This window comes from Magnolia sinica, chromosome 19 (genome assembly GCF_029962835.1).
Source record: "Magnolia sinica isolate HGM2019 chromosome 19, MsV1, whole genome shotgun sequence".
Classification (NCBI taxonomy): Eukaryota; Viridiplantae; Streptophyta; class Magnoliopsida; order Magnoliales; family Magnoliaceae; genus Magnolia; species Magnolia sinica.
In genome coordinates, this window is record NC_080591.1 from 42,250,042 (window position 1) to 42,394,220 (window position 144,179).

Genomic DNA, 144,179 nt, shown 5'->3' on the forward strand with positions numbered 1-144,179 from the left:
GAATCTACTCACAATGGGGCCCATGACCCTTATACTATTAGGGAAAATGGATGGACACACATGTGTATAACATATACATCAAGGTGGGCCTCACAAGGCAGCCCTCAACATGGTGGGCATTGAGCGTGTAACACATACATCATGGTGGGCCTACATAAGGTAGCCCATGTCCCTAAGAATGGATGAACAACAGGAATATAACACATTATGGTGGGCCTCTCAAGTCGGCCCTATGGTGGATGCTCAATCACCACTATTTATAGTATGGTCCACTTGGGATTTGGGCCTGCCTCTCAATGGGGCCCACGGCCCTGCATTAAATAGAAATGGCTGGGCAGCGTGAATATACAACACATACACCATCTTGGGCCTCACAATATAGTCCATGGTGGGACACCCCAAGTGAATAATGTAATCGGTTCACCGTCTTGGCCACCTCGAATGAGGTCAAATAGACTCTGACTAGGACTGGTTTGGATGACAAGGGACTCCAAAGAGGGTCTTAGAGTGTTTCAACAAATGGGCATTAATACCCTTAGTACGGCCCACTCGAGACTCATATTTGCCTCAAAATTCAGCACATGGCCTAAAATTATAAGGAGGAGATGGTGGACGGTGTGGATTAAACAAATTCATCATGGTGGAGTCCACGTGTTCTGGCAGCCCAGTAAGGCTTCCACTCACACCGTCACTGGACACGGCATGGATTAAACAAATACATCAAGGTGGGGTCCATGGTTGGGATGCCCCCACCCCATGTCCGCATGGTTGACGTGAGGAGGTGCTCCCACTACCACCATCGGTTGTGATGTGGTCCACCTGATGGTTGGATCAAGTAGATTTTTGGGCTCCACAGCTAAAAAGTGCCAGAAAATGGACATATGGTGTGGATCTAAGAAATACATCAATATGGGTCCTATGAGTGAAAACTCACTCCAAACCTCCCATGAAAAAAGTAAGAAATGACGTGGGTAACCCAACCTCTTAGCATTTGTGGTATGGCCCACCTGGAATTTGGATTAGCTTCATTTTTCGGTTCAACGCCTAAAATGAGCTAGGAAATTAGATGGACGGCATGGATTTAATTTATACATCAAGGTGGGGCCTACATGAGCAACCCACCCTAAGTTTGGAATCAAGCTGATATCTATTTTTGGTTGCTGGACGGTACACCTCACCATCAGTTCATACTTCACTATCTAGCCACGTCCAGCATCCCTGGACGCTGGACAGTTTGGGTAACACATATAAATAAGATGGGCCCCACCTACAAATGTGCTACAGGTGGGCCACCAAATAGCTGGATGGTGTAAATAAGACACACATCAGGGTGGGGTCCATCCGAGTGGGCCACACGGCCACATCATCACACCAAAAATATGAAAGAGAGAGAGAGAGAGTAAGAAAGACCGAGTGATGGAGGGACCCCAGCACTTTGAGCCCTCCCTTCCATACATCACAACATATATCAGTGGGTCCCATTACATGTGGGCCCACCGATCAAAATCAACGGTGGAGATCCTTTCTCCACCAAAATGCAAGGTCTAAATGACCCTATTCATATGAGGAAAATAAACATCATGATGGGGTCCATGTAAGATGGCCCCATCATGGAATGATCATAAGGATCAAGGTGGGCCATCGTCCACACCTAAGGTCCAAAGTGAGATCCATACCATCAATCGGTAGGGCTCACTTGGCCCATCATCAAAGCATTAAATCTAAGTCTATGAAGCACCCACCTTTGATCTTCTCTTCCTTCTTACGCCAACGCATTCTATAACTCCAAAGAATGTGATCCAACAATTGAGATGAGGCTTGGAGGGTGGGATTGAGTGGTAGGAAGGTGGGCCACACATGGCTTTCTCCTCTCCCTTAGACGTGGGTTGCTCTCATGGAGCTTGGGAGAAAAAAATGAGAGAAAGATGAGACAAAGAGAGGTGATGTGAGTGATAGAGTGATGGGGAGAGGGATGGGTGAAGTGATGTAAGGGTTGACTTTGGGGTAGCTTGTGTAAGAGAGAGATAAGGGTAGGGTATGGGTTGCTTGTACTTGACTTGAGGTGTGATGTGTACTTAATTGATGGGACTGATGGGATTGATGTGATGCTCTCTTGGGTTTTACAAAGTGCGGCATTTTTCCTCGAACTGAACGTGGGCCCACATCTCCTGGCCGGGGAATCGCCTCGGCGCGCGAGACACGGCGTTGGAACCGCAGCGACGATGCGATCGCTAGGGTATAATTCTCGGGTCGAGCCAACTCAGAATCACTGGATGCGACATAAGATTGCACGCAAATATCGATTTCAGGTCGATGGTTGCCGAAATTCGACCGTGAGGACCGCGAAAGCCTACGGAATGGCACGGTCAAGGATACAGGTCTTACAACCAATGTAGATGCTAAGCTGCCTAGTCAATATGTATTCTAAATGTAAAAACAGCTATCAATCTCCATGGAGTCATTCCTAACGATTATTTATATTTTTTGAGTGGCAATGATAATTTTATTTAAAAGACCCCAAAAGTCAAACCAAAAATATTGAGATGATGAGTAATAATTAACCAAAGTCAAAAAGTGGTGTGGCAATAGAAGAGCAGTTCATTAAAGACATTTCTCATATAATCATTGACATGTAATGTAATGTAGAAAGGCTCGAACCTAGCATGAGATGCCTGTTTGAGGCGATATTTCGAACGATGAAGTCTGCAAACATAATGATGCAGGTCCCATGCAGCAAAACCGGATGGCTGCTCTCGATAAACTTCCTTGTTGAGAGTACCATGAAAAAAGGCATTCTTCTTATTGATTTGAAACAAAGGCTAGTTTGATTGGCTAATGGAAGTATAAGATAAGCATTCCTTATTTTGACTACATGATTAATGGTCATAATCAATTCCATGTGAGGATGTTCCTGAATCCTGATATAGCCCTTATGAAAATGTTTTTTTATTCCTTAATCTATATTTAATTAAAAATTGCATGTCAATTCAATGGTTGTGCATTAACTAGATTCAACTAACCAATATTTTTATCTGGCTAGTAAATTTCTTTTACCGAATGCCTTAGTAATTGGTGAATGATTTCTGAACTGGGCTAGAATTGAAAATTTGAATCTGCTAAATGGGTTTCAAATGTGCATTGAAACTTTTATTTTTCCAAGTTAACTTGTAAAGGGTATTTTGGGGTGAGTAATTATTATCATATTTATCAAGATTCTTGGCTATTCAAATTTATCTACTTTTAACTCACTCTCCCTTACCCATACACTACTATTACAATTCCAAGGGAATGCTCCATAACAAGAAAAGGAAATTCACTTCCACAAGGCCTGTTCTTGTATTTGTAGGAGCAAGCTCTATGATGTTTGCATGGCAACCCATGAAATGTGTACTGGAACTAATAACTAGTTGAGATTGATGAATTGGATCATTAGAAGCCATCCCAATGCAGGTCAGATAAATAGTTTTTAGTATTTTTTTATAAGGTTGAAATTTTTTTAAATATAAATGAAAGAAATGGCAGACACCATGTAAGAGAGTAAATTTTATATCAGAATAGGTACATGCATCTGTGGAGGTGATACAGTTAATGGACTATGTGATGAGATTATACTTGAGGCATTAATATAATATTGTCACAGTATGATGGGGTTACACTTGAGAATGTGATACAGTTAATGGACTAAGTGATGAGGTTATCCTTAAGGATATGATATGGTTGTGTGATAATGTAAATTTGTTCCACTTGAGAATATGATATGGTTGATAAACTATATGATGAGGTTGTTTTTTATGATATGATATAGTTATGTGACAGTGTGATATGGTTCCACTTGAGAATATGATATGGTTATCGTACTATGTGATGAGGTTACACTAGATGATATGATATGGTTGTGTGATAATATAATGTGATTATATTCGACAATATGATATAGTTGATAAACATGTGATTAGGTTGCACATTTGGATATGATATGATTGTGTGACAGTGTAAAGTGGTTCCAAATTAAGAATGTGATACAGTTGATGGACTATTTGTGCTTGAGAATATGATATGATTGTGTGAGAGTATGATAAATGATCTCCACTTGGGAATGTGATACGGTTGATGGACTATGTCATGACGTTAGATAATCTAAGGTTGTGTGACAGTGTGATCATGTTACATATGAAAATATGATACAGTTGATGGACTATGTGATGAAGTTACACTTGAGGATATGATATTGTAGTGCGACAATGTGATAAGGTTACCTTGAGAATGAAAGAAATTAAAAGACTATGTGATGAGGTTACACTTAAGAATATGATATGTAGTTGTGTGAGTGTGATGTGAGTCCACTTAAGAATGTGAGACGGTTGATGGACAACGTGATGGAGTTACACTTAAGGATGTGGTATGGTAGTGTGATAATGTGATAAGGTATATATCCACTTGAGAATGTGATATGATTGATGGATAACATGATGAGTTTGCACCTGAGGATATGATATGGCTGTATGATAATGTGATGTTGTTACACTTGAGGATATAATATGGTTGATGGACTATGTGATTAGGTTGCACTTGAGCGCATGACATGGTTGAGATGATAGTGTGATGCGATTTTACTTGAGAATGTAATACACTTGATGGATTATATAATGAGGTTTGTAAGTGTTATAGTTTATAGCCCTGTTTGTTGTCAAATTTGTGGTGCCAAAGACACTGTTATGAACCTTACATCTGTGAAGAACAAAGCTCTACTCAAGATGAACTTAGGTTGACAAGTACTGTTCACAAGTCAAGAATCTCAAGAAGCTTTCAAGTTCAACCTCAAGATCTCAAGAAGCTTTCAAGTTCAATCTCAAGATCTCAAAAAGCTCTCAAGTTTAAACTACATCAAGACTTTAAGCTCCATTACTTTCAAAGGTCACTCGTCTCTAAAGTTTCAATGTCCTTACTTCACCATTGAGGTATGACTGACCTTAGGTTGACCTTTAGAGTAGGTCATTTTGGATACATAATTCATATGTTTTATATAAGTGAGTTTGGTCTGTTCTAAGACTAGTCCTAGACTTTGTTCGACTAGTCCTAGCACTGCTTCGACCTGTCTAAACATTTCCTAGATCAGTCGTAAGTTTGTTACAAAAATAAAAAATTTTCTGTTAGGCTTCGACTAGTCCTGGGGACTGTTCGACCAGTCGTAGGAATAGTGTCGACTGCATCTTCGACCAGTCGTAGACCTACGACTCAAAGAACAGTGTTGAAATTCGGCCACCTACGACTAGTCGAAGGGATCGTACGACCAGTCGGAGGAGACCTACGACCAGTCATGGAACTGCCAAATCTTATCGCGCCCGAATTTTCAAATATCTATTGGTTCTACGACCAGTCGTAGAGGTCCTTAGACCAGTCGAAGACGTGATTTGTTCACCTATAAATAGAGCACAAATCTCAGAATAAATCAAGCAATTCAAGTTAATTTAATTTGGTCTTCTGAGAGATAAGTCGATGCTCCATTTAAGCTAAATGTGCATATTTAATATTCGCTTTCTTTAGCTTTGTTAATTGATTTTGTTTCTTGCATTCCAATCTAATCTGAAAAGAGGAATTGTTGTTTTCATTTTTCTGGAATCAAAATCAATTAGAGCTAGCCCTTTTGTTTTATTTTAAAATCTATTAGAACCTAGAACCATTATAAAGTGAGTATTGGACATTAAACTTTGACATTTAAATCTCTACTCCGACTTGGTTCTTCTGGGCTGCTACAACGAAGGAGAAAATCAGGTATTTTACAATTTGTGTAATTTACATTGTTTGGTTTATTTAAGGTTAAGCCAGAAAAATCTCAAAGTTGTTGTTTATATGAGGAGAGTCAGAAAACTCAGAAGTGTGGGTTTTTGAATTGTGTAAGCCCTTTGAAAAAGACACAATTGTGAAGGTTTTGGATGAACCTGTGAAAACCTATTTGATAGTGAACGCTAATATCCCCTGTGTGAGGATATTAGGAGTGAAGTAGCATTCTGTGTGGCTGTTGTTTAATAGTTGGTGAATACACAGGCGAACCACTATAATTCTTTGTGTTGTGGATGTGTGATTTATATTTCCTATCTTTTATCATTCTGAATTGTGGAATGTATGTGTGAATGTGAATGTTGTAATCATTTCATTTCAAGCTCAGTGGGAATGTTATAATAATTTAGATTTACATTTCAGCATTATATTTTTGTTATCTCTTTATTACATTGAACTTCAATTTCTCTATTTGTTCTAGAAATAAGGTTGTCCTACCATAAACTTTGGTTTTTGGTGTAAGGTTGTCCTTAGAACAATATTTGTTTAAATTTCTCTATTTTAAGTTACTTTCAATTCCTATACTGTGATTAGTGTATAGTGTTATCTATTCTTCGGTTCATATTCCGTTGTATTTATTTTTAATTTGGCATAGTCCTATTCACCCCCCCCCCCCCCCCCTCCTAGGGCATATAGCTTGGCCATTTCAAGTGGTATCAGAGCCTAATAGCTCGCTATTATTGTTTTTTATTTGGATTTAATTCATGAGCTAACGATCTAAGTTATATATAAGATGTCAAATTTTGATAGCCTATCAGTCACTAGGCCTCCACCCTTTGATGGCTCCAATTATGCCTATTGAAAAGCCAGGATGAGGATCTTCCACAAATCAATAGATGAGAGTGTGTGGCAAGCCACAGTGACTGAATGGAACCCACCTACCACTGAAGTGACTGGTATTGATGGTTCAAAATCAATGAGAGTAATACCATATTTCTCATGGACCAACCTTCAGAAAAATGAGAGTAGGGCCAATACAAAAGCACTAAATGCAATTACTTGTGCACTATCACCAGATGAGTTCAAAAGAATCATATCCTGTGATACTATAAAGCAAGCCTGGGATATATTAAAAATGACACATGAGGGTACTACAATTGTCAAAAACTCTAAAGTCCAACTCCTCACAACCAAATTTGAAGAAATTCATATGGAGGAAAATGAAATGTTTATAGACTTTTACACTAGATTAAATGACATTGTAAACTCAATGTGGGGTCTTGGCGATAAAATCCCAAAAAGTAAAGTGTGTGCAAAGATACTACGCTCACTTCCTGAACAGCTCAACTCTAAGGTAACCGCAATCCAGGAACTTCGTGGTACGGATAATATGAGGGTAGAAGAACTAGATGGTTCTTTACAAACCTATGAGTTAAACTTTAAAGCTCCTAAAAGTAAATCCATTGCTCTCAAATCTTCTGAAGTTATTTCTCAAGAAAACTCGGATTTAGAAAATTCTGAAGACGATATGGCTCTTTTAGCGAAGAAATTTTACAAGATTTTCAAAAGCAAGAAAAGGGTAGATTTTCAAAAATCAAATGATAAGAAAAGAGCTAAACCTAGATTTAAAAGTTGGAAGTCTTTGAAAGATAGTCAATGTTACAACTGCCAAGAGTATGGGCACTTAGCAAACAAATGTCCTAAAAAGGATAAAATGAAAAGAAAGGGTATGTTAGCTACTTGGGATGAATCATCTGATTCTGAAGCTTCTTCTGAATCAGAAGATTCTGAAACCGAGTCGGGCAGTGAAGTTAAAGCCCTTATGACTCTAGCCAAATTCACTTTTTCAGATCATGATGATTCAACTAGCGAAGAAAATATAAATAGTGATTATGAAAATGAAGATGATCTTCAAGATGCTTACAATGCCCTATACAAGGAAAGATGTAAAATTGCTGTCAAACTTAAACTTCAAAAAGAAAAGTTTTTTAAACTCAAAGAATGTTTTAAATCACTTGTTTTAGAAAAATCTGAAATTTCAGATTGTTTTGAAAAATCAAAATGCTATTTAGAAGTCAAAACCTCGCTGATTGAAAATCTAAAATCTGAAAATGAGATACTTATTAATGAAGTATCTTCTCTTCTGAGTTTAAAGGATACATAAAGGTATGCCTAAGGAGATCCAAAGTTAGAAAAACTATTATCTGGATCAAGAAAAAGTGGCGATCGATCTGGATTGGGCTATGATAAGAATACAACTCCTAATCAAAAGTATACTCCTCCCAAGTTTGTGAAAGGAGAGTCCTCAAACTCAAAAGGGAAAAGTAATTATCAAAGTTTTTCTAAAAATATAAAAACTTTTCAAAAACCTAAAAGCAGTCATGTCAACTTTAAAAATCAGAACCGAAACCCTCTTGCTGAAAAGATAGTATATTTACTCAAGGAGCTCTTAAAATCTAACTCAGTAGGTCATTCTTACAACATCAGTCAGAAGAAGACCAACTATACTCCTAAACCCAAAACAGTTCTGAAATGGGTTCCTAAAGTTACCTGCTTGGTTGCTCACACCGCTTTCAAAGCTACAAGCCATTCAAAGTGGTACCTAGATAGTGGATGCTCAAGGCATATGACTGGTGATAACGGTTTATTCACCGATCTCAAAGACATGACTGATGCGTCAGTCACATTTGGTGATGGCAGCAACTGCAAGATTATGGGTAAAGGTACTGTTCAACTCTACAACCTTCCTTTGTTTAAAACTATTTTATATGTTGAAGGTCTAAAACATAACTTGCTTAGCATATCTCAAATATGTGACAATAACCATAGTGTACGGTTTTCTAATCAAAGTTGTGAGATTCTAAATAACAAGGGTTCAGTAATACTAACTTGACGTAAAACGTCTGAAAACTGCTATATTGTTAACGAATCCAGCTCATCTAATCAATCGTGTTACATGGTCCATACAAACGAGACTAACTTATGGCACAAACGTCTTAGACATGTACACTACCGAAATCTATATAGATTGAGCAAACGGGAACTTATAAGAGGTTTACCCAAACTACAAAAATTAGATAAAATATATGGTGAATGCCAGATTGGCAAACAAATAAGGAACTCACAAAAAAAGGTGAATTCTGATACCACATCAAGACCACTCGAGCTTCTCCATATGGACCTAGTAGGACCTACCAGGACGGAAAGTCGAGGTGGTAAAAGATATATCTTGGTAATTGTAGATGACTTTACCAGATATACATGGGTGGTCTTCTTAAGGGACAAATCAGAAACCTTTGAAGAAGTGAAAAAGGTTCTTAAAAAGTTTCAAACTGAAAAAGGCTCTCAAGTCAGTAAGATTCGTAGTGATCATGGATCTGAATTTGAGAATAACGGTTTTGAGAAGTTCTGTAGCGATCAGGGAATATTACATGACTTCTCAGCGCCCAAAACTCCACAACAAAATGGAATAGTTGAAAGAAAAAATAGAGTGCCTCAAGAAATGGCTAATGTCATGTTGAACAGTATGAATCTCTCTAAGAATCTTTGGGCTAATGCAATCAATACAGCTTGCTGTATTATTAACCGGGTTTATACTAGTAAAGGTAATAATAAAACAGCTTACGAAATGTGGTTCGATAAAAAGCCTACTGTCAAATATTTTCGAGTTTTTGGCAGCAAGTGCTATATTTTACGAGATCGTGAAAATCTAGAAAAGTTTAATACGAAGAGTGATGAAGGGATCTTTTTAGGATACTCTTTAAACAGTCGAGCTTATAGGGTTCTGAACAAAAGGACCAGTGTGATTCAAGAGTCCATCAATGTGGTCATTGATGATCACTTAAGCACACCTGTCTCAAGTTCAGATAATAATGAAGTTCTTGTTATTGATAAACCTGATACTTCATCTAATTAGACTGATTCTGAACGAAGGACTGTTAAAGATCATCCAACCAGACAGATTCTTGGAAACCCTCTCACTGGTGTTCGTACCAGTAGACAACTTGAGGATATATGCAATTACGTATGTTTTACATCCCAGATAGAACCTTCTAACGTAAAAGAAGCTCTTGCTGATGAAAACTGGATTGTTGCGACGCAAAAAGAACTTAACCAATTTGGGAGAAATGATGTTTGGTATCTTGTACCTAGACCTAAGGATAAACACATCATTGGAACCAAATGAATTTTTAAAAATAAGTCTGATGAACTTGGCAATGTAATTAGAAACAAGGCTAGGCTACAAGGTTACACTCAAATTGAAGGTATTGGCTATGATGAAACCTTTGCACCAGTAGCGCATCTTGAATCAATTAGACTCTTTATATCCATTGCGTGTTTTAGAAAGTTTAAGATTTACCAAATGGATGTGAAAAGTGCATTTTTAAATGGCGATCTGCATGAGGAAGTCTATGTTGAAAAACCGATGGGTTTTGAAGATCCCAAGAATGCCGATCATGTTTATCGTCTTAAAAAGACACTTTACGGTTTAAAACAAGCTCTTAGGGCATGGTACGAGAAACTAACAAAGTTTCTATTAAGCCATAATTTTCAAATGGGATGCGTCAATAAAACTCTGTTTATTAAAAAACATAAGGATCATATTTTATTAGTACAAATCTATGTTGATGATATCATTTATGGATCTACCTGTACTAATATGACTATTGAGTTTGCAGATTTGATGAAATCTTAGTTTGAAATGAGCTTGGTTGGGGAATTGAATTATTTCCTCCGGTTGCAAGTACAACAAAGACTTGATGGAATGTTCATTTCTCAATCTAAATATACTATGAACTTGATTAAGAAATTTGGATTTGAGAATGGTAAGAACTTTGATACTCCTATGAGTACAACCTTGAAACTCTCAAAAGATTCTGCAGGTAAAAACATGGATTCGAAATTTTATCGGAGTATGATTGGTATTCTATTGTATTTAACTGCTAGTAGATCAGATATCGCTCTAAGTGTTGGTATTTGCGCTAGATATCAGTCTGAACCTAAAGAATCGCACTTGATTGCTGTCAAGCGGATTATATGATATGTTGCAAGTACTGTTAATCTCGGTCTCTAGTATCCACATGAGACTAGTGTTCAATTAACAGGGTACTCGGATGCTGACTGGGCTGGTAATCTTGATTATCGAAAATTAACCAGTGGTGGTTGTTTTTATATCGGAAACTGTTTAGTTTCTTGGTTTAGCAAGAAACAAAGTTCTATATCACTTTCAACAACTGAAGCTGAATATATCGCAGCTGGTAATGCGTGTACACAGCTTGTTTAGATGAAACGTATGCTAAGTGATTATGGAATTAAACAGGATTCTATATTATTGTATTGTGATAATTCTAGTGCCATAAATATTTTTAAAAATCCAATTCAGCATTCTCGTACTAAGCACATTGACATTGGATTTCATTATATTTGGGAATTAGTAGAAGAAAAAGTTATATCCTTAGAATATATTCGTACCGAGAATCAACGTGCTGATATTTTCACTAAACCGCTCAAGAAAAGCAGGTTTAACAAAATGAAATTTGATCTCGACATGTGCATTTTAAAATGATTAATTATGCCTATTTATATCATCGTGTATATATTTGCTAGTTTAGTTTTCAAATCTTAAAAAATATGCAAAAATTAGATTATTTTTTTGGCCTGTACTCGACCAGTCGTGAGTATCCATGACCAGTCGTGCTACAACCGGTCGTGTATATCCACGACCAGTCGTGAATCGTGTGGATTCACTTAAAATTTGGAGAAATCATCTTCTTCTTCATTTTAACTTCACTCTCCAATGAGCCGACACACAACTAGTCGAACCCATCTTCCAAAATCTTCAAGGTTAGTGCTCCATTTGCATTTTACTTATAGATTTGTGTCTAGATTACTTCTATTTCTCTTTGGAGTTGTCTATTTCAAATTTAGTTGAAATTTGGGGTTTTTCTTTTGAAAAATCTGATTTGAGAAAACCCTTTTCTCAATCCTTTGTAACTCTCTATATTCTTGAAATCTTTATTGCATATGACTTCTAAAGGAAGAAAATCAACGTCCCGTGGTCCGTCTTCCTCTTCCAGATCAGCCCCTATCACTGAGCGTCATCTTAAGGCTCCTGAGGACGATCCATCTTATGTTCGGGACATAAGATTGTGTAATGTTATTGTTGAACATCCAGCAGATATTAATCATGTTGCTCCGTTTGATATTTTTCTTATGCTCCAATCTGTAGGTTGGAATAACTTATTGCTTTGGGGTGGGCTAGCATACTGGTCCATTAGTCAATCCATGTTTGCATGCATATGTGCTTTCTCACTGAAAAATTTAACTTTTTTATATCCACAAGAGAAGGGCCATTTGAAATTAATCGTCATTTGATTTCAGCCCTTATGGATATTCCAGTGAATGATGAGGGTATTCCCATCCATACTTTATCTGATAAACCCTCTATCACTAAAAAACGTATGCTGACTAAGGACTTATGCAATTTGAATGTACAATGGACGCATAAAGGGAATGTGCTTCCTTCAAAATATCTGTTATCCAAATAAAGAATTCTTCACAAAATCTTTGTGTCTAATTTGTATCCTCGGTCGGGTAATAAATCTGAATTGACGTCCTCATGGTTCGTATTCTTCATTCTGTTGTCAGTGGTGTTTACATTTGTTTACCATCCTTGATTTGTCACTTCATCATTCAGTTTCGACTCCATCCTGGTCATAGTGACATTTCGTTTGGATATTTGATGACTGTGTTGGCTACACATATGTCAGTCGACATGTTAGTTGGAGAGGCCCCTATCCATCATCTGATATTTAACAATTCCAATATCAATAAGATGAAGCTGGATTTCCTTCCTGGCCAAGGTGTTGGTGTTGGCAGTGCTGAAGCTGAACATGAGGAAGAAGTTAGTGATCTTCCTCCTGATGATATTAACATGGATGATATTTTTGAAGAGCTTGAGTCTGATTCTACAAATGATCCAGATTATGAGCCTTCTTCATTTGATGCACGTCTGAATGCATTGGAAGATAAAGTTGAGAATCTAAATGTTAAGATGGAAAACATGTCTGTTGCCCATGATTTACAGTTCAAATATATGCGCAAATATCTTAGGCGCTTGAACAAAGGCATGCATCAACTTGATCCTTCCATTCCTGCTCCTTCATCTGGGTCAGATTAGAATTTTTAAGATTACTGGTCTGTAATAACTTTAGTACTCTTAACTAGTTTTTGAGTTTGTCACTCTCTTTAACTTAGCTCAGTCTATGAATTATGTGTGTTGCTTATGTTATGTTCTCATATCTTGACTAAGTTACCTCTCATATTTCTCATTGATTATTTCTCCTCAGCCATCTGTTTTGTGCTTCCTTTGTCCTATTGTGACAAAAAGGGGGAGTATGGATATGTTATGGATATGTATATGAATATGGATGTTGTCATGAGGAGGGAGTAGAGCAGCATTGTATTGTATGGTGTTTTATGAGTATGTTACTCAGGGGGAGTATGTGCAGAGGTGGACTGTATGTTGAATAATACTGACTTACAAGTCTGCAGGTCTGTAGGATGCCGGTTGATAACAACTGGTACATGATTCTTTAATCAAATATAACAACTGGTGCATGATTCTTTAATCAGGTATTCTATGTTATGTAACATATCTTGAAAGTGTGTTTTGTCACTAATTTGACAAAGGGGGAGATTGTAAGTGCTATAATTTATAGCCCTGTTTGTTGTCAAATTTGTGGTGCCAAAGACACTATTATGAACCTTGCATTTGTGAAGAACAAAGCTCTACTCAAGATGAACTTAGTTTGACAAGTACTGTTCACAAGTCAAGAATCTCAAGAAGCTTTCAAGTTCAACCTCAAGATCTCAAGAAGCTTTCAAGTTCAATCTCAAGATCTCAAAAAGCTCTCAAGTTTAAACGACATCAAGACTTTAAGCTCCATTACTTTCAAAGGTCACTCGTCTCTAAAGTTTCAATGTCCTTACTTCACTATTGAGGTATGACTGACCTTAGGTTGACCTTTAGAGTAGGTCATTTTGGATACATAATTCATATGTTTTATATAAGTGAGTTTGGTCTGTTTTAAGACTAGTCTTAGACTTTGTTTAACTAGTCCTAGCACTGCTTCGACCTGTTTAAACATTTCCTAGATCAGTCGTAAGTTTGTTACAAAAATTGAAAATTTTCTGTTAGGCTTCGATTAGTCCTGGGGACTGTTCGACCAGTCGTAGGAACAGTGTCGACTGCATCTTCGACCAGTCGTAGACCTACGACTCAAAGAACAGTGTTGAAATTCGGCCACCTATGACCAGTCGAAGGGATCCTACGACCAGTCGAAGGAGACCTACGACCAGTCGAAGGAAACCTACGACCAGTCGTGGAACTGTCAAATCTTATCGCGTCCGAATTTTCAAATATCTGTTGGTTCTACGACCAATTATAGAGGTCCTTAGACCAGTCGAAGACATGATTTGTTCACCTACAAATAGAGCACGAATCTCAAAATAAATCAAGCAATTCAAGTTTATTTAATTTGGTCTTTTGAGAGATAAGTCGGTGCTCCATTTAAACTAAGTGTGCATATTTAATATTCTCTTTCTTTAGCTTTGTTAATTGATTTTATTTCTTGCATTCTAATTTAATCTGAAAAGAGGAATTGTTGCTTTCCTTTTTCTGGAATCAAAATCAATTGGAGCTAGCCCTTTTGTTTTAATTTAAAATCTATTAGAACTTAGAACCATTATAAAGTGAGTATTGGACATTGAACTTTGACATTCAAATCTTTACTCCGACTTGGTTCTTCTGGGCTGCTACAACGAAGGAGAAAATCAGGTATTTTACAATTTGTGTAATTTACATTGTTTGGTTTTATTTGAGGTTAAGCCAGAAAATCTCAAAGTTGTTGGTTATCTGAGGAGAGCTAGAAAACTCAGAAGCGTGGGTTTTTGAATTGTGTAAGCCCTTTGAAAAAGACACAATTATGAAGGTTTTAGATGAACCTTTGAAAACCTATTTGATAGTGAACGCTAATATTCCCTGTGTGAGGATATTAAGAGTGAAGTAGCATTTTGTGTAGCTGTTGTTTAACAGTTGGTGAACAAACAGGCGAACCACTATAATTCTGTGTTGTGGATGTGTGATTTATATTTCTTATCTTTTATCATTCTGAATTGTGGAATGTATGTGTGAATGTGAATGTTATAATCATTTCATTTCAAGCTCAGTGAGAATGTTGTAATAATTTAGATTTACATTTCAGCATTATATTTTTGCTATCTCTTTATTACGTTGAGCTTCAGTTTCTCTATTTGTTCTAGAAATAAGGTTGTCCTACCATAAACTTTGGTTTTTGGTGTAAGGTTGTCCTTAGAAAAATTTTTGTTTAAATTTCTCTATTTTAAGTTGTTTTCCATTCCTATACTGTGATTGGTGTATAATGCTATCTATTCTTTGGTTCATATTCTGTTGTATTTATTTTTAATTTGGTATAGTCCTATTCACACCCCCTCTAGGACATATAACTTGGCCATTTTAAGGTTGCACTTGAGGATGCATATGATATGGTTGTGTGATAGTGTGATGTGGTTCTGCTTGAGAATGTGAAACACTTTATGGACCATGTGATGAGGTTGCACTTGAGGATATGATATGGTTGTGTGACAGTATGATGTGGTAGATCCACTTGAGAATGTGATACGGTTGATAGACTATATGACAAGGTTGCACTCGAGGATATGATATAGTTGTATGAGTATGAAGTGATTTCACTTAGAAATGTGATATGATTCTTTATTTTGGTAGATATTATAGTTTATTTTTCTATTTTCAGTTTCAATCTTCATTCATTTAAAACCCTCGAAAGAAAGGATAAAAGAAATTAATAAAAAGTAAAAATAAAATAAAATAGAAAAATCTCAAGTGATAAAGCAAAAGTAATAGTTACCTAGGTATATTCAAGCCACAGATTTTAGTTAAATAAGAGGTCATGTCAGTTGGTGAATAAAAGATCATGTTTGGATATTAATTTGAATTATGACAATACAATGCAATAAAATAAATAATGAAAGTGGGTTTCATTCTATTCACAGTCGAGGCTACTGTGATTACTAAACAATAAAGTTCATTCCATAATTTCTCAAGAACTTATACCTTACTATGGTTACTTGCATCTTCAACTACTAGGATGGACCAGACTATTTAGGTTAGCATTTTCAATTACCAGGATGGACCAAACTATTTAGCTTACCATTTTGTTAAGAACCGTTCCATATTAGCATCTTAACAAACATTAGCCCCAACCTGCATCAATTGCAATTCAACACCTAAGCTTGGAGATGTGATATTCGTTATACAAGTATGTTACGTTTGTAAATCATCAAAAGTAAGCACTGGTTTAATTGAAGAACCTCAAGAGCCTCCAACAATCTCCAAACTTGTCACTTGCATGACTTCAAATTCTTTTATCGTTATCATATCTCAAAAGTGAAATTTCAATATGTAATTTCATCATCTTTTAAAATTATTGTACATGAATTCTTGAAGACCTACAAAAAAGAAACATGCCTCACTTATCTGCTAATGCACTTAAACACATACAAAATGTACATCAATTCAAGCGGGCCCCACAAAAAAAGTAATGGGGTTCACCTTTTTCGCATATTGTATAATGCACTTAAAAAGCATAAAATGTACATGGACTAGGACAAGCCCCACAAAAAAAAAAAAGACCCCACCTATCATGTAAGGCACGTATATAATACAAAATGTACATTTGTTATAAACAAGAAAAAATATATAAATATTATGAGTTCTTCAAACATACTAAAATTTGAGCATCCTTCGACTTAAACAATGATCATTAACACAACTAAATTACTCTCCCATGACATATAATGAAGAATTGTTGTTGCTTGAACTTCTTATTTGCACAAGCCCATCCATAACTGAATTGCCCTCCCATAGCATATAATTAAAAATGAAGTTCACCCTCATGAAGATCTCATTCATAACAACACACCATTCCTAATTCAAAGCAATACCTAAAAAATGAATGAAAGCAACATATAATTACACATTTAATTCACATTTTGTATATTTGAGTTAGACAATAGGAGATGTATATATTTACATTGTACATGAGAATGCAAAAAGGTTTGAAGACAAAAATGATTGGGTTTTAATGATAGTGTGATTACACACTATCATATAATTACAATACTTGAAAAAATTTAAAGCAACATATAATTACACATTTAATCCACATTTTGTATATTTGAGTTATACAATAGGAGATGATATATTTACATTGTATATGAGAATGTAAAGAGGTTTGAAGACAAAGATGATAGGGTTTTAATGATAGTGTGATTATGTTGCATTTGATCATATGATATGCATTTATGTAAATGTGATGCATTTACATTTAAGAGTGTAACGAAAATGAAGGTGTGTGTGAGTTGGTTACACTTAAGAATGTGATGTGGTTGGAGTATATATCTGAGTTAGAAGATGTGATGGGATTACCATTGAGACTGCGATGTGGTTGATTAGGAGTATAACTTGGTTCTACTTTAGGATGCAAAAGAATTTTTAGATAGAGTGGTCCATTTACACTTGATAGTATAATAATATGATGAAGTGTGTGTTGAGGTTAAACTTAAGGATGTGATATGGATAATGGAGAGTGTGATTAGCTTACACTAGACGATCTATTGTGCATTATAAGAAAGTGTGATGTGATTACACATAAGGGTGCGATGAGGATGGAGTATGTGATTATACTTAGGGGCTAAGATATTTTAGGAAAAATTTGAAAATGGTTTAAGAAAATATTAGATAGGATGAACCATACCATATTCTATTTTGATAGAGGTCGTTGTTCCTCTATTCCAAATATTGAATTACTGCCTCTTACTATGGACTGTTGGAATGCACCATATGTAACGGGATACTGCATAGTCAACATTCTATAAATTTCGAGTTAATTTCATTAAGATATAATTCAAATTTAAGTTCAAATTGAATAACAACTACTTTTTAATTACTAAAACACCTACATTTATAAAATACATATGCATACATTTTTATTTTACAAAACTAAACTATATCAGCTTTCCTTAAATGTTATTCATTACCTGGAGTAATTGAGTAAAGTTGAAATTATCAAGCATATGGAAATTTGAATTAACTTCATACTTGATATATGGTTGTGGTTGATCCATGGAAGGAAACACCTGTGGTTGACACCAAGAAGGAGAGATTTGTGGTTGAATCTGTGCTTTCGGTATATAGTACGTGGTCATGGGGAGTGGCCCAATATTATTGTATCCCTAACATTATGTACAAGTAAATATTAAGTTCATCAGAAAATTTCAATTTCACTATAAAATAAATTTTCATTACTCTAAGGGTAATCAAAATGCTACTTGAGCAAATGAAGATTGAACATTAGAGCGTACTAATGTGGGTTGTTTATTAGGATGGACTGGATTTGGTGTATCTCTCTGCTCTTTCTGTCAACGTCTCTTCGATTTTTCTTTCTCTAAACTACTCTTAATTCTATGTTTACCACAACAATTCTCTTTTATTTTAATTTCATGAGTTTTTTTTCTTACTTTAGTGATTTCAACGCTTTTTCTTTTGATACAATAACTTTCCATTGCTTTCTCATGAGCTTCTTTTTTAATTTTAATGATTTCACTTCTTTGCTACACATCATTAAGTTCAAATTTTACCCGATAAGCTTGAACGCCTTTCTCATTACTCAGGCTTTCAACATGTGACGAGGGTTCTTTTTCATTCTCTTTTTCTTTCAAAATCTTTTTCAAATCTTGCAACATCCATTCTAAATGCTTGGAAGCACATTTAAATACTTCTTCACTTTTACAACCCATTGTTGCCATTTTCATAAAGTTACAAAGTAAACTATTGTAACGCCGGAAATGTGATTTCTTGCTTTTGTCATTGGAGTCACATCCAGTACTTAATGAGGGGAATGAAATTGAAGCAGCTTCTCGAGTCCGCCTTTTCAAGATATGCTTAGCAGGGATATTTATGAGGGTATGATTCGTAGTTTTTAATGTATTGGAACACAAAATACCCATGAATTCAAACTTTCTACAGCTGCAAGTGGTGGACTTGTCCATTGAGTTAACGGTAACAATGTGAAAACTTTGATTTCTTGTATTCAAAACTTGATATTTTCTGACTGTTCCGGACTCATCTACCTTTTTCGCTATTTGATCAAGGCTATTGTCAAATTCTACTTGAAATAATTTGAAAATAGTTGGTGTTATAACACCCTAGCCCCTCTAGTAAGATATTGTCCGCTTTGGCTGGCACAATGTCCACCTTTACGGCTTTGTTCTCGCAAGTGGAAGCAGTTAGCGAACTGCCCGCAAAACGCATCTTACCCTTAAGGTTGGAGCCCCACATATAGACCAAGATCTTAGGCTCTCCCTTTTCGATGTGGGACTGGACACCCCCCTCCTTGACAGCTGGCTCGTCACCAACGTGGCTGGGCAGAGACTCACCCCACCTCGAGAGACAGAGCGCCCTCACTCTGATACCATTTATAACACCCTGGCCCCTCCGGTAGGACATTGTGCCAGCCAAAGTGGACAATATCTTATCGGAGGGGCCGGGGTGTTACAAACTCCCAATCATGTACCTCACAACCTGTTCTTGTTTCATCTCGATGATGCTTCACATTAACATCGTGTTTATCAAATGAACGTTTACCTTCTTTGAAACAAACAAAATCTCTCATTTTCAATACACTTGTCTGTTTGTCTTTATTTATACTATGCTTCCGAATACAAAAACCGACTTTCCTTCCAAAACTATTGTAAAAATTATATGCATCTTTTTCTGTTTTAAACTCCATACCAATTTCTGGATTCAATACCTTCTCATCCATGTTTGGATCATGTATATCAACTTTTACTTCTGAGTCAATGTTTATATCATGTCATGAACGAAGTTTAGAATCCACCAAACATGGCTTGAACGAAGCCATAAGAGCTCTATTTTCCATTGACCTATAATGTCGAGAAATTTAATATGAGGACTATGATTAAAATAAAAAAAGCTATATAAAATATATATAACCCGTCATCTAACATAAAAACTTCAAATAAATATAAAAACTCTTTAAATAAATCTAAGGGGTCACCATTAAGAGTAATCGATGAAAATCATCCTCAAATCTTATATAATCCGTGGGCCACTGGAGTTTTGAATGGCCTAATGAATGCCTTAGAATGATCAATCAAAGTGGGCTGGACAAAGCTCCTGGTATAGCTGTCCATCTCTAGGTAGGTCTTGGTGGGGGTAGTACCCAATCCACACCTCCTATGGGATCCATCAATAGTTTGGATGGTGAATAACCATTTAGACCGTATGAAGCTTTCAATGATGATCGTTTAGTATCACCATTGTTATCCATTTGAGATCCATACCTACATTTTTCGGTGCGAGATGAGTAAGATCCACAGGGAACACTGTTATGTATGTATCTAACCAAGCCGCCGGCCATTTATTTCACAAATGGACCACACCACGTGAAACGAGGGAATTGAACATAGACTGTTGAAACCTTCTTAGGGCCATAGAAGTTTTGGATCAAGCTAATATATGTGTTTACCCTTCATCCATCTTTGTGTGACCTTATGAACATGTTGGATGACAGATGCACATTCTCGTGAGTTCTGATCCAAGTTTCAGCTTTCAACTGTAGACATCATTGTTTCACTTGTTTTTGTGGTGTGGTCCATTTGAGCTTTGGATATGCTTCATTTTTTGGTCTAATGTCCTAAAATGAATTAGTAAAATGGATGGACATCGTGGATCATACACATAAATTATGGTGGGCCCTACATATTTAATGAAATACAATTCTTGTTCGATTACTAGTATTACATTCATTTTTGGGGTAATTAAAATGGTAATTTCCTTCTCAATCAAATACCGGTGAAAACTAATTTTATACTACCATTTACATTTACAATGGAGAAATAAACGAGCCTTACAATCGAATTAGTTTAATACTTGGATTTTGGTGTACGTGCAAATAAGAAGAAAAAGAGCATTTTACTTACCACAAAAGTACTTCCTTCCTAATTGTTTAGCCAAATGCACAGAGAGAGAGAGAGAGAGAGAGAGAGAGAGAGAGAGAGAGAGAGAGATGTGAAGAAGTGTGGAGAGAATTGAGGAAGAAGCAATGAGTGAGACCGGAAGGGAGAGAGAGAGAGATGTGAAGAAGTGTGGAGAGGGAGAGAGGATTGAGGAAGAAGCAACGAGTGAGCGTGGAGGGACACAGAAGTGAAGTTTTGGGTTTTTTCTTATGTTTTCTTTTATTCTTTTTTTTTTCTTTTTCCTTTTTTTTTTAATAATAGTTTGGACTCTGATTTTTTTCTTTTAGTTTTTTTTTTTTAAAAATTTAAGTGAGTGGTGACATGGACCAATGAGGATTAGACAATCAAAGAGCTGTTTGCCGAATAATTGAGGAATCAGACTCTTTTTTTTTTTTTTTTTTTTTATGAGTGGACAAGCTTGATTTTATGAGGTTATATATATATATATATATATATATATATATATATATATATATATATATATATATATATAATATGCCGTCATGTCCTGAAAATAAGCTGGAAAACAGATGAATAGCCGGGAGAAAACAGATATATCATGTTGGTCCCATGGAGTCCGTGCACCCCATCTACACGATGTTGGGTTCACCACGCTATCTGCGTCCGCTGGTCATAGCATGAAGCCAACGGCCTGCGTCGCTGGAACTGACGCGGATTGCGTCCGCCTGTCTCTGGCCATGAACGGGGGCAGGCCCACCGTGATGTATCTGTTTATCTACATCGTTTATCCTTTCTGTCGGATTATTTTAAGGTATGTGTATAAAAATAAGTTAGATCTAACGCTCAAGTTGACCACATCAAAGATGACTGTTGCATTTAATGCATTTAAGCTTATTATTTGGTGTGGGCCAATTGAGTATTGGATATGCCTCATTTTTGTGCACATAACTTAAAATGTTGTGAGAAAACGGATGGACAGTGTGGATATACCGAGACATCACGGAGGGCCTGCCGACAGAACTGACCGTTAGTGGCTAGAGACGGGCGGGGTTAGGACGCAATCCGCGTCCCGCTGGAACTCAAGCCCCACGCCTTGAACCTTAAAACCCGAGTATAAAATGCAATATCCTCGGGTCGTGACCTATAGTTCGTCTCTCTTCTTTCCACAGCATTCCCTTTCCCTATTTCGGCAGGGTTCCTCCTCTAAATCCTGACGCCCATCTTCCCAAATCAAGATTTATCCCGGTTTCGCAATCCACCATCCAGCCAAACGAGGGCAGAATGGAACTGCAGACGAACCACCACATCTTCGAGAGGCGCCCCATCGTCAAGGACAAGACTCCTGCCGTCCGATGGTTCAAGGAATGGTGATCCGCTCCTCTCTTCACCTATTCAATTCTTGTTTCAGTTTTACTCATTCGGTGTTTGGTACTCGAAATGGAAACCACAACAAAGCCCTTAAAATGAATACCACAAAGCCAGCACAGATTAAGTGACCAAACTACCCTTGCAAATCCCAATGCACCCACTCAAAGCTGGAGCATAAATATCGATAAGATCTCACTTGAAAATTAAATGGTTACGTCTCCCTTTGCCAACAGCTTTTATGAGGATATCAGCTAGTTGATCTTCGCACTTCTTCCGTGAAAAAAATAATAATATTTGGTTTGATCTTTTCCCATACCAAATGACAATTGATGTCTATGCGCTTCATTTGGGGTTGGTGGATATATCATATATGAATAGCTGCTCGCTTGTCACAATGTAGTGGCATAGGAACTTTGAGTTCAATTCCAAAGTCATTTAGAGCCTTCAACTTGCACCAACTCATTCCTAATTGGCACAGTTCTTGGTCTCCGTCGCACATCACCAAACCATCTTAGGGCGTGTTTGGAAACTCACATTGCATTGCATTGCATTGTATGGTATTAACACAATTATTACTCCTGCAATATTTGTCTAGAAGTACCATGGCATTCTGACCATCAAATCATATTCTTGAGGATTGAATTCTTCCTTTAGTAAAACATTGTATTAACTATTATGTGAAACCAATGTTGGTGGATGCTGGAATTGTAATGAACGGACCGGATTTCACATATGATGCTTGTCACCTATATTTATATGCATGTTGTGTGTCACTTTAAAGGGTGCATATGGATGGATGGCGTGGATAAAACACATGCATCAACGTGGGTCCCAGAGATGTAGTGGATTTCGAAATCTACCAAAAATCATGCTATATATCCTGTTGGGATTGGAAGGTCAAATACATGGATTAATTCAATCATTCTCATCGATTCCGAATGCCGGATGGAATTTATATTCCACCAAATGCAATTCAATACGGTGAAATTTTGCGTACCAAACACTCCCTTAGTCTACTTACCCTCATCTTATTACCTTTTGGTGCTACTACTAAGTTCTCCCAATGCATTCTTTTCTAATTCTATTTGTCCTCCCCTTTACACTCATCCATCTCAACATCCTCATTTCAACTACACTTATCCTATGAACATGTTTCTTAACCGCCCACCATTCCGTCCCACAAAGCATGTGATGAGGACATCAGAGGACCTACTCGGGTGTACCAGAGACAGAGGCGGCCATCCACATTAGCGCAACTTTCTTTGTGGATAGGAAGCGAGTTCTAGATGGGCTCGTCGGGCCATTTTGAAGACCCCACATGCATTGACGTGCATCAGGAAGACCCTACTTTGGAATGATGTATGTGGGCTGCTTAGGAGACCATTCTAGTCATAGAATTTTTATTTCGTGTCAATCTGACCGTTGGATCTTGTCGATCAGGCCATCTGGTCACCAGATCTACAAGATTTGAGCCCCTTGGACTATGATCTTACTTCCTTTATGTTTTTTTTTTTTTTTTTGTTTTGTTGTTATTTTTAGGATTTATTTGGTGGTTGAGATTGATAATAAGTGTTTTAGTTTTCTTATTTTGGATGATGGGCTATTTCACTTAACTGAGTGGCATAATCGTAATTATTTTGAATTTTTATTATAAAAGCACAAGGGGGTGGACATCCAACCCTAATAGTGATATTGAGAAGAAGAAAAAGAGAGAACAAAGTTCTCTTTATGAAGGAATTTTCTTCATTGTTTTTTAGTGTTTGTGAGAAACCCTCCATTCCAATTGAATTGTGGAAGGGTAGAGGCTTGTTGGTGGTGAATTTCCTAAGGTGCATTATTACTCATTCTCTTCTCCAACAAGGTATTCTTCTTTTTCTCGCCTTCCTCCCTCCCCTTCCCTTACAACCTTCTCAACTCATCAAAACCCTACCTAATCCACCCTCTCTCTTTCCTTTTACCTATCCACGAGTGGACCTACACGTGCACACACACACACACATGCGTCCATATAGGCAGCCATGTGTGGGCCCTCGTTTGGTGTTTTCCCTCTCTGATTTCCCTCCAAACCTACTTAATCCCTAAATCTTTTAAACCCCTAAAAACCCAATTTCCCAAACCTCCATCCATGAATCCAAAACCCTAATGAGAATTTGATTTTTTTTTTTTTGTGAAACTTTCCCCAAATCAGAATTTTGCTTGCATTTTGTCTATTCACGTGGTTGTTGCACTAACCACACTAGATTGGAAGTCCCTACTTGTTACAAACACCAAACCTAGCTCATGGCAGAGAAATTTTGCTCCAACCCGAGTTTGGGACTTGGGAAGTAGTAGTGCTTGGGTTCCGAATTTGGGGTTGACAGACCGACTTTGTGTTTTGGACCGATTTTGGGCCTGTGTGGTGAACCCCATGCACAAGATATGAGTGGGCCACCACTTGGAATTTTTAACCTATACCAATGAATAAGAAATAATATTTTACTTTGGCCATGGAAGACCCCACATGATTGAGGAGCGGATCTCAAAATGGGGCCAGGCACAGTTGTGCAAAAAATCGAAATGCTCATGTTTGTCCTTGCACCAAAAATTATGTGTGTGCAACCAGTGGGCCTCACCTTCTGAGTTTTGAAGTCCAGGTATAGGACTACCAAGGTCACCTGATGGCACGCCGAAAGGTGGCATCATGTAATCGTGGGACGTACTGAAAATTGGGCCAAAACTATTTCTGCATTGAATGTCCTACACAGATTCTCCAAATACCTATGTTTGGGCAATCACCGTAAATTGTACACACTCAACCAATGTGGCCCACCTTGTGGGTTTTAAAGCCTATACATAGAGCTACCAGGTACCATTTCCTTTCATCAGATGTAGTCTCTGGATGATCATGAAATTGACTCGAAAATGGCCTAGAACCACTTTTTTTTTTTTTTTTTTTAATTTTTTTATTTTATACCAAAGATATGTTTGACATAAAATTCATGTGGGGCCACATCAGTGGGGTCCACCATCTTCCCAATGCATTTAATGCAGTATAAACCCTGAAAATGAACTCCTAGGTGCTGGTGGGCCCAAAACCCAAGGTGGGCTATCTAGTGTGGGTTGTCTTGTATGGGCCTTGCCCTTCATCTAATGAGGCCTACTTGGCATGTTTTGTAAATGGGTGTTATCTAATTTGTGAAATGTGTAGTGGACAAATCTTACTTCCTAGTCGTTGTCTTAAGATATGGGTGGCCTTGGGCCCATTTAAGCAAGGCAACTCTAAGGCCCAAGTGGGCCCAACACAGAGAAATCGTTGGGGAGTGAGAAGCCCACCATGGTAACCTTCCTTGAGCCCATTGGGCAGGCCCATTGCTTAGTGGTCAGCGTGCCTTGCATATTACTCTAATCAAATGGACCACACTTAGCGAGGCTTCTTTTAGAATGCATAAATTGGATAATTGGGTTTTTTTTTTTTTCTTGGTTTGCTTGTGTATGTGGCAAGTGGGCCCACTATGATGTATGACATGACACTACTTCCAAGTAGGCCACTCTTGAATTATTTTATATTTTCTTACCACCGCGTATGTGATAAACTAGGATCTTCGTGTTATAAATTTGAATTTCTGAATCTATTATGTGGATATGATTGATTTTACATGTTGATTGCTGAAATTAATGTATAATTGATCTCTCATCTTATATCTTAGGATAGTTTCCATCATCCTATATAAGCATGTTTGGTCTTAGAGCAATTCTATAAAATTTCTAATGTAAGCAAAGGCTGGAAAGTGTTTATTAGGAAAAAGCATCACCTGCAGATCTAAAGAAATCTCACAAATCTAGTCAGTTTGACTACTTTGACTTTATGGTCAAACTCAACACTTTGATTGTTGAGAGTTGACCAAGTTGTCATATACTTCTATTTGCTGGTTGTTTTCTATGACCTCCATCTAAAATTCCATCAATTGGTATCAAAGCCCAATTTTACCCCCATAATGACTAGTAGAAGTCAGTATGTGGGAGAGATTTACAGACAGCTGGATAACATTAGTGGACGATTGGATGATGTGGAAATTAGGTTGTTGGGCATATCAAAACAGTTGGGAATAGATGAAGAAGGGGCCTCAGACAATCCTGACTCTAAAAAATTGCCACCTGAAAATCAAGGTATGCGGGACAATACTAAGCATTGTTGACGTGAGGAGAGACATTCTAGGGTGAGTAGATCACATACTCCCAGGGATGAACGTAGAGGGCCATATGTTCCAAGGGTAGGAACGCAAGATTGGGTACACAATGTTTTCAACTATATGACCAGAGGTTACTGTGATCATGGCAATGATATCACGCGAAAGGTGAAGGTAGATGTTCCTGACTTTGAAGGAAATCTCAATCCAAATCTCTTTCCTGATTGGTTATCTGCTACAGTAGATTATTTTGATTGGTATGAAGGATGAGAGGAGGATATGACTTGCTAAATGAAGCTCATAGCCATGCCTGAATATGGTGGAGGGATGTTGAGGAGAGAATACTGCTGAATGGTCAACTTCCTATAGAACATTGGGATGAGGTGTAAAAAAGGTTGAAAGAAAAATATCTCCCTATGGACTATAGAGGTATGTTGTATGACCAACTTACTTTGAAGTAAGGTGGGCCGAGTGTAGAAGAATACATGCAGAAATTCAATGAGGCCACTATTAGATGTCATCTCATTGAGGATGAGAGACAGACCATCTCCTTATTAAAAAAGGGGCTGAGATCCGACATCAAATTGAAACTAACACTTATCGGATTGACAGCCTGGAGGAGTGCTTTCACCTGTCTCTAAAGGTGGAACAAAAGTTGAAGGGACAACACCTTAGATGGCTTTTTTTCTCAAGCTGGGGAAAGTGGTCAACAGAGTTGTTGAATCTAATAGGCCACCCAAGCCTGATTTTACCCATGACTTTTAGCCTAGAACCAATAATGGTATGCCCAGATCATCTGCTGATCCAAAAGGCAAATCCACTAACATAAATCCGAAGAAAGAGGCTAATGATGTTCTGTGCTTTAAGTGTGGAGGGAAAGGACACTATGCTATGGAGTGTCTAAATAAAAAGACTCTTTATATGGCAGAAGATGAAGAAAATGAAGTAGTGTCTGAGGAAGTAGGTGAAGAAGAAGCTATTGAGGAAGAGATAGCTGCTGAAATTTATGTGGTGCATAATCGCTTGTTGACTACTCCTAAGGGTGCAGAAAAAGAAGATTGGCTGAAAACAAATATCTTCCACACTCATGCCCGTGTTGGGGATCATGTTTGCAAAGTAATCATTGATGGTGGGAGTGGTATGAATGTTGTTTCACAGGACATTGTTGATACTTGATAGGCTGAAGCTTCCAGTGGAGAAACACCCACATCCCTATAGGGTAGTATGGGTAAATGATGCAAGCATACCCGTTACCAAGAGATATATGATGTCTTTCAAAAGGGCAGTTACAAGGACTCCATTTTATGTGATGTGGTCCCTATGAAAGTGGCCCACTTGCTGTTTAGAAGGCCTTGGTTGGATGACAAGGATGTCATTCATCACGGGAAGGCCAATACATGTGTTTATGAATAAAGGGAAAAGAGCCTAACTTGTGTCACTTAGAGATGATGAAGAGGAGGTTGAAAAGAAGACTGAAACGAATACTTCTCAAGTTTTTTCTATGTGCTACTTTGAGGCTGAAGTAAAGGGTGAAGGTGTAGTATTTGCTCTTGTTTCTAAGAAGCAAAGGACGAACAACAAAGGTGAAGATGTAGTATTAGCTCTTGTTTCTAGGAAGCAAAGGACGAACAAGCAGATCATCCTCTTGAAGTGCAGAAATTGTTGTCGGATTTTTCTTTGTCCCAGAAGAGCTTCCAAATGAATTCCTTCCATGAAGGATGTGCAACATGCTGTTCATTTGATTTTGGGTGCATCTTTACCAACTTTCTAGCATATCGTATGAATCCTACAGAAGCAGTTGAACTCAAAAGGTATGCTGACGAGTTATTAAAGAAAGGCTATATTAGGGAGAGCCTAAGTCTGTGCATAGTGCCTACTCTCTTGACTCCTAAGAAGGATGGGAGTTGGAGAATGAGTGTTGAAAGTCGAGCTATTAACAAGATTACCATCAAATACAGGTTTCCTATACCTAAATTAGATGATATGCTCGACGTGTTGGTTGGATCCACCGTCCACCGTCTTTTTCAAGATCGATCTTAGAAGCAGCCACCACCAAATCCAAATTAGATTAGGAAATGAGTGGAAGACAACTTTTAAGACCAAAGATGGTCTATGTGAGTGGTTGGTTGAAATTAAATATGGGTTTCAAATGGAAGGATGTGAGTGAAAAGTTCTACCATGTATCACGCTTTGAGTATTTGGAAAGCAATTGCTTCGATTGATCACATGTTTCATTAAGGAATTTCCTTCTCATTTGGATCTGAGAGCAAAATTTGATTTTGGGTTGATGTTTGGTGTGGAGTAAGACTGCTCATTGACGAATTCCCTAGATTGGCCAGACTTGCTGTGGATAGATGGATTACAGTAGACCATTGCTTTTTTTATTTTTTATAGTGATGTTCGTGTGGTTTGGGCACCCCCTTGTTGAAGGAATTTAAAGGATGACGAGATTGAGGAGTACACGATATTTCTTACTTGACTCAAACCTATTGTTCATGTCCTTCAGGAGAGGGATTCGATGGTTTGGTTTGCTCATAGCTTAAGTCAATTTTTAGTTCTATCCTTGTACTCATTGTTGCAAGACCCTTCGCGTGCTCACCACACTCATTTGCCTTCTCATCTGTGGTCCTATGGTACTCCCCCTCGAGTTGTTGCTTTTGTCTGGTTAGTGGTAAAAAGCGAGTTTTAATAGTGGACAATTTACAAAGGAAGCTCTTATTCTCCCAAATATTTGTTTAATGTGTAAGGAGGATGCGGAGTCGATTGATCATTTATTCATCCACTGCAATTATGCAAGATGAATTTGGGAGCATTTCTTCATTGTGCTTTGTACCGAATGACTCCAATTCAAGTGTGCATTATGACCACACAAATCACATATGACTTATACTAAGGCATATTATAAATAATATTCATGTGCATCTTATGAGGCAATGATTATATTTAAGCGATTGAACATTGTAAGGGGTGCACATGTATGAATCAACATATGCAAAAGGGCTAAGCATGTTATGTGTTACTGTACATATTTCCAAGGTTAATAGTTCTTCCAAATTATCCTAAAATTAGCATATGTAACATACATTGTAAGAGTTATCACATGATTCACAGGTTAATTATCATGATTATCAATATTGAGGCTAGCCAAAGACCAAAAATGTCAAAGGAAAGCTTGAAGGGTAGATCTTCACCTTAAAATCGGAATTCTTTGACTCAGGTGTGACCTAAGTGTAGAGGATTTGGGGAAAAGCTCCAAATCATAAGTTGATTGCAAATCTATCATTAATAATTCAAATTTCATCCTAATAAAACGTGTAACAAGGTTTTAGGGGCTTACCTACCTTAGTTAGAACAATCCTTGACTCGATTCGGCGAACGGGGGTCTGAGCTCGGCACGAAACTGAAGCCCACATGGAGCCACTCTCCAATACAACTCCCATAAGAGAGAGGACCACCAAAAAACGACTATCGGGTCCTCGGAACCTATCATGCACAAACCCTAATGTTAGAACTCCCGCGATTCAGAGAAATACAAAAGATTTCTAACCTAACTAGCTTCACATGGCTAGGAAATTGGGGAAAGGTTTGTAAAAATGCCTAGGAAACCTCTTACCTAGCAAATGAGGATGAGTCCGACCCTCGATTAAAGGTTTCCACTCCGGGAAAAGACTTCGGGTAGCTTACACGGCTCGAACATAGAGACGAGCAACTCGAATCGGGGGACCAACTTCCCCCCTCTCACTTCCGCTCTTGATTTCTCCTTCTTTCTCTCTCTCAAACTCTAGGGTTTTTGGTGGGTTGCACAAATGAGGGGAAAAAGGGTGTTTATATTATCAAGGGTTTTTTTTGCCAAATTGGAGCTCACGTGTGAGATTTTCGCAACTTAACGTGGCCCGTTGGTTGGACTGACAGCGATCAACAATGTTATCGGTTAGACTGATAGCAACCAATAGTTCTGTTGGTCGAACCGTCAAAACATTTTTTCTTCCTGTTTTCTGTTTGCTCAAGTTGGTTGAATCGACAGGTGGGTTGTTCGAACTAACAGAGTACTAATTCCACTCCTAACGTAGCCACTGTTTTTGGTCATAAGGGTTGGTTGTGTTTTTAATAAGTTATTCTTGTACAAAGTGTTGTTGAGGCTTGTATTTTTAGATTAAGGTTTCACTTACAAGTTCTCTAAGTTCCTAAATTTCGGACATGTGTATGTGCATGTGTGGATGCATATTCCTTGGAAAAAGTTTAGGGTAACACCTGAGGTCATCCAATGCCCAAGTATTGGGTGTTACACTACCGTAGCCAAATTTTACTTTACTGAAGTTGTCAGGTTGCATGGCGTCCCTATGGCACTTCTCTCTGATCGCGTTCATGAGCCACAAGTTCTCTAAGTTCCTAAATTTTGGACATGTGTATGTACATGTGCGGATGCATATTCCTTGGAAAAAGTTTAGGGTAACACCTGAGGTCATCTAATTCCCAAGGATTGGAGGGCCAGGGTGTTACATTACCGTAGCCAAAATTTTCTTTACTGAAGTTGTCAGGTTGCATGGCGTCCCGATGACACTCCTCTCTGATTGCGTTCATGAGCTACTTTTGGAAAACGTTGTGGATGAAGATGAATACCAAGCTACTATACTTTAGTACTTATCATCCCCAGACTGATGGGCAAACTGAAGTAATCAATAGAAACCTGGGTAATTTGCTAAGGAGTTTCGTTGGTGACGATGTAATAACATGGGATCGGATTTTACCAATGACAAAGTTTGCATTTAAAAGTTCGGTAAATAGGAGTACTGGGAAGTCTTCATTTGAAGTTGTTTTGGGGTTGAATTCGAAGCTACTCATTGACCTTATTTCGTTGCTCCTTGAGGCCAGGCCAAGTGGATAAGCTGAAGAATTTACTACACGTACGTAATGTGCATGAAGAGGTCAGAAGAAGAATTGCTACTAGCAATGTAACCTACAAAGAAAGAGTTGATGGTAAGTGACAATGTGTCTTTCGATGTTGGAGACATGGTCGTGGTCCACCTTCAACACAAAAGGTTTCCTAAGGGAAAGTTCAAGTAGTTATGTTCCAAGCAAGCTGGACCATATAGAGTGAAGGAGAAGTTGCTCGAGGATCTTCACATATATCTTGTTTTCAACAGTGCAGATCTCACTTTCTATCATGGCCATGATGAAGACCAGACGTGAAGAGCTGTAAGGATACCACATATGCATAAAGAGCTGGAAGTCGTTGAAGACATCCTGATGAGGACATCCCGCGCACGTCGTCCACACGTGCACGCACACCACCCCCATACGCTCGTACGTTAGAAGGAGGGCCCCATCGTCGATCTGGATCGATGGCGATGTCCAGGGAGGGCCTCCTAGCTAGAAGACGGAGTTTTGATTCAAAAGAGTGGGCTCGTTAGTCAAGAAAAGCCCATCATGGGATTTCATGATCGTGGCCCAGTAGTCAGATTGATTTTATATTTTAGGTTTTGCTTATTAATGTTATTTAGAACATCATGGACGCTTTAGATTTATTTAATTAGTTTTTATTTTAGTTTATTTCATCGCCAAGTAATAGGTTGCGCACATGGCGCGAGTTTTGGGTATAGGGTTTTCCTATAAATAGGCACTCCTTGTAGTTCTTTTGATTAATTGAAGATTAATAAAAATTCTGCGTTTTCCTAATCTCTGAGTTGTGAAGCCTAATTGGGTGCGAAACCCTCCCTTCATCGAAGGGTTAAATACCGTGGTGCGAAGCCACATCTATCCCGATTCGCCCTCATCCATCGCCATCTCTACTACCCATCTTCTACCATCTTTTCTTCTCATCTCACCCCATCATCTACACTTCGAATTAATCATCGATTGCAGCAATTCTCCTCCCCACAGCAGAATTTCAGAATCTGGTCCTACAGGAGGGCTGAAACTTCGGCGGAGCACCACGCACAAACTGTACATCGGATTGAGCTGAGATTTGAGGATTTTGCAGTCTATCTCTGGCCGACCAGTACCAAGGTGGCCTTTTTCTGAATAGTGGGCCCCACACACGTGCGTCTGGGATCACACACATGTGCGTCTGGGCCATTGTTGTTGTCCACATGTACGGTACTTCTCTGGTTCGTCTCTCTTTTCTCTTTCACTCCGCTTTCACCCAAAATCTCTAAACTTAACCCTATATTACTCAAATCTCCAATTTTATGCCCCTTTTCTTACCCTAGGGTTCCCCGAATTGAAATTTCTGAATCCATTGGATTAGGGACTGATTACTATGCATGTGTTGATGATTATTTCTTATCTTTGAGTATCGTTTGGTTCATAATTTTTATGAATCCAGCCCTATCATTTGTAGGCTTGGACTCGCATAGATTCCCCTTAATTGAATGTTTGGACTTTCATGTGGGATATAGAATTTGTGTAATTGTTTCTGAACTAACGTGATCTTAAGCTTGAAATCTCGCATATTATATTTAATTTTCATGTCCTGCATCACATCCTCGATTATCAACTAGTTTCAACAAGGCAGGGAGGATATCACAAGCTTTAAGTGAAAAGGGGCATCCAATGACTGATGGAACGTGGATCTTCAAGGAAGATTTTCGGCGATCGAACCCTGATCTCTATGAGGCATATCAAACTGCTAACTCGCTAGAGACAAGCTCTTTCAAGGTGGGGAGAGATGATGCAACTAAGGGCTGGAAGGTGTATGCTAGGAGAAAACATCATCTGCAGTTCTAAAGATCTAAAGAAATCTAAAAAATTGGACAATTTGACAACTTTGACTTTTTGGTTAAAAATCCTTTGATTGTTGAGTGTTGATCAAGTTATCATATGGGCAATATTGGTCTCATGACTCTTGTCTGGTAGGCATTGGAATATGCACACTGGATCCTCTTTTCTTTTTTGGATTCATAATTTAATAGTTATAATTTTTTTAGTGTTAGTTTTGTTAGGAGGGGTATTTAGGGCCTGTTTGGAACGCGAGATTAGATGGTAATGTACTGCGTTATGTGGGACATAAATTGCATCCGATGTTTGGAATTGATGGGAATGATTGAGCTAATCCAGGCATTTGACCTTCCAGTCCTAAAAGGAAATACAGTGTGATTTTTGGTGGAATTTAAAATCCACTACATCTGTGGGCCCCACATTGATGGATGTGTTTTATCCACGCCGTCCATCCATATGCGCCCTTTACATGTAATACTCTGAGTTGCTTATGAATATAGGTGCGAGCATCATATGTGAAATCTGGTTCATTGATTACTAGTCCAGTGTCCACCAAATGTTGGTTTCACATAATACAATGTTTTTTGCAAAGGAAGAATTCGACCTAAACTAGGGGGATTGGATTGCCAAAATACCATGGTATTTCCAGACAAGTAATCATTGTGTAATAATTATGTTAATTCCATATAATGCAATGCAATGCATCTTTCCAAACACGCTGATGGGGACGAAATGTGCGCACGCATGCCCCCCTACGCACGTACGCAAGGAGGAGGGCCCCACCATTGATTTGGATCGATGACGGTGTCCAGGAAGGGCCTCCTAGTTAGAGGACTGCGTTTTGGTTCCTTGGAGTGGATCCGATCGTCATGTGAATCCCATCATGGGTTCTCATGATCGTGACCCACCATTCTAAATGATTAAATACTTTGAGTTTTGGTTATTGTTGTTATTAGGAACATCATGGACGGTTTAAATTGCTTTGATTAGTTGTTATTTGTGGTTACTTCGTCTCTAAGTAATAAGTTGCGCACATGGCGCGAGTTTTGGAGTATATGATTTTATTATAAATAGACACCCCTTGTAGTCTTTTCTCTCATTGATGATTAGAATAAAATTTTTGTGTTTTCCTACTCTTTGAGTTGTGAAAACCTAATCGGGTGCGAAACCCTCCCTTCTTCGAAGGGCTACTATCGTGGTGCGAAGCCACACCCATCCCGATTCACCCCCACCTTCTACCATCCATATGCCTCTCCTCCTACAGTCATTCCACCTGTAAATCCATCATTAATTTGCAGCCGTTCCTTCTCTATAGCAGATTTCTGGAATCTGGCCTTGCAGGAGGGTTGAAACTTCGGCGGAGCACCACGCATAGACCGTACGTCAGATCGGGCCGAAACTTGGGGGGTTTGTAGCCCAACCCTAGCCGACCAGCCCCAAGGAGGGGGTTTTTGGGTTTGTGAGCCCCACGCACGTGCAGACTGCCCTCAGCGCACGTGCGTCAGGCATGGCTTGCTGTCTACACGCGCGGGCAGTCTTTAGGTTCACTCTCTCATCTCTTTCACTCCTCTCTTACCTGATTTTCCAAACCCTAACCCTAGATTGTCTTAAACTCCCAATTTCTTTGCCTTTTTTCAACCTTAGGGTTTCCCGAATTGAAACTTGTGTATCCCTTGGATTGGAGAAATTATTCCTGTGCATGTGTGACTGAATCTACTGTCCTTTAAGTATTGTTTGGTTTATAATTTTAATTGATCCAGCCCTAGCATGTGTAGGCTTGGACCCACATAGATTCCCCTTGATTGAGTGCTTGACTTTATGTGGAATGTGGAATTTTGTGTGATTGTTTTGAACTAGTATGATCTAAAGCCTGGAATCTCGCATATCATGTTTGAAATTTCATGTCCTGCATCACACACCTTATGTAATATGGGGGAGTAGGGGATCACATGGTGCTTGGGATTTGTTTGCCTATAAATACTTGCTATAGGTTAAACCTTAGGGCAACTTATTTGGATACACCCCTAGAAGTAGCCTTTAAAAAAAAAAAAAAAAACTTATGGCAGCAAATAAGTTACTTTTTAATAAAAGTTAGTTTGGTAACTACCTCTGTAATAGTAGCTCATTAGCTTAAATTTACTTGTAACCATAAGTAAAAAAAATTCTTGCTTCTTAACTTTTTACAGTTTACTCTCTCTCTCTGGTCTTTCTCTTTCTCATCTATCTATGTGATGGATGATCCGTATCAAAGGTGGCCCCGCATGGTGGACGGTCCACATTGAAGGTGAGGCCCACAAGGTGGATGGTCCACAACAAAGGTGGTCCCCACATGATGGATTACTCGCATTAGGGTGGGCCCACATAATGGATAGTCCACATTATAAGTTGGCCCATAATGATGAATGGCCCACATCCAAAGGGTCATGATCCTACCCAATATTTGCCTTATGTCTATGAGCGATGCAGAATCAATAGATCACCTTTTTCATTCATTGTTCCTTTGTGAAGTGAGTGTGGTCTACTTTTTTAGTATACTGTTGTGTGGAATGGGTCATGCGATAAGCAAACGAAAAGATATTGAGGGTTTGGAACGGAAGGAATCTAAGGATGAGTTAGCGGGTTGGCGCTTGCTCATAATAGTCTTGTGGAATAAATGGTGTGAATGTAACAAAGTTGCTTTCTTAACAAGCAAGGATCGGCCTTATTTGGAGGTAGTTTGGAAATGCAAAAGAGATGTATTAGATTGGGGTATTTGGGGTAAAAAAATGTAAATGCTGAAGTGGTATCGGCCTTATTTGGATTGTGATGTTTGTGGGTTGTGTTCTTTGCCACTTAAGCAACTTATTAATAAAAATTATTTGTTATCCTTCAAAAAAAATAAAAAAATCCAAAGTGCGCCACGAATGATGGACAACCCACTTCGAAGGTGGGGCCCACTCGATAGATGGTCCACATCAACGGTGGCTCCACATGATGGGAAGTGGACATTGAAGGTGGGCTCCTCATGATGGATGACCCACATCAAGGTGGACCCCATGTAATGGCACATCAAATGTCATCCCTTAATGATGAATGGCCCACATCAAAGGTGGGGCCTACACGATGGATGGTCCACATCAAAGATGGATGGTCCACATCAAAGCTGGGCTCCACATGATGGGTAGTGGCTATTGAACGTGGGCCCCACTTGATGGACAATTAATATTAATGGTGGGCCCCATGTGATGGACGATCCACATCAAGGTGGTCCACATCAAGATGGGCCCCACATGATGGACAATTAATATTGATGGTGGGCCCCACATGATGGACAATTAATATTGATGGTGGTCCTCATGTGATGGATGCCCCACATCAAGGTGTGCCCCACATGATGGACAGTCTACATTAAGGTGGGCCCCATGAAATGGACAGTCCACATCAAGTGGGCCCCATGTAATGGATGGTCATGTCGGAGGTCAGCCCCTTATGATGAATGGCCTACATCCAAGGCGGAACCGCACGATGGAGGCCCACTTCAAAGTTGAGCCCTGCATGATGGAACATTCACATTAATGGCGGGCCTGCATGATGGACGGTCCACTCCCATCTCCGACATGATGGACAACCCACATCCAAGGTGGCCTTTCATGATGGATGGCCTGTATCGCAGGTGGGTTATTTATGTAATGTTGGAAACCAAACAAACTTTTCTAATTTTTAGTTGATAAATATGCTGTTTACCAAACATACTTATCAGTTGGATAAGTAGAAACCAAGTTGCTTGAGGCATAAGCAGCTTAAGCAAATGACTTACGATCAAAACGAGCCCTAAGAGGTTTCCTATGAGAACTTTAAAGTTCTGAATCTTGTTATGCTTGAGTGTGTAATATTTCAGAACGAGAAGGGTGTATAATATCTCTTCCAATCTACGGGTGAGTCATATATCCTAGAGTCTCTACTAATTTTTTTTCCCTACTATTTGCTGGTTGTTTTCGAAGACTCCCATCAAGAACTGCATCAATTTCCTTTCAGTTTGATCAGTACACAACAATCACATAAGCTCCAAAGGTTGCAGTTCATTTCACCTGGGCATCCAAACACAGTCTTTGCTTTCTCAGTGTCAAAATCTCCACGTCAACGAAAGCTTCCATTTTATTACTTCCAGTTAAATAGCCCACTGGGATACTCCATCCAGTTACATGACATGTCAAAACTTCACTGGGACTTTTCCCTCATCTTTCAATGCATCATCGCCCCTGGATAATGCTTCGGGGCTGTTTGTTTACCACTTAATATGCCCCCGAAATCTGAAAATCCGATTTCAGCCACTCAATGTGCTATTTTGGGTGTTTGTTTAACACACTTAAAACAAGTCCTTAATGTAAATTAAACACGGATTAATTCTAGGGGTTAGTGATAAGTTCAAAATGCGGTAAGTGGCTTTGCGTTAAATTTTTTTTTTTCTTCTGAAAATGACGTTTTTTGCGTACATGATCACGATCCCAAACGAACTTCATTTTTAGGTGGCAAAGTCCTGTAAGCCCCACTATGATGTATTTGTTATATCCACAGTCCATCCAAATTTCCAGATCATCGTAGGACATGATATGAAAAATGAGGTAGATCAAAGCTCAAGTGGACCACACCACAGAAAACTGTGGAGGCAATGTCACCCACCGTTGAAACCTTCGGAGGGCCCACCATGATGTTTATTTGCTATCAAATGATGTTTATTTGCTGTCCAATCTGTTCATAAGGTCACATTGACCTGGATGAATAGAATAAACAAATATCAGCTTGATCCAAAACTTTTGTGGCCTCAAGAAGTTTTCAATTGTAGACATTCAATCCCACTGTTTTTTGTGGTGTGGTCCACTTGAGCTTTGGATCCACCTCATTTTTTTGTGTCATTACCTAAAATAATCTAAAAAATGGATGGACGGTGTGGATCTAACACATACATCATAGTGGGGCATACAGAACTTTGCCATGTCAGCATGGTGCCGGCCTATGGTGCCGTGTTCTATACTAGGCAATCCATTACAGAAACTTGCGTGGTGTGCCTCTCACCAACATGTTGACGTCACCAAGTTCTGTGGGCCTCACCATAATGTGTGTCATATCTACACTGCCCATCCATTTTACGATATCATTTTATGGCATGGGCCCAAAAATGAGGCAGATACGGAGCTCAAGTGGACCACACCACATAAAGCAGTGGGGATTGGATGTCTGCCATTGAAAACTTCTTGGAGGCCACAGAAATTTTGGATCAATCTGATATTTGTTTTTTCCCTTCAACCAGGTCTGGGTAGCCATGGTCCAAAAAATTAAGCAGATCCAAATCTCAAGTGGACCACACCACAAGAAATAGTGGTCATTGAATGCTAGCCTTTAAAAACTTACTAAGGCCCAACATAATGTATATTTAACATTCACATAGACCAGGATGAAGGGGGGAAAAACAAATATTAGCTATCCAAAACTTTTGTGGTCCACAGTTTTTCGTGGGGTCCATTCGATCCTTCCTGTTTGGTCCACTTGAGATTTGGATCTGCTTCATTTTCTGGACCATGGCATAAAATGAGCTGTAGAAACTGATTGACAGCTTGGATGTATAACACATACATCAAGGTGGCCCTACGGTCAGGGCAACACCCACTAATGTGTTACCAGTTACCCCTAATCTGACGCAGATTGCCGGCGAAAGCTTTTAGTAAGAATTTCCTACCACGGGAAGTTAGGTGGGGCCACTGATGTTTCTGAGAAATCGACCCATTCCATCCATTTTACCAAATCATGTTAGGACATGGGTAATTTGGTAAAATTATCAAATTTCAGACATTTTTACCAAATGGAAAATTTTGGATTCAGTACTAAATTTCAGCGTTCAGGGACAGTTTACCAAACAGACATTCCAGCACTTATCAGTACATAAAATTCCATGCCCAGTGGATCCAGGACTTAATTTCAGACTTTTTTCGTTCAGTTTACCAAACGCACCCTTAATGAGAAGGACAGTTTCCCTTTCTGCTTATTGTCAAATGTCCTTTGCTGACATATTGTGGAGGGTTGGCTGGTCTATAATTGAGATGGTACATGTTCTGTTCTTGAGAATTTTTGGTTTAGAAGGTTTGATGGCCTTTTGCCCATCTGCCTTATTTTAATACCACTTGGCCTGCTTTAGGCCGTGTTTGGATGCATGCATTGATTTTTGAACACTCAGTTTAATCAAGAGGAAATGACAAAAATAATGATGTTTCCTACAATTTATAGTTAGGAAGCAGCCCTCAAATTACAATTGCTCTTCTTTCAAGTCCAACTTGAAACTAATATAACTGCAGTATAGAGTCATATCCTCAGTACGAATGCTGAGCAAGGGTATCACAATTTTGTTATTTCTGTTTTATTAGATTGCTAATTGCAATCCTTTTGGTAGTTCAGTGAAATACAACCTATTTCATACATTCATTCTACTACCATTTTCAGTGTTTAACTCATGCAGTCAACCTATTGTAATTAGTCATTATTGTCTTCTAGGGTGCCCCAGGAGGTTGTTTCGACAGGTGGAAAGTGCTACCTTCTGAAATGGGTTACAGGTAAGCTTCACCTTGCTTCTGCAGTTGAACTGTTAAACTTTAAATTCTTGAGAAAATATTGTATACACCAATTCTCTTTCTCGCATTCACAACTTCCTCACTTGGTAGAATATTTATGAAAAAGGGATAAGTTTCTCGAATGTGCACAGATGACACCCAAGAATCCATGTATATGTGCGTATACAAAATGCGTGTGCCGTTTCAGTCATTCGTATCCTTTTTTTTTTTTGTTTCCTTTTAGCGGAAAAGAAAAATTCATTAAAGGTTGGCTCGGCCGGTGATCTTGGAGGGCGAGAAATGGTTGATGTTTTCGAAACGAAAGGCTGGGGTTAGATTATGTAATTAGGAGGATCCAAAGACTTGTGAAATCTTGGGCGGTGTATGTAAAGGTCGGCTCAGCCGGTGATATTTCTTCTTCCTTTTTTTAGTGTAGGGTTGTATTCTTTCCCCACTTTGTGGGTTGTTTATATATTTTTGTTATCTCTCTCTCAAAAAAAATCATTAAATCAAAGACAAATTACAACAATGGGAAAGAACTCGTAAAGCAAAGTTCAAGACACCCATATGATCTTATAACTCAGAACCTAGGAATATGAAATGTTTAAGGTCTATTTGGATGGGCACCAAATTCGTTAGTTCGGCTAATTTTTAATTGCCAAATACATGAATTAGGTCATAAATGTGTTTGGGTTAGCCATAATTTCTAATTTCACCAATTGCGTAATTAGCAAAAGGGCCACAAGTCATGAACTTACAAATTAAAAGAAGAAAAAAAAATAAAAAAAATCACCAATTCACAAAGTTGGGAAAGCAAGGGCCTCACAGGGTTAAGCTTGAGAATTGTTCCCCACTGTCCACAAATTGTCCATTTTTGTTTCCATTGGTCAGATGACTATCATATCTAGTCAAAGCGATGTTTAAGAGGGATGAGCAATCAAAGATGGATCCCACATAGGGCTATACACAAACCGGGCTAGCCTGGTTAACTCGCTTGACTCGGCCCAAAAAAGCTCGACTCGGCCCAACTTAGAACTGAGTTCGGGCCAGGACGGGCCATTTTCTTCAGCTCGAAACTGAGTTAGGGTTGAATTCAAACATGTCCCAGTTCAGCTCGACTCGGTCCAAAACCCGACTCGGTCCGAAACCCGACTCGACCTGGCCTGACCTGGCCCGACTCGGCCATATATATATATATATATATATATATATATATATATATATATATATAGGGAAAAGGTACTATGCGCTCGACCTCACGAGTCCGTCCCATGAGGTCGAGCTGTGTGGGCCCCATCGTGATGCGTTTCGAACATCTACCCCATCAGTCAGATGCACCATTCCATCGTGGGCCTAGGTCTCAAAAATCAAGTCAATCCGTGACTTGTGTGGGCCACACCACATACAGAAGTGGAGAGGGGCCGTGCACCATTAAAACATTCATAACCATTTTTTGGGCCCACCGAGATGTGGTTTGCAAATCCAGCCCATCCATTATGTGTGTCCCACTTGGATGAGGGTTCAAACCAAGTTTCAGACGCATGCAAATTTCAGGTGGGCCCCACCAAGTGCTTTTATATGTTTTAACGGTGTCATCACATGATTTTAGATGGTATGGCCCACCTGAGTTCCGTATACGGCTGATTTTTGGGATATCCCATAATTTAAAGGGGACCCATCAAATGCACGGTGTTGATGGTCGACACGCACACGGTGGGGCCCACACAGCTCGACCTCACGGGAGCTTATCGTGAGGTCGAGTACATAATACCTTTTCCCATATATATATATATATATGTATATCCTAAATATTTATCCTAATCATTTGAGATAGAGAAGTGAGAACGCCGTCCCACTTCGTAGATGGAGCAGGCCCGAAATCGGCCCGAACTCGCCCAATTGCTGACTGGGCTGAATTCGGGCTGGACATGTTGGCCCGGTGACTGGGCCGGGCCGGGCTGGGTTCAGGCTGTGTGTGGCTGTTGACCGGGCCGGGCAGGGTTGAGCCTAGTTCGACTCGGATCGACTCGTGTACACCCCTAATCCCACATGATGAAAGGTCTAAATAAGTGACCATTTCTACAATAATCGATTTGGATCATCAAGTTTAGAGCCACTCCCTAGATGGTTAGAATCATCCAGTCAAAATAACTTTTGAAAGTGATGGGAAATCAAGGGTGGATCCCACCTGATGGACTGTAATTAACATTTTCTAGTATAATAAATATGGATGATCCATTTCATAACCATTGATTAATGGTTGGGATCATTTGATCAAAATAAAGTTTTTGATCAAATATGAAGGGTGGGCTTCACATATTGGAGGGACCATAGATAGGACATTTTCTAGTATAATAAGGACTGTTCATTTTCTTTGAATTGATAGGATGGTTAGGATCATTAGATGATAGTGATTTTTTGGGGCGATGGTCCAAACCAACAATTGGACCTCTATCTTAGTCAATGTGTATCATCCGTCTTCCTTTCTAATGATCAGATGGTTAATATCATCTAATCAAACCTATTTTTGAGAGGGATGATCAATCAAACGTGGGCCCAACATGATGGACAATTTAGGTCAATGATTAGAACTTTTCTATTATACTCGAGATGCATCATCTGTTTCCTTATTAATTAATTGAATAATCAGAATCATATGATCAAATGACAATAAATGGTGGGCCCCACATGATGGATGGTTTAGGACTTATAAGAGGGATGGGTTATCCAAAGGTGGGCTCACATGATGGAAAATGATTAGACATTTCTTTAGTATACTAAATATGAATCATCTATTTCCATCCATTGATCAGATGGTTAGGATCATTGCCATCAAAATGATGTTTTAAGAAGGAATGAAGACGAAAGGTGGGGCCCGCTTTATGGAACATCCATATCACTGATATGATCTCTTCTAATATAATTAGTGTTCCAAATATCAACGATATTATTGATAATATTGCCGATATTTTCGGTATCTCACCAGGTCAACGATACCAAAATTACTAGACATTTAAAAATTTCCAAATATCGCCGCTATTTTCGATGGTGTTGGTGACATTTGGTGATATTATTGATATCAATAATATTTTGAGAAGAATCCCTTATAAAAGTTTCTTGGTAGCAATGATACCATTAATAATAGCCCCGATACCAGTGATAATATCTCCGATATCAGAGAAACACCTGTAAATAGGAAAAAATTCCAAAAACCCAAAAATATCCATTTTTGGGATTTTGTTCCTTAGGTGATTTTGATCACTCTTGTAATTGTTTTTTTATTGAAAAAAGTTTGGATTTGGGGAGAAAATCGGCTCGAAATGAAGATAGGTTGAAAGTCAAAGGTGACAAAAAATCCATGGAAACTTCATTTTTTTCTTCAAATGTTAGCATGGATTGCAATGGAAATCCATGTCCATGCGTGATTCTCATGCATTGAAGTGACAAAAAAAACTAACCTTTAGCTGTAAAATTGGGGAAATTGGTGAATCCTAATTTTTTCCATTTTATTATTGAATAATACATTTTCACTATTAATTAGTATGGAAAATTTATATATTAATGAGTGTTGGCCAATCTATTGATTGGCTACAAATTTTATACATTTATTTTACACCGATTTTTCTACAACACATGGTTAGGCTTAGGCACTTATAAAATGGAAACTTATTATGTGTGTGTGTGCATGCATGCATGCGTGTGTATTTGCAAGATTTCGATTCTCACATGTGTAAACATGTGCCTTTTAACACCTTATGAAGTTTTATTGAAAATTTTACCTTCTTCCTAGCATTTCCTCTATGTTTTCCTCAAACAACGATATTTTTCCTAGCATTGGTGGTAACATTGGCGGTACTAATACGTGTTTCCATATCCCCGATCATCAATACATGTAACGAATAACGATACAAATACTCTGAACATTGAATATAATAAATATCAAGAACCCATTTCCTATCCATTGATTTGATGGTAAGAATCATCATACTAGAGTGGTTTTTCAAAGGGGCAATCAGACCCGAGCTTCACATTATATGCAATCTAAATTAATGATTGAACCCTTTTTAGTATAATCAATATTGGCCATCCATTTTCATTACCATGATTGATGGTTAGCATAATACGATCAAAGTGACTTTTGAGATGGATGGGCAATCCAAGGTGGGCCTCCCATTATGGATGGTTCAATCAATGATACGCGTGTCAATATATTTGCTGGGCTTGCTCTAGTGGTACCGATATCACATTAAGCTATGGTGGCACTAGTAGGTGTGGTGCCGACATGATGCGTTCATGGAATATAACCCGTCCATTAGATGTGCCACCTTGAGATGCCTCCAAGGCCTAAAATATCTTCTCGATCCAAAAGTCAGGCCCATAACACAGGGAGCAAGTTGAGGCTAGATGGCCATTGTTGATTTGTCAGGGGGGACGACCGTGTTCTATATATAGTCTAGGCCGTGTAGACCCTTCATTTGGATTGGTGAAGGGTCGGGCCAAAAATAAGATGGTTTTGCGACTCAGGTGGGCCCTAGTGAAAATTAAGGGTGGGCTTCCCCTCTTACATTTTTCCCTTTCCTATATTAGGTTTGGATCGTGTTAATTCTTGAGCCATGTGTGCAACTTGAGGTGATTCTTCTAATGGACGGGTTCAAGTGGGCCCCACATTTGCCCAATTTCGCTGTCAGCTTATTGGTACTGGTTCCGGTGTTTTAAATACTGGTAGCATATTGCGTAGCGTTCAACCCTCTGTAGTGTGTAGCGTAAATAGCATAGCATGTAGCGTAAGCTACATAGTAAGAAAAAGGAAAAAAAATATAAAAATGCCTAAAAGATGATTCATGTTTTCAAGTATATGCATATTCAAGTTTTTTTTTTTTTTTTTGGAGGGATCATGAATAAATGTTATTGAAAAAGGCTTGGCAAAGTCAAGACAGAATAGAAACAACTAAAAGGATCACACTTTCAAAAGAGAACAACTACATTCAGATATTCCTGAAGGCGTCTTGTAGCCCATTCAACTACGCCTCTTTTCACCCTCCTCATGAACTGATCTGGAGATTTAGACTTGTTGTCGAAACACCGAGCATTGTGTTCAGCCCAAACATTCCACAAGCCAACCATGAGGAGTAACCGCCACATTGCTAACCTTTCTCTTGCCAAATGAATGCCATGCCAGGCCTAAAGGAGTTGCGGAATTGATTGTGGCATGGTCTAATTGATTTAGAATAGATTAAAGATATGGATTCAAAGCTGACTAGTGAATGGGCAATGGATTAGAAGATGATCTACCGATTCCGTGCTATTCATGCATAGAAAAAATGTTCAGTAGAATCATACCCCTCTTTTGAAGGTCGTCTATATCGTCACCAGCCATGTGAAGGAAGAGACATTGGGAGGTGCCCCATAGAACCAAAATGCGAAGGGATAAATGTTTTTGGATGAGATTCACGAAGGATGGATCAAATTTTAGAAAGATTTTACCGAAAAAGAACCAGAGGCTGATGCTGACCACACCAGAGAGTTGCTCAAACATCGAGAGGGGTAAAGTAGTTGAAGGCATTGTAGTAGACTAGCCTAATCTTCGAACTCCGAGTCTGATGGCCCCTTCTACATGGGGGCACCATGCTCCCCTTCCCTCGAAAGAATAGTAGTGATCTACCGTAATGTTCTTATGCAAAGATAGAGCTACTAATGATGGGAAATCCTCCTGTAGGGGTCTTGACCCACACCATGTATCCTCCCAAAACCTTATGCGATTGCCTTTTCCGAGAGAATAAACTGACGAGGCTATAACTGATGGGGACACTGCAAGGATGGCTTTCCACACGGCTGAAACCCGGTAGAGCGATGGCTTCTTTGTCCCCCAACCTCTTTCTTCCAGTGCATACTTTTTAGCTATGAATTCTCTCTAAAGCTTTCCTTTTTCGGTCTCGAATCTTCATTGCCACTTACCAAGCAACGCCATGTTCAAAGATTCATAAAGTCAATCAAAAGCCAATCCACATATAAAGTCATAAACCAAATCAAATAATGATCACATCAACTACTTTCTAAGCAAACTAGTTTAATTATTATTATTTTTTAATTGAACCACTTTAATTAATAATGTCTAATTGAAACCACAAGTCACAACTCACAAGCATGAAAAGAAATAAAAATTCTACAGGTTAAGATATATATATATATATATATATATATATATATATATATATATATATATATATATATATATATATATATTATAAAACCTAAATCTAATCCTCCTTTTCCTCCTATCCTGAGCCCAACAACCACCCACCACCACTAGGCCACCCTCCTCTCTCTCCTCCACTCCCTCATCTCCCACACTTGATGGTCTCGACCCAACAGCCACTAGCTTGACAGCTTAGCTGCTCGTCTTGACTGAGCAACTCGTTTGCACCCACCCGGTCCACCTACTTGCCATCGACTCTCGACAAGCACCCAGCTCTTCAAATCAACTAATCAATGGAATTTTGTGTTCGGGGCTTATATTTCGTGATTTTCATCTATTCTTGTGAAATACAGCATGCTATGGTATTCGAATTTGGGGGTTTTATGAAATTGGTTTTGGGTAGGGTTGAATGGACAAATTGGAATGGGTTGGGTGCTTGTATTTGGTGCAGGCTGGCTTGGGTGCGTCTAGGCTGGTTGTGGTGCGTTCGGGCTCGCTCGAGCTGAGCCATTTCTAAACCCTAAACCCTAAACCTAAACTCTCAACTTGAAACCCTAAACCCTAAACCCTAAACCTTTAAAAAAAAAGGTTTACTCAACCCGACTTTGTCCGGGTTAGTCCAGGCCAGACCCAGACTCGGATTGGGCCAGGCATGCTAGACTCGGTGCGAGTCGGGTTGAGTTTGGGTTAGGTCTATTTCAAATCCGGGTTGGGCCTGGTCAGCCCTAACTCGGTTCGACTCGACTCGATGCCAAACTCTGTACAATATAAGATGCCATCTATACAATGAGGGGTTTTTGAAAACCCTCTTTTGAAACCCTTTTTCTTTTAAGTTTAGTTTTAAAGGTTTTTTAGTGTGTGAGTTTCACACCAACTTTAACAAAGGATCACCGCCATTTTAAGTGAAAGTAAACAAAGAATGGTTTGGTTTTAACTTTACGTTTTAAGTTTTATTTTTTATAATACGAGTTCTACACTATTTTCAACAAATAAAAAAATATATATATATTCTCATCTCTTGAAAAAAAAAAAAAAAAACACCGTAGTGCATGCTACAAACTCCACACGCTACGACCCCTGTAGCGTATGCTATAGGGGATTTACACTATCTAGCTATGCTACGTAGCGCTACGGCTATGCTATCCTATGTAGCGTACGCTATCACTATTCTACGAGAGCTATATGAAACACTGACTAGTACCACTAGAGCACACCTCTCTCTCTCTCTCTCTCTTTGTATATATACTGTATAGAGATGTAAGTCATGTGGAGTTCCATGCTCTTTTTCTATATTATTAAAGAACGTTAGTCACTTTTAACTATCACAATTGATTGTGCCCTAATCTCTCTCTCTCTCCGTCTCTCTCTTCCTTGGTTCCTCTTCTTCTTCCTTTCTTTATTCCTCCTCCCTTCTTTCCTTCTCCTTTTCAATCTCTCCTCATGAATTATCAACCCAAGATATAAAAAATGGTCCAATTGCCCCTTTGTCGGTAGTCTTAACTAATTCATTGTTTCTACTCCTATTGCTACTAAAATTGCATTCCATATACTGTTTTAGTCCGATGATTTTTAGCTTCTAAAGCATCACTCCATAGTTCTAGCTTTTTGTTTACTCCCTCATCTTGTCAATCAAAACTATGTCATTTGCTAACAACATACACAATGGAAAGTAGGGCTCTTCCTGTCTTCATCTAATTTCTTTTTTTTTTTTTTTTGGTTGAAAGAATAGTATTCTTCTAATTTCAATTAGTTAGAAATATCTAGTGATCTTGTTTTAACCTTTTTTAATAGCTAAGGCGATGATGGTGTTAATGTGTTTCTGGGTCCTTTTTAGTTTATGTCATGAAGATTACACGTGTTTCTGGGTCCTTTTCAGTTTATGTTTGCTTAGAAGCCCCAACCATCCATGTCTGGGGGATCGAGAAGCTTTTGTGAATCGACGTGGGCAGGGGCTTAAGAAGCGAGGAGTAGATTTGTTGGTAGTTATAACATTGACATGAGAGGTAGGAAAGAAATATGGGGTGAGAACAATGCTGGCAACAGGAGGTTTGGGGGAGAGAAGGGGTCAGTATCGGGGAGGGTGAGTTTGGAAGGGGAGTGATGAAGAAGGGGGTAGTCCATGGGGGTGAAAGTCGGGCGGGTTCAACCCGACCGACTTGTGACCGACCCGACATTGGGTTGGGCTTGGGCAGGATGTATCGGGTTTGGTCTCGGGCTTGGGCTATACAAACATCAACCCAATAAAACTTGGGTTGGGCTCGGGTTGAGGTCTTGGGTTGCCTTACCCAACCCGAACCCGATCGATATATAAGTTATAAATTATAATTGAGTGCGGATCGTCTGTGTTGAATGCACAAGAAATTCTAGTGCCGTCGGATTTCAGTGGTCCACGTCGTGCTACGTAATACGACTTTTAAAAGAGTAGTTGTCCTATATTCTAGCTTGTTTGTTTAGAAAAAATGAAGTTTTTTACGATAAATAACTACATATATAATTAATAAAATCATAGGTACTAAAAATAAGACGTTTATTGAAAATATAATAGACTAATGTATTAATGGAAATATTAGCATGTATCAACCCAACCAACCCGACCAACCTGATTGAGCTTGCTTAGTTTGGGGTTGGGTTGATAATTCCTAACCCGAGGTCGGGTTGAGTGGGGTTGGGTTAGGGTTGAGGTATAGGAACCTTGGGTTGGGCTAGGGTTGAGTACCAACCCGACCCAACCCGCCTGACTTTCAGCCCTAGTAATCCATCCTAGGGGAGAGAAGGTAAAGGGTTATAGGGAAGCGGGTTTAATATTTTAGGGGATAAGAAGAGTGTAGAAGAGCAAGGAGAGGGGTGGACCCGAGTTGGCAGTAAGAAGGGATCGACCGAGGGAAGGAAGAGGGGTGCAAAGTTGTTCTTAGAGGAGGCTCTGACGTTGTATGTCAAAGGCCATCCTGAAGATTGGTTACCCATCAACTTCTCAAGGGCCTTTGGGAGAGCGGGTGAGGTTCTAGAGGTGATGATTCCTCATTTTCGAGGGCCCGACTCTCCTCAAGGTTTTGCCTTCGATCAGATGAGGATGGACGGGGAGTTGGAGGAAGCCATTCGTATACTGCACGACGAAAGCTTTCCTAGAAGGAAGATGGTGGTTTAACGGGCCAGATTTGGTCCGGACGTGGTTATTAAGGAAATGGAGTTGAAGGCCGGAAGGAGAGGTGGGACTAGCAAAAAAGGGATGTTAGGTGTGGGGTGTAGGGAGGGAGGAGGCGCCGACAAGTGTTACAAAACATACGGTGATGGAGGGGGAGAAACCTAGGCCCTTTAAGGAAGTTGTAATTGGAAGAGGGACTGTTGTAATGCATCAACAAGAGAGAGTGTGGTGCAGGGAGAGGAAGTGTCCCTAGCTCAGGGGCGATGGGTTTGGGGGAATGACATGCCAGCAGGACTGGAGTTCTGTGTCAACTCGACAGTCGTGGAGAAGGCGAGAACCTAACTTTAGTGGTTAGTGTGGCAGTGGTGAAGAAAGGAGCCCTTTTCTCTCAAGTTAGGGTTTGACTGAAGGCATGCTGCAAATTAGAAGACTGGGACAACAAAATTAAACCACTTTTGACTAACAAACTATGGATATTGGTGAAGTCGGGCACCAACGTCAATTAAATGGGCATGGTAGGAGTGATGTTCAATGACGGACTGTTTCTCTCCATTCATAAATGGGAGAATGGTTCTCCTCTTGGGAGTGAGATCGAATGGTATTTGATTTGGGGGATTCCACTTCATCTATGGAAGGAGGTGTTCGCAACCCTAGGAGAATGTATAGGAGATAGGCCATTGATGAGGCGTTGGAACTTGGGTAAGACATTAATGCCTCTCGATTATGCATAAGATGAAGCAGAGCTTTGCTGGCCCCAACATTCATCTCTCTTAGGGTGTGGGAGAATTGTCTCTAGTTGAAAGTGGAAAAAGAAGTGTTGTGGGGGTTGCCTTGTTGGTGGGGGGAGGCTGGGATGCATTGTGAAATTGGGCGGTAACTTGTCCACGGCGATAGTAGGAAATTGAAGGTGTATGCTTTTGATGATCCGATAGAGCTTCGAATCGGGGAGAGTTGTCTTGTGCCTCTCAGATGGGTGGTAGAGAGCTAAGGGACACATGGATCAATCACATTTGTTGGGCGGGGTTCGGTGTTTTGCGGGAGAAACGAGTGATATTGGTGCACCAAGTATAGCGAACGTGGTAGCTGGAGATGTATCACACACGCGTACTAGTCCAACTTATGTGGTGGATTCGAACTGTTTTGAAGCAACGAGGTGGCTTGGAGTGAGGCTAGGTCTGAGGTTGGAATCTCTCCTCATGTTCGGGAGTTAGTGTCTAGCTCGCAGATGCTTGTTGAGTTGGATCGGGCCCGAACCTCTGCTGAAGCTTATGAAGGCGCGACACATGGGTAGGTGGGGGCTTTTAAAGCCCTAACAACTGGTCTTTTATAGAGACAGGTGGGATGTTTGACAAGCGCAAGGTAGACAAGTTGCCGTCGGCTTTTGCCACCAAAGAATTTCTTCGTTGGTTATAGACGGATCTCGTGTTGAGAAGGGTAGGTGTGTGCGACTATTGTGGGATACTATCAGCAGCTTCTATCTAAAGAGGAATGGACCCGTCCGAGGTTAGATTACCTCCATGTTGATAGCATCTCGGAAGAATCAACTAAGTGGTCGTAAAGGTTGGTATCAAAAGTTGAAGCCATCGTGGACAGTTTGGATAGCAACAAAGCTCTTGACCTCGATGGTTTTCCTTTGGCATTTTTCCAAAAGTTTTGGTTTGCGGTGAAAGAAGATGTCATGGGATTTTTTTAGTTCTTTGAAAGAGGTCGTATTTCTCCAGAATTGGGAGCCTCCTTTATTGCTTTTTTTTTTTTTGAAGAATGAGAAATATATTAAAGCCAAAGGAAAAAAAGAAAAGAAATGAAGATAGAGACCACAACAGGGCCAAAGGAGAAAACAAACAGAAGAAAAAGAAAAAGAATAACTCGAGATTAAAATAGGTTGAAGCTAGGAGCGATGGAATGAGAGATTTGTCTATGAGAGGTAGATATAAACCATTCCTTCGTCTCTTTGAAGATGTGTTGAACAATAGTGGTGGAGGAAGAGGAAACAAAATTGTGGCGAGATTGAAAGAGCAGGAAACAAATAGACCATTCCTTCAACTCCTTTATTGCTATTATCCCTAAGAAGGAGCGGAGAGATTAAAAGATTTTAGACTGATTACCCTTTTGGGAAGCCCACACAAAATTATCCTTTTGGGAGGTAGGATATCTTATCTTCTGTTTGTCGATGATACAATCATCTTTCCTTGAAGCCAATTCTTTTATGGTCGACAATTTGCGTAAAGTGCTTGTGTGCTTTGAGGCAGCTTCCAGGTTGAAGATTAACGTGAGGAAAAGTGAGAATGTTGGGGATCCATCTTTTTAAAGGAGCGGTTTCGAAGATTGCCTCGTCCTTTGTATGCAAAGCTGGGTCTTTTCCCTCCATGTACCTGTGGCTCCCATGTGTATGGGGAAGCTGGACAAGCACCTATGGGAGAAGGTGATTGAGAGAGTAGAACGTAAATTATCCCAGTGGAAGAGCCGCCATCTATCCTTAAGTGGGTGGTTAACTAATGAGGACATCACTTCACGTACACCTTTGCGTATGTATCAGAGGAGGTGGTGGGCCGCGCCGATTTCCCTGTGGTTAGGCAAGTACTCGTGATCATACTGAAGACCCCATATGCATGTGCGAGCATCTGAAAGACCCCACACTAGGAAGATGCGCATGGGCTGCTTTATGGAGGGATCTAGACTGTTGGATTGGAGGGACGTGACGATCGGGCCGTTGGATCACATGATCGGGCCATTGATCATGGATTGTCCACACTAGTTTTTCTTAGACTTTATCAGCTTGTATGATTTAGTTTTGTTTATGTTATGTTTGGACGTCATTGTGAGTGTTTTTAGTTGATTTTATTTAGACTAGGGCTATTTTCGTTAAAATTTATAAGACGGTGATTATTGTAATTAGTGAAACTTCTTGGAGCTATAAAAAGAGGGTGGGCATGTGACTCTCTCCCCCATTGGATTTGTGAAAAAAAAAAAAAACAAAGAAGCTTTTGCTACTTTTCTTCTTTTTCTTCTTCTTCCATCTTCTTCTATCTTCATGAGATTTGAAGATACTTTCATGTGATTTGGAAGAGAGATTGGTATGAGGCTAATTTTCATCAACGGAGGTGCGATGTCTCCATCTATCCCCACATCTTCATCCCTTTACTCTCGATTAAGGTATTTTATTTGAAGTTCTTCAATTCTCCCATACCAAATCTTTATCTTCTCCTAAACCTAACTTTCCTTACCTATCTATAATCCAAACCTTAAAGACCTAAACCCATCCAACCTAGCCACATGTGTGACCGTACGGCCACACGTGTGAACCCCTTAGGTTGGCCATACGGCCACACCTTGTCCTCTTCTGATTTCCCTTCACTTATGAATCAAAACCCTTCTATCTTTACCAAAACCCTAACCCTAAATCTAGAAATCCCTAACTTTCATAATTTCCCAAATTACCAAATCCTAACTTTTCCCATTCTTCAATTCACCCAAAATCCTTAAACCCATCTATCCAAAACCCTAATTCCCATGTCCTAACCTATAAACCCTTTAACCCATTCACCCAATTTGATCTCATAAACTCTAATTCATAGATTTCCCCAAATTTCCTAAAACCCTAATTTCACCCTAGGATGTATTAAGTTTTCTACTTTAAGGTAGGCTTTCCCTATGCTAATTGGATGTCCCTACATCCATTAGATCCTAGTTTCCTTATTTAATGATTTTGTGTGGCGATGTTTGGTAACCTAGGCTAGGATTATGCATGATATTCTTTTGGTTTTTGTGGTATTTGTGATGATAATGGCAAGGTTTTTGTTTTTTTTTTGTTAATTACTTTAATTTTGCTACTTGATCTCACATGATATTGGTTCATGCATCGGTCTTGCACCATTAACTCTTATCAAAATAACTTTTGCCAATTTGCCGGTGTATTTCAAGTCCTTGTTCAAATGTCCTCTAGTGGCATGGGAAAAGCTTGGTAGGATGATAAGGGACTTCTTATGGGGTTCAGAAGAAAGCAACAAATTTCATTTGTTGAAATGGGAGGAAGTGTGCAAGCTGTTGAACGGGTTGAGGAACTTTTCAGGTATGAACTCGGCCCATATTGGGCAAATGGTTATGGCGGTTCAGGATGGAGGAAGGCAACTTCTGGCGGGAGATTCTAGCTAGCCATTATGGGACTGAGAAGGTGGTTGGGAAACAAAGAGGTCGTCTTTGTATAGGGCTTGTTATATTTGAAAATCGGTTGCAGCATCTAGAGAGGTGTTCTGGCAAGGGGTTTCATTTTTCATAGGGGACGGATCCAAAATTAGATTTTGGGAAGATTTATGGTGTGGTGGCTCCCTATAGAAAAGCTATTTCTGCAGTCCGGGTCATCTTGCTCTGTTAGAGGGTCTTAAAGTGGTAGATTGTTATTCTTCTTGTGGCTCTTCTGTGGTTTGGGCTCTGATTTGTAGTTAAAACTTATCTGAGAATGAGGTAGACGAGTTCGTCACCCTTTTGTCCCGGTTGCAATATGTTCATCCTTCTAGGTGTTTAGATTTTATGGTATGGTCAGCTCATAGTTCTGGTCGATTCTTTGTCAAGTCCCTCTATAATCTCATTCAGACTGAAGATTTCAAGGACCTAGAGGGTCATGCTTTCCACTTTTGGTTTTATGGAGCTCCGTCCATGGTCGCGGCTTTCACATGGTTGGTGGGGAAGGAAAAGGAGGGTATTAACGATAGATAACCTCCAAAAACATGTGCTGTATGTGTAAGCAAGATGCTGAATCTATTGATCAATTATTTATCTTCTGCCACTTCACTCAATCAGTGTGTTTTTGTTCTTGCGGTCTTTGGGGTGGATTGGGTTACGCCGGGCACGGTCAGGGACTTCCTTTGGGCATGGCATGGAGGGAATGGGGAAGGAGAGAGATCTTCTTGGCTTTTGACAGTTCTGGCTGTTTGGTGGTCCATTTGGGGCAAGAGGAATAAAAGATGTTTGCAGGATTCTTCTTGTTCGGTGGAAGCAGTTGAGGAGCAAGTTAGAGGATTGGTCTCCGATTGGAAAGTTGCTTGTAGTCGGTAGTTTGCAGGTTGCCCTTTATGGGCTGTTTTGTTTTTCTCTTTGTATTTTTTTTTTCCTGTTTTTGCTGCTGCCAGCAGGCCTTTAATAAAATTCCATTATCCTTAAAAAAGATGGTGTTAATGTGACCAAGGTGTCCCAAATCGGTTACATATCAGCCGCAACGGCCGATATGTAACGGTAACGATGGGGTCCGTTACGTGATACGGGGGCATAATAGGCGATGGGCCGATTTTGCAACCATAACGGCTGTTATTGACCCGTAACGGCTGTTACGGGCCTTGAAAAAAAAAAAAAAAAAACGTACCTCTTTTCCTTTCTTTTCTTCTTCTTCTCAGGTAGCTGCGGCTGCGGCTGCGGCCTTCTTCCTCTTCTTCTTCTTCTTCTTCTTCTTCTTCTTCTTCTCTCTCTCTCTCTCTCTCTCTTCTTTCCCTCTTTCCCTCTTTTTTCTTCTCTCTTCTTTCCCTCTTTTTTCTTTTCGGTTTCCCTATCTCCTTTTTTTTTTGGCAGGCGTACCGTGCACCAGCTAGCTGTAGGTACGTGTCACGCTAAGACGAGCGCTTACACTCCTCGAGCTCCGAGTTGTACGAACGGTTCAAAGGAGATCAAAGTTATATGGGCTCCACAGTGATGTATTTATTACATCTACACTGTTCATCTATTTTCAGAGATCATTTTAGAGCACTACCCAAAAAATGAATTATATCCAAAGATCATCTGGACCACACCAAAAATAGCAGCGGAGGTAATATTTTCACCGTTAAACAATTCGTAGGGCCCACGGTAACGTTTATTTTCCATCTAATCTGATCTGATCAGACCCGAGTGGGCCCCACCATGATGTATATATTTTATCCATGTCGTCAATCCATTTTGCCACGTCATTTTAGGTCAGGATCTAAAAAATTAATAATATTTAAATCTCAGGTGGACCACACCATAGGAAACAATGGTTATAGAATGCTCACCATTAAAATTTTTCTTAAGGTCCACTGTAATGTTTATTTTCAATCTAACTTATTAATTGGGTCACACTGACGTGGATGAAGAGAAAACACACATGTTAGCTTGATCTAAAACTTTTGTAGCCCCCAATAAATTTTTAATGGTGAACGTTTAATTATTGATGTTTCTTATGGTGCAGTCCACTTGAGCTTTGGATGTGCCTCATTTTTGGGCTCATGCCCTAAAATTATTTGGCAAAATGGATGGACGGTGTGGATATAACACATTCATCATGGGTGGGGCCCAAAAAACTTTGACACGTGTGCTACACTTCACAATCTGAGTCCCGCCTAATTCGAGCCTTAAAAAATTGTACACGAGACATATATTAACTTAAAATTTAGCAATGAAATTATGGACTGCAATTGCTAACTCACAATGCCAAAATCAAATTGTTTGAATAGTTTTAATTGTTAATTTGTGGACTTTTATTTTTTAAAATAGGGCCTTTTGATTTTTTTTTCATGATTCACTATCCAATAAATGTCCACCAATTCATAAGTGGGATAATGACAATAAATTGCATGAATTTGAGGCTGATTTGGTGCATAGATTGGTCCTCCAAGTCAGCCCCAAATTGGCAACGCCATCTACCTGAATTTAATTTCATTTTTTTAAAAGAACTATTGGGAGAAATGATATCAAGTTGTTAAGTATATAAATTAGATATTTAGAAAATTAAATATATGAATTTTGTAGTCAAATTCAGGTTATCTGGTTCATAAATTCATCAGATAGTCCGATACAACTTCTCACACCAAAGAGTAGACCGTTACACCATCATAAACATGTTCAAATTTATAAATGAATGCATATTTGGAATGCTTACAATATTCCAGATTTAATCCATATTTTTTTATATTTTTTTGGCAATTTTTTTTTTTTTTTTTTTTTGCGCCGTTACGCCCCCATATTGCCGTTACGCCCCCGTATCCGTATCGGTTTCGGAGGGCACCGTTACGCCAACCGATACCGATACGGGACACCTTGAATGTGACCCTTTTACAAGAAGGATGCATAATTCTCTAAGCACATGGAAACTAGGAAAGCAAATATTTCTTAAAAGCCCGATATTTCAAAGAAATTAAGAGAAATACTGAGTTGTCTCATAATGGTATCCTCTTTGCCGATCTGAATGTCTATGATTTATGACATCGTTTATGTCCTGATGAACATGTATCCAAGCCATGGGCTTGAGTTGCTGAGATCTTTAGTTATATGAAAACTTCAATATCATGAGATAATAGAACTGATGAAGTTAAAATGCATGATGGTGGAATCATTGTAAAGAAAGTTCGTAATCAGAGGAATATGATGATTTGGAGCTGCAATGAAGTCACCTTAGCAACCCATTCATCTCTTGCTCATTTACTTTATATTACCTCCCTCAATGGATTGAAGCCCCTTAGTTATCTTTGGATCAAGAATTAGTTTTGATCTTTGATACTAAAGGGATTGCTTCAATTCTCCACTTTTTTTTTTTTTCCTATTGATATGTTTCTTTCTTTATTTCATTTTTCCTTGTCTTCAATTTAACTTGTCTATGAGTCCACAGTCTTTAAGTGAGGTCATTGATAATCTTGTTGGCAAGAGGCAACGCTATGCATATAGAGATATGTGTTCTTGAGAGAATTGAAGCTTGGGACATGACATAAAGGAAGATTGAATTGCAAGAAGACAAATAAAGATATATGTAAGAAGAAATCATGCGAAGCAGAGAGAGGGAAGCAACAAACATAGGGTTTTCTTCCTTGGACGGAACATTGGATTAGGATATTCAATAATAGTTCTCAGTTAAGATACCTTCAAAAGAAACCTTTATGAGAAACCTAAAAGCTGTGGCTATTCTCAACAATTGATTTTTCTCACCAACTAACTTTTAAATTTAAAAAATAATAGTTTCATAAATCATAATAGAACTCCAAAAAATATAAAATCAAGCAAACATCCTGCACTACTTTTAGGGTTATTTTAGGCCTCAAGACTGTATCTTGCAAAAGACAGAGACGTCAAAATGTGAAAGGCCTCTAAACTGTTATAAATTATCCAAAGTCGAGAACCAAGTATTCTTGGAAGTTGTTACGTACATGCATATGTCTGATGTCATTGATGTCCTCTTTCAAGTCAATGTTTTCTTGGGTTAATGGCATCTTTGCTTTTTTCCATGACCCTGATACATTGACTCAAACCGTTTGATCACATTTGACCATCCATTAAATAGATTTGATGCTATTTGCTTTTTGGCTTCCCCTTGCTTCATGAATTTGTTTTGCACATTCGGAACCCCAATTTCCTTTCCTTTTTTTAAAAAACTTATTTATTATTATTATTATCAGTTTGTTTTAATATTGAGTATTGTGGTTGAGCCCCGAAAGACTTGCTTGCATAGTATTTAACCACTTTGACTGGTTTAACTACTCACTAGGGCCACCAGTGGGTTGGGTTCATGCTAGACCATGGTCTACCAAGCCTAGCCGATGATACTTGGCCTACGTCTGCATTGGGCCTAGTCAACCCAGTCATAGTAAAAATTGTAGCCTGGCTTGTGCTTGAAGATATTTCTGGAGGATGGTCATTGAGCCATAGATGTTAGGACTGTAAATGGCTAGAGCTCGCCCATCATGGGTTGAACTCGGGTTGATCAATCAGGTCGGGGGGCTGTGACCGAGCCTATAAATCCACCTTCTTTGTTAATTGGGCTGGTCTTGTGTATCTTTCTGAGCCCATTGGCCCAATTCGGTCTTGAGGAGTTTATGCAATTTAAACACCAAGGGTACCATAGTAGTTTAGTGTCATTTATAACACAAACACTTTTGACCTTCCTCTTCCATCTCTCTCTCTCTCTCGTATGCTTGTAATTTAGTGACATTTATAGCATGAAACCCTACCCTCCTCTCTCTTCCAACATCAATAATGATCCAACTCTCTCTCTCTCTCTCTCTCTCTCTCTCTCTCTCCTCTCCCATACTGCATGAACAACCGACAACCATAGATGGTTATGCTCTAAATATCTTGTAGATTGAAAATCCTTTGATGGCTAGGTTGTTGATTGAACGAGAATTGTGTGCTTTCTTCTTAACCATCCATTTGCGGGCCAACGATCGAATGGATACATATAATCTTCAATCCAAGAACTTTTAGATAGACCACTCTCCTTAGTGGGGTCCATATTATCAATGGTCTGGATCAACAATAGTCAATGTATCGAATCTTGACACGAGTTTCTATTGAAAACTTTTCAATTGGGCCCCAGTAGGGCTTGTGGTTCAAGCCTGCCATTTTTCCCATAGGAGAAGAATGGGTTGTCATGAACTAGGTTTTTGTTCATGGGTTTGGCTTTAAGATACGTGGGCGGCCTTGATAGCCCTGGTGGGTGGTTCATTGAGATCGTGGTTCTGAATATTGGTATCGATAGGCATATCGGCTTGTCCAAAAAATGATATGATATGGGTGTCGTGTATCGATATCGGTTTGTATCGGTCAAAAAATTTTAAGCCAAAAAATTAAGGAAAATGTCAGGAAAAAAAGAGTAATAAGATATTCAAGAATCTATCAATTTTTTTTATTTTTATTTTTGGTATTTTGGACATGCAATGATGGTGTATCGGACCATTCTTTGATGAGAATGTTGTTTGTTAGTTTGATTTGTTGAAAGTCAACTAAATAGGCCCTAATTGAACACAAATCAAGCATGATTTGGTGAATTAGGGCTATTACATTGAAATACAACAAAAAGAAGATAAAAATATCAGAAAGAAAGTGAATGTTTACCCTTCTTTTCGATTTTTCTGGTAATGGTCCACTTTGTTTGAATTTGTCAAATCCCCACTTTGTTTGAATTTGTCAAATCCCATTCAAATCATTTGTTTTGATCCCAAAATAAGTCCAGATCTTGCCTAAAATGAGTTTTAAGCTTCCTTCATGGTTTAACTGAAAAAAAAGAAGAGGAGACGAGTGAAAATTTGAAAAAAAAAAAAAAGGTTCAAATTTGGGCTTTTGTGGACATATCGGCCATATCGGTTGCATATCGGTGACGATACATCCTGTATCCGATGATACATGTCGATACGGGCTGATACGGGTAAGTTATTTCGTATCGGGCTGGTACGGCACTATATCATGTATCGTCTCATTCCGATACGGATACAATATGGCCATATCAGCCGATGCAATACCAATATTCAGATCTATTATTGAGATCCCTACCATTGATTTGGATCTTCTAGAAACAACAGTCATGTAAATGAGAAATATTTTGAAAGAGGGAGGAGACTCAACAGGGAGAAATATTTCTACCCAGCTCTTTATTGATCAACTCAACATCTTTAGCTCTACTTGGGGGAGACTCAACACTTCTTTGGTTGGATGCATAATCAGTTCACCCCATCTTTTATGAAGGAGCAAGCATTGTGTTCCCAGTTTTCCATGTTTGATTGAATTGCTATGTCCGACCGAGCAGAATGTATCATGTGTTCCCGGGCATGACATTACACTAATGTAATTTTCCAATTGGTAAAGGAGAAAATGGCACCTATATCACACTGTAATACATTTTTCCATTATGTAAAGGATAAAATGGCACCTATTTTCCCAGCTATTTCCAGTCAGCAAAAACTAATAGTAACGCATACATAATACTGAATTCAAAAATATATAATCTTTCAAAACATTGAAAAATATATAGTTATATCTGATTCCCTTAGCTTTGCAGCCATGCTAGTTTGACACATCCTTTAAGTTGGGTTTCAAATGCTTGAGATTTATTCAAAATGAGGTGAACCAAAATTTTATGGCAGCAGACTACCACAAAAGCAGTGACCAAAAATACCTAGGCATGGATGAAGAATGCCCTTCCTAAGATCAGCAAAACAAATTTGCGTTCTAGGCTCTTGATGATATGCCACAAGTGTCTTACGTTGGTTATCTAAGCAAGCTTATAATTGGTTCAGTTCTACAAAATTTCAGAAATAAAACACCATAAATATGATCCACTGCAACAGTGATATCTAAAAAGAGCCAGCATTCTTGACTAAAAAGGAGGATGTAGAAGGGAAAAATCAGGCAAGGACAAAATACAGGTAATGCAGTGGCAATCCACTTCAGAAAACATCATGTAAATGACAACCGATCACATTGCTAACATGAAGAAAATTACCAAAGTTGCTAAGCCTCCTTCTTGGGAGGTGAAGAGATTACATATTGTCTTCCTTCATCAATCTTATGAAGTTGCAAAGACAAGTGGATGTTGAGTAACAATCCCATGACCAGATGCCTGAAGAAAATCATCCTTGCTCGAAAGGATTTAGAAGGGGTACATTCTGTCATTTAGAATGCATCTATCGGAGGTTTCTGTTAAAGGTGTTACCGTGTTAGTCATGGAAATCCTTCTCTTGCTTATATTTTGATAGCGTGTGAAGTAAATACATGAATGGAATTTATATTATTGTTTAAACTTGATTTTTACAGTTTCATTTCTGATTTACAATAACAGAGTGGCAGATTGATCTCAAGTCTAGTTTGAAAGGTTTGTCAAAACTGTTTTTCTTTCTTCATCAATTACGGAAATCATGTTTGATATTCCTGTCTGTCTGTCTGTCTGTCTTCTATGTGGTTAGAGGACATGTTGAAGGCCCTGAAAGAAAAGCATAAAGAGCCAGAGCCAGAAGAGCCAGAACCTGAACCAACCACCGAAGTTCTTTTTCTTTGCAGCTATGAGGGCTGTGGAAAAACTTTTATTGATGCTGGGGCTTTGAGGAAGCATTCACACATCCATGGGGAGAAACAGCATGTTTGCCAACATGCAGGATGCGGAAGGGTAACTTAATATGACACTCGTGTATGGTTCAATATATTTTCCACAGCATTTATATCAGATAGTAATAGAGGTGGCTCAATCACCAAAGATTTTCCTTATTGAACAACAGAAGTCCTCTAGTTCTCACTTCCCTTATGGCTCATTATAATTGTCAGTTTAGCTTTTGCCTTTATTGTGTAGTCGACCTGTTTTGTGGAAACAGGTGCTCCTTGTTCATGGTTCTGCATCCCTTCAATTCCTATATGACTGTGCTTTTAGGTATCGAAATGCTGTTAACCTGTACTCATTTTTCCTTTGTGTGTCTATTGCAGAAATTTCTGGATAGTTCCAAGCTGAAAAGGCATAACCTTATCCATACAGGAGAGAGGCATTTCGTATGTCCTCATGAAGGCTGTGGGAAGGTGATCATCCTACCCGTGTCTTTTTTTTTTTTTTTCCTGGGATTTTAATCTGCAATTTAGGATTTTTGGCTTGTTTCTTGTTCCTACTTATATTGCATCTATGTCAATATTTGTGGGCCATATGCAAGATGCCTGCATGCTTGCATCTTCAATTTTGTTTGCATTTCCCGTACATTGGGAAATGATTCATTCACACATGATGTTCCGTTCAATGCAGTAGTATTTGTTCCTTTCAATTAACTTTATTTTGAGAAATATGTCATGAGATGTAAGCAATTTCATCATCAGGAATGAAGATTTAGCTGATAACTACAAAATAAGAGTTTCATGATCCTCCCAGTCAGTTGCAATGAAAACTATCTGAGCACTCATGGATGATATTATCTTTCTTATAAGTTATAACATACCTTGTTCATCCCCATCATCCTCATCATCATCATCATCTAAGCCTTATCCCAACTATTTAGGGTTGGTTACACGAATCCTGTTCACCATTCCACTCTTACATCGAAAAGTCAGATTGTCAGGATTCGTGAGAAAAAGTTGTGGCCTATTTAACTCCAGCTGGCAACCGGATGCAACCCCCCTTCATCGGTTGCAATGAGAGCACAAAACCCCCACAGAGATGATTGTTAATTTTTTGCTGGGGTCCCTGGAAAACGGATGGCAAAAGTATGACCCTTGTTAGATTTGGAACTTTGGCACTAGTATCTTTCACAAGTGATTGAATCCAGTCTTACATTCATCTAAGTGACATGATGGTTGTATCCTCTATCAACTTGTAGGTCGTTTTCCTTTTGCTTCCCTAGACACCTCATCACTGGTAATAAATGTCTATTAGCAGATACTCTCCTAAGGGAGATCATCCTATTAGCATTATAATCCTATTTATGGATAGTAACATAATTAAATCCTTTATGTTGAGAGGAATTCACTAAAACCAACGTACTTTCTTGGATAAATGAGATCACAGTGCTTCTTCCTCTGTTGCTGTAAACTAAACACATTGGGTATCATTTCTTTGGGTTGTTGTTAATCAAGAGAGCTTCTGTTGATCTATGATGTGAATTATATTACTGGTTTGATTTCTTGAATTTCATATACGACCACGACTTCTATAAAATGTCAAGTATTTACAATCAGTGTTTTAAATATCAATGATATCAGCTGATATATCCCACGATATATCTTGCATCCCACCTGTATGATATGAAACACACAGGTAGTGCTGATATATCCCACCTATTCGATCCAGCGATCATTTTCGATTTTCGATCCATGCTTTTGTTGTAGATCACGTTAAACCAGTGTCAAATGGTTACAAATTTATGATTCTTCATATTTTTGAACTTCGATTTCAAGATTTAGGGGAGATGGTCAAGTTGCAAAAAATTGAGAAAAATCAAAATTTCTCAATTTCTCACAAATCAGTTGCAATCTTTGTATCCAAACACAAAATTAAACATGTATGTAACCTAATCTAGTGATTCTTCTTTTGCTTTTAAATGTATTGCTCGTGTTTCCATACATTTCTTACGTTTATAAATTATATGAATAGACTTTGAATATACTTGCATCAGTTCAGTTGGAAAGCACATATATTAGAACCCCAGAAACCCCCATTATGTGCAATTTTTTTGTAATGTTTTGATTTCAAAGTGTGTATTGATGTCTTTTTCAACAATCCTTGAAGTTTCATTGAAAAATTCAACCAATTTCCTATGTTCCCATGTTTCCCAACAACAATGATACATTATGTGATACAATCGATATATCCCCTGCAATAATAGATATGCATCTGTATCCCAAGGGTGCGATACATTATGCGATAACAATATTTAAAACATTGTTTACAATCATAGATATGTTTGCGCCCCAGAAGAATCTATGCAGAGAGAGGGAGGGTGAGGGTTTCCTTCACTTAAATCTGTTATATCTTTGTTGCATGGATTCACTTTTCAGTAATAAGTCTTTTCACCTGAAAGAAAACTTCGGCTCTATCTGGTTGCTTCAATAACTAATCTTTTCACCTTGAAGAAATGACTGAAAAGACTACTAGAGTCTGATGATCCGTATGCATACTCAGCCTATGTTCATGTTGCATACCATCAATTCAAATGTCCAAATCATGAGCCTCATATATCAGGCTGAAAAGATGATCTTAGCTGGTTGATTGTTGGATGTTCTAATCAGTGCTCAAGATTGTGCAATGGATTTAATTTATGGACACTTATTCTTTTAATCCTTTTCTGTCCATCTCTTAATGTAAACATCTATAGCGATTAAGCTATATTGCATGGTTAAACTCTCTCCTAGTATAATCTTGCAGTCCTTATATAGTGATTGTTGTCTTCCTATGTAGAAAGAAATCTATCTGGCTTGTATCTGATCCACTTTTGAAAGATATTAAAACTGTTCATCCCTCTTTTTAACGTAAGTGTTTTCTGAAGCTAGATCATATGCCATAGCGAAATCAAGGATATCACCCCCTGTCTTGTTCCTTCTCCCAAAACTACATCCTTCTTCCATCCTCTCATATCTTCTGCTCTCTTTTCCTACATGACTAATTAAGTCATACAAATATCGTTTCTTAGTCCAGAATTCCTTGCATTACTCTGTCCATAGCCTCCTAGAATTGTCTCTTGATTCTATCATCTAACCCTACCTAAGGCACATTAGCACTTTACAACTTTCTCCTTTTAAATCTTTACCTGCACTATGCCTACCCCATTTTTGTTATTGTTTTTTCCTATAGACCAAAGTTTATATCCACCAATTTGTTCAGTTTTTGCCTTTCTGCACTTGGTCTCTTGAATGCAAGCTATGATAAGTCTCCTTCGTTTTATCATATCCACTAACTCAATGTTCTTACCTGTCAATGTTCCTACATTCCATGCATCAAGACATCCTATTCTGCCGGACTAGCTTCTTTACCCCATGCATCCAAAATGTTCGAAGAACCCTTTACTACTTCTCACAGCAACCCTCTGTTGTTTCAGTTCATTGCTTCAGGGACACTGTAGCCAACCCTTGCCCATTTCTCATTACACCAATGTTCCAATCCAGTTTGTCACTTGCAACACCTTAGCATGAGCTTGGAATGCCATATTATCAAGATTCATGATGAAAGTTATGGCAAGGGTTTCACACTGGCTGGCAACCTGACACAACCCTCCTTTATCTGGCCTTGGGATTGGCAATAAGAGCACAAAACTCCCATGAGTGCTATCTAACAGTCTATTACATTGTTTGATTCAAATCAATGACATTAGATACAATATGATTTTGTAGATGATTTTTTTTTTGAGGGATAATAAGAAAATTTTATTGAAAGAAAGGGCAGAGCTAGAATGTACATAATAGAGAAACTATACAAAAAACCTGAAAAACCGAGGACCCTAATAGATCAGCCCAACTTGCCGGAAAACTATCTACAACCTTCATTGCCACTGCCCAATTTATTACATGCAATTTCGCTTGCTTAAAGACTTCCTCAACTTGCCTCGATCGATTTCTGAAGCATCTATTATTTCTTTCCAGCCATAAGAACCATTACCCCGCCTGCAACACCAGGTGCCACACTTTTTGGCCTACTTCCGAATGCAAACCATCGTGCCACATACAAAAAAACTAACCAATGGAACTTGGCGAAGCCCATAATACTCCAAATAGATTGAAGAACTTTTGCCACAACTGAGTTGAATAACCGCAATGAATGAATAGGTGATCCACCGATTCCCCATCTTGATAACACATAACACATGTTCGGTAGAATCATCTTTCTTTTCCTGAGATTATAAACTGTAAGAACCTTGCTGCAACCTACTAGCCAAGCAAAAGCCGCCACCTTTGAGGGCGCTCCATAGCACCATACATCAGTAGTCGAACTTAGCCCATGATTAGTACCACCTCCCTCCAAAATCTTATAAAAGGATCTAACAGAAAATTTCGTAGACCTATCTTCCAACAACACCAATGAATCTAATTTTGAAAGCACCGGCCTCATCTTATCAAGAAAGGCTAACAATTTGATTAATTCCTCGGTCTCCTCATCATCTAAATTCCTCCTACTTGGTAGAGCCCATATAACCTCGTTGCCTTGTATGGAGAAACATCTTGCCACCGCAATCCCCTCCCCCAATGCCAACCTAACTACCCTCGGGATGGCCTCCTATAATTTTTGATTCCACACCCAAATGTCCTTCCAAAACTTGATCTTCAAACCATTACCTAAAGAAAAACCAACTCCTTCCCACACCTTCGGCCTAATCCGCTATACTTCTTTCCACACTGAGGAAGCTTTATACAATGATGAAGAACGAGTCCATCAAGCCCAATCATCAAGCCCATACTTTAATGCAGGGGCATTTTCACACCGGGCTTGAGTGGGGTAGCCCATGGGATGCGGGGACACACTCGGGGTGGGTGAACCATGTGATTTGGGGCCCACGAGGGAGGTCTCGTATTTAAGACTCCTTACTGGGGGTGATTAATGTGCATTTCATACCAGGCTCGAGTGGGGTAGCCCGTGCGATGCGGGGACACACTCGGGGTGGGTGGCCCATGTGATTTGGGACCCGCGGGGGAGGTCTCGTGTTTGAGACTCCTCACCGAGGTGATTAATGGGCATTTCACATCGGGCTCGAGTGGGGTAGCCTGTGGGATGTGGGGATACACTTGGGGTGGGCAGCCCATGTGATTTGGGGCTACGAAGGGGGTTCGGTCGAGGTCCTAACCCATGAGATGTGGGGCCTGGGCTATGAGATTAAGGGATTAATTCGCCATACTCTAACAGTTCGAGCTTTTAGAGCAAGTGGTTAATTGTCTTACATCAAATTGGTATCAAAGCGGGAGGTCTCGTGTTCGAGACTCCTCACCGGGAGTGATTAATGCAGGGGCATTATCATACCGGGCTTGAGTGGGGTAGCCCGTGGGATGCGAGGACACACTCAGGGTTGGTGACCCATGTGATTTTGGGCCCACGGGGGAGGTCTCGTGTTCGAGACTCCTCACCGGGGGTGATTAATGCGCATTTCACGCCGGGCTCGAGTGGGGTAGCCCGTGGGATGCGGGGACACACTCGGGTTGGGCGGCCCATGTGATTCGGGGCCCACGGGGGGGGGGGGGGGGGGTTCGGCCGAGGTCCTAACCCATGAGATGTGGGGCTTGGGCTATGAGATAAAGGGATTAATTCGTCATACTCTAACAATTCGAGCTTTTAGAGTAAGTGGTTAATTGTCCTGCATCATACTTCCTACCCACTACATCCCTCCAAAAGGAATACTCTTTCACCCCGATCCTCCAAGCCCATTTACCTAGCAATGCCTCGTTTATTCTCTCCAAACTTCTTAACCCAGCGCCTCCTTGATCCCTTGGCCTACAAACTTCCTCCTACATAAGATGGAACTTGTGTGAATCTTCCGATCCCTGCCGCAGGAAATCTCTCATGATTTTCTCCAACCTCTCCAAAACCGATTTCGGACACTTAAATAATGAGTGACATATAAAAAATCGAGAGATTTGACATTGTCACCTTTATGGGTGTAATCCTTCCCCTTAATGACAAAGATCTGTTTCGCCATTGCGAAAGCTTCCTAACGAACGACTCGATCACCTTATCCCATACCCCCTTAGGAGGCTTTCCTATGCGCAAAGGAAGCCCAAGATAGGTTGTTGGAAAAGCTCTAGCCTTGCACCTGAACTCACACGCAAAAAGAGATACTTCATCCTTAGATATTCCTTATCGATAGAAATAATCCCTCACTAGCTTTCCTTCCACCCCTTTGTCAATCATCCTGCTCAAAGCTTTCTTCACAACCACAAAAAGATAAAGGGACAAGGGGTCACCTTGCCGCAATCCTCTAGAAGAAGAGAAAAAACCGTTTAACGAACCATTTACCAGCGCTGGAAACTTTGTTGACGCTACTCATGCACGCATCGAAGCCCGCCATCTCTCTTTCCACAACCCAAACGGCGTAGCATGTAGTCTAGGAAGTTCCAATCAACATGATCGTACACCTTCTTGATGTCCAGCTTACAAATCACCCCTTTTTCGTTTCTCCTATTGCATGCATTTATACTCGTGGGCCACCAACATGCTATCCGCAATGTCTCCCCACTAAAAATGCCCTTTGGGTCTTTGATATGACACCTCCAATTAGTTCTTTGAATTTGGAAGGTAGGATCTTCGCTACAATTTTATGCAGCCTGCCTAAGAGACTTATAGGCTTATAATTCGATATGCTTTCCACGCCCTCCTTTTTCGGGATCAATGTTACAAACATAACACCTAGCTCCGAAGACCAGACACTTGCAAGAAAGAACTCATTAATAGAAGCAATCATGTCCCCTTTCACAACCTCCCAAAACTTCTAATAGAATAATCTCAGAAAGCCATCCAGTCCAGGTGCTTTTTCACTTCCCAATCGGAAATTGCCTTCATGATTTCTTCTGCTTTCTAAAATTTCTGTCTATCTAGGGAAGATCTCCACCACTCTTTAATTAAATCACTCTACCTCTAGCCACGAAAACTCAAATATGAACGGCCTCATACCCCAATCTTCCTTATTCGGCGGATACTGGTCTCGGCAATCCCATTTGGTGTGCTAGCAGGAATTTATCTAGCAGCTCGAGCGACAAAAGAAATCAGTCTAACTTAGACTGTATGGCTTGAGATTGTCCATTTGACCACGTGAATTTAATCACTCCCATCGGCAAGTCAACCAATTCATTTCTTGAGATCCAGTCTGACAAGTCTTGTATACTTCAATTTATCCTTTCCCCGTTTAATTTTTTGTATGGGAATTTGACCACATTAAAGTCGCCCCCCACATAGCAAGGATACGCCCACTTCTTGTAGCAAACATCCAACTCCTAAAACAAATGCCTCATATTTGATTTATTTGGGCCGTATACCATCGTCAGTGACCGTTTAAAACCAGAAGAAATATCTTTAAGTAGCAAAGATAAAGAAAACTAGCCCTTAAAACACTCCTCCATGTTCCAAACCTGAGAGTTCCAACCACCAAAATTCCTGCTAAGGAGTCTACTGTTTCAATCGTTTCCCATGCATAATTCTATCCTTCACACAATGAATCCACTATCTTTTTTTTTTTTTTTTTTTTTTCAATTCCTTGCAATTTAGTTCTTGAAGAGCATATAATTGCACCCTATATTTTTGTCACAAGTCCTTGATCTGAAGCCTTTTTTGGAGACACCCCAGACCTCATACATTCCAGCTTACTATAACCAATGTTAACCCATCTTCCCTTCCCGAGGACCCTACTACCGAGAGCCCTCATTTAGGCCCTCTCCTTCTTTTGCAGCCACAGCCTCCTTATCCACCTACATTTGGGCCATGTTCTGTCGGCCCCTTTCTTCCACAAACTCGAACACTGCTACATAATCTTCTGGATTGTCCCCAAAAGTTAACCCCACCAAATGCGCGCTCTCTCTCTCTCTTACCACCTTTTTTACTCTTCTCATGCCTCGAGCCATGGACATCTTTTGCTTTTTGCTTTTCCTCAGCCTCAACACTCTGGCTGACCTTTCCCTTGTTGACTTCAACGTCGAGCTTTCTTTTTCCAACCCCATGTTCTTTCTGATAATTGCCAACAGACTAACTACTTGTACTTCCTTTGGAATCGACATATGAAACGAGCCTGTGTTGGACATATCCCCGTTCTCTTTGCTATATGCGGCAACGCAATTTTCTTGAACTTTCGTTGCCCCCGACCTTAAACATACCTGGTTCACAAGCATCTCCTTTCAGAAATTGTTCGGAGATAACTGATCATGTTCTGAGAACTAAGATGCCATGTACCTTGCCATTTGTTTACCTGGTTGATCGTGGATTTACTGCGGAAATCCAATGCTCAACATTTTTATCGGTTCCCCTGTTGCGACTCCCTTTATGTTGATGAAATAAATTGAAGGGGGTTAAATACCTTATCTCCGCACATGTGGTGATTTAAGTTAGAGAGCACGTGTTAATATTGCCACATGTGCTAGAAACAACCCTTGAGACATGGGTTATGCAAACCTCACTCGCCTTAAAGCAGTTGAGCTCGGTGCGTGCAAAATTGCTACATCTGTCCCTCTCTCTCTCTCCAACATTTAATGCATTGCCCTCTGTCGACCATGGAGAGATCCCCAATTCTCCCTCTTCGATGCTATTTGACGATGTTGCCTCTTATGCCATCATTGTAATGTGGCTTCCTTTGCGGCCCTTCTTCCGTTACTTCCTCATCCTGCTCCATAGTGTTGGGACACGTGGCCAAAAATTGATTCGGTGCTCCTTCGGAGAGTAGGTGATGTATTCCAAAATCTTCTCTGTCTTCGACCTCCATTGTCACCTTCTCTGAAGCTTCAATTGCCAGCTTAAAAGTCTCTTCTTCTCTACATATGCACACCATGAAGCTCTTCGTCCCAACTCGAATATTCACCTTAGCTGGCATTGTAAAGATCTTCCTCCTTTTGATCCTAATTCTAGATAATCTGAGCATCTTGTAGTTGAACGTCTAATCATCGATTGCCACCATCGAGCCCACACAAGCACCCACTTCTTGAATTATTTCTTCAATCCATAATTCGAGAGGGAGATCCCAGATCTGTAACCAACACTCCTTCCAGCCAAGATCCAACCATTCATCCCATCGTTGGACTTTTGTTCTACACCTCCTTTGTGCCATTCACATGAGCTGAGAAAACTCTCCACTTCCTATCTGGAACCTAGGGATATGTATGCAGCTACCTTCGATAGTTTTTTCACAACTGTGTCTTTTGGGTCTACCCCACAGTTATCATTTATCCACCCCGCAATTTCTTCCTTTGAAGCACTTGGTGTAATCGTCGCCACACAACAACAATCAAAGGATTTGAGGGATTTTTCTAACGCCTTTTCATTGATAAATATGATCGGATCATCATCCAGAGCCTCCCTCCACACCGCTTTTTGTGAGGGTACAATTACTTCCTTCTCGATGGCCCTCACCTTCTCGGAGGATATCACCACCTCTTTGAAAGATTTCGTACCCATTACCCCCTGAGCAACCATTCCCACACTTGATTGACTCTGCAAATCGTCCCTTTTTGTCTTACCTCCTTTCCCCTTATAGGTTTTCTCTTTCTGAGTGGGTTTTTTTTTGTGTGTGTGTGTGTGTGTGTTCTCTGGTTTTCTTTTTTGAGCCATATTTTGCCTTCTGCACACTCAACTGCTTCCCCCCAAACTTCTCTCCGTTCAATATCTTCATTGCTTCCTCCACTTCTACCTTTGAACTCATTCGAATAAATGCAAAGCCACGTGCACTCATGGAAACCTTATCTCTTGGAATCACTACTTCCATCACAACCCTAGCGTTACCAAAGACCCTTTCGAAATTAATCAGTGCCCAACCCTCTAGAAATCCTGTCACGAACAGTGTTGGATACTACGACAAACGGTTCTTCGTTCTACTAGTTATCTTCCTGCCCTTTGAGTGTTGGCTACGCACCTTCGTCCATCCTTCCTGATCCTCATTCTCAAGAACTGCTTTTGTTCCTGATGCCGATGCTAGTGATTCTAATCCGCTTGCTATTTGATGTAATCCTTGCACACTCTCGTCCACACTTTTTTTCTTTTTGTCTCCACAAACTCTCACAACACTTTCACCTGCTATCCGTCTCCACAAACTCTCCATCCCAAACTCTCATCCAAGATTTTGTAGATGATTTTAGCTCTATAGCTAATTGTAACACAAGGAAACTGAAAGATTCTTTTTATTTTTTTAATTTTAATTTTATTTTATTTTTTACTTATTGCATATATTTTGCACTTAGAGATGGTTAGAAACCACTCCCTGAGTTTCACGTCCACTCAAACATTTCAATAGATTGAGTAAGCGCTAAAAAAATATTCAAAACCTATAAAAACATTAGAAGCAATCAAATCATAATTCAAAATCATTTAAAAGGATCAAACCATGATTAGAGTCTATTACTATTCAAATGAATCGAATCACAGTTCATGACCATCAAATATTGTGGACTGTTCTTAGCAATTACTGGGCAGCTTTTAATAAAATTCAATTACCCTTAAAAAAATTATTGTAGAAAACAAAATAAAAGCTAAGACAACTAAGCAAGTATGAACCAAACTATCTATGATTCAAGCCATTACCATCCAATGCATTGATCCTACAACACTAAATGAGGAGGATAAATACTTTATGAGTTAATGAAAATCTTTTTTTTTTTTTGGAAGAAAGGTATTTTCTATATCCTAGCTTCAATCCCAATTAAATGGGGGAAAAGTGTTTAAATGGGTTTATATGCCTTCCTCTCAAGTGTTCCACTATTAGTGGTTCTAACTTCCAAGATTTCCAAAGGCCCCTTATTTGAGGCACTCATAGCAACAAAGTCTCTTCTTCTTCTACTCCTACTCCAGACGACCGTACAATTGAGGGCGGGGTCCATATGGTTGAGGTAGATCTAGGTTCAGGTGGGTTTTTGAGAGGATGGGAATGAGTTTTGAGGAAAATAAAAGAAAAATAAATGAATAAAGAGAAATAGAGAGAGATCACGGGAAGTAAAGAGAGTGAAGAGGAGAAAATGGAGGATAATACCTTGAAAGAAGAGAATAAAAGAGAGAGGATGGAATCAGTCCATGGCTTCACACCACTCTAATCACAGGAGGTTTTCTTTGCTCAAGCAAGAAGAGAGTTTTTTTAATTCAATGTATAATAATGCTAGGGCACTCACATGCCCAAACCTTTATAAACTATTTGCGATGTTTTTACAAAAGCACCCTTATTACTCTAAAATATCCAAAATCCCCCTTAAATCAACTAAAACATAAAACAACCCACAAATTAAATAAAATAATTGAGAAAATAACTAAACTAATGTCCCATGATGTCCACGACCAAGATGGCTCAATGATCAAGATGGGCCAATGGTTTGGATGATCCAACGCGCGAAATCCAATGATTCGTTGAAAATGTCTCTCAATCCAATGGTCTAGATGTATTCAATAAGCTCCTATATGTAGCCAATATACATCTTCCTAGTGTGGGGTCTTCAAAGATGCATGAACATGCATGTGAGGTCTTTCAACGCAGCTACGTACTGGATCTGGGCCCCATGTAATGATCATCCAACCATAGAGATGCTGGAACCAGCGCTAAAACTCACCTACTTTGAATGGTGCTCGGATGTCCTCATCATATGGTTTAAAAAAAAAAGAAAAAGAAAATTCATGGCATGATGTGCAAAGTTAGAACAAGCTTTTGGTCCTTTAGCTTGTAAGCAGTGTACATGAGTTAAGAAGGATAATCTCAATGGAAAATGGATGGAATTCATGGATGACAGAGGTTGTTTAGGGGTTGTAGGGTGATTTGGAGATCTCCCCTGAGTGGTATGCTAAAGTTAAAGACCAAAGACACGAACTCTTAACTAGGTGGAGATTTGTTGCTTGATGATGGGATTACTGAGGTAATAGAAGGGGACTCTCAAGAAATGCAGTTAGGTGGGCCTCACTTAGATTATATCCTTGGAGGCCATCCAATTGGATTCTCCAAATTTGGTAGCTATGTAAGTCTATCCCTGTCATCTTTTCTTTAAACCCAAGGTATCATGGGACCTTCCATGTGCACTCTAGGCTTAACTTTCCCCTCATAGTTTATGGCTTGTATTTCAATTTGCATTTTCAATAAATTTGTTTTATCTATGAAGAATTGAAATACAACTTTTGATTCTCTACAATTTTAGTTTTCATAGCAGAATATCCTAGAAATGCCCCTGGAGTGAGGACAATGAAATTTCTACTGATCAAAACTATTTGATAAAGTAGTTGTTCATATGACAAAGAATATCCCCAACTTGATTAGATTAGAAAATGCTTAGGATTTGGTGTGCATCGTGTACAATAAGTTGCATCAACCTCCCCTTGATTGATGTCCAATAAAAATGGAGCAAAATATATAAATTGAATGGTTTGAAATAGCTAGTCTCTTTAAGTTTTGACCATTGGTCCATCCATTGTTCGAAGTATCCCTGATATTATCCAATTATCCTCAATATTATCAGTATCTCTAGCTCGGCGATACCGATAACACCAGTAGCAATACCAATAATACTAGTATTAGAAATTCCAAGTATCAATGATGGATTGCTAAATTTCGCATATGTGTCGATATCACTAATGTATCTCGAATATTTTTGACCGTGTAAATTCTAGGTGTCTTTGTATTGCCAATGTATCGACATCGCCAATATTTTCAACCGTGCAAATTCCAGGTGTCGCTTGTATCGGCAGTGTATTGGTGATATTTCCGATAATATCGCCAATGTATTGCCAATGTTATCGATATCGCTAAAAATCTGTTTATTAAAGAAAATTCATTTCAAAATTTTTTTATGGGTGCATGGTTGCCTGATGAAATGCATGTTTGTATGTGTGGATATGTATGCATGCATTTATGGGTGCATGGTTGTCTGATGAAATGCATGTTTGTATGTGTGGATATGAATGCATGCATTTATGGGTGCATGGTTGTCTGATGAAATACACATGTATGCACGCATGGATAGATGGATGGATGAATGAATGGATGGACGGATGGACGGATGGATGGATGGATGGATGGATGGACGGATGGATGTTTGGTTGGATGGATGGATGGATGGATGTGTATATGTGTGTGCATGCATGCATGTGTTTGTATGTATGTATGTGCATGCATGGATGGATCCACCATTTTGCCCATGTTTCCCCAATGTTTCCCTTAGTCAACGATACATGCTTTTAGGCCCCATTAAAGGGAAACTTATTATTTGATTCCTAAATATGCAAATATGTCTTTTTTCTCCATAATTTGATTCTTAAATATGTAAATGTGTATTTTAGTATCTCCTTAAGTTTCATTGAAAATTCCTCCGTTTTCCCATGTTTCCCCACATTTCCGGGAATCAGCGATATTATCGATGATAGTGATATTGTTTCCGTATCCCCGGCCAGCTAAAATTGTAGCAATACCGATACTTCGAAAATTGGGTCCATCCATTAGGTGGCTTGTCTGGTTGTCAGCTGGGTTGTTCGACACATTGCCAATCTTATGAATTGTAAGGTTGATACCATCTACAAATGGCCAACGCATGTTGGATCTGGCTTCATTATGAAGCCTTGGGTTTTCTTATAATTTGTAAATTTTGCCTTTTACATGACTTGTTATCACTGTTTGAATTATCTCCGATATTATCGAAATATCTCTAATATTATCCATATCTCTAGCTCAGCAATACTGATAACACTGGTACTGATATTGATAACATTGATACTATAAAAAATTCTAGGTATCAATGATGTATCACTAAATATGGCCAATGTATCGATATCGTCAATATTTTCAACTGTGTAAATTCCAGATGGTCGCTTGTATTGCCATGCATCGATACCGCCGGTGTATCGCCAATATTTTCATCTGTGTAAATTCCAGGTGTCGCTTGTATCGCCAGTGTATCTGTGATATTTCGATAATATCTCCAATGTATCAACATCATAAAAAATCTGTCTATAAAAAAAACCCCATTTCATATTTTTTTTTATAGGCGCATGGTTGTATGCAGTGTTCAATTTGTCGACGATAATATTTGATAATATCGCAATATTATTATTATCGCAACTTGGCGATATCAAGACCACAATCTTTCGTTTCTTTTCTAGTTGTCAATGATTTTTTGGGAAATATCATGTGTTGTTGATATTCTGAAATGTCAATGGATCTTTGGATAGAAGGTTGGATGGATAGATGGGATGGATGAGATGGTTGGACTGATTTCTTACAACAAACTTGCTTTCAGGTCCCCATTAAATAGAAACCTATTATGTATGCATTCTTTTTCGATTCCTAAATATACAAATATGTATATTTTAGCATCTCCCGAGGTTCCACTGAAAAATTCCACCGTTTCCCCATGTTTCCCCGCATTTCCGGTTATCAGCGATATTATCGGCAGTATCGATATTGTTTCCGTATCCCTGGCTAGCGAAACTTGTAGCGATACTGAAACTTCAAACACTGCTTGCTATCTGGTTGTTACCTTTGCTGCTTTCTTTTTCCTTTTTCCTTGGTTTCGTTCTTTCATTCTTTTAGTTTGGTTTTGTTTTCCTTTTTCTCAGGTTTAGTTACTAACTGTCGCTGATTGAATATGAATGCTTGAGGTGCATTGTTTTTGCTCAAAATGAGTTTTCTTCCACTTTCGTTTATAGAACATAAACCCTATGATGATTACGCAGGATGCTTTTAGGGTTCTTAGAGATGGAGTAAGAAGCTGTTTACCCGTCTACTAGTAATTATTATAGTAAAAAGTGTGATTTCTTAGGAGGTTATGATTGTAGATTGGATCATGAGCCAGTCGAAAAACTATTGCCAACCTCAATTAGTTGGGATAGGTTTAGATGATTATGATTCAACAATCCAGCGGATATTGTTGGCCGCCTTGGATGCGAAGTCCTAAAAGAATGCAATTCATGTGTCATCCACGAGTACTCGTTTCCAGCGATACAAGAGTCTAGTAACTATTTTACCATTTGCTGTTTTTCTCGTTTATAATCACAACTTTCAATATAAGCACCTTTTGTTTTGTTCCTGCTGTTTCTATGGATTGTTGAGTTCAAATCTGGAATATATCATGTTTAAGGTTCTCACTAATGATTTGCAAGCTGTAAAATGTAGGCGTTCTCCCTGGATTTCAACTTGAGAGCACATATGCGGACACATTCGCAAGAAAACTATCACATTTGTCCATATGAAGATTGTGGAAAGCGGTATGCACACGAGTACAAGTTAAAAACTCACATCAAGGCACACCATGAAAAGGTCAGCATAGTATGCTCAACCTCAATTTATGTCTCAAGCCTCTCTGTACTTCTCCATATGCTGCTCGGTTTGTTGGTTCAATGTTAGAAAATAATTTTTGCAGAAGCAGGGCATGAATGAAATACTTCCAAAAGAATGCACATTCTTCACTGAACTCATTTATCTACACCAATGAGTACAGACATACCCCCAAGACCAAAATTAATTAAAATGTTGCCCTTCATCATCGTCAGGAAATTGGTTATTGGTCACGTTCAAATGAGGAATTTAGGGTCCTCTGAATGTGGAAGATCCTAACCCTTTGATTACTTGCAAATAGAAGGTTAAAAGTAACAAAAACCCCATTCCACATTCAAAGTAGGCTAAAGATCCATGTGTTTGGATCTTCCATTCTGGAAGAGTTTTGGGGCTTCTCTCATTTGCAATGATATTAGATCAGCAGGCTGGATCAAGGTTGCAGAATTTGAGACTAGGACTACTCAGCCTGCTCAAAAAGTTTGACTCACGCGAGTCTTCTCGGTGACTTATGTCAGATTTTATTTTTATTATATATATATATATGTGTGTGTGTGTGTGTGTGTGTGTGTGTGTGTGTGTGTGACGCAGGACAGTCCTAATTATGATGCATGCTCATGGAGATAATTAAACAGCGGAAATAAAAGGAATAAATGATCTAAAATTCTAACAATAATCATCATAACTGAGAAAATCATAAAGGAAACATGCAATGGAGCGGGCCATCACTACAACCATGGAGTATGGAATTCAATTACTACTTAGGTTGGATCCGGCGAGGGATGAGACCTCCCGATCTTGCATGGTCACACCCAATCGATCAATGAAGATCACTAGTCCGAAGAACCAAGAAGTTTCTCGGATTAGGGATTTGAGAATTTGGGGATTTAGGGTTTAGATCGGTTCTCAAGATTTTGATCGAAGAGGAATTAGCCAAAACAAAAAAAAAAATAGAAGAAAGAAAGTTATTACCTTGAGGAAGTTGGAGGGGCACAAGAAGAAATTAGAAGAAGAAGATCAAGGGGAGAGAAGAAGCACCATTAGAGAGAAGAGAGAAAGGAGGCAACCAAAGGGTTTGCTTTTCATTCATCAATAGTTGAAATTCGTGTTTAGGGCTTTACCCCACTTAAATAAGCACATAAAGACATAAAATTACTAAAATACCCCTAGGATAAGCAAATAAAGATATAAGATTACTAAAAGACCGCTAACTAAGTCAAAAAACGTGCAAATAACATAAGTATGGGAAAGTTTGGGCGCTCGGTCCTCTTTCTCCAATCTTCCTTCACATGTGTCTTCCCTAAGTGGGGTCTTCTATATGTCCAATCACATGTGAAAGGTCTTCAGCTCCTCAATATTCGCCTATCCACAAGGACGGCACTTGTGGTTGGCGCTTTCTTCGTTGGTACACCTTGAATGCACCTGTGTCCGCATCAGTGTGTGTGTGTATAGTAAATTTATGAGTAAAATATAAAGATTGAAAATTTTAGAAGAAAAGAAATGAATGTAAAGGTTTGCTAACTTTTCGTTATTATTATTTTTTTCTTTCATGGCGAACTTGAATATTAACTCCTATGTTATATAACCTTATATTTGCTTTATTTATTGAAAAATCCTCTTATCTATACTACTTTAAAGGAGGGAATTTCAAGATATCTTACATACGTATTTTAGCTCTACAAATACAATATCTATACTAATTTTGTTTTTTTGAGAGGTAACACAAATTTTATTAAGAGCCACACAAAGTGGAAAAAGAATGAACAAAACAGCAAAGGGAAAAAACTAGATGCCCAAAAGGGCAATAATAACATAAGGATCCAAATCCTTAAACCCGTGGCCCAATCAAAACTCAAAGACAAAGCTTTCCGAAAGGTTCCCTCCACGGAGTCCAGCTTGTTTTCGAAACACCTCCTATTCCTTTCTACTCAAATCGCCCACAAGGTAGCCATGGCCGCCAAGTGCCAAAGGCCTTCTTTCCCGAAGCCTCCTTCATCCCAAGAGGCAAGAAAGGAGGGGATGGACGCCAACATAACCCAACCGATGTTCAACATTGATAAGAAGGATTCCCATATCTTCCTTGCAAACGAACAATGAATAAAAAGGTGATCCATATATTCTGCATCCCCCATGCATGGGAGGCAAATGTTGGGAAGCTGTTGCATAGATTGACGACAGTAAGGATCCTGTTCCTTCCCACCAACCGCACAAAAGCAGCCACTTTTGGTGGAGCACCATACTTCCATAACCGGTAGTTAAAAACGAAGGGGCCAAGATAGGAGTTGCTAGCTTCTTATAAAAGGATCAGACTGAAAAACAACCAGTTTTCTGGTCTCTCCAAATCAGCACATCCTCCCCTTCATCGCCTATCATTGCTGAATTCAACTTGTCCAAAAGCCTGATGAACGTCTCAACTTCCTCATCGCTCAAACCTCTGCGACATGGAGGCGCCCACACCATACCCCCTTCATTTATTGAGAAGCAATCAGCAATACTCACGTTCTTGTCAATTGCAATCGCAGCCAGGCTTGGAAATGCAGCTTTAAGGAGACGATCACCCAGCCAATGATCTTCCCAAAAGAGAATCTGGGTACCATCTCCCACCGAATAAAGGACTTCTTCCTTGAATCTTGGGGCTATTGCAAGCACAATTTTCAAGATACCCAAAGCTTTGTACCTGGAGGTCTCCTTTAACCACCATCCCCCATAGCTTGTTCCATATTTCGCAGATATTGCCCCTTTCCACAAGCTGTGGTCTTCCGTAGTGAATTGTCACAACCATTTTCCCAAAAGAGCCTTGTTCATAGTGTCCAACACTCTCAAACCAGCTCCCTCCTCCTGGATCGGTTTACACACATCCTCCCATTTTAGAAGATGGAACTTCTTCACTAGGTCTTTACCCCTCCAAAGGAAATTGCGCCTTAACTTCTCCAGTTTATCAAGCACTGATATCTGGCTTTAAAAAGCGACATGAAGTAAATGGGCATGCTAGAGAAATCTGCTTTGATCAAAGTCAACCAGCCCCCAAGCGACAAATGCCTACTCTTCCAACAAGAGAGCTTTCTTTCAATTCTCTCGATCACTAGATCCTATAAGTGCCTAGCTGGCTTGCCGATATAAAAAGGGTGACCTAAGTATGTGGATGGAAAGTTACCTGCCCACACCCAAAGATCTCTGCAAACTTTCTTACCTCTTCCTCTCACAAGTGCACCGCAACTCACATTTGAGATCATTCACCTTCAGCCCCGACACAACTTCAAAGCAAGTGATAATCTTTCACAAGTTATCAACCAAGGCTACCTCCGCTTCAAAAAATAATATAGTGTCATTCGCAAACTGAAGATGGGTCTTTTTAGAGCTACTATTTGAAAGGGCCTTTTTAGTAAATTCCTAATTTTCCTACTCCTTGGAGCTGATTGCTTTGTTCATTGTTCTTCCTTATTCTATTTTCCTGCTACTATGAAATTGCAAAAATGGCCATCTAAAATAACATTGCACCAACACGTGAAGGGCATTTAAGTAATTTAATCATGTATATGTGAAAATACAAAGGGCCCTGCAAAAGTGATCATCTTGTAACTTTTTAAGGGCAGTTACACGCATTTGCCACTCTGGAGTTACAACATTGAAAGATGCATTATCAGGTGTTACAACAGTGGAAGCATTTGTTGAATGTATTTTTGTATAAATGCAAATAAGTGGGCTATGTTCAGTTCCCAATGAATTAAAGTTTAGATGTTTTCAAAATGAAAATTTTATGAGAATAAGAAGGCCACCCTCTATTCCCAAAAGTGGAGATGAATTACATGTTACTTGACCTAAAGATATGGGAATTGGGATTACGATGCAGGACATGAAATTTAAATATGATGTGCAAGATTTTCAGGCTTCAGATCACACTAGTTCAGAGACAATCACACAAAATTTCACATCCCACATAACGTCAAGCACTCAACAAGGGAAATCTATGCGAGTTCAGGCCTACATGTGCTAGGGCTGGATTAAGTAAAATTATAGACCAAACAATGCTTAAAGGAGAGTAAATTCATCCACACATGCACAGAAATATTTCCCCAATCCAAGGGATTCACAGGTTCAATTCGGGAACATTAGGGTTGAAGAAAAGGGCATAAAAATTGGGATTTAAGACAATCTAGGGTTAGAGTTAGGGAAATCAGGTGAGAGGAGTGAAAGAGAGGAGCGAGAGAACCTGTGCAAGATTTTCAGGCTTCAGATCACACTAGTTCAGAGACAATCACACAAAATTTCACATCCCACATAACGTCAAGCACTCAACAAGGGAAATCTATGCGAGTTCAGGCCTACATGTGCTAGGGCTGGATTAAGTAAAATTATAGACCAAACAATGCTTAAAGGAGAGTAAATTCATCCACACATGCACAGAAATATTTCCCCAATCCAAGGGATTCACAGGTTCAATTCGGGAACATTAGGGTTGAAGAAAAGGGCATAAAAATTGGGTTTTAAGACAATCTAGGGTTAGAGTTAGGGAAATCAGGTGAGAGGAGTGAAAGAGAGGAGCGAGAGAACCTGTAGCCAGCCCGCGTGTGTGGATCGTATGTTGGGTTTGACGCACGTGCGCTGATGGCTGGCCGCACGTGCGTGGGGCCCATGAACCCAAAAAAAATGCCTTCTTAGGTCTGGTCGGTTAGGGCTGGGCCACAAGTTTCAGCCCGATTCGAGGTCCGGTCTGCACGTGGTGCTCCACCGAAGTTTCAGCCCTCCTGCAGGGCCAGATTCTAGAATCCTGTTGAAGAGAGGAAAATTGATGCAATAAAGGACAGATTTGTAGCGCAGATGATTGTGGGAGATGAGAAGGGTGGATGGTAGAAGATGGGAGTGAATTGGGATAAATGTGACTACACACCATGGTAGTTAGCCCTTCGAAGAAGGGAGGGCTTCGCACCCAATTAGGTTTTCATAATTCGGAAATGATCAGGAAAACGTGGCAATTTTATTAATCTTCATTGAGAAAAAAGCCTACAAAGGGTGCTTATTTATAAGAAAACCCGATACCCCTAAAACTCGCACCATGTGCGCAACTTATTTCTTGGCAATAAAGTAAACACAAATAATAACTAATCAAAGTAATCTAAACCGTGCATGATATTCTAAATAACATTAATAAGCAAAACCTAAAATATGAGACTAATCAGACTAGTGGGCCACAATCATGAGAACCCATGATGGGCTTTATTTGACTATTGGGCCCACTCTAACAAATCAAAACCCAGTCTTCTAATTAGGGGGCCCTTCTTGGACGTCGTCATCGATCCAGATCGACGGTGAGACCCTCCTTTTTTTTTTTCGGGGGGGGGGGGGGGGGGGGGAGGCCCTCCTTGGACGTCGCCAATGAGGAAGTTGCACGCCAGCTTCAAACAGTACGTGCGCGAGATGTCCCCATCAATTCTCCCCGGCTGCGAAGGTTTCGCCATTGGCGAAACAAAACTCCTGAACCGCTGTAAGATGTAAGAATCAAGTCTTTGAAGCTCCTCCTCAGCGAGCCATGTACTGTCTGAAGCTGGGCGTGACTTCCACTGGACCAAGAACTTTTGAAACCCGTCGTCCGACGTAGATATTATTTGATGGTCCAAAATATCCTCCATCTCCTCTCTGGGTGTGGGAAGGGTAGGTATGGGAGGTAGAGGCTGGGAAGATGGGTCGGGAGGGGGCCATAGATTAAGGGAAAAGTTTAGGGAATCAGGATGGTTAGGTGACAGGCCGGACAATGTATCAGTGGTCCCCTGAGACGCAACTAGATCCTTCACATTGAATGTGGGATTAATTCCCATGGAAGGTGGAAGATCTACCTCATATGCATTGAGACCATTTCGTTTTATAATTTTGAATGGTCCAGCGCTATGCGCGTGTAAGGGTATCGCTCTGGCCTGATGCGGACCATCACATGGTCCCTTACATTGAATTCCTTGAAAAGTTTATGTTGGTCTGCAGAAAGTGAGTAGTGTTCATTACTAGTCATGATCTTTTGCCTGATTTCTTGATGCCATGAATGAATGTGATGTGCAAAAGACTCTGCAGACTCTGATGACCTATGGGACAGTGACATAGGGACAAGATCGACAGGTTTCCTAGGTTTATCTTCCTAACCACCTGCCTGAGATTGAGCATCTTTACCAATGGTGGGGTTTGCCCTGGCGAAGGTCTTTAGTTGGGTAATGCGCACATCAAGCTGCTTAAAGCGTTGGTCCATACGTTGTTCCAAGCGCTTACGCAACGACTCAACCTGCTGGATCAACTTGTTCACTGATTCTTGCAATTGCTCCATGTTTAGTGTAGGGTGCAAACCAAATCCACGACCCATACGTGTGGGCATACAACTGCTAACTCAACCTAAGGACCTTCTACTACGACTATATGCGACAAAATGGGACTAAATGATCTATGAGACTCTATATGAGGAAAAACGCTACCAAAATTCAGCAATATAGTTGTCAAAATATAAGAAGGTCCAGAAACGGATACAGTCACCCCTTCCCACTTCGAAGCCTGTGCCCTTCACCACCACGTCTTTCATGCGACAAATTCCTTTCCAAATTGAAGAGGCCCTATGCAAAGAAGAGTCGCTCGTCCACCATCCTCCAGAAGATGTCCTGTATTTACCCTTGATAATTTTATTCCATAGGCAATCCCTCTCATTGCCAAGCCTCCAGATCTACTCACCTAATAAAGCTTGATTCATCAGTTTTAAATCTTTTATACCAGCCCCACCATCCTCTATCTGTGTGCATACCTGCTTCCATTTCATCAGAGGGAATTTCTCCTTTTCTTCCCTACCCTGCCATAGGAACTTGCGTCTAAGATCGTCAATGGATTTGAGAATAGTAGCCAGGCATTGAAAAACCGACATAAAATACGTGGGTAGGTGACTTACCGCTAAAGACAGATTCCCCTCTATCTTTCGGATCGCAGCAAAGAAAAATAGTTTCATATCTGACAATTACTCTATGGAAGCGAACGTCATGGTCTGGAATATTCAAAGTAGAAGAAACCTTGAGGACTAGGAAATTAAGGATCTTGCGGCTCTTATGGAACACATTCAGCACATTCACCGAAACCAGTCTCGGGAAGATAACATTGTCTAGAAAGCAGATAAATCATCTCACTTTTCCGTGAGATCTCTCTTCAACATTCTCTCCACCACTAAGGCTGTTTCCACCTCTCAGTGTCCTTATTCCTTTTGGAAATATGACGTTTCTCCTAAGGTCCAGGTGTTTGGGTGGCTGGCTGGAAACGATAGGATCCTCACAGTAGATAATCTCTAGAAAAGGGGAATGATCCTCCCCAATATCTGCGTTTGTCGCTTTGCTGTAGAAGGAACAGTGAATCATCTCCTCATCCATTGTCCGTACATCTATTCCATCTGGGCAGACATTCTCCTATGCTTCAAGATATTCTGGTGCTTTCCTAAAGACGTGGACATTCTCCTCAAGGCATGGCATGGAGTAGCAATAGGAAAACAATCCACCCGGATTTGGCGTATGGCAATTATGGCTACTTGGTGGGCCGTCTGGGTTGAGAGGAATAATAGGTGTTTTCAGAACAAAGCTCGTCCTGCCCACTTTGTGTCTTCCCTGGTTAAGTGCTTGATAGCGGAGTGGGCTTCCCATATAGATGGGATTAATGTAGATTTTCTTTCCTTTTTGTTTTAATGGTTTTTGCCTTCTCAACAGATCCCTTTTTCCCTTTGTTCCTTTTTCCTCTTTAATGCAAGTTATCTTTCAAAAATACACACACACACATACACACACACACACACACATATAAGAAACGACCTAGTTTCTAAAAATGAAAAAGGAAAGTTTCTAAAAACAAATTAGGAAAGTTTCTCAAAAAAACAAATTAGGACAGTTTCTAAAAAAAAGCAACCTAGTTACTAAAAACGAAAAAGGAAAGTTTCTAAAAACAAATTAAGAAAGTTTCTAAAAAATTAGTTTCTAAAAGCAGAAAAGGAAATTTTCTAAACCTAGAAATAGAAAGCTAAGTTAATTTCTAAAATAATTCAAATAAGGGTATAACAGAAAACTTCAGCAACTTTTGTTAGGGTTTTTGGACCTCTAAATAGCCATATATGATGAGAATTGATGCGTAATGGGCATAAACAACTAAACCCTAAACATGTGATGCATTCCCCTATAAGAACCCTATGCTCTGATACCAAATTTGATGCAGGAAATGAAATTCAAATATGATGTGCAAGATTTTCAGGCTTTAGATCACACTAGTTCAAAGAATCACATAAAATTCCATATCTCACATAACGTCAAGCACTTAATGAGGGGAATCTATGTGGGTCTAGGCCTACACATGCTAGGGCTGGATCAAGTAAAATTATAGACCAAACAATGCTTAAAGGAGAGTAAATTCATCCACACATGCACAGACATATTTCCCCAATCCAAGAGATTCATAGGTTCAATTCGGGGAACCTTAGGGTTGAAGAAAAGGGTATAAAAATTGGGATTTAAGACAATCTATGGTTAGGAAAATCAGGTGAGAGAGGAGTGAAAAAGAGGAGAGAGAGAACTTGTAGCCAGCTCGTGTGTGTGGACTGCAAGTTGGGTCTGATGCACGTGCGTTGATGGCTGGCCGCACATCTGTGGGGTCCACGAACTAAAAAAATGCTTTCTTGGGTTTGGTCGGTCAGCGCTGGGCCACACACCCTCCAAGTTTCAGCCCGATCCGAGGTTCAGTCCGCGCGTGGTGCTCCGCTGAAGTTTCAGCCCTCCTGCAGGGCCATATTCTGGAATCCTGTTGAAGAGAGGAAAATTGATGCAATAAATGATAAATTTGTAGTGCAGATGATTGTGGGAGATGAGAAGGGTGGATGGTAGAAGATGAGAGCGAATCGGGATAGATGTGGCTTCACACCAGAGTAGTTAGCCCTTCAAAGAAGGGAGAGTTTCGCACCCAATTAGGTTTTCATAACTCGGAAAGGAGCAGGAAAACGCGACAATTTTATTAATCTTTATTGAGAAAAAACCTACAAGGGGTGCTAATTTATAAGAAAACCCCATACCCCTAAAACTCGCGCCATGTGCGCAATCTATTACTTGGCGATGAAGTAAACACAAATAATAACTAATCAAAGTAATCTAAACCGTCCATGATATTCTAAATAACATTAATAAGCAAAACCTAAAATATGAGACTAATCAGACTAGTGGGCCACGATCATGAGAACCCATGATGGGCTTCATTTGACTATCGAACCCGCTCCAACGAACCAAAACTCAGTCTTCTAACTAGGAGGCCCTCCTTGGACATCCTCATCGATCTAGATCGACGGTGGGGCCCTCTGCCTCCTTGCGTATGTGCGTTGGGGGGGTTGCATGTGCGCGAGATGTCCCCATCAGATTATATAGTTGCAATCTTACCTTTGGTCAGGTGGGCCAATGTTTCAGTCATCCACACGATCCATCTTTTGGTTGTTGTAATAGTTGATGGATGATACCCCCTTATGTTGGAAGATTCCAGCCACAAATATAGCCACAAACACAGGGCACATTGTTGGCTATGTTTCTCCTCTCAATGGTCTATTTGCATGTCATAAATTGAAAGATTAGGACTGTCAAGTAAAAGATTTATTTGGTGTAGCTCTATCCACAATGGGTACCAATATATCAATTGTTTAGATCACTAAACCATAAGTTCCACACATCCAAATAGAAACCCGAGTACAATGTGCTTCTTCCTCTTCTTCTTTTGTTGTTTTTGCTTAAAGTTCAGTATGCAACAAAAAATGTTCTTCATCTTACCCAATGAAGAAGGAAAGTGACCACCTTTTTTACCCTTACTATTACATGAAGAGATACCTTGGCAGAGAGTGATGGATGATACACGGCCGCTTAGAGATTAATTATAAATTGTATATGTGCCATACAAGTAGTGTTCGAATTTCAGTTAAGGTAGTTTCTATTGTATTTCACAGTCTTCCTCGAGTATTCTCGTTTGCGGTGGCGAAACCATTCCCACTGCAGGCGTGATGTCTCCGGTTTAGACACCCAGTGCCAACCTTCCTAAACCGCTCTTTGTTTAGGTGAAGGCGAGTAGCTTAGCACAATTGCCAAAGACTTGAAGTATATTTAACAATGAAATAAAAAATATTTCAATAATATCGCCAACATATTGATATCATCAAAATTTTGTTTATTAGAAGATTTTTTATTTCAATTTTTTTTTTCATGGGCACGCGTTCGTATGTACTGTTCAATTTATCATAGATAATATTAATAATATCTCGATATTATTGATATTGCAACATGCGCAATATTGAGATTGCAATCTTTCGTTTCCTTTCCAATTGTTGACGATTTCTTGGTGAAATATCATGTGTTGTTGATATTTTGCAATATCGATGGATGTTTGAATGGAAGGTTGGATGGTTAAATAGGTCAAGATGGGATGGTTGGACTGGTTTCTTACAACAACACATGCTTTTAGGACCCTTTTTACAATTATTTATTTATTTTTTTCTACATATGTAAGTATGTACATTTTAACATCTCCTGAAGTTTCGCTGAAAATTCCACCGTTTTTCCCGTGTTTCCCCATTGGCCATATTGATTCTACCGTTACCCTCCCTGGCTACATTGGAGCTCGACCTAAGAACCAAAGGGTTATGCCCCCACTTATAGTAGGAGACAATATGTGGCTTTGAGACAGTGGTGTCAACTTCTACATGTCTAGTAGGAGACAAGATCTAGTTTTCAGATGGAGGCATCAACTTCTACAAGCCCAGGCTTCTAGCCTCTTCATCTTCAATCGTGTTGCATCTCCACCTAATATTTGTCTAGATTGAATCACCACCACCATCATAACCTCACTAGAGGGGAACTTTGATATGACCACTGTTGGCAAAACTCCGTATTAAGAAGAATAAAAAAAAGCTCCTCGTATAATTGGTCGTCAAGCATTTTAAACCTTGTATATTTCAAAGATAGGAAAAAAAAAAAAGGTCCTTTTGGAGGAAATTGCAAAAATAGAGATTAGTCATTGCCACCCATTTATACAATTGAGTAGAAAGTGGAAATTTTAGTAGAGACGGATTGATTTATGATGACTACTTGAAGGAAAGATTCAAGAGAGACAATGAACATCATTTAACTATCTACTTACATTATTATTCATGCATATAGAGATTTTTTATTTTTATTTTTAAATAACCTTATTTATATATAATAAATACACAAAATATGCTCATATATATATATATATATATATATATATATATATATATATATATATATATATATATAGCGGAACGCTCACCTGCGACCCCGTTTGTACGGACTACATACAAACTTTTTTTTAGAACTCATCATATATGATGAGTCTCGAAAATCCGAACGGTCCACATGAAGCAGAACCTCATGAAACCCCCTGGTACCAATTTTTACTTTGAACCAAAACTTCGGTGGGCCATGAAAAATGCAAACAATTTCTTCCCTTGATTTGAATTTCTCTTTGCTATGGCCCACTAGAATCTTAGATCAGGGTGAAAATTCACCCCCAGAGGTTTCATGGGATTCCACATCTTATGGACCGTTCGGATTCGACACCCATGACATGTGTGCAAAGGTGCGCACGTGCGTAGGTGAGCATGCCTCTCTCTCTCTCTCTCTCTCTCTCTCTCTCTCTCTCTCTCTATATATATATATATATATATATATATATATATATATTCACTTCGTTTTTTTGGTGTCCAAACTGCATTAGGCTTTTGAACTTAACAATTTTCAAAACTTTTTGCATTTTTGTATTTTTTACTATGATTTTTTATTATTTACTTTTATGATCGAGACTGAAATGAACACAAACACTTCCTGTATATATGTGTATATATATTTTGCCGTACGAAGTTTTGCTAACTATGGATATGACTAAACAATCCATGTCTCTTTCCATTCCGCACCCTGCAGAGCTCTTTTCCTTGCCTGATTATGTCCGGAGTCCATAGTTAGATCCCCCATCATCTGGACTTCATAACTTATTGAACCCTCTCCAATCACCAAGCCAATTTACCACTATCCGACAAAAGCCATGCTGCTCAGTACTGCAGACAGATTTGAAGCTTCTACTGCATCAAACCAATGAAACAACACAATGGTGTGACTCTCTGCAGACAAGAAAGGCGAGGACATACCTGAAGAATCCACTCTCTCTCTCTACCTAAAATTGGACTGAAAGGTTCTCTTTGAAGCCTAGAGGAATTGATATGGAAAACTTGCACATGGCAGAACTAATATATTGTTGGCATGAGCAATCACATTAGCACTGACCGCACGCGGCATGCTTTCCTCACAAACCCTACTTTGATTTTTGTTTTTGTACTAGATGTCTTGTTGACTGAGAGATCATCCACATTAAGACACGTGTCTCTAGGCCTCTTTCGGTAGTCATGCGGGACATTCTGCCTCTGGCATCTTCTTCCTTCGCAGTTGTAAACCCTCTCAAATAAGCTGAAGAACCCCAGCAACATCTACAACAGTGTTGTTCCCATTTTTATCTGTTGCTGCTCTCAACTGACTCCTCTGTCTGAATACTCTTCATCGACGCAGTAATATGTTTGCCACCTAACTTCTCATGCACATATCTGATTGTTTTAAACTCCCACTACTGCCCAAAACACCCACCCATGATACGGGAGATTCCGTCCCATGTCCCTGAGAAGTTGTCCCAAAACAGAGTCGGCAAAAATAATTTGGTTCATAGACAACGGTTAACGTCAATATTTCACCAATGCATGAACAGACTGCCGAGACCGAGAACTATACGATCCAATGCTCTTTTATCATTATTTTGTCACTGTTCCACGTGATAGTATAATGGCCCCAGCTAAGCCCAGAGTCTGAAGGAAAACAAAGCCCTTGTTTCTACATGCCTGCAACTCATCAATAATGGAATTAGTCATGTTATAAAGTTTCTATTCCTGCAACATAACAACTTGACTTCCCTCCGTCTTAATAAATAGTTCACTGTGAGACGATAATCCTGAACTTCCCAACCCTCTTAACATTCCAGAAAACTATCTTCATTAGGCTTTATCCCCTGCTCCTTCTCCATACCTTTTTCTTAATTTTGACCCAACCAAATTAGTCGCCTTGCCGCAAATTTGCCAGCTTCCTACCTTTTCTTTCGTTGCTGGAATTGCTACTCACCCTTTCTCGGAGCTTGGCCTCTTTCATCTAGTTCACAGAATAGCTTGTCCAAGTCCCAACTCTCACCATCATACAATAATCCGAGTGTTCTGCCAAACTTGTTACTTGATCATCACTTTTTCATTCATAACCACTCCACAGCCTTTCTTGTCCTTGGCACTGTTCAGAATGGGTGGATGTTCTTCTGTGATGAATTTGACTATGTCATCGTTCTTGCCTCTGCTTGATGATTGTAATGAGTCAACCATCAAAATCTCACTAAAAACACCTTTCACCACCCCGCATTCCCCTGTAGGCTGTAGCACCTTCAGGTCTCCTGGCTATAGGTTCGGTACCCAGTGCCACACTAAATTCCTTGCTATCCGTCATTACCGACCGCACTCCACTTAATAATGTCTCTAGAGAATTTGGCTCCTCATTCATTACTCCTACCAGAAAAAAAAGACAGACATCTGCTACCACACTTTTAGAGGCTTACAAGGCTTTGCAGACCCAAAGGCACGTGAGCCACCCATCTCTGTGTGGTTGGCAGGGATATTTTCATATGATGAAGGGGAGGTAATGTCAATCCTTTGACTCATCTTTCAATATTTTTGAAAGCTGGCGATATATTCTTTCTTATTACAAATAAAATAATTGGGCAATATATCTGCATTTGAAAATTTTCTGAAGTACACTTAGTCATAGCAATATGGCTCCTCATTACTCCTACTAGAAAAAAAGACACCTGCTACCAAACTTTTAGAGGCTTATTACAAGGCTTTGCAGACCCAAAGGAAAGTGAGCCACCCATCTCCATGGTTGGCAGGGATATTTTCATATGATCGAGGGGGGGTAATGTCAATCCTCTGACTCATCTGTCAATATTTTTGAAAGCTGGCGATATATTCTTTCTTATTACAAATAAAATAATCAGGCAATATGTTTGCATTTGAAAAATTTCTGAAGTACTCCTAGTCATAGCTAATGTTTTAAATATCGACGATATTAACCGATATATCCCACAATATATCTTGTATCCCACCTGTGCGATACGAAACACACAAGTAGTGAGATATATCCCCCATGTTCGATCCGGTGAGCATTTTTTTTTTTTTTTTCGATCCTTTTTTCTATAAATCATGTTAAATTAGTGTCAAATTGTTACAAAGCCATGATTTTTCATGTTTTGTATGAAAAATCATGGATTGGGAGCTTCAATTTGGAGATTTGGAGGAGAAGGACCGAGTTGTAGAAAATTGAAAGACGATCAAAATCAAACATGTATGTAACCTAATCTAATGATTCTTCTTTTGTTTTGAATGTATTGCTTATGAATAGACTTGTAATTTATTTGCATCAATTCAGTTAGAAAACACATAGATTAGGACCCCATACAAAGAAAACTTATCATATGCACTTGTTTTTTGTAATGTTTTGATTTGTAAGTATGTATTGATGTCTTTTTTAACAATCACTGAAATTTCATTGAAAAAATCGACCAATTTCCAATGTTTCCCTATGTTTCCAACAACAACATTACACGATACAACCGATATATCCCATGCGATAACCGATATGTATCCGTATCCCAAGGGTGCGATACGTAACCCGATACCGATATTTCGAACACTGGTCATAGCAATAGGGTGATGACGCACGTCTATGCTTTTAATGTCAACAGCCAAGGCATGCCACATCCTCCACAGGCTGCCATCCAAGCACACACGTCTTCTCAACTTGTATTTGAGGGTTAGCAGCGTGACCTTAGATGGCACGTGGCCTCTATCCACACAGCAGGAGCACACATGGCATCACTCTAACCCTTCCATGTCAGCCTTAGCCTTCCTCATATCCTCGTCCCACTTATCATGTTCCTACTTATGGCTTCCTATTGGCCCTGCGGTTTTGATGGATCATGGAAAAGGCTACAAGAAATGCAATTGGCCTTGAAATGCTAGTGTTTACCTTCTTCCCTCATCTTCACTGCATGTGCCCTCCCTTCAACCATTAGTGGAATTACCAGCATAGTTAAACACACCATCAAATATAATTTACTCTCCCAAGTTCAAGATCTTCAGTGAGCCCAGGATCAACCTCTACAACTTTACTAATCAAGGTATTCAAGAATGGTAACAGTGGCCGTAGCGCTAGCCTTATGGCCATTATGATATGGGCTGTAACGGCCTTTACAGCTCCGATGATGGTCTTTACGGCCATGTAATGGACATTTTTCATTTTCCTAAAGGAAGAAAATGTATTTGCCCGTCACAGCCATCACGGCACTGTTACGGGCCATTTTTTTGTCAGAATGGGCATTACAGCCTCGTTTCTCGTAGTGGCTTCCACTGTTACCGCCATGTAGAAGCTGTTACTGCCATTACATAACTGTTTTTAATACTATGGTGCTGATGCAAGATTCTGAAACTGCAAATGTCTACACATCCCAAGCGTGCAGTAGCACACGCCCATATGGAACCATGCTGGTTGTTGTGACAATCCTTCCATCTTGCTCCAACAGGCTAAAATCTTCACCTGCCTATCTGGAGATACCCATCCTTTGCTAGGGATATGATCGGCTTTGCTCTCTGACATCAGTAAAAAGATGACCAAGCACAAATCTATCTTCTTGACATCCACTGGGATCTGTGTTGTCCATCAATCCGGCCCCTCTTCTTCAGATCCTAACATGGTTGATCGTGTTTGGATTTCACAATAGAATTTATTGGAAGAGTTTCTTTTGACTCAGGAAATGCATCGAGTCATGCAAAAACTCAGGAAAACTCAGACAAGTCCCTTTTTTCCACAGGGTGTATTCTGACTTCTCAACTCAGTTCTGTTGAAAAGTGGGTGGATTTGGGTGAATCAAGAGTCAAACTTGGAGAGTTTCAAACCTTTGTCTGGGTCACCGGATCATGTGGCTAGATGTTTGGAATGCTATGGAGCAGAAAGATGTATGTTTGCAGTTCATCTGGATAGTACAAATCCTTACCAAATCATGTATCCGTGTTGATCTACTTTTTGGTTTTGTTTGTTTGTTTGCTTCTTCTTCTTCTTTTTCTTTTTCTCTTTCTTTCTTTCTTTTATTTATTTATTTATTTATTTTTTCAAAGGATTCTGAGATGGTTGAATCAGCAGATGTCGGTTTCTTCATGAAATTCTGAGAAGAAGAGTAAAAGCATCCTATATTTTAAGTTAAGAGCATTGAACATTGAAACCCTGTTTTGATATGTTTCATTAAATCTTCTCCAGAACGTGACGAATGATGTGATGAAACAAGCCCCTCCAGCAGAGAAGTTACACAGCACCCCCAAGGCTCCTGCTGTTGTTTATGGCTCTGCTTCCTCTGATCGTCCATATGCCTGCCCATATGAAGGTTGTGGGAAATCCTACATTCATGAGTATAAGCTGAATCTCCATTTGAGAAGAGAGCATCCTGGTCACAACGCAGAAGAAAATGGCAAGCAAGCTCCCGAGATTGATAATAACGATATGGATGAAGGCAGTGACCAAGATGCTTACACGGGTAAAGGCAGCAATGGAAAGAACTTGAAGCGAAGCAAACCAAAGCTGATTTCAAAGGTGGTTCCACCTTCTAAGATGGCGAAAGGGTCGAGTTTGCCCGTTGTGACTGCAAATGTCACAATGCAGAAACAATGGCCTGCCAAAGATATGTGTGAGGAAGATAGTGAAGAAACAGAAGAAGACTGTGAAAATGTCAAAGAAGATGGATGGAGGTATGCAGAGAACAATGAAGACGATGAAGAAACGGAGTATGAGGACTAAGGTGGTTTCTTTCAGGCTCCATGTAAGCAAGCATGATAAATATAAGATGGATGATCTGTATCTAATTGGCTGTACCTAATTGGTTGTACCTCCCTTAACCCTCAATGAGTTGAGAGCGAATAATAATGCAGCAGCTTACCCAATTTAAAAAATGGCAGTTGGATTTTTTCTCTTGAGTTTTTGACATTTACCACCCTTCCCTTTTGCTATATGTCAACTCCCTCCCTCTCTTTTCAGAATTGCCAAAAAACACTTTCCTCTTCTTTTTTTTTTCCCCCTATATGGTCATAAAACACCATGTGCATACTTTTTCATCAAACTTGACCATTAGCCATATGAAACAACCCGTTTTGCCCTAGACTTTTAGAGAGGAGAGAATTTCTCATTGTACTCTTATGTAAATACCCAAAGGCTATCCATGACATTTGGATAGTTTTGATCCACCATCCAATGGTTTAGTTCAGGCACCATTTGGATTTCATCTAAAATGAATGCTTCTCTCTTCTCTGTAAAGTTAAGTACAAAAGCATCATTTCATATGGCCAATGGTTAAATTTAATGGCTAATTGTCCTCATTAATGGCCAACTTATCTTGGATGTGGAAGTTATTATTAGGGCTGAAAGTCGGTCGGGTTCAACCCGACTAACCCGTGACCGACCCGACATTGGGTTGGGCTTGGGTAGGATGTATCGGGTTCATTCTTGGGCTTGGGCTATACAAACACCAACCCGATAAAACTTGGGTCGGGCTCGGGTTGCTCAACCCAACCTGAACCCGATCAATATATAAGTTATAAATTATAATTGAGAGTGGATCGCCTCTGTTGAATTGAAGGCACATTAAATTCCAGTGTCGTAGGGTCTCATTGGTCCACATTATTTTCGATGATTCAAGCTAACAAGATACGCCAGATTTCTCTCCCAAATAGATTGCGTGCTACACAACACGAGTTTTAGAGTAGTTTTTCCTAATAAGATTTGTATTGAAATATAATACACTAATGTAATAATAAAAATATTAGCATGTAATCCACCCAACCAACCCGACTAACCCGACCGAGCCCGCTTGGGTTGGGCTTGGGTTGAGAATTCGTTGGGTTGGGTTGGGTTAGGGTTAAGGTATAAGAACCTTGGGTTGGGGTAGGGTTAATCACCAACTTGTCCCAACCCGCCTGACATTCAGCCCTAACTATTATATGGGAGGGTGACATATGTCGAAGACCCTTTTTCTTTTCATTCATTTTTATTTCCTTCTTCTGTGGTGTCTTGACTTTCACAAGTCCATGTGTGCTCGGTTCTAATGGTCAGTTCTCTTTTCTACAGTTTCTCCATTTCTCAAGTAATCTGATTCATTTATTTATTTATTTTTAATCTGAATGGACTGTGTATTGAAAGGGGTCGTATACAAAGCTGGATCTGGTTCTATCTAGGTACTTTTTTCTTTTGGCTTGTACAAGTGTCAACAACTATGGATGCCCTGCACCGTTAAGTCTCCGGCATTGGAAGGCCCCTGGCTGTCACTCTTTGGTTCTTTTTTTTATAGTTGAATATGGACCATTGCCGTATTGCATTTTCCTAACCCTCTGCTTGCTGGTTACCTGTTGAAAGAGTTGGGGTTTCCTCATACGCATGACCTTTGGTGTATGGGGCATACAAAATGGGGTTCCAAAATATCCTTGGTGTGGACCACTGGATCCTAAGGCCCGCTTTGCAAACTGAAATCCCAAGCACACTATATAGATACTGTCAGGTTGCACAGGCTGTAGTAAGGGGTGCTCTGTGGGATTTTTTGGATTGAGTTTTGGTCACCGCTGCTCTGCTGGGGGGATGGATGCCAACGATTCCTCTACAGAAAATTTTGCTCATTGCAGTAGACAAAGAAGAGGTTTGCTAATTTTGGAATGGCTGTGCATCTTCCAAAATGTTAATTAGCAAGTAGGTGAGCTCACTTGTAGATGCCCTGGTCTGATAATCAGGCAGCTTTACTCATCAGAGAGTGCTACCATATCAGCATCAGAATCAAGCCGGTATCCAGCACATCATCATACCAAACAAGTGGAGAGAATTACAAGGCTGTTTTAACAGGAACGCCTCTCATGCAATTTAGGTACACCTTTTGATTGGTGTCTTCTGAGTGGGAAATTAATTACACTAATAACGTTCCCCTTTATTGTAGTGATTAACAACATTTCATCTTTAGTGCCTCTTCCCTTTATTATGGTGATTATCATTTCGTTTTCAGTGCTCACGATCCACTATTCATAAAGCAATGCGATAATGGGAACCACACTATACTTGTGATTTATCTAGTATCACTTGGTGATATATCCAGAGCCATCACTCTCATCACCAATATCTATCACGTGGGTGGTGATTGTGATCTTTCACAAAAGACCAGGATATGTAATTGATGATAAAATATCTATAATTCTGTCTGATTAGATGTTTTATGAAGACATTATTACCGGTTTGTATTAATTTCATTAGGGGAATTCACGTTTCTCTCTCTCTTAAGGTCTATGAATGAAATTTAGTGTCATAATTTCTAACATGGGATACCATATAGAGTGGAGAAAGTCAATCACATAACATTCCATTATGAATCACACATGACAATAATAAAGTGTAGAGAATTGTTATCGAGGATGATTAATAATAACCAATCATATACACAACTTAAACTACTATTTCTCATTTGAACGTAATAATCATTTTTAATAAAAAAAATAATAATAATTATAGATCAACTTGGGTTATCTACCTTAAACTAAATCATCCACTAATGCTACTCTACTACTATGCTCTATGCTCATCCCCTGCTTCACATTCTATCCTATACCTTTTGATCTTTTGCACAATCACAATTTCAGCAATATGCCAGTATGTTAGATAATGTAGAAAAGGTTTACACGTTTGGGAATCATAGAAAGTGAGACGAGAGCGGTACTTGCATTTGCTTCCCAAGTGAGTTGCTTCTCGTAGGTTGCCACACTTAATATTAAAGTTATCTTGCTTCCCACAATGTTAGCACGCCTTCTTTCTGCCATTTACCTTTGGCATTTTTTATTTTTATTTTTATTTTTTTTTTTTTTTTTTTTTTTTTTTTTTTTTTTTTTTTTTTTATAAATATGCTGGCATGGTTATCCATACCCTTAGGGTGACTGTTCCTCTCACCATAGTTGTTGTCCCTGTTGCACTTTTGAGAATTGGGTTTGCTGCCAAAGGAGTCAGTTAACTATGCAACATGTCAAACCCTTTGACGTGTCATATTGTTGGCATCATAGAGAATCAACTGCATGTGCAAATTCTCTTCAACGAATTTAAGTACTAATGCATTTGGTTTTGAAATGTCAATGGGGGGATGCGAATGATAGTAGTAGACCTTATTGACGTTTGTGAGGATGTCATGGGCTTCCACCTGCCTATTTCTTCATCCTTATACCTTGTATTCCTCCTACTGTAATCACGAGTGTAGCTGTAAGAGTGTGTATGTTATTTATTCGAATTACTCTACTTTCCTTAACCAAAGCATGATGATGTATTTCACTTGTAAGCTATTTTCTTTTAAACCGCAATGTGTGAATTCACATGATAGGGTAAATAAAATAGTTGGTAAAATAGAGTCATGAGTATTTGCAAAAAGCATATTCAATACAATAATATTTTGCATAATACTATATTATATCAATTCCGTTAAACTCTTAATTATCTAGAAAGCACGCCAATATACATATAAATAGTTGAATCCTACTTGTAAGGTTGTGATATATATGTAAATAATTATATATCATGAGCTTCTTATATATTAAGAGTTTTATTAAATGTCCCCATTAGTTTTTCCTCAAGGAAGACTTTGGAGTGGGTTAGTGCTGTCTTTAAAGCCAATTTGTATATGACAATTACCGGAGCAGCTGGGGTAGGTCTTATACTCAGTTGGACAAGGGCCCATACCATATGATTAAGGCATTTTACTGATGTCAGACAGTGCCATGTACTTTCGGTACCAAAGTCCCTTTCGTAACTAGGCTAGAGAACCCTTTCGCCACTTGGACTCCGACTAACGTGACCCTAATTGCGATTGCTAGGATCTATATCAGTAAGATGGGGGCCCAAATCGAATGCTTGTGGCATTCACCACAGATTGTGTGGACAATGTGCAAGTCGATCGTGGTGCCCGATCTTTTTGAGGCTAGTGCCACTGGATTTGACAAATGTGCGGTATCATTAGGGATTATCTCATGATCGGGTTAGAGCTACCTCTCATGGTATCCATAAAAAATCATTTGGGCTGGTATCCAAAAAATCATATGGTAGGGCATACCGTTCACCATAAGGCTACAATGATCTTTATGACTTATATTACTAGTTAGCAAGAGCCTGTACCATGTGCCTAGGGCATTTACTACAGATCATTCAATGGCACGAATAAGCCGTTGTGCCCAATCCTTTCGTGGCTAGGGCCACTAGATCTGGTGACCGATAGATAGTGCTTATTGTTGGTTAGGCTAGAGCCATATACCGAGTGCCTAGGGCATTTGTCACTGGCCATGCAATGGTGTGGATTAGCAATGGTGTTAGTGCCATGCGCCGAAAATGGAGCTCAGGCCCCTGACGACTCCGCTCATAAGATTTTTTTTTTTTTTTTTTTTTAACGATTGGTTTGGTAGTATTTTCCTTAATCATGATATCCACCATTTCAAACAAGATGTGAGATTAACCTAAACTAAAATTTTATTTCACTATCTCACATTTTCAAATACAATGAATGCATAAGTTCTCGTTCACTGCAGATATCTAAAAGAATAAAATAACATTGCGCAGTGCCTACCTTGGCCTGAAAATAATGCAACAGAAGAATATATGAGCTTATGAAAGCTCAGTGAATACATCTCTTGTATGTGCGGTGTTTTTATACCATGTCATGACCTACATGGAAAATAGAGTGTGTAGGGTACCTATATGCAATACTACGTGAAGCAATATAACATTATGTTATAAATGCAATACACCGAAATGCAATGTAGTTATAAACGCTGCCATTTAGGCATATCCAGCGTATCTCTGTACAATTAGCATTGAGGAATAACCTAGGCCAATACCTAAAATCAACTTATGGTGTATAGCCTTGCATACCCAACCACAGTAGTGAGGGCTCAAATCAACCATGGCTCATAAGCCCATTCCACCTAGATTGGTGGTAGTAGACAAATCTACAAATCAACCATGCCAGGCAGTCGGACCTTGACACATTTTTTATATATAAATTAACCATGCCAGATTGGTCAGACCTGAACTCATTTCGCAAAGCAACTATGCAAGCCGGTCAAACTTCCTTATTCGACCTCGGCAATGGGTGTCATGCCTCAAACCTAGGGACCGGGCTCACTAAATTCTCGATCGTTGACCTTGGTGTTGACAGCCTCCGTAGCACCTTGATTTCCGCACGTAGTGCCCAAATACGAAGTCCTTAAAATGGGATGCCACAGAGGATTTTTAGGGTGTGTTTTTTTTTTTTTTTTTTAAGAAGCAAAACCACAAGTGCACCAAAATAATAACACTATCACATATCCACTAAACAATAATTCAAGTACAATGCTGATAAAGTAAATACATGATATTTCAAAGCATAAACAAGGAGGGTTCTCCAACATCGCCAACAAATACACTAATGTAACCTACACGTAAACAACATGCATAAGCTTCTACGAAGCTTTGTAGAGTACGTGTGTGTGTGTGTGTGTGTGTGCGCGCAATGCATCAATATCAATATTAATATCAAAGTAAGTAGCAATAATGGAGGGCCAATCATGCAAAAATGCCCATGCATGTAACTAGCCATACCAACACCCTGATCCATAACTCAAGTGGTAGATTGAGTGAAAGATGCCTCATTTCAACACTGAGGTCTTGGTATTGATTCCCTAGTGGGGGTGGCTAGTAGTGAAGTGTGAACTGACAGCGGGTGTACTAACAAGCTAACAAAAAAAGAAAAAACTAACCATACCAAAGCTATGCAATATATGCTATGAGATAATGTAAGAAAAGTTGTAAGGCCCATATCCTAGACCGTACCATTCCGTAGGCTTCCGTGGTCATCCCGGTCAAATTCCGGCGACCCGCGACGTGTAAATAGCATTTGCGTGGAAACCCTAAGTCGTATCTCGTATTTTAGAGTCAGCTCAACCCGAGACTTGTACTCTAGCGACCGCGCCGTTGCTGCGGTTCTGATACCGCGTCTCTTGGCCGAGGCGATACCCAAGCCAGGAGACATGGGCCCTCGTTCAGTTCGAGAAAACACCGCGCATTTTCTAAACCCAAGAGAACATGTCCCATCAATCCCATTAATCAAATACATGTCCCATCCCCAAAAGTAACCTCTAAAGTCAACTCTCTCTGTCTCTCTCCACCCATACTTGTCAAGTACACACCTATCACTCACCCATCCCTCTCTCTCTTACAACCTCTCTCTTTCATCTCTCTCTCATTTCCTCCCAAGCAAGAGAGCAACCGTCCATGGTTTTCCATGGAGAGGAAGAAGCTAGGTGTGGCCCATCTTCATACCCCCCTCATCTCCCATCTCCACCGTCCAACCTCCATCATCCTCCATCAATGTTGGAGCTTTGGAGCTAAGGGGTCCAAGGAGCCTAGAAGAAGTGAGAACGGTGGGTGATCTACTATTGATTTGATGATTTGAGGGCCCACTTGTGGTAGGACCCATCTTGATGTATGCATTGTAGTGAGGGGCCCATAGTGGCGGGGTCCCTCCATCTACGCCGTCTATCTCTCTCCCTCTCCCTCTCTCTCTTGATGTGTGGCCCACCATGATAAATGTATTTTATCCACGCCGCTGTCTATCCGGGGGCCCACCTTGCTGCCCGTTTTCGGGTGGGCCTGACTGTGATGTATTTGTTTCATCTACACCATCCAGATTATGCTGGATAGTGCTGGACCATTTGAACGGTGCTGTAGGGCCTTGATGTATGTATTCTAACCACACCGTCCATCCATTGCTGGACAGTGGGACCTAGCTGCATGTGTAGGGTCTCCACTGTCCAGACGTGGCATGTGGATCCTCCCATAATGTATTATTTTATATCCTAGCCGTCTAACAGGTCTAGACAATGGGTACCCACCATGATGTATGTGTTTTCTCCCACCCGTCCACCTATTTGGATGTGGGTCCACCCCCACACGTGTGGGCAGGTGGGACCCACCTTGATGTATTTATTCTATATCCACTCTATCCAGCCGTGGACCCCACTTGTTGCACGTGTGAGATCCACCGTGATCTATGTATTGCATCCACACTGTCCAATGTTTGGACAGGTGCTGATCATATGGACGGTGTTGTGGACCACCGTAATGTAAGTTTGATCCACACCGCCCACTGTGTGGGCCTAACCATGATGTACGTGTATTGTACACGCTGGCCAGCAGTTGGACAGGTGCTGACAGTGTAGGACAATGCTTGGACAACACTGATTTATATATCTAATGTTTGGACAATGCTTATTTACATGTCTAATGTTTGGACAGTGCTGATTTACATGTCCAATGTTTGGACAGTGCTGATTTACATGGACCATATTTGGACAGTGCTGATTTACATAGACAATGTTCGGATAGTACTGATTTACATGGACAATGTTTGGATAGTGTTGATTTATATAGACAATGTTTGGACAGAGTTGATCAGCATTAGTGAGCCATGTGCCCCATAGAATGATAGTGTACAGTGATACACATGTTACACCTACAACTATTGAAATGATTTTTGGTGTAATCCAAGCTTTCACTTGAGGCCCATTGGTACAGCCCATCCATGGGGCCCACCTTGATGTATTTGTGGCCCATTTGTTAAGGCTCACCTTAATGCAATTGCGGTCCATTTGATGAGGTCCGATGTGATGTAATGAGGCCCATTGTGAAGTATTTGGCCCATTGAGATTGTATGTGGCCATTGTGATGTATATTAAGCCCATGTTATACGACCCATTGTGATGTGTATTAGACCCATGTAATAAGACTCATTGTGACGTATTTGTGGCCTTTGATAAGGCTCGATGTGATGTATGAGAGGCCCATATGTGTTGCCCAATGTGATATATTTGTAACCCATTTGGTGAGGCCCACTATAATGTAATTGTGGCCCAGGTATGAGGCCCGACATGATGTATTTGAGGCCCATGAGTAAGGCCCATTGTGATGAGGCCCATTGCAACGTGTATGTGGCCTATGAGTGAGGCCCATAGTGATGTGTATTATGCCCTTAAGTGAGGCTCATGGTGATGTATATTAGGCCCTTGTGCGAGGCCATGAGCCCACTATACGTTTAGCTCTATGTGGGGCACTCCTTGGGAGCAATGCTGGTTAAATGTCCACATTGTGACCTTCCCTTAGGCCCTTTGTTAGGCCGATCATCGATACCGATTGTGAGTACGTGATAGTATAACATCATGATACATGCCCATACGCATCACCTACATGCTTGATATGAGATGTGGTTGACCATTGCATATACCATTAGGCAGGTTGTTATGAGACTCCCTGATAGGTGAAAATTTCTAAACCCTCTAGGTACCAGAGGACGCTCTAATGTTTAGACCGAGTGAATACAGGAGTGCTCGAGTGCCAAATGCCAGTAGGCCGCATCTCCCACTGTGTTGCGGTCAGTTGGAAAGGGGTGTGGCCTTACCCGCCCGAGGTAGGGGGCATAGATAGGCTGAGTTTGACCAGCTTGTAAATGAGTCCACTATTGACGTGCTGGGTAAATATTGGCTGACTACTGGCCAGACAGATAGTGAGGTCTCTTTCACTTACATGGTTGTGCGTCTAGTGGGCTGCGATCGTGTATAGAGTGTACTAGACCCAGGTGATGATCGTAGAGATGTATAGTAATGATATGTGAACTTATCGAGCAGGAGTTGTATACTCAGCATTTTACTCATTCATTTATTCATTATCCATTCGGGCTGGTGGTGCGCAACTAATTGTTGTGTACCTTCGCAATGGTCAGGATTTTAGTTAGGGCGCACGACTAACCTGAGATTAGGAGTCTACTACATTGAGTCTGACTATCCAAATTTAGGTAGGAGACTGGTTTGGATAGAAGTCCCTTGTGATGGACTCCATAGCCTACAATACTACGTACTATCATCCTGACTTAACACTTCAGCTTGGTCATTCCATTTGCACCGTATATTGCATTACATCCACGGCATATGACATTTTGGGTTACTATATTTCTGCGTTTATATGGCCTAGATATGGCTGACGGTATTCGTAAACTCATCAGGAATTATATATTGCATTGCATCCTTGACATCTGATATTTGACTCTTTATGTCTCCGCATTGCATAATCGATCTGCATTGCATACTCTAGTATTGTATAATTTATAGACTTGCTAGTATTTTTGAAATTATATGATTTATGGACTTGTATTGTATACTTGGCACTTATCTTGTGCACACACTTACACCACCCTATAAAATTTTTATAAGCTTTTGCACAATAGATGTGTGTATGTGGCATTAGGTCGCTCCAGCGTTGAGCTTGGAGCGTGCAGCGGACTCCTAGAGCTTTGATTTTGACATATGTATTTTTCTTTCAGTATTGTATTCAAATGTTTATATTAGTGGATATGTGATGATGATGTTGCCTTTGTGATTTGGGTAAACTTGTGGTTATGCTTCTTACGAGATAAATATACGTTGGAAAACCCTCCTTGTAGGATCCCAGGATCGAAATTTGGCGTATGGGCACTAGGAGCCAAGAATGGGATACTACAGAGGCTGTCGCACTGGATTCAACGATTGAAAATTTTATGAGCCCAGTTTCCGAGTTTGGGGCGTGACAAAAGCATACTACCAAAGATAGACATAAAATAAGGTAAAAGAGCACACGATGAATGATCGAGTCATAGTGCATAGTATTGTGTGCCAATAGGAGCCTCGCACCAAGGGCTATAACACATGTTAGTCTCATATCTAACATGTGAAGTAATTGCAAGATGATAGACTCTTGATTTCAAATAGTCTCATATTTATTAGGGACTGTTGCCCATGATTGTATATCATTTAGATTGTATTTACGCATTAAAAATTTTGAATACATGAATGTCATATGCAATGCAACATGCTAATCTTCATGTCTAACCACATCTCAATACGACTCCCATTTGCAATCACCGTGGTCTAGTACACTTTCGACACTGGCTGTCGCTCATCGTGCTCATGACTAAGTAAGTGTTATTCACCTTATCAATGGTAAGCCAAAACTCACCCGGCTCGCCGATAGTGAACCCGTTTCATGAGTTGGTCAGACTTAACCTAGTACAGTCCTCTACACCCGGGCGGATAAGGTCGCACCCCTTCTAACCGATTCTTACATAGTGAGAGACGCAACTTAGTGGTATTCATCCATTGTGTGCTCATAAATCCGCTCGGTTTAGACATTGGAGTATCTTGTGGCCATAGAGTTTAGTGACTTTCACTCAGGGACGCCTATGATGCCCTGTAACCTCAATAGATTTTCGGTGTCTATACCTATCAACCACGATATGGCTGTGATGGCCACAACCTTGATATCGCTAGGGTGTAGATGCAAATGCCTTGTACAAATGCGTGGATACATGAATCCATAATCTCAAACATGCAACCATGTTATAGAAGTTATGCATACATGTAGGATGACCTTATCTCATTCGGGTCTCTTAAAAATGCCCTAAGCTGAAGGGACATCAAATAATCATGTCATACATAAGAAAACCAAAAATCATGAATGAGTTATAATCCAAGTCATGCACCTATGATGCAGATGAGATATGATAACTTACAATCATAACCACCATGCATGAGGTGTGTAATGCCATATCAAGTATAAAGTTGCACCAAAGCAATATAAAATAGTGATACCTCGAATGTAAGAGCAATACTACATATAACATAAAGTAAGTGCCATATAAATATAAGAAAAGCGTCGTATCAACATAAAGGAGTGCTATAGCAAATAAGCATAAACGTAGCATTGTACCGACACTATGTAAAATATCGCACTACCTGATAAGGGAGATACATCATTCACAACAAAGTGGAATTCACTTGGATTTCAAGTCTAATGTTGCCCCACAAGACTAGACTTGAGTGAGCTTCCAAGCCTACCACTCAACAAGCATGCACTTAAAAGGACCTAATCATGCAAATACGACAACAAAACGGGGCAATAATCATAAGGTCCACAAGTGATCATGGTTGGCCTGATATGGCGATCAAAGTGTTCCCTACAAGTGTCCCAAAGCGAAGGCCCAATAGGCGGCTCATAATTCACAAGAACGAGTAAAGAGGCTCAAAGCAAAAGCCTAATGTGAGACCTGAATGACGGTTCCCCATATTATCTATCATGCCCCAAGCTCGGCCTCCTGCATGACCGATATATGATGGGTCGGACTTGCCTCGCGACACATCGAACTCCACGTTTGGCACCCGCCGCCCACACACCAAGTTCCGAGCTCAACACCCGACTATAAATTTTAGAATTTTTTTTTTTTTTTGCTAACATATATTAGACATAAAGATTGACATTTCTAGCATAAGCAAAATAACCCGCTCTCATTGTACAGTATGTTTACATTACAACTGTTTCACAATGATACACATCCATGAAAATGAATCGGAAGTGTAATGTCCAAAAATCACATGATAGACATCATCTACTATTGCTTCTGGTATTGTCTTGAAATATATTTTTTAATATAAAATGAAGCTTGAGTTTTTAAAGTCCAAGGAGTACACGTGTGTGCAGTGCGTCATATATGCACATAAGATAAATATGCCACGAAGAAATCATGTATGGTGAAAAGCATGTAGCATGTAAGATATGATGCCAATATCAATTCAATACAATGCATATGCATTATAATAATGCTCCGAGTAAATGCTACCAGAACCACTAAGTCATATTTTCACATATATGTTACCACAATTATAACCGTATGATATGTATTTGTAGATAGATCATCGACATCATGTTGTCATGCCATATCATGACAACTGTATAATCTCAAAAAACACCATGGTTAACACCCATACACATCGGACACTAGTAATTGACCATGCATACCCACCCTCTGGTGGACTTCCACCCAACATGCTAGTAGCAGACCTCATTCATGCTTCTCCTCACCGACGGGTCATACCGGTCCCTGTTCGCACCTCAGCCCTTACGCAGGTTGGAGCCACTTCTTCTCAACCTGACCTCATCAGTGGGAGTCAAATCCATGACCCATGTATCCACTTAGCCCGACAGTGAGGCATCCTTAGATATCATCGGGGTTTAGGGACTTTCAACCCAAGGGGTACATCATCCCCTACTATTTTCACATTTCCGGTGTCCCATCCCTTTTTGGGATAATCCATGCTATCATCATAGATCAACATTTCATTACTAAGATCCATTTTATGTTATATGGCATAACTGTGGTATTATCATCATCAAGTATATCATGATCATGCATGAATTCAAGCAATCATGCTAAGGCATACGTTCAAGTGTATGTAGTATGCATGTAATGCCATGAGTTTAGAGTTTACATAGCCCTTGGGATAGAAAATTCATATATGATCATCATGTGCCACTATTGACTGTATTAATCCACGGTCACGTGACCCAACTAGAAAGGACATATCTTATACATGGAAGGATGTACTTAGTACACATGAACATACTATCATTCCATGATGCATGAGTGTGATCAACATCAACATGTACAAGACATCATATCACATACATCTACTAATCCATAATCATCAACACATCACAATCTTCATAACTATTGCAATCAAACACACTATTTGTATTCAAAATCACATCTCATTCATCACAAGATAGATCCCATCAACAGCTTCAGCCCGACACGGTTTCCACTATTGGGCCCACAAGGCGTTACTCTATGTGGACCTTTATGGCTAATGGGCCTACTAGTCTAATGTCTAAGTGGGCTCATTAGTGGAGTCTATAAATTACCTGAATATTCAATTAAGTGGGCCCGACATTCGGCTCAATACCTATCTCAAGTTGGGTCCGGGCCAAACTAAATTTGTTTCATGTTTTGGATTTACTAAGCTTTGGATCATCTCATTATCAGGCTTGAGCCCCTTTCATGGGTTGACAAAGTAAATAGACATCACATACATGGATCAAGGTGTGTTGTACATGATAAACGGTGTTGATCAAAATGCATACAATTAGTGGGTCACCAATAGATTGGATTGCTAATAATCATCACGGTTGTCCTACAATAGTTTGGACGGTGAGGGTAACACTCATACGATACAATAGACCCTAAGACGAATAGCTTGGATATATAAGGTATACACCACAATAAGCCGCGGTGGACAGTGTATGTATAACTCATACAATGTGGTGGGTCCCACTTCCAAGTGATCCCAGCAACGTATGGATTCACACATGGACATTATAGTGGGTCCACAACAAAGTGGATGGTGTAGGTAACTTGCATGTATGAAGGTGGATTAAGGATGAATGGCATAAATGTAAAAGGCACCAGTAAAGGTGGAGCCTACGGCGGATTCCTTGTTCAGACCGTTCAATTGGCAAAATAGATGAACAGTGGAAAAACAGGTACATTGTGGTGAGGTCTAAAAATGGACATTTAAGGATACAACTACATACACCATAGTAGAGTTTACAATGGGCCCTAGTCGAGCTTTAATGGGGTCATTCAATCATAACCATTTCCTATCAGGTGGTTCACACGAGATTTGGATCTGTTTCAGTCTTTGAAGAGTGGCCCACCTAATAATAGATGGAGTAGACAGAACCCATATAACCATGGTTGTTCGCTGAGGGCCCCACCAGATAGATAGCACATGTACATAATAAATACATCATGATAGTAGGTCCGAAGGAAGTTCTCAATGATAAGTATACAATCTCCATTGTTTAATGTGGTGTAGCCTGTCTAAGGTTTGGATCTGCTTTAGTTTTTGGGACGTGGACCACCTGATGGACAATGTTATTACATACATCAAGTCGTGGTCAACAACGACCCCTATTTTAAACGGTTTTAGTAACAAATAAAATATTACGGTGGTTCTGGTTCCTAGGAGTTCTAGACCGAACTTTTTTTGTATTTTTTCTTCATTTAGTGAGCCCGACACCATTGGGCCCACAGAAGTTATATAGACTAAGGGCCTGTTTGTTAACACTAAATTTTTGCACTTACTGCGGAATGAGGAAAATGTTTTGTTTTTAATGGTGTTTGTTAATGCGTTGTTAATGCGGAAGAAGGAAAGCACTAAGGAGTTTTTCACTGAATTCTTTCCACGATAGGAGTCAGGCTTAATGGCTAACGTGGAATGCGCTTCATAAGTTTTTTTATTAACAAAAAAATTGCTTCCAAAATTACCCTTTTTACTATGAAAATTTTCTTCCCCTATATTGTTTGCGCAATATAAAACTAGCTTTTAACATGTAAAACTTTTTTATGCCTCACCATGATTTATGTGTTTGATCCACACCGTCCATCAAGTTTTTCATATCATTTAAGGTGTGAGCCAAAAAAAGAGGTAGGTCCAAGGATTAATTGGACCACAAGGTGGAGATTAAACATCAACTGTTAAAAACTTCTTGGGAGCTGGAGAAGTTTCGGATCAAGCTGATATTTGTGTTTTCACTTCATCCACGTCTACATGACCTAATGAATAGGTTGGATGGTTAAAAAAAAAACATCACAGTGGCCCTTAGAAAGGTTTCAACGGTGGATGTCATTATCACTGTAGCATCCTTTAGTGTGGTTCACTGGAGCTGTGGACCTACTTCATCTTTAGGATAATGTATTAAAATAATATGAGAAAAACGATAAATGGCTTAGATAAAACACTTACATCACAGTGGGCCCCACAGAGCCCTACTCGGACTGATGCAGGGGTAGGATGCAATCCGCGTTCAAAGCGGATGGGCTGGGGACGGGATTGGGAAGCGGATTGGCTGGTGTATTGACGTCAGCAACTTCTGTGGGTCCCATCATGACTTATTTGTTATATTCAAACCGTCCATCCATTTTGCGAGCTTGTCGTAAGGCTCGAGTCGAAAAATAAGACAGATCTAAAGATAAACTGGACCACACTGCAAAAACCAGCAGGGGATTGAATGTCTACCATTGAAACCCTTTTGGGGTCATAGAAGTTTCGGATCAATATGAAATTTGTTTTTCCTCTTCATTTAGATAATTTTGACCTTATGAATAGATTAGATGGAAAATAAATGTTTAATGGGCCCTGCGAATTTTTTAACGGTGAAAATCATTATCCCGTTGCTATTTTTGGTGTGGTCCATTTGATTTTGGATATGATTATTTTTTAGATAATGCTCTAAAATGATCTCGAAAATTTGATGAACGGTGTGGATATAATAAATACATTATTGTAGGGCCCATGTAACTTTGATCTCCTTTGAACCGTTCATACAACTCGGACCTCGAGGAGCGTCGGCGCTCGTCTTCGCATCGACACGTATCTACACCAGCTATATATCGATGTGTGGTATGGAAACGGATTGGCTACTCTTGCCACCAGCCTGGTGGGTGGTGGTCGGTGCTTTGTGGCCCTATGATGTATGTGTTTCATCCATTCCATTCATCCATATTTACATATCATTTTATATCCCAAAAATAAGAGGGATATAAATCTCAAGTGGACCACACCACAGGAAAATAATAGTGATTGGATATCCACCATTAAAATCCTCTTAGGACCCACTGTACTGTTTATTTGACATCCAATATGTTGATTAGGTCATACATGCCCAGATGAAGTGAAAAAACAAAAATCAGCTTGATCCATAACTTTTATAGCTAGCCCCCAAAACGTTTTTAATGGACAAAGATCATTCAACATTGTTTCCTGTAATGTGGTCCACTTGAGATTGGGATATACCTCATTTTTTGTCTCATACTATTATGTCCAATATGCGAGAAGAAATTGCCGCTACACTTACAAGTGCAAATTATTAATTTTTTCTCTGTTTTTATAAATAATGATATTTTAATTTTTTATTAAGTACTTTATAGTTTATTTGAATTAAATAGAATAATTTTATTTTCATATAATAAAAAATAATTTCTTTATAATGTAAAACATTTTCAAAAAAGAGATAGGTGCAAATGTGTCAAATTAACATATTTCAGACATTTCATATGTTTTTTAATAAATAGATTGTTTCAAATTCAATACTTAATTTTCAGACTTCAGGATAATTACCAACCAAGTTTTTTGACTTCAGATTTGATTCAAGCTTTAGACTTCAGATTTAACAAACGGGCCTAAGCTAATATTTGCATTTCCCCACCATTAGATTTGTGTGTCCGTCTAACAGGTTGGTCGATAAATAAACGTTATGGTAGGCACATGATCCTCACTGTTTACTGTGAGGTGAGGTCCAGTGATCTTGTGGATCTAACTGATAGTTTTGACATGTACCTGCCCGATGGCGCACGTGCCATAATAAATATTATTATATAGCGGCTCAAAAAAAGGTTTTAACCGTAGACGGTCCATCAACATTTATTAATTTGTATAGTGTGGCCCACCTGAGATTTAGATCTACTTTATTTTTACGTCTGAGGCTCAAGACGTGTGGATTTGTCATGCATATCAAGTGTGGTCCACAGTAGTGGGCTCCATGGGTCTAAATAGCATATCACGTATGGGTTGGATGGCAAATGATAGTGGGCCCTATAAATCGACCGTGAGTGTACAAGTCTTATTATTTTTGTATAATGTGACCCACCCTAGACCAGGATCTCTCCAGGCTTTTGGGACCCTGGTCTAAAGTAATCTGGTAAACCAGACGGATGTTATGGAAATACAATACGTCATCAACGTGGACCCATAAAATTTTCAGTGGTTAGAGTCTGTTCACCACTATTTTTGGTGGTACGGCCCACCTGAACGTTGGATCGGCCTGAATTTTTGGAACCCCATTAAATGTGCAGACAAGGAGGACGGACGGTAAATCAGATGAGTGGGCCCACAGGAAGTTTTCTATGATAAGTGTCCAATTCCCACTATTACACGTGGTGTGGTCCACTAAAATTCGGATCAACTTTAATTTTAGAGCCGTTCCTTAAAATAATCTGGTAAAATGGAAGGACGGTGTGGATCATACATATAAATTAGGGTGGGGCCAGAAGTGAGCCTCACGGTATTTTTTGCAAAAGCTAAAGGGGCTGGGCGTCCATTCTCTGGATGTCCCATTCCAGAGAAGGACGTTCTCTGGCTCTTTTTATTTTTTAATTTTTTAATTTTTTAATTATAAATTTTTTTGTTTAGTTTATTTTACTTTTTTTCTTTATTTTTCTCCCCTTATCCATACATCACGTGGCCTCAGGAAAGTTCTAACAGCGGAGGTTTTAACCCCAAGGTGGGCCCACTTGAGCATTGAATCTTCCTGACTTTGGGCCGATGGCCTGAAATGGCTTGAACCATCGACGGTGTGGATAATATGCAGTTTGTACACGATGGTGGGCACGATGAGGCTTGCAATGGTGCATGCAACCACCACCGTTTCTGTGGTGGATCCCATCTGAGAATTAGATCTACGTTGGGTCTGGGTTCGTACCCTGAAATGATCTCACAAGTTGGATGGACAGTGAGGATAAAGCTCATCCATTCAACGGTGAGGTCCACCTGTTGTACGGTTTGGATGACATATAGCATATGGTCAGCTCCAGAAGGTTTCAAGGGTGAGGGCTGTTGTCCTAGGTCCCTCACTAGGGGCCGTCGTGTCCCTGGTTTGTGTGTGTGTGTGTGTGAGATAATGTTGATGCACGTGTGTGTGAGTATATAAATGGGTGTGTGAGGGGCTGGTCATCTGCGGGGTGCAGCAAACGAATGGATTGGATGACGCATAAACATCACAGTAGATCCATGGATTGGATGACGCATAAACATCACAGTAGATCCATGGATTGGACACAAGCTGAAATTTGTGCCGTCTCAGCTGACATTAGATACAAATTATTGTACATGATCGACACTGACCTTCCATTTACCAGATCATTTTAAGGTATCGGTCTAAAATTAAAGCTGATCCGAATTTTAGGTGGACCACACCACGTGTAATAGTGGGAATTGGACACTTATAATAGAAAACTTCCTGTGGGCCCACTCATCTGATTTATTGTAATACTGATTACAATAACTTGTGTACTGTTTGATTTTAGTACTCGATTCCACATGTAAAATAATTTCTATCTATTGTCAAAGTAACTGCGTACCATCCATCAGACTGCTAGAGTATCAAAAGAGGGGTCTGCCACTATGATGTTGGTGAGAAATACACTCGTCCATTTATTTTTCCACACGATGTTAAAACCTATCCCAAAAATGAGGCAGAGCCAAAACTTTTAAGTGGGCCACACAATGGGAGAAAGTGGAATGAAATGCCTACCACTGAAATTGCCATCTGTGACGTTCATAAGGCCATTCCGACTGGGATGAAATGAAAGCAGAAAAAAGTATTAGCCTAATCATTCAAGCTGGCCACACGACATGAAAAGTGGTTAGGGAAATATGTCTACAGCTGAAACTTTCCGTTCTCGGTGATGTTTATATGCAATCTATCACGTTTATGGTCATTCCTAGTGGGATGAACCCAAAACAGAGAAAAATATCAACATGATTCAAAACTTCTAAGATGGCCATGAATGTCTTAACGGTGGATATTCAATCTGATTTCTGTTGCGCGGCCCAATTGAGTTTTGGATCTGCCTCATCTTTGGGCCTATGTCCTGACATAATTTGAAAAAAAATAAAAAATGAACGGTGCGGATTTCTCACAATTATCAAGATGGCCCCAGCTAAAGTTCAGGTTGTCACTCACCGGCAATATCCATGTCCATTGGCTCTTGCAAGCAAGAAAACAGTTGCATCATTGGTCGGGCCATGAAAGCGCGGGACTCACCTTAATGTATTATTGTATAGACACCATCTACTTTATCAGCTCATTTTAGCGCATGACCCAAAATTGAAGCAGATCCAATCTCAATCTCAAGTGGACTACATCACAAGAAACAATGGCGATTGAATGCAGTCCATTGAAAACATAAATATCAGCTTGATCCAAAACTTCTATGGCCCACAGGAAGTTTTTAACACTTGACAATCAATCAACATATTTTTCCAGATGAGATTTAGATCTGCTTCAAATTTCAGCACATGCCCTAAGATGATCTCCCAAGATGGATGGATGATGTGGATAGACAACACATAATCAAAGTGGGCCTCACAGTCACGCCCTAACCAAAATGGGTGTTACCCCTCACCGTATCCGCTTCGAAAGCTTTTCTTGCTTATTAAGCAATCTCACCCCTTATACTCAGGCTTAGTATGATGCTTGATATGCAGGTGCTAAGAAATTATACGCATTCCATAAGTTAAGTCAGATAAAATTGACTAGGATGCAAATGGTGGGTGTTACCCCTCACCAAATCCGCTTAAGCAATCTCGCCCCTTATACTCAGGCTTAGTATGATGCTTGATATGCGGGTGCTAAGAAATTATACGCATTCCATAAGTTAAGTTAGATAAAATTGACTAGGATGCAAATGATGGGTGTTACCCCTCACCCTTCGAAAGCTTTTCTTGCTTATTAAGCAATCTCGCCCCTTATACTCAAGCTTAGTATGATGCTCGATATGCGGGTGCTAAGAAATTATACGCATTCCATAAGTTAAGTTAGATAAAATTGACTAGGATGCAAATGGTGGGTGTTTTCAACGAGTTGATGCCGCATATGAACTTTCAGAAAGTTTCAATGGTGGATGTTTATCTCATTATTTCTTACAGTGTGGATTACCTGAGTGAATCTCACATGGACATTAAGGTGGACCAATCAGAGCTCGTCTTTTCTTTCTAAGGCTCCCCTAAACCCTAAATCCTAAACGATGGGAGCAGATTAGGTGTTCCCCGAGTAGCAAATGCACATCACGGTGATCTGACCTAAAAATATTGGTGAAAAACTTTAATACGACGGCAGAGTGTGATGGATGATACGCATGCACTTAAAAATTGCGTATATGGGATATAAAATCAGTGAAATTAAACCTTTTTCCCATTTTTAGATGAATAACAATAAACTAAAAAACACTATTAATTTATGGTCTGATTAAGGGATTAGTGAACATTTTTTCCTTGGTTGATAAAAATGAAAAAAAAAAACAAAAAAACCAAGGGTTTTGTTTCCGCAAACAAGTTTCCACGGATTAAAAGGTTTAGGTGTTCATCTAATCTGGTTTTGAGAATGTGACTTACCCAAAGTTGGTTCCATGATTCAGCGGGTTTAATTCGAGTCAATCTAATGTTATGTCTACTATTTCTGAATACTGCGTATCAACTGATACCTGAGTATCATATGTAACTTCTCAAAATTTCATGACTATGGTCGATATAATAGGATACATCATATCGCCTGTAGGAATATTTGAAGCGACCTGGGCTAAGATCTATGGGCCTATGCTCCTTGTATTTTATCCACTCCGTCCTTCTGTTTTTGCAGAGTTGCCTACTTGATCAAAGGAATAATTATGGTCAGCTAAGATCCAGCATACCTGTGCTATGTTAGTAAGCAGGATTTGGATTCACGATGGAACTATGAATATAAAATAAAATAAAATGACCCAATTCAAACGCCTCCTTACGTGCAGATGTGACCCACATGTGAAATGGAATTTTCCTATCAAAATAAGTCCTATTGTCAGCCTATTCAATATAGCTGATCTTTTTGTGGCCCACAAAAAAGCTTTTAATGGTTATTCACCAATGTTTCTAGTGGTGTGGCCCACTGAGATTTTTATCTGCTCAATTAGGATCATGTCCTAAAAGGATACAAGAAAATTGATGGACGGTGTGGATATACGCTTTTGGTCCCATATAAATTCTATCCGGTGTTTGAAAACAATAAGAAGGATTGGATTAATCCGCACAACATCATCCAAAGCCAATAATGGATACTGCAGTATTTCTGGTGGATCTCAAAATCCACCACCATATAGGCCCATGTTGATCCATGTGTTTTAAATTTGACAATTCCATAATTTTCTAACCATTTTCTAACCATGGTCTATCCGTGTTGTGGCCCACCACACAAACAGTTTGGATTTTGCAAGCATCAGTCAGTTGTTTGTCCCATTGGAACACGTGTGCAGTCAGAATTCCTCTTTCGAAATTTCTACTGCTTCTGGACATTGAAAAAAAATGAAATTGAATATAGTACTTCTGGATGTTGAAAAACCAAATGAGTACGGTGGCTTTAGATTATCAGTCCCTGATGTGCTATTTTTATCCTGGCAATATGTATACATGAAAGAACTACTACTTGTGGTGAGGATGGATTTCACGTTAACACCACTATGGGCCCACTGAAGCCGCAGACCCTTTTGAAAGACTTTTTCGAATAACTCCTCTCATTCACTCAAAAATTAGGTCCTTGCGTGATTCAAGTGAGCCACACTAAAGGTAAATTATTTCAAATAGGATGGTCCACCTGAACCACCACGGATAATTTGATTTTCGGTCTTGGGTCTAATAACATGAGGTGACATACCCGATGGTCAGAGTGGATTTCACATTAACACCTGAGCTGCACTCTGTTGAAAGGCTTTCAAATAACTCATCTCTCTCTCCCTCTCTCTGTCTCTCTCTCTCTCAAAACACTAATAATGTACGGGCCCACCATGATGTGTATGTGAGATCCACTCCCACATCTAATCCAACATTAGGCCTAAGGCCAAAAAATCATGATTCCTGTTATTTAAGTGGCCACACCAAAGGAATAGTTTGTGGGAGAGATATCCACCCTTGATTTTTACAGGTCCACTGCCATTATTATATGAAATCCACTCCAACCAAAATTTAGTCCTGATCCCCACACATAAGGCCCATTCATAATTCATGTGGGGCCATACCAAGGTAATTACTTAAATTAATAGGACGGCTTATTGAAAATCTTTTGAAAATGGTACCGAAATGTAAATTCTATACCACGTGTTTTTTTTTTTTTTTGTAAGATGATGCGGATGGGCATTGAATTCCATGGTTTGTGTTGGATTTAACCATGGGGGTGTGTGGTTCTCAAGTCGTTACATTTGCACGATATCTTTTTCTTTATTTAATCAGATACACCACAGAAGCTTCAAATATAAAAAAGCAAAGTAAATTTTACAAAATACTACTCCATTAATACGGTATTTACAATGACCTTTTCCAATTTTTTTTTTTAATTACCTATCCTATTAATTAATTTTCAGTAATTATCATTGGAGGCTATGGTGGGCCCACCGTAACGTTTATGTGTAAATCCACCCTAACTACTAGGTGTGTCACCGCATATGTTAGGCCCAGGGCCCAAAAATCAACCCCATCCATGATTAGGTGGACCATGTGATTGGAATGAGTATATAGGTCAATGCTCACCCTCCAACCTGTTTCCCTTGAGGCCCATTTGAATTAGGTATGATTTTTGGGCCTAGGCCTAAATTTTGGTGAAGAATCTAATGGTTGGAATTGGGATGGGCCTATACAAAATCAAGTGTGAACATCTCTTTCCCAAATGTTTTTTTTTTTTGGCATAGCCTACCTAAATCGCATGTCAAACTAATCTTTTGTACCCACGTTGGATTACGTCTAGTGGTCGAAGTGGATTCCACTAGCATACACCTCAAGCAGGCCCCATAAAAATTAAGGATGGGTTGTCTAGGGAGATGGTACCCCGCCATTGATTTTTAAGTGGCACCCCATATATGTAAGTAATCAACTCCACCCATTAGGTGTGTAATCCCCCAATGGGCTCAAGGCCAATTAATCCGTTATTGAAGTGGGATACACCAAAAGGAGATATCTACCCTTGATGTTTATAAGAAATCCACACCAATCTTTAGGCCTAGGCCCCAATAATGAGACCTACACATGATTCAAATGGGCCATGTTGATGTCAAAATGTGGATCAACCTCTGCTGAGCCTCGAGTGCTCGGAGCGAACCTTGGTCCTGCACAAAGCAACAAGCAAAGGATACCCTGGCTCAAACAGAGGACCCTCCAATGCCAAAGTCAGGCGAGGGAAACAGGGTTTAAGTGGTGTAGAGTAGAGCGAGGGTGTGAGATCTTCTGTACCCGCATAGTAGAAATGATCCGTATTTATACTGATGGTTGCAATGAACGTGTCTGATAATCGCAGCACGATCATCGCCACTATGTATGGGCTATGCGCACGCGGTTGTCGACGGTTACCTGAAGCTCATGTTATGAGCTTTACTCAGTCGTGCGTTATTGGGGGTGTGTGTTAATGCTATTGCTGACCAGGTTCACATCAAGCCGACCTCATAGTTCGGATCTTACTTGTCGACCCGAGCCCATGGATAAGCGGATTATTGGCTTGGCTCGGAGGAGCACTGGATGAGTTGGTGATGTTTTCCTGCATTTTAATTAGCATAATTGGGTTGGATGTGTTGTTGTTGCTCCGAGATCCGGCTCGTAGGATGTGCAATGACTCCTTTCAAGTCTTGGGTCGGCATTATAGTTCCAAGTGAGCTATTGGGTCAGACATTCACCTCACCTCGGACGCTAATCAGTCTGAGGCCTTGCTCATTAGTGCTAAAGTTAACCTTGATGTAGCTTAGTTCAGATTTACCCATAACAGAAGCCCTCTACACTCTAAGTCCGAGCTCGGACTCAGAGAGTAATGTAGAGAAGCAAACCGAGGCTTAAAAGAGCGAACCAACACCTGGGGAGGCGAGCCGCCGCCCTCGTAATGATGGGACAGCGAAGCGTTGCCATGATGGGCATCGCACGCGCAGCCAAGGAAGTGGGGACATTTTGTCTGGATGAATCAAGGGATGCCAAGTGGACCTTGAAATGCGAAGAGACGTTGGTGTATTGAATACTGACAGCGCACGGGTCAAAGAGATGTGAAGGGGCGCCAGTGCATTGAATGCTGGCAGTGTATGGGTCAAAGTGACGTTTAGTTGCGTGTATCGCGGCTTACCACGTGCACAACTAGGCTCGGATCCGAGCCGCTTTGGCTTTTGAGACAGTTGCCTGTCATGATTGCAAGCGACGGGCTCGGGCTATAAAAATCCTGGGGCTCTTTTCATTTTCGCTCTCCTGCATTCGAACTCTCTAGCCTTCTTGATTCTTGCAATCTTCTGCTCGAGACCTCTTGCTGCTGGAAAAGGTTTTTTCTTGTCGGGAAAGAGATTTTACTGGTCAGAAAAGGGGATTTCGCTCGGAGAAGCTTGTTGGAAAGGAGAATTTTTGCTGGAGTAAATCGTCCACAGCGCTGTGAGTCTTTCGCCATTTCACTTTTTTCTTCACAATGTTGAGCAATTCGGAGGAAGTCTGCAAGGTCCAAAATGGGTCGAAGCTGGAGAGCACAGACTTCGAGCGAAGGGGCTCGAAAGGTACTTTCGAGGCTGTGCCACTATACCCTCCGCCCAAGAAGAGTACCGGAGTTAAGACTAAGGGCCGAGTTGAGGGGAAGAAGAAAGTACCCCGAGACCCTACTAGAAGATCGCTAGCCGGGCCCTCGGGAGGCCGAGCTGAAGCCAGGGTTTAAGGGGGCTCAGTCTTAGTTGAGTCACAGATGGCTCAGCTTCGCGCCGAGTTCCAGATCCCAGACTTAGTACACATCAGGACCTCTACGTTCATCATCTGACACAAGCAGAGGAACTAGGGGTTGATGTCGGAGTTCTTGGCGATGTACTAGCCCAAGCACGACAGGGCCAAGCCATATTGGTACTACTTTTCAGCCAGGGCTCAGTATATTCGGGCCTTGTCGCCAAGCTTCCTTATGCTAAAAAGGATTGGAAGGGAAAGTGGTTCTGGGCCTCAGGCGAGTGGGAGGCTCCAGCGTCAGAGCTCGGACTCCTCCGGGTTCGAGTACCCACTAAGTTTGCTCTCCCAAGTAGAATTGCATAGGCTTGAGCTTTGTTTTCTTCCTTGCTCATTCTTCATTCTAACCTTTGTTTATCTTATTTGTAGATTATCTGAAGGGCTCGCTAGAACTGTCCTCCCCCCTTCGAGCTCAGATAACCAGGGCTCGGCTACTCAGTAAGGAGGAGCGCACCTGACATTACATCATTAGCCCAGACAACTTCATTTCGTTTGGTTTTTGTAGGTTCAGACCATTCCCCATCGCCTTGGGTAAGTTACTCACATGTTTTGCGCTTAATTTTCTTGAGTAGGCAAAGCTAACTCTTTGTTGATTAAGAATGGCCATGGCAGTGGGATCGAAGAGGAAGAGCGGGGAGCAGCGCACCCCTTGTTCAATGTCGTTCTAGCGTCGGCGTCAGAGACCTGGGTCAAGATAACGGCCCGGAAGAAGAAGACTCTGGTTGTCGAGCCCATCATGGCTGAGTCGTCAGTGGCAGAGGTGGCCGCGGTACCGTCACCATCACAAGCACCAGCACCAGCCTCCGAGGCCTTCCTTTCTTCGCCTCCTGGGATTTGGAGGGAGGTAATGGGAGAATTCGTGGTGCCAAACTTTTCTCATGACTCGGTCGCCGATGTTGAGAACCCCAATCTCGTGTTCACCACTGTGGAGGTGAACACGATTTTGGCCTATGGAGCCAAAGCATTGGTTAGTGACTCCAATGCTCTCGAGGCTGAGGCTCAGGCCTCGGCTGCCAGTGGTGTCAGGGGTGCTGCGAGTTCGGTCCTTTCTATGGGATAGGAGCTGGTGACTGGCCACCAGATGTCGCTGCTGAACAGTTGGGTGGCCAAGCATGCGCCCAAGTCGACTGTGGTCCGGACCATGACTTGACTGCCTGAGTTGGTCATAAATGACTTTGCATCGTGCTGCTACATGGTAAGCTTTCTTAGCTCAAGTCGTTTTTCTAGTAGCTTTCTTGCTGTTGATCTGACCTCCCGAGCCTTTATGTTTTCTTAGGTGCTGCCGAGCCTCGTCCAGATCTGAGAGAGATTGAGGTCGATGACTCTGTTCAAGAAAGAGAAGATCAATCTTGAGGAGAGCTTGAAGGCCTCGCCTGAAGAAGTCGAGAAGCTGAAGTTCCGGCTCGGAGAGGGCTAACTGAGAGAGGTGGGGCTTCAAGGGGAGGTCAACGAGCTGTAGGCTAGTGCCGATTTGGCGGAGTCCAACTTAGACAAATCGAGGGCTAACAATGCTTAGTTGGTCACCAAGCTCGAAGCTGTTAGGCACGAGGCTATTGAGAGTCTCGCCAAGTAGCGCTCCGAGCTCGAGGCCTTAGCTGCTGACAGTCTTGCTAAGCAGCGCTCCAAGCTCGAGGCCTTGACTACTTCTTAGGCTACAGTGGATGTGGAGGAGTTCAAATCCTCCAAGGAGCAAAATGACGAGCTAGAGAAGGTTTACAACTTCGCCTACAACGCCGGCTACAAAGCGTGCTTCGACGAGGTTTGAGGTGCTTATCCTGAGCTGGACTTCGATGTCCTGGCGATGGATGCCGAGGATTCTCCAGGGGCAGAGGCAGAGGACCTACTAGCAACTGTTAAGGCTGAGAAAGCCCCCGAAGCCGAGCCCCTAGTCGACCCGACTTCGAGCTGATCCTTCTCATTTTTCCCTCTATTTTTTTTGGTAACGACAAGCTGTAATCGAGCATATCCAATTAATGAAAAATCTTATTTTTTTGCCTCAGCGTGTGAATATTTGCCTTTTTCACATGATTGCTTGTTGAATTTATTGAATGACGAGCTGACCTCTTCTTTAAGGGGTCGGTTCATTGAAGGGTTTCATCCTTGCACATAAGAGATGACCCTTCGTAGCATACCTAGCTATTTTGTAGACCATTGTCGAATGATGAGCCGACCCCTTCTTTAAGGGATCGGTTCGTCGAAGGATTTCATCTCTGCACGTGAGAGATGACTCTTTATAGAGTAGCAAACCAAGTAGAAGAGTAGAGTAGAAGAGCAGATGATCTTTTATTAAGAGTTGAAGCGGCTAGTAGATCTGATCTGTATAAGATACAAAACTTTTCCCCTTAAGGGTAGTAGATCTTTAAATGTTCAGCGTTCCAGGGATGAGGAACGGTCGTCCTTCCAAGTCTTCTAGACAGTAGGACCCTGGTTTAGCCGAGCTAACCACCCGATAGGGTCCCTACCAGTTCGGCTCGAGGGACCCTACACTAGGCTCTGCAGTATTTTGGAAGACGGGGCGAAGGACCAGTTCTCCTCATCAAAATCGCCTCGTCCTGACTCTGGAGTTACAGAATCGAGCCACTTGTTGATGCCGAGCCGCGACTCGGAGCTTGATGATATCTCATAATTCTTCAAGTAGATCTAGGCTTGCCACGATCTGGTTAGCATTCTACTCTTCTTGATAATTCATTACTCGTATAGTGGGGAGTAGTATCTCGACTGGGATGATAGCCTTCGAGCCGTAAGACAATGAAAAAGGAGTTTTCCCCATGAATGACTGAGCTGTACTCCTTTAGGCTTAGAGAACGAACGAGAGTTCGTCGGCCCAGTTGCCTTTAGCTTTCTCTAGCTTTGTCTTGAGATGATGCTTGATAACCTTGTTCATAGCCTCCACCTGTCCATTGGACAGTGGATGACCAGGCGATGAGTATACATTCGTAATGCCGAGCCCCTGATACATGCCTCGGAACCTGTTGTTATCGAACTGTCTCCCGTTGTCGGACACGATGGTGCGTGGGATTCCGAACTGGTAGATGATGTTCTTCTAGACAAAATTTGTTACCTTCTGCTTGGTAATCTTCACTACCGGCTCAGCCTCGGCCCACTTAGTGAAGTAATCGACTGCCACAATCGCGAACTTGGTCTGCCCTTTTCTAGGAGGCAGAGGTCTGATGATGTCGATCCCCCATTGAGCGAACGGCCATGGCCCTCTCATAGGGGTAAGATCTTCAACAGGTTGCCTCGACACGGCAGTGAATCTTTGACCCTTGTTGCATCTCTATACAAAGTTCTTACAATCTTCTCGGATCGTCGGCTAGAAGTACCCTTGACGAAGTATCTTCTGAACCAAGGCACGACTCCCGGAATGATTTCCACAAATCCCTTCGTGGATCTCTCGGATGACATAATCTGCTTCATTGGGTCGGAGACATCTAAGGTATGGCTTGGAGTACCCTTTCTTATACATTGTGTTGTCCAGAATTACGTACCGCACTACTCTGTCCTTCAGAAGCCGATCCTCTAATTTATCTTGAGGGACTTCACCGGTGGCGAGGTACTTGATGATTGGATCCATCCAGCTCGGAGTTGTCTGTACTGAATTGATCATCGCTTGATTGGCTCAGTCGATGCTAGGGTTATCCAAAAGCTCAATGGGGACAAACCTTGGGATTTTCTCCTCAACGGTTGAGGCTAGCTTCACGAGGGCATCGGCACAAGAGTTCTTGGCTCTTAGGATCTGGCTAATGACACAATCTTTGAATTTTTTTGTCAACTTTTGAGCCTCGGCCAAGTAAGCTATCATCCTTGTCTCCTTGGCTTCGTACTCCGCTGATATATGATTCACGACGAGTTGAGAATCACACATCACGTTAAAGAGCTGAACCCTTAGACTAATGGCTAATTTGAGTCCAGCTAGCAGGGCTTCATACTTTGCTTCGTTGTTAGATGCCTTAAAGCCGAGCCTGATTGCGAACAGGACGATCCCTACCTTGGCTTGCTTCAAGTTGGATGACCCATCCATGAAGAGAGTCCACCTACTATCTCTCTTCCGGCTCCGCGCTCTTAAGAAGAGGAAGAGCTAGAGGGATCACAGGGGCGGCCTTCGAACTTGTGTCTCCGACCTCACAACTCAGAGTGGTGAACTCGGCTATGAAGTCGGCTATGGCTTGACCCTTAATCGTAGTCCTTAGTCGATATTGAATGTGGGAGTTCTATCGCCCATTTGGTCAGACGCTCGGATACCTCTAGCTTCTGGAGTACTTGTCGGAGGGGTGAATCCGTGATGATGAAAATGGAATGTGTTTAGAAGTATGGGTGTAGCCTTCGAGCAGAGACAACTAAGCTCAAAGCTAGTTTCTCCATACTCGGGTACTTGTTCTCAGCTGGGACCAAAGCCTTACTGGTGTAGTAAATAGGGCGCTGCTTGGCCTCCACCTCTCGAATGAGTGCCGAGCTAACAGCCGAGGTGAAAACCGCCAAGTAGAGAAATAGAGGCTCACCCTCCTCGGGCTTGGATAGCAAAGGTGGTGACCCTAGGTACTGCTTTAACTACTGAAAAACCTGCCCACAATCTGAGGTCCATTCCGCTTTCTTATGACCCTTCAACCGTTGGAAGAAGGAGATGCACTTGTCAGTGGCCCTGAATATGAACAGTTTGAGCGCCGTGACTCGTCCGGTGAGACACTGGATCTCTTTTATCGTCCGAGGTGAGCTCATGTCGAGCAGAACCTTGATCTTAACAGGGTTTGCCTCAACACCCCTCTGGCTGACCAGGAATCCAAGGAACTTGCTTGAGCTCACACCAAAGGCACACTTGGTCGGGTTTGGCTTCATACGGTACTCTCGCAGTATCGAGAAGGTTTCTTCGAGGTTTGCAATGTGGTCAGATGCTTTAATGCTCTTGACGAGAATGTCATACACGTATACCTCCATGGTTCGACCGATCTGTGGAGCAAACACTTGGTTCACCAGTCTCTGGTATGTAGCCCCAGCATTCTTCAGGCCAAAGGGCATGACCCGATAATAGTAGTCTTTTGTTCGTGACGAAGGCTGTCTTCTGCCTGCCCGGGGGGTACATCGCGATTTGATTGTACCCGGAGTATGTGTCCAGGAAGGTGAGTAGCTCGTGCTCAGTCGTGTTGTCGACTAACTGGTTAATCTAAGGCAGAAGGAAGCTGTCCTTGGGGCAAGCTTTGTTCAGATCCGAGTAGTCTAAATAAACCCGCCACTTTTAGTTGGCTTTCTTCACGAGGACCACATTAGCGATCCAATCTGGGTAGTGGATCTCTTCAATGAAATTGATGCCGAGGAGCTTCGACACCTCGTCGGTTATGGCCGCGTACCTCTCGGGCTCGAACACTCTCCTCTTCTGTTTTACTGGCTTGTGCTCTGGGTCCACATTCAACTTGTGGACCATGATCTTTGGAGAGATGCTCGACATATCTTGGTGTGTCCATGCGAAGCCGTCCTTGCGTTGTCAAAGAAAGGTTAGCATCTGGGATCGCTGGTCTGAATTCAACGTTGACCTGAGATGAACTGTTCTGCTCGGGTCAGCTTCCTCGAGTAGGACAGTCACTAGTTCTTCGGTGAGGGAGTCCTCTGCAGGATTCCCGGGGTCGAGCACGTTTACAGTAAGGGCCTGCTTTGCTGAGCCCTTTCTCACAGCTATTGAGTAGCATCTGCGCGCGTCGCGCTGGTTTTTTTGGACATATCCAACCCCTCCATTGGTAAGGAACTTCATCATCAGATGATACGTAGACAAGACCGCCCTCATTGCATTAAGGGACGACCTCCCCAAGATGACATTATGCACTGATGGTACATTCACCACCAGGAAGTCTACTAGCAGAGTCACTTGATTCTGCGCTTCTCTCGCTGTAACTGGGAGGAAAATAGCGCCATCGGAGATAACCTTATCTCCGGCAAATCCAAGTAACGAAGTCTTCACGGGTCGGAGTCACGACCTGTCTATCCCTATCTTATCGAACGCTTTAAAGTAGAGTATATCGGCCGAGCTTCCAGTGTCGACCAAGATACAGTAGACCTTGCAATTGGCTATCATCATCGTAACCACCAAGGCATCATCATTTGGATGTTGGATGCCTTGCGTGTCATCTTTTGTAAACGTTAGGCTGAAAAGGCTTACTCGGGGCTCTGTCCTCAGCCTTTTGGCCAAGTGGATGTAATGCTCAGGGTCGGTGCTCCTGGAGTGGGCTTTATGAGCCTGATTCGAATCTCTGCCACCAGACGGGCCACCATAAATTGTTCAGATCTCTGTGGCTAGTCATCCTTTCGGGTTGCCTCTCTTCTTTCGTATATTGACACAGATGACCCTTATGGATGAGGGTCTCGATTTCATCTTTTAGGTCGACGTAGTCGCTGGTATTGTGGCCGTGGTCGCGATGGAAGTGACAGTACTTGTGTTTGTCCCGTTGGCCAGCATCTGTTTTCATACAACTCGGCCAATGCCGTAGCCTCTGATTTCAAATGTCTAGAAGGACCTGCTCCAGCATGTGTTAAGAGGAGTGTATGAGATAAACTTCCTCTCAGGCTTCTAGCTCAACCTCCTATCCCAAGAGGCACTGTCATCCGACCTCCTCTTGTCCGTGTGCTGCGGTGCTTCGTCCCTCTGCCACTTGCCCTTAGACAAGGACTCGGAGGTTTGGTTGCTCTTGCCCGAGCTGAAGAACTCCTCAACATTAGTGTAGTTCTGTGCGCGACTGATAAGCTCGCCAAGAGTTGAAGGTGGGTTCTTTCTAATCGAGAACAGAAACCTACCCTCCTTGAGCTCGCTGATCATTGCAGACAATGCCATCTTGTCCGAGTAGTCATCCACCTGCAGGGCCTCCTCGTTGAAGTTGGAGAGATGTAGTCTTTCAACGACTCTCCGCTCTTCTGCTTGAGGGTCAACAAGTGGGTTGATGGCTTTCGACTCTTCTTGTCAACGATAAATTGAGTTAAGAATGACCTGCTAAGCTCGACGAAGGTGCTGATTGACCTCGGCCTAAACTGTTGATTCTAGTTCCTCGCGGCCCCAGTATGGTTTATTGAGAAGGCTCGACACATCATTGCGTCCGAGGCGGATTGAATTTGCATCCATGAATGGTAAGACTCCACGTGCTTTGTTGGGTCGCCTGACCCAAAATACTGAGCGATGAGGGGCATCTTGAACCTCGGAGGCAATTTTACACTCATCACGTCGCTGGTGAAGGGAGGCTCGGTTTCTTCCATCATCGCTTCCACCGCAGTCGAAGCAGGGGTTTGCTGGTTCCTTTGGAGGGTCTTGATCTAATTCTGAAGCTCGTCAAGCTGAGCTTCCCACGGGTTCCGATTCTCTGTTACAGTCTCTTGAGGAGGCTCGACCTCAGGTGTTCTGCCCCTTCTTCTCCTCTTCAATTCGTGGCGGAGGTCGGTCGGGGCTAATGCTGAGGTCACAGAGATGTAGGCCAGCTCGGCATGCCGCGTAGGATCCAGGGCCTGAGCAGACTGGTTCTAGGACGCTCTGGCTTGAGAACTTACGAGGAGCGGCTCCTTGGCCACTGGGGCCACCTCCTCTTAGTTGGGAGGCACCTGTTGTTCCTTCATTCGATTGATCTCGTCCCTCAGCATCTGTACTTCGTTTTGCAGGGCCTTATATTTACCTCCTCGGCTTCAGGTCCATTGAGATGGCCCGATCGGAGTTGACTCGGTATGCAATAGTGAGGATGAGTGATGTTGCCCACTCGGCTCGGGCTCCATGGTCGCTATTGGGAGTGTTTTCTTCTTTCTGCTCGCCATTTCTGTAAGGCTTTCTAATCCTTTTGTTTCTTCCCACAGATGGCGCTAAAATGTTGATGTCAAAATCTAGATCACCCTCTACTGAGCCTTGAGTGCTCGGAGTGAACCCTGGTCCTGCATAAAGTAACAAGCAAAGGAGACCCTGGCTCAAACAGGGGACCCTCCGATGCCAAATTCAGGCAAAGGAAACAAGGTTTAAGTGGTGTAGAGTAGAGTGACGGTGTGAGATCTTGCGTACCCGTATAGGCAGAAACGATTCGTATTTATACTGATGGTTGCAATGAATGTGTCTGATAATCTCGGCATGGTCATTGCCACTATGTGTGGGCTATGCAAGCGCAGTTGTCGACGGTTACCCGGAGATCGTGCTATGAGCTTTACTCAGTCATGCGTTACTGGGGGTGTACGTTAATGCTATTACTGACCAAATTTCCATCTGAGCTGATCTCATAGTTTGAATCTTACTTGTCGACCTGAGCCCATGGATAAGCGGATTATTGGCTCGGTTTGGATGATCACTGGATGGGTAGGTGATGCTTTCCTGCATTTTGAGTCAGCATAATCGGGTCAGACGTGTTGTTGTTGCTCCGAGATCCGGCTCGTAGGATGTGCATGACTCCTTTCGAGTCTTGGGTCGGTGTTATAGTTCCAAGTGAGCTACTGGGTCGTACGTTCACCTCACCTTAGACACTAATCAGCCCGAGGCCTCGCTCATTAGTGCTAGAGTTAACCTCGATGCACCTCGGTTGGGATTTACCCATAACAGGCTACAACAAGGGAAATGGTTTTTAAGGGTAAGCATTGCCCCTATGTGTACCTTCCAGTTATGTAGTCCCCACTTGCATCAGAGATTGGGTAGCCCTGGCCTAATACAGGGTAATGCACCTTCGAATAGTCATAGACGGGGCCGGCCACATTCGGGTTGGGCTGTACACGATCTACGTGCAGCCCATTTGAAGACGGGTCTGCATTTTAATTCCGAGCCCAACCATATCACAGCCCAAATCCGACCAAAGGAGATCTAGGACTAAAAGCCCAACAGGGTAGGCCAACCAATATTATATACCAACAAGCTTCAGCTAGAAAAAGGAAAGGGAATTTTACAAAATACCTTAGTAATACTGTTTTTATAGGTATAACTTTTTCAAAAAAGGTTTTTAATAAGTTACCCTATTAATTAATTTAAGCAATTATTATTGAAGGTGCCCACCATGATGTTTATGTGAAGTCCATCCCGACCACCACCAGATGCGTCACCCCAAGCCCATGGCCATTATGATTAAGGTGGACCACATGATTGTCCAACGTCCACCATCCAAATCGTCCACATCATGTAATCATCATAATGGGCCCTCTAAAAATTAAGAGCGGATGTCTCTCCCAACAGTTTTCTTCAGTGTGGCCTGCCTATATATCATATGTCAACCTAATTTTCTTATCCCTAAGCCTAACGTGGGATTACACGTATAATGGTGGAAGTGGATCTTGCATACATGGTGAAAAATCAGGGTGAGCAATTTTTTTTATAAATATATCAGCGGAAATTTAGAAATAGTTGGATGATGTCACCCACTATTGATTTTTTAGGGGGCTCAACGCATTGTATAAGTAAAATCCACTCTTAGATATGTAATACCACATTAGGCCATAGGACAAAAAATCTGGCTAATCTACAGGCTACGCCAAAGAAAACAGTTAAAAGATACATTCACCCTTGATTTTTAGGCCCACTGTGGTGACTATATAAAAATCCAACGTTCATTTACCTCACAACAATTTATAGCAGTATGAATACCTTCTAATCATGGGCCAGTACAACAGAAGTTTTCCCATATCCAATAGAGAAGCAGATTATTTTGGCTTTGCTTTTCTTCTCTCAGAGGCAAAAACATCCTGATGTAAGCAAGCAAATATATGATGTAAGGTTTTTTTTTTTTTAAAATATGTTCACAAATATTTTCAAACCTTACAGGTAGGTGTCTTTGGATGGACTATTTGAATTCAAATGACAACAACTATTCGTCTAGCATTGACTCAAACATATAGAGCACAAAACGAAATATCCATTTATATAGAAAGACAAAATGAAGGATATAGTATGTGTTGGACATAGGCCAGTGGGGCCCACTAGTAGGCAATCACTATTGGGTGGGTCCCATGAGGTTAGGCCTCTTCCGTTAGAAGATGGATTTCAAATTCAAGTTTGAATGAGGATTTGGATGAGGAGATAGGGATAAGACCTGATGATTTCTGGTTTCATCCAAACTCCCGATCCTTTCTCATAAATAGGATGAGGCCCTCTTGTGAAAAAATATTAAGGAACAATGAGAGTAAAATGAGGAAAGCGGTATATTGAAATTTGTCCATTTACCTTGTCTTTGGGACGATCTAAGCCATAGATTGTAATCCGAGGCCATCTATATAGTAGAATCAGAGGGGTGATTAGACCCATCTACTCCAAAAGTGGTTAGGTGGATTGCTAGATTTGGACCATTCATCTTTGGCTTTGTGGAGGTTCCATATCGTGTAGACTGTCAGATCTTGAGGGCTCACTTTTTCGCACAGACTTTCAGTAGTATCAGAGCAAACTCAACGACAGATCTTCGATTTATTATTTTCATCACGCGAAGTCAGTGACCTTTTTTTAAATATTAAATTATATATTTTATTTTAATTATACATCGATCATTTTCGTTTATTATTATTATTATTTATTTTCTTCCTGAGGAATGAGAATTAAATAATGAAATTATGGTAATCACCACTTTAGTCGAAGTAGGAATATGCCAAGATGTCATAGAGGATGGTAAATAAGATTTTTTAATATTTTATGAACATTTTAAACCTATCAACCCTATCCTGAATAAATATGCAAGTATCAGGATTTCTTTAAAATAACTCTAATGGCTTCCAAGCCAATTAGAGGATCCAATCACAAAACCTATTCAAAAGATAAGCAAGATGCACAATAGAGTTTATGATGGATGTGACTGTGTGTGAGATGTGATTCTACTCAGTTCCAAATAATCATGTATGCATGGGATATGAGAACATATAGAGAAATCACATAAGCAGAAGAAGTAAATGACAATCTCAAATACAGTTGTTTTTATAGTGGTTCGACTACTTGTCTACTCCACTTCCGGCGGACGCACTCAACCATTAAGTGTACCGGATCTCACTAACAGAGGTTTTAAATTAGGTTCAGCTCAAACCAGTACAACCTACACTAGGTTGACTCTAATGTGTCTACACAACACAAGTTTATGCCCCACACAGGAGCAAGGGTCAACACACAGCACCCAACTTTTAGGCCACACAGGCCAAGGATCCACACAAGGAACCTACCAGCTTATGCTCCCATGAGCAAGGGTCAACACACAACACCCAGGTTTTAGACCACACAAGTCAAGGACCTACACAAGGACCTAACAATTTATGTTTTCCATAGAGCAAGGTTCAACACAAAGCACCCACCACGTACACTCCCGTTGGAGGCCTCATATGAGGACTTAAAAGGGGTGAGAAATACCTTAGACCCAATCCTACAAAAGGAATGATTACAAGGGTTCTCTGGACTTTAATGACTTACAAATAAGTAGATGAGCCCCATTGTAGTGCATTGATGAAGATCTCCTCCTTTGATAAAGAAGAATCTTAAGCTCCCTTGAACCGCAACTCAGATGATGTACCAATGTAAGGCTACGGGTTGGGTCAAGGTTATGATGTAATCTTACTCTATTAAATGCTTTCTTATAAAGGAGACAGAGTGATTCCAATCATCTATGCACTCAAGGCATCCTAGCTTAATGATTTGCCATTAAGGTGGTAGCTATAGGATCCTTGAATGCGGAATTTCATTCCCCAATTCACTCTATTGATTATCAATAATGAGGGTGGATTGGAGGATGAACTCCCATGAGAGAAAAGGATTAGGGTATATGATTTGGGTTTAAACACACAAAAGCACTCTTTATTTTCTCTCAAAACAACCAAAGGAAAGCTCTCATTAAATAGACAAAAAGTTCCAATGGATATAAAATAGTTATATTTTTGACAAAGTTCGATATCATCGAGCTGGGTTCGATATCATCGAGCGTATACTCTTAATAGCATCGAATGGCCGCTCGATGATACAAACTCAAACTGTTAAACACTTTTGAACTTTTTGCCAACTGGTCGAGGGGATCGAGCATTCTTCGATGTCATCGGATTTTGAACTTCGATTTCATCGAAACACAGCTCGATTCCTCGACATTTGAAAATGTGAGAGAACTTGCCTTTGAAACTTAACAAGTAATAGATATGATCGAGCAACACTCGATATCATCAGAATTTGAATATTGATGACAGTGTCGATTCATCGATAATTTTAAGGAATTTTCCTATAAGCTTGCTGGACGGTTTATGTCCTATTTCGATGACATTGACCACATCTCGATATGATCAATATTTGAATATCGATTTTATAGAGTGATCCTTGATATATGAAATATTTTATCTGAAAACTTGCTAGATAGATTTGTGTCCCAATCCGATATCATCAAAGGTTTATCGATATCATCGAGTTTTGAATTCCGATGACATCGAGGCTCACTTCGATATATCGAGTGATTTGCCTTAGTAGTATATTAGACACAACAAACTAGATGTTGATTTTATCGAGTCGAATCGATGGACTCGAGATTTAAATTTCGATGATATCGAACAGTCCATCGATTCATCGATAATTCAGTCCATATTTCTTTGTAGTTGCTGGACATCAGAAGTCCTCCTTTCGATAATATTGATATAGACTTAAGGACATCGATAATAGGGTTCGATTTCATCGAACCACGTTTCGATAAATTGACACAGGCAGAAAACTTAAAGATTTTCCTGATTTTGCAAATTAATTTTCTTACCAAAAACCCTAAAATGTTCTATCCAATTTTAAGGGTTTTATATACCTAGTGTTTTGGGACATGGGAGGTGAGGCTAAGGTTTACCTTTGGTGAGTTTAGTGACACATCCTGTTGAGGCAGACGCTTGAACAATCTTCCTATAAGGTTCCTTTATCTTGCTGACTCAACACTCACGCTAATTGACAAACCAGGGCACTCTCAATCTCCCCCTTTGTCAATTACATGACAAAACACCCTAGAACAACATGTAGACCAACACCCTAAATTGTGTGTACATGCGCTTTACACAAATTTACAAAACTAGTGAGTTTACACACACACACACAACTATATCATTCAGTAGTAGCTGCTCCCCCTGTCTTCTTGCAGCTGCTTCGGGGTGTGATTTGTTCTCCCCCTTTTTGTCAGTCATTGGTAAAGGGCAATATAGCAATAGATGTTGACTGAAGTTGAAGCATATGGGAGAATCAAAACTCAGATAATAGTCCAAAATAAAATGCATAATCAGAAGAGATAGATGTAAGATAGATAATGACATCTCATATAGAAAACACTTATGCAGACCAGGTCAAGGGAGAGCTGTGATTTTAACAGACAATAGCATTATAGACATAAATCACAAAACTAATGCTCAAGTGATTAGGAATATGCAGAAGAGGATAATCACAATTGATATCTGCATTTTATAGACTTTAATACATAATATGAAATAGAGAAATATGGCAGCAAATATGTATGAATTTGTAAATAGCCATAACAAAAATACCCAAAAGAAAAACTGCCCAAGCTTGACAGTATTTCATCATTCATTTCAAAACAGTCACACTAGAATTCAGGCCCAATCTTGAGCACATCAAAATAGGGTATTTTCCTCTTTTAGTGGATGAATAGCCCCAATATCTTTCAATCACAAAATATCAATTTATCCAGGTTAGTAGTTTATCACACACACACACACACACACACACACACACACACACACATACTTAGGCCACCCAAAAAGATATTTATGCCCTAAGCACTCCACGGATAATCTAGGTACGTGATAAAGAGAAGGAAGCGCTATAGATTGTGAAAGCTTGGGTGTGCTCAGTGCTCAGGTAAGGTATCCAAAATTTGTTCTGTAGTACGTTGCAAAGCCATCATTATGTGCTTAATCTCTGAAAGACAGGCTTCATAGTTGTTAAGTCGTTTCATCATGTGAGATTGTCCATCTAGAAGATGTTGCGCAATATCTTGTTTTGTGAAAGCCTTAATGATATTGACAGAGTCGGGGTTGTGCACAGGATTTCCCTTCCCTGAGGTTTGATTGGTTGGACACCCATGAAACATGTTGTTAATGATATTCAATTTACAAATGTCTTCGTAGTTGAACCAGGCACAAGGGTGCGGGGAATCATTTGCAGGAGGCAATCCCATCTGTTGGGAAAGCTTGGTCATAAGACACGAGAACGGAAGGGTGGTGATGTATCCCTCTGTAGTCACACGAATTAACTGTTGTAGAAAAAAAGTGGGTAGACACACTTGAATACAGTGATGAACATCATACAGGATATTGAGAATGTATGGAGAAAGCTTGATGCCAGAAACTTCATAGGGGTAGACATTTGTGCTGAAGATGCTGTGAAGTATTTTATAGAGGGGATTGAGGTGCTTAACATGAAGAACATTCTTTGCATTTCTGGGTATTGTAGCACTGTTACATAATGCCCAAGTAACTTCTCCCCATACTCCAAGACCATTCATATTCCATTCAGTTATAGGTATCCCAGTGACTTCTACTCCTACCAGATGACTAATCAGTTTGGGAGTGATGTGCTCAGTCCTATTCACGACAGCAACTGAAATGAGTGGGGGATTATGCTTAATGTTGTAGATTAGGTTCAGAAACTGATGTACAAGATTATACATAAATTCACCTCCAAAATTCACGATATTGCCCCACCCAATCATTTCCAGGAGATTGATGATCCCAAAGGGTTCAACTCACTTGCTATGAACAACTCGTTCTGCCACGATTTCTAAGTTAGAAAATGAAGATGAGCTAGTTGCATTTTTCTTACTTTTCTTGCGCTAAGTTGAGTCACTTTGTAGGAGAACTAGACCCTTGTCTTTAGGCATTGCTACTTTGGATGAAGGGAGACTCAGATTCTAGATATAGACAACTAGCCAAGATAAGGAAGAATGCTCTGGAAGATGAAACGCCAAAATGAGATGTAGAAGGAAGATAAGTGAAAAACCCTTTTCCCGTAAGCCCGACTTTTATTGAATAGTAAACTTCAACATAATCGAACATTGTTTCGATGAGATTGAAATAGCCTAATCGATGTTAATGATGATGAGTTCGAGAGCAGACCAAACCATCTGACGTTTCAGATTCTCGAGAGGTCGTCAATGGAATCGATTCTGTTCAGATGATATCGATGATTCATTTGATTCAACGATTCACTTTTCGAGAAGATGAAACAGGTGATCTCTAGTTTTTGATAATCTTCCATATATGTATATCTTCAAATATTTTCATGTCAACTTCAGTATATACATCAAAATTTATATAAACATTGTACCAACCAAAATTATAAACATCAGTAATGTTTATGCACAAAAGTTCTTGAGGTATAGAAACCTCAAATATATCATGATAATCATCAAAATAACATCATTTCAACAACCATCCAGATCTAGATGCATGACCTGGACATGTTTTCTATGCTTAATTGTTACTAGGCATATGAATCAACCTTTCCACTGCCTTTAATGACATAGCAGTGGTTACTTGTACGATAACCATTCATCACAGGTTTACCTGATAGGTCTAGGATCTCGCATTCTTGCTTGTTGAAAGTAACCATATGCTTATTGTCACGTATTTGAGAAATGCTTAGAAGATTATGTGTCAATCCTTTTATGCAAAAAGCATTCTCATTTTTGAGCATATTCATTCCTTTAATCGTTGCCTGTCCTATTACCTTAGTAGTGCTCCCATCTCCATAGGTGTCACGCCCCAAACCCGGAAATCGGATTCACAGGAATCTCGATCGCCAAATCCAGTGCCGACAGCCTCCGTAGTACCCCATTCTCGGCTCCTAGCGTCCAGACACCAGATTCCGATCCTGAGATCCTACAAGGAGGATTTTTTTTTTGTATATTTAACTCATAATAAGTATAACCACAAGATTACCCAATTCACAAAGGCAACATCATCATCACATATCCACTAATATAATCATTTATGTACAATGCTAAAAGGAAATACATAAATCAAAAATCAAGCTCCAGAAGACCGCTGCATGCTCCAAGCTCAACACTGCTACGACCTAATATCACCTGCACTTATCTATCATGCATAAGCTTATAGAAAGCTTAGAGGGTGGTGTAAGTATGTGCCCAAGGTAAGTGCCAAGTATGTAATACAATGCCATAAATCATACAATGGAATAAATGAAAATAATGATAAGATACGATAACAGAGTAAGCGGAATTATATTGGTAAGTCCACGAGTCATATAATATTAGAGTACGCAATACAAATCAGCAATACAAATGAGGAGTCAAAGAGAGCCAAATATCAGATGTCGGGGGAAAAATGCAATATGTAAATCCTGTTAAGTCCGTTTAGGCCATATAAGTGCAGAAACATAGTAACCTAAAATGCTAAGTACTGCGGATGCAATATAATATGCGGTGCGAATGATATGACCATGCTGGAGTGTGAAGTCAGGATGATAGTACGCAGTATCGCAGGCTACGGGGTCCATCACAAGGGACTTCTATCCAAACTAGTCCCATACCTAAATTTAGATAGTCAGACCCAATGTGGTAAACTCCTGATCTCAGGTTAGTCGCGCACCCAACCGAAATCCTGGCCATGCGAAGGTACGTAACAATTAGTTGAACACCACCAGCCCGAGTGGATAGTGAATGAAATGAATGCATGAGTATGCAACTCCTACTCAATAAGTCCACATATCAATACGGTTCCTCTCTGGAAAATCACCGGGGTCTATTACACTCCAAACTAGATTGCCGCCCTATCGCGCGCAACAAGGTGAGTGGAAGAGACCTCACTATCCGTCTGCCAATATCGGGCCCAGCTCATCGATAGCGGACCCATTCCTCGAGCTGGTCAGACTTAGCCTAGCATTGCCCCCTCCTCTTGGGCAGGTAAGGTCGTACCCCCTTCCAACCGACTATGACATAATGGGAGACGAGGCCTAACGGTATACGGCCCTCATGGGCTCATGCATTCACTCGGTTTAGACGTTGGAGCAACCTCTAGAACCAAGATGGTTCTGAGACTTTCACCCAAGGATATCTATAGCACCCCATGTCGAACAGATTTCTGGTGTCCCATCTGGCCATCCACGAAATACCTGTGGAGGCTATAGCCCTGATGTTTCTAGGGCGTATGGTAGTCATGTCACACAAATGCGAGATGCATGAGTCATGCAGTCTAATCATGCATCAATCCTGTGCATGCCATGCTCTCATGTGGGGCAACTCCACCTATCAGAGAGCCCTATGAACAATCTGCCCTATGGCATATGCAATGGTCAATCACATCTTATAACAAACATGCAGATGATGCGTATGGGCATGTATGATGATGTTATGCTGTCACATACTCATAATCGGTATCAATAACCGACATCAATAATCAGCCTTGACAATGTGGACATTTAACCAACATTGCCCCCAAGGAATGACTACATAGAGCCAAACATATAATGGGCCCACGACCTCACACAAAGGCCTAATATACAACACGATGGGCCTTACTCAATGGCTACATATACACAATAGGTGGGCCCTGCTCATGGGCTTCAAATAGATGACATGTGGGCCCTTCACATGGGTCACGAATACATTAAATACGTCATACATCATGGGCCTAATACATATCACAATGGCCTTGCCCATAGGCCATGAATACACCACAATGGGCCTTGCCCATGGGCCATGAATACATCACAGTAGGCCTCAACTACGGTTCGCATATACATCATATAGGTCTCGACAATCGGAATCGACATTCGAAATCGGTCTCAACAATCGGAGTCGGCCTATACAATCGACCTCGACAATCGAAATCGGCTTCGATACTCGGCCTTGACAATCAGGATCGATAGATAATCAGAATCGGTAAATCGGTCACGATAATCAGCCTCGATAGCTAATCAGAATCGGCAAATCGGTCACGACAATCTGATTGGTCGATAATCAGAGTCAGCAAATCGGTCACGTCAATCGGATCGATCGATAATCAGAATCGACAAATCGGTTACGACAATCGGATCGGTTGATAATCAGAATCGGCAAATCGGTTACGACAATCGGATTGATCGATAATCAGAATCGGTAAATCGGTCACGACAATTGGGATCGATTGATAATCAAAGTCGGCAAATCAGTCACGACAATCGGATTGATCGATAATCAGAATTAGCAAATCGGTCACGACAATCGGATCGATCGATAATCAGAATCAGCAAATCGGTCACGACAATTGGGATCGATTGATAATCAGAGTTGGCAAATCGGTTACGACAATCGGATCAATCAATAATCAGAATCGGTAAATCGGTCACGACAATTAGGATCGGCAATCGGTCATGACAATCGGAATCAATCGATAATCAGAATCGACAAATTGGTCACGTCAATCAGAATCGGTAATCGGTCTGACAATCAGAATCAATCGATAATCATAATCGGTAAATCGGTCACATCAATTGGAATAGGTAATCGGTCATGAAAATCAAAATCGATCGATAATTAGAATCGGCAAATCGGTCACGACAATCGGAATCGATAAGAATGGGTTTAACAAGGCTAAAGGGAAGGTCACAATGAGGACATCTAACCATCATTGCCCATCAATGTGGATATCTAACCAACATTGCTCCCAAGGAGTGGCCCATATAAGGGATTCATACGCAACATAATGGCCACACATACATCACATCGGGCCTCGCCTATAGGCCTCAAATACACAATAGGTGGGCCCTACACATGGGTCTTGTATGCGTCAAATGGGCCACGTATCTGGGTCTCGAATACATTAAATGGGCCACGCGTCATGGGCCTAATACACGTCACAATGGGCTGCACAATAAGGGCCTAATACACATCATAATGGGCCTCGTGTACATCAAGTCGGGCCTCATCATATGGGCCTCATATACGCCAAGTGGGCCACATCAATGGGCCGCACTAATGGGCCTTATACACATCAAGTGGACTGCATTAATGGGCCGCACTAATGGGCCTCATACACATCAAGTGGGCTGCATCAATGGGCCACACTAATGGGCCTCATACACAACAAGTTGGGCCGCATCAATGGGCTACAAATACATCCGATTGTGCCCCATGGATGGGCCATAAATACCTCAAGGTAGGGCCTCATGGATGGGCCACAAATATATCAAGGTGGGCCTGAACGGATGGGCCACAAAGACATCAAGGATGCAGTCCTCAAATACACAACGAGTGGGCCCCACATAGGCAGCAAATGGGCCCCCACCAGATGGGCAGCGTGGGTACAACATACACTGGGGTAGAGCCCATGGCAAACATTGTCCATGTAAATCAGCACTGTCCAAACATTGGACATGTAAATCAACATGTCCAAACACCGTCTAGCACAATCTAGATGGTGTGGATGAAGTAAATACATCATGGCAGGCATCCCATGTTGTTAAAATAGATGGACGGCTTGGGTGTAGAACAGATGGACGTCATGAATGAAACACATATATCACGGTGGCCCCACATGGATGAATGGCTGATATAATACATATATCATGTGGTCCCACCGCCCCAACTGTCTTGACGGTGAGGATGCACACATATGCATTACAACAGGCCACCGTCTAGATGGACGGTGCTAATTACAAGATACATGCACTAAAGGTGGGTCCCACGTGGGGCCATCATATAATATTACATGATATAATATATGTATATATAAATATATCTCTCTCTCTCTCTGTTTTTTTTCTTTTTTTTTTTTTTCTGTTGCGTGAATAAGACCCATACATTATGTGGATCACACATGTATGGACGGTGTGGATCACAACACATGAAATCAAGGTGGACCCCATATGTTGCCATGGTGGGGTCCACGTCCAATGGGTGGACGGTAAGAATATGACATATACCTCATGTTCAGGGCCCTGGGACTTGCTGACGTTATCACAGCAACGTCCAGTTGTGGGGCTCACAGAACTTGTAAAGTCGGTACAGCAGCATTCAGTTGCTGGCCGTCCAACAAATGGACGGCCCAGATGAATCTCATGCATGAGGTGGGTCCACACGGTGGACGGTGTAGATAAAACCCAAACATCATGTTGTGGCCACCGTCCAGATCTGCTGGACGGTGCAGATCTAACAAATACATTAATGTGGCCCCACCCACACATGTGGAAGGCCACGTCCTGGACGGACGGCAGTATAGAACACATGCATAAGAGGTGGGTCCACACGTGTGGCCCACCTCAGCTGAGAAGCAAGTTGATATTTGTTTTCCCTTCAACGGTCCAGCAGCAATTGCTGCTGGACGCCTGACCCTGGACAGTCAGGATCAGGTGGGCCCGTGATCTGGCCAAGCTAGATGGGTGGTTAAGATGTGACGCATACATCATGCAAGGTGGCCCCACATGCTGCCATGGTGGGGTCCACGTCCAATGGATGGACGTTCTAGAGTAAAACACATGCATCAGGGTGGTGCCTGCAAGGGCTTCATCATCTCCACTATTTCCTGCTATGTAGTCCACCTGAGGTCTGGATCTTCTCACCCAGGCCATAAAACGAGCAGGGGAGGTAGATGGACGGTGTAGATATGATGCATACCTCATGATGGAGGCCCACTGAACTTGCTAGCAACCATCCAGCAACCACGTGCTGCTGGGATCCACTGTCTACGTGGGGATAGTGTGGATATACAATACATACATATGGGGGCCCCACCTCCACACGTGCATCACGTATGGGGTGGGTCCCACACGGACGGAAAGTGGGTGGCGGCATGGTGAAACACACACATTATGGCAGGGTACCACCGTCCATGGCCTGGACGGTGGGCCGTGTATCCATCACAGCAGGCCCCACATCCTATGGACAGTCTGAAATTTCTGGTGGGTCCCATGTGGCGGCATGACATGGATCAAGTGGGCCACATGCATCACAAGAGAAAGAGAGAGAGAGAGAGAGAAAAAGAGAGGGAGATCGGATAAAGTGGGAGGAGCTCCACCACTATGAGCTCCTCCATGATACAATGCATAAATCAAGATGGGTCCCACTACATGTGGGCCCTCAAATAAAAAAATCAAATGATAACAACACCCACCTTTGATCTCTTCTTCCTTCTTCCGCCGATGTGATCTAGAGTTCCAAGTGGATGATTTCAATGGTCGAGATGATCATTGGATGGTGGAAATGGGAGGTAGGAAAGTGGGCTACACAAATTCTCCCATGGAAGCTTGGACGTGAGTCGCTCTCATGGAGCTTGAGAGAAATGAGAGAGAGAGAGAGAGAGAGAGAGAGGTGAGAGATGTGAGTGATGGATAGGTGTACTTGATGGGTGGAGAGAGAGAGTGTGTTGACTTTAGGGGTTGCTTGGGGATGGGTGTTTGTACTTGACATGATAGGATGGGGTACTTGACACTTGATGTGATTGATGGGACATTCTCTTGGGATTGCAACGCCGCGGCGTTTCCCTCGAACTGAACGCGGGCTTACATCTCCTAGCTCAGGTATCGCCTCGGTGTGCGAGACACGGCATCGGAACCGCGGGGATGGCGCGGTCGCACTGGTACAAGTCTCGGGTTGAGCCAATTCTAATATACAGGACATGACTCAGGATCGCGCGCAAACGCCGATTATAGGTCGCGGGTCACCAAAATTTGACAGGGAGAATTGTGGGAATCTACGGAATAGTACGGACTATGATACGGGTCTTACAATAGGTGACTATCCCATCATCAAGATTTGAATAATTTATAAGGAGAGATTTGTCACCTGTGACATGTCTAGAGCATCTGCTATCCAGGTACCGCTTAGCATTATTGCCTGTTATATGATATGAGTGAGTAACAAGGCAATTTTTCTTCTCTTTCACTACCCATTGTGTGACAGGATTTCTTACTATGGTATTTTTTGCTTCATTGATCATATTAGGTAACTAAATCATGTTTCCTTATTTCATAAATTCATTTGTTTTTTGATTTAATTCCGTTACCTAATCCAATAGCTCCTTCATTCTCTCGGTCATTCTGGGTGGAGATGGATGTGTATTACTTCTAGCTATATTCCTAAGTGGACTCCTGACATTTTGTATTTCTTTTCTGGTTGGTCTATATTCACCAGTATGCTTTTGACCAGAATTGAGTTGGGTCCTCCTAGGAGATATGCATTCAAATTTATAATGACCAGAATCTCCCCATGAATGACAAACAAGAGTAGTTTTTGTTTTACTTCCTGATGAGCTGATTTTTCAAACATTGGTGCTGCATTTTTGAATTTTGCTTTGAGTTTGTCATATCCTAGTCCACTCTTATCTTTTCTAGGTCTTCTCATCCCTAAGAGTTTTTCTAATTTTTCACTACTCTGGGAGAATTTGTAACTTAGTTCAATTGACTTCCTGGATTGTTTTGCATCAAACCTAAGTGTGTGTTTTTCATTCTTTAGATGCTCAATTTCTTCTTCCAATAGATCAATTTGTTTAGTAAGTTTTGATGTTTCAGATTTTAGAGACAGACTGATCCTTTCCAACTTATCATTTTCAGAGTGGTATTGCTGTAGTTCATTTATCAAGTGGTATTCATTTCCAATGTTTTGTCTAGATTTTTTTGCAGTAATTTATTTTTATTTTCATTTATCCCAAGTCTTTTAAGGATATTGATGCTATGTATATAAAGTTAATTATAGGCATCCTGTAGTTTATACTTTTCTTCTTCTTTTTTCTCTGTTTCCTCATTTTCTGATGGAAATGATTCAGTGGCTTGAGGTTCTTTGATTTTCTCAGTTTCTATGGGAATGACGCAGGCTGTAGAGACCATAAGAATTTTCAGGGATTTTTGGTCTCTATCACTTTCTGAGTCACTACATTCAGAATTTGACTCTTCAGTATCATCCCTTGTGGCTGCCATTGCCTTTCCTTTGGTTTTCCTATTTGGGCATTCAGTGGATAGATGTCCAAACTTTCGACAGGCATAGCATTGAGGTTCTTTGGACTTTTTACCAGATTTACCTGTAAAATATTTGTTGTCCAACTGTCTTCCTTTAAATGGTCGGCCATGATTTTTATGAAAGAATTTTCTGAACCGTTGAGCCAGCAAAGCCACTTCATCATCTTCATTCTCCCTTTCACTTTCTTCTTCCTCATTTAGAGTATTCTTTGATGTTTTGAGGATAGTATTTTTGGGTTTAGAAGTTTGCTTGAAGTGTAGTTCAAATGTTTGTAGGGAACCTACCAGTTCTTCTATTTTCATCTCATCCATGTTTTTACATTCTTCAATAGTTGTAACTTTTGAATTGAATTGTTCCGGTAATGATCTTAGAATTTTCCTACAAATTTTTGAGACTGGAACTTTTTCTCCTAATCCACCTATGGAGTTGCAGATGATATTTAGTTTTACGAAGAACTCCATGAAGTTCTCATGCTCTTCCATTTTGAGACTTTCAAATTGTGATGTTAAGAGCTATAGTTTGGATCTTTTCACTGTGTTAGTTCCCTCGTGGGTTGTTTCCAACAAATCCCATGCTTCTTTAGCTGTTCCACACATACTGATTTGATTGAAGACTTCTTCGGATACAGTACAGTAGATAACATTCATTGCTTTAGCTTCAGAGGTTTGTTTTTCCTTATCGAATGTTGTTCACATTTCTTTAGTTTTGGTTTAATGATAGTTGTGCCATTTTCAAGTACTATTTGTTCAGTTGGCGGCACATATCCTCTTTCAACAATATCCCAAACATCATAATCCAAAGATCTTAGAAAGTAATGTATTCTAGCCTTCCAGTATGCATAATTTGATCCATCAAATACTGGGGGTCTAGTTACTGATGAGCCCTCTCCTTTGGCTATATTACCAACTTCAGTCAAGATCACTCTCTAGGTGGTGAAGCCCTTAAGAGAGACCCGCTCTGATACCAATTGAAATTGCAGTAATCACCGCTTTAGTTGAAGTATGAATATGCTAAGATGTCCTAGAGGGGGGGGGGGGGGTGTGTGTGTGAATAGGACTTTTTAATATTTTATGAATATTTTAAACCTATCAACCCTATCCTGAATAAATATGCAAGTATCAAGATTTCTTCAAAATAACTCTAATGGCTTCCAAGCCAATTAGAGGATCCAATCACAAAACCTATTCAAAAGATAAGCAAGATGCATAATATAGTTTATGATGGATGTGCTATGTGTGAGATGTGATTCTACTCAGTTCCAAATAATCATGTATGCATGGGATATGAGAACATACAAAGAAATCACACAAGTAGTAGAAGTAAATGACAATCTCAAACACAGTTATTTTCATAGTGGTTAGACTACTTGTCTACTCCACTTCCGGCGGACGCACTCAACTCATGAGTGTACTGGATCTCACTACCAGAGGTTTCAAATCAGGTTCACCTCAAACCAGTACAACCTACACTACGCTGACTCTAACTTGTCCACACGACATAAGTTATGCCCCACACAAGAGTAAGGGTCAACACACAACACCCAACTTTTAGGCCACACAGGCCAAGGATTCAAACAAGGAACCTACCAGTTTAAGCTCCCATGAGCAAAGGTCAACACACAGCACCTAGGTTTTAGACCACACAGGTCAAGGACCTACACAAGGACCTAACAGTTTATGCTCTCCACAGAGCAAAGGTCAACACAAAGCACCCACCATGTACACTCCCATCGGAGGACTACTATGAGGACTTAAAAGGGGCGAGAAGCACCTTAAACCCAATCCTACAAAAGGAATGATCACAATGGTTCTCTGTACTCTAATGACTTACAGATAAGTAGATGAGCCCCATTGTAGCACATTGATAAAGATCTCATCCTTTGATGACGAAGAATCTTCAGCTCCCTTGAACCGTAACTCAGATGATGTACCAATGTAAGGCTACGGGTTGGGTCAAGGTTATGATGGAATCCTACTCTATTAAATGTTTTCCTATAAAGGAGACAGAGTGATTCTAATCATCTATGCACTCAAGGCATCCCAGTGTAATGATTTGCCATTAAGATGGTAGCTGAAGGATCCTTAAATACAGAAGTTCATTCCCCAATCCATTGATTATCAATGATGAGGATGGATTGAAGGATGAACTCCCATGAGAGAAAAGGCTTAGGGTATATGATTTGGGTTTAAACACACAAAATAATCTCTATTTTCTCTCAAAACAACCAAAGGTAAGCTCTCATTAAATAGACAAAAAGTTTCAACGGATATAAAATAGTCATATTTTTGACAAAGTTCGATATCATCGAGTTGGGTTTGATATCATCGAGCATATACTCTCGATAGCATCAACTGGCTGCTCGATGATACGAACTTAAACTGTCAAATGCTTTTGAACCTTTTTGCCAATTGGTAGAGGGGATCGAGCATTCTTCGATGTCATCGGATTTGAACTCCGATTTCATTGAAACACAGCTCGATTCCTTGACATTTGAAAATGTGAGAGCACTTGCCTTTGAAACTTAACAGGTAATAGATATGATAACACTTGATGTCATTGGAATTTGAATATCGATTACAGTGTCGATTCATCGATAATTTCAAGGAATTTTCCTATAAGCTTGCTGGATAGTTTATGTCATATTTCGATGACATCGCCCACATCTCGATATGATCGATATTTAAATATCGATTTTATCAAGTGATCCTCGATATGTGAAATATTTTACCTGAAAACATGCTGGATAGATTTGTGTCCCAATCCGATATCATCGAAGGTCTATCGATATCATCGAGATTTGAATTCTGATGACATCGAGGCTCTCTTCGATATATTGAGGATCATAGGATTTGCCTTAGCAATATATTGGACACAACAAACCAGATGTTGATTTTATCGAGTCGATTCGATGGACTCGAGATTTAAATTTCGATGATATCAAACAGTCCATCGATTCATCGATAATTCAGTCCAAATTTCTTTATAGTTGCTTGACATTAGAAGTCCTCCTTTCGATAATATCGATATAAATTTGAGGACATCGATAATAGGGTTCGATTTCATTGAACCACGTTTTGATAAATCAACACAGGTAGAAAACTTAAAGATTTTCCTGATTTTGCGAATTAGTTTTGTTACCAAAAACCATAAAATGTTCTATCCAATTTTAAGGGTTTTATATATCTGGTGTTTTGGGACATTGGATGTGAGGCTAAGGTTTACCTTTGGTGAGTTTGGGGACACATCCTGTTGAGGCAGATGCTTGAACAATCTTCCTATGAGGCTCCTTTATCTTGCTGATTCAACACTCATGCTAATCGACAAACCAGGACACTTTCAAATAATAATTGTAATATCAAATATATGATATGTAGATTTACTTTTTATAGAAAAGGGTTAATCTTAAGGATTAGTAAAATCCGACATTGGAGATTTGATAAAGCTTAAATTTAATGGGTAGTCTTTTTTTTT

At 40.4% G+C, this 144,179-nt stretch overlaps 1 protein-coding gene across 2 annotated transcripts; it reads left to right on the top strand.

Annotated features, from left to right (window-relative positions):
• Positions 1-21,938: 21,938 nt before the first annotated feature.
• On the top strand, positions 21,939-93,321 carry LOC131235499 (zinc finger transcription factor YY1). 2 transcript variants are annotated; one of them, XM_058232684.1, is made up of 7 exons: positions 21,939-22,247; positions 39,654-39,712; positions 60,593-60,625; positions 60,717-60,916; positions 61,228-61,317; positions 76,029-76,172; positions 92,618-93,321. In XM_058232684.1, the coding sequence occupies exons 1-7, from the start codon at positions 22,162-22,164 to the stop codon at positions 93,149-93,151; spliced, it is 1,146 nt and encodes a 381-aa protein (XP_058088667.1). In that variant the 5' UTR covers positions 21,939-22,161; the 3' UTR covers positions 93,152-93,321. The 2 variants fall into 2 exon arrangements, with proteins under 2 accessions (XP_058088667.1, XP_058088668.1); XM_058232685.1 differs by lacking the exon at positions 60,593-60,625 and having other exon boundaries at positions 21,944-22,247.
• Positions 93,322-144,179: the final 50,858 nt, after the last annotated feature.

Bases quoted from the DNA above. Each gene is read 5' to 3' on its own strand.
- LOC131235499 (XM_058232684.1), top strand. From the start codon at position 22,162: ATGGAACTGCAGACGAACCACCACATCTTCGAGAGGCGCCCCATCGTC. The intron at 60,626-60,716 runs GTTTGTCAAAAC...CTATGTGGTTAG, and splicing joins TCTCAAGTCTAGTTTGAAAG to AGGACATGTTGAAGGCCCTG. The intron at 76,173-92,617 runs GTCAGCATAGTA...AATCTTCTCCAG, and splicing joins TCAAGGCACACCATGAAAAG to AACGTGACGAATGATGTGAT.